Source organism: Anabrus simplex, chromosome 11, assembly GCF_040414725.1.
Source record: "Anabrus simplex isolate iqAnaSimp1 chromosome 11, ASM4041472v1, whole genome shotgun sequence".
Lineage (NCBI taxonomy): Eukaryota > Metazoa > Arthropoda > Insecta > Orthoptera > Tettigoniidae > Anabrus > Anabrus simplex.
Genome location: NC_090275.1, coordinates 82,549,472 through 82,693,650, shown reverse-complemented (window position 1 = coordinate 82,693,650; position 144,179 = coordinate 82,549,472). Strand labels below are relative to the sequence as shown.

General features: G+C 42.1%; 1 protein-coding gene across 1 annotated transcript; it reads left to right on the top strand.

The window, feature by feature from the left end:
- Positions 1-40,326: 40,326 nt before the first annotated feature.
- On the top strand, positions 40,327-138,280 carry LOC136883370 (insulin-like peptide receptor). The gene is made up of 3 exons (XM_067155640.2): positions 40,327-41,671; positions 125,161-125,461; positions 132,586-138,280. Exons 1-3 carry the CDS (start codon positions 40,968-40,970, stop codon positions 135,595-135,597), a joined length of 4,017 nt encoding a protein of 1,338 aa, XP_067011741.2. The 5' UTR covers positions 40,327-40,967; the 3' UTR covers positions 135,598-138,280.
- Positions 138,281-144,179: the final 5,899 nt, after the last annotated feature.

Sequence of the window (144,179 nt, the reverse complement as noted above, 5' to 3'; positions counted from 1 at the left end):
TAGAAAACTACCAATATTAATGTAGAATCCATCGCTTTTGGAGTCGCTGGGATGAATAGTGACACTCAACATGTCGTTTAAATTCGGCCTCATCGGCACGGGGGTGAGAAGGGGTGAACAAGAAAATGTCCAAAATGACCGAGAATACGGACGTGTGTGTGTATGCTCCAGCATAGCTCTCGACCAAACTTGGTAGACATATGACTTACTATCTGGAAAAATATTGTGGGAGTAAGACACCCCCAGCACCCGTAGCGGAGAGGGTGACATGTAAACATAATCGAAAACGACCGATATTAGTGTCGAATCCATAGTTTTCAGGGTCGCTGAGATGAACTGTGACACTCTGGGTGCCGAAAAAGTTCAAGTTCAGCTTCCATCGGCATGTGGTTTCAAAAAGGGGTGCAAAAGAAAATGTCCAAAATGAGAGAAGATTGTTTTCGGGACCCCTAGGCTGATTGGTGACGATCGCAGTGGCATGATATCTATAGTCTTTTTCTTCCTTAATCTGCTTACCCTCCAGGGTTGGGTTTTCCCTCGGACTCAGCGAGGAATCCCGCCTCTACCGCCTCAAGGGTAGTGTCCTGGAGCGTGATATATTGGGTCGGGGATACAACTGGGGAGAATGACCAGTACCTCGCCCAGGCTGCCTCACCTGCTATGCTGAACAGGGGCCTTGGTGGGGGATCGCAAGATTGGAAAGGGTAGGCAAGGAAGAGGGAAGGAAGCGGCCGTGGCCTTAAGTTAGGTACCATCCCGGCATTTGCCTGGAGGAGAAGTGGGAAACCACGGAAAACCACTTCCAGGATGGCTGAGGTGAGAATCGAACCCATCTCTACTCAGTTGACCTCCCGAGGCTGAGTGGACCCCGTTCCAGCCCTCATACAACTTTTCAAATTTCGTGGCAGAGCCGGAATCGAACCCGGGCCTCCGGGGGTGGCAGCTAATCACACTAACCACTACACCACAGAGGCGGACGATATCCATAGCACGACACGTAAATACATACAGTTATGAAAATGAAAACCTACAACCTGTTTTCCAGTCTTTGGCCGGGTCAGGAATGTAATGAATGAACCATATACAGGCTATTAGTACGATGGGGTCGCCACTCCCAAAGTGATTTATGAATGACTGATATATGCTATGTAATGATAATGGAGAGTGTTGCTGGAATGAAAGATGACAGGGAAAACCGGAGTACCCGGAAAAAAACCTGTCCCGCCTCCGCTTTGTCCAGCACAAATCTCACATGGGCTGACCGGGATTTGAACCACGGTACCAAGCGGTGAGAGGTCGACGCGCTACCGTCTGAGCCACGGAGGCTCTACACACAGTTATATCTTACTTTTATTAGTTACTTGAAAGGATCAACTACTTCCCAGACAGTCTGGAAATATTTTAACGCGAAACGACGACCGATAACCATGGTTTAAGCCCCTAAAACCAACCGTTATGGAGATATTGGCACCACACTACCCCCGCTCTAGGAATCGGATGAAGAAACAACTCCCCTGTGGGTAGGGGCGGTAGAATAACACCCACGCTATCCCCTGCCTGGTGGAAGAGGTGACTAAAAGGGGCCCTAGGGGCTCTAATCTTGGGAGCATGGGTTGGTGAGTCCTGGCATTGCTTCCATTTACTTGTGCCAGGCTCCTCATTTTCATCTATCCTGTCCGACCTCCGTTGGTAAACTGTTGTTTTCCAACCTTGACGGTATTAAAGCACTCGAGGCTTAGGAAGTCTTTAATTTTTATGCCTTTCGTTGCCCTTGTCTTTCTTTGGCCGATATCTTCATTTTCGGAGTGTTGGATCCCTTCCATTTTTTTTCTCTGATTAGCGTTATATAGAGGATGGTTGCCTAGTTGCACTTCCTCTTAAAACAATAATCACCACCACCTGAAGAAACGAACAGCCGTAACCATGGCAACATCAGCTCAAGGATTCTACTATACAGTAGCGAGATTATGGATAATGGATGTATGATCTATCATAGCCACACCGAGTGAGTTAGCCGTGCGGTTAGAGGCGTGCAGCTGTGAGCTCGCATTTTCGGGAGATAGTGTGTTCGAACCGGACTGTCGGCCGCTTCCTTCCCACTCCTAGCACTTTCCTATCTCATCGTCGCCATAAGACCTACTGTGTCAGTGGAACGTAAAGCAAGCCGTAAAATAAACAATATCAAATTAAAACTCAAAATTATACATATATTTCCAAATGTATAGAAGAGTTCATAAACTGTCAGTCAGCGTCACAAAAAATAATTCTCAAAAAATCACTTCAAACAGGTGATACAAATTCTAAAAGTAAACATTAAAATTCCGCCTGTGTGGTCTAGTGGTTAGTGTGATTAACTGCCACCCCCGGAGGCCCAGGTTCGATTCCCGGCTCTGCCACGAAATTTGAAAAGTGGTACGAGGGCTGGAACGGGGTCCACTCAGCCTCGGGAGGACAACTGAGTAGAGGTGGGATCGATTCCCACCTCAGCCATCCTGGAAGTGGCTTTCCGTGGTTTCCCACTTCTCCTCCAGGCAAATGCCGGGATGGTACCTAACTTAAGGCCAGGGCCGCTTCCTTCCCTCTTTCTTGTCTATCTCTTCCAATCTTTCCATTCCCCACCAATGCCCCTGTTTAGCATAGCAGGTGAGGCCGCCTAGGCGAGGTGCTGGCCATCCTCCCCAGTTGTATCCCCCGACCCAAAGTCTCCCGCTCCAGGACACTGCCCTTGAGGTGGTAGAGGTGGGATTCCTCGCTGAGTCCGAGAGAAAAACCGACCCTTGAGGGCAAACAGATTAAGAAAAAAGAAGAAGAAAAAAGACTGTATCAAATTACATTTTTTGAAATATCTGTTTTACTCTAAATCGATTAAAATAGTTTAGAAATATAGAAATATTTATGTTTTATTTATACCCTTTAATAAGTTACTACGTATCTAAGTGAAATGCTCAGAAGTACGTCCTCTCACCTTGGCCATTTAACGAGGAGTGCGAACGTTATTGCTCTGCCCTTGGCTTGAGGCCAGCTTAACGGTAAATGTCCGTTACGTATTGCTGCGGTGAATTCAGCGGCTACTTTGAATTGTATTTTAAGCTTTATTATTGATATTAAGGGGCTGCCTGGCCGAGGCGGTAAAGGCGTGCACGGTTCTCCCGGAAGGAGCTGGGTTCGAATCCCCGTCAGGAAGTCGTACAATTTAAGAAACGAGATTTCCACTTCCGGAGGTGCATTTGGCCCTGAGGTTCACTCAGCCTACACCAAAAATGAGTACCAGGTTAATTCCTGGGGGCAAAGGCGGCCGGGCGTAGAGCTAACCACTCTATCCCATCAAGTGCCGAGGTTAACAATGGTGAAAGCCTTTACATTCCACTCCTCCAAGGGCCTTCATGGCATGTACAGAGGTGACTTTGCTATGCTATATATATAAAATAACATGTCCTGAATGACTGGCGGATGCATCATCACCGAGCCAAGGCTAAATGAAACTTTGGCAATATATTTATAATACAGTGTATGTAACCACTACGGAAGGTTTTTCGGATATTCCGTCGCTAAGGGTGTTAAAAGGAGGTGGGGGATTATTAAAATGAGTATATATTCTTCTTCTTTATCTGTTTACCGTCCAGGGTCGGTTTTCCCCTCGGACTCAGCGAGGGATCTCACCTCTACCGCCTCAAGGGCAGTGTCATGGAGCTTCAGACTCTGGGTCGGAGGACGACCAGTACCTCGCCCACCGAGCTCTATAGCTGCAGTCGCTTAAGTGCGGCCAGTATCCAGTATTCGGGAGATAGTAGGTTCGAACCCCACTGGCAGCAGCCCTGGAGATGGTTTTCCGTGGTTTCCCATTTTCACACCAGGCTTCCTTCCCAGTCCTAGCCCTTTCCTGTCCCATCGTCGCCATAAGACATATCTGTGTCGGTGCGACGTAAAGCCAATAGAAAAAAAAGTACCTCGTCCAGGCGGCCTCACCTGCTATACTGAACAGGGGCCTTGTCGGGGGACGGGAAGATGGGAAGGGATACACAAGGAAAAGGGAAGGAAACGGCCGTGGCCTTAAGTTATGTACCACCCCAGCATGTGCCTGAAGAAGAAGTGGGAAACCACGGAAAACCATTCCAGGATGGCTGAGGTGGGAATCAAACCCACCTCTACACAGTTGACTTCCCGAGGCTGAGTGTACCCCGAACCAGCCCTCGTACCACGTTTCAAATTTCGTGGCAGAGCCGGGAATCAAACCCAGGCCTCCGGGGGTGGCAGCTAATTACACTAACCACTACCCCACAGAGGCGGAGAAAATGAGTATATCTACTGTATATCTAAAAAACTTAACAGTTTAATGACGTGGCAATTGGTATTTGGAATCTCCTTTGTAATTAGAGAAACACGGTTTTTTTTTGAAAATCCAACAATGGGGGTCAAAATAACTGAAAAAAGGGGTTGAATCCTTTTTATGACGATAGTTATATCTCAATAATAATGTTATTTGCTTTACGTCCCACTAACTACTTTTACGGCTTTCGGAGACTTCGAGGTGTCGGAAGTTAGTTCCGCAGGAGTTCTTTTATATACCAATAAAACAACCGGCATGTGGCTGACGTATTTGAGCACCTCCAAATATCACCGGAGTGAGCCAGGATCGAACCTGCCAAGTTGGGGTTTGGTCAGCGCCTCAACCGTCTGAGCCACTCAGCCCGGCAGTTAGTTTATATCTCAAAAACTGAAGCTGTTAGAGACGTGAAAATTGGTATTTGGAATCTCCTTTAAAAATAAAGAAAGCCGTACTTTTTTTGTTTTCGAAAAATCCACTTAATGGTGCGGAAAGAATTGAAAAATGGGTTAAATTTTAAAAATGAGTGTATCTACAGTGTCCGACTCGTTGGCTGAATGGTCAGCGTACTGGCCTTCGGTTCAGAGGGTCCCGGGTTCGATTCCCGGCCGGGTCGGGGATTTTAATCGCTTCTGATGAATTCTTCTGGCTCGGGGACTGGGTGTATATGTCCGTCCCAACACTCTCCTCATCATATTCACACAACATACTACACTACCAACCACCACAGAAACACGCAATAGTGCTTACATCCCTCCATGGAGGGTTGGCGTCAGGAAGGGCATCCGGCCGTAAAACAGGGCCAAATCCACATGTGCGACGCAGTTCGCACCCGCGACCCCACAGGTGTGGGAAAAGCGGCAGGAAAAGAAGAAGAAGTGTATCTACAGTATACCTCAAAAACTCAACATGTTATAGACGAGGAAATAGAAATGCAATCTCCTTAAAATATAAATAAACACGTATTTCTTTGTTTTCGACTTGAGGAAGGACTGTTTCTCACACGTACAGTTCCACGTCGCATGTTCCAGAGTTAGCTCTGCCAGTAGCCTGGTCATATTATTCCCAAAAGGCAATACCACAAACGGGGGTTACAAAGAGGTCCTGGAGTAAATGAAACCCAATTTTTCGGTGAGTTTTTATACTTTAGGGATTTTCAGATAATGTATCAGTGCAGTACCGAGGAACGATTACTTTTACAAAATTGCGAAATTCACTCAAGCGAATAACTGCTGGTTATATACCGGATGGTTCACCAGCACCGTATTTTTTCGGAGATAGGCAACCCAAATAACGCTTATAACATAAAGATCCTTATGATTTAGTTTTATGAGCACCAAATAACTTGAAATTTCTCCTTATGGTCGATTTGGATCTCCGCTACATGTGTGTCATCACTGTAAGTTGATCCAAAGACCTAGCAAATGAAATAGGTCTACTGCTATGCACAATTCCGCGCCAAATACAAGGGCCATTCTGCAAACATATGATTTATTGCGCCTTGTAATAAAACAGGTGTCCGCCTCTGTGGTGTAGTGGTTAGTGTGATTAACTGCCACCCCTAGAGGCCCGGGTTCAATTCCCGGCTCTGGCATGAAATTTGAAAAGTGGTACGTGGGCTGGAACGGGATCCACTCATCCTCGGGAGGTCAACTGAGTAGAGGTAGGTTCGATTCCCACCTCAGCAATCCTGGAAGTGTTTCTCCGTGGTTTCCCACTTCTCCTCCAGGCAAATGCCGGAATGGTACCTAACTTAAGGCCACGTCCGCTTCCTTCCTTCCTTCCTTCTTCCTTGTCTATCCTTTCCAATCTTACCCTCCCTCACCAAATCCCCTGTTCAGCATAGCAGGTGAGGCCGTCTGGGCGAGATACTGGTAATTCTTCCCAGTTGTATACCCGACCCAGAGTCTGAAGCTCCAGGACACTGCCGTTGAAGCGGTAGAGGTGGGATCCCTCGCTGAGTCCGAGGGAAAAACCAACCCTGGAGGGTAAGCAAATTAATAATAATAATAAGAAGAAGAAGAAGAAGAAGAAGAAGAAGAAGGAGACAGGTACCTGTAATACGATCGAATTAATAGGTTATGCCACGTATTTTGTAATGTAAAGAAGTTAAACGAACACTGTAAAACATCATTGAAGACTTTGATACGGATATTAAATTTCGAGGTGGAACGGCCATACGTAAGTACAAAACCTCTAGCACCTTCTTACGTATGTTGACTGCGTGGCCGAATCGGTTAAGGGTAGGAGCACAAGGTGTGTGAGGCATTTGCCTGGCGGTGAAAATGGAAAACTGAGGAAAACCATTTTCAGGACGGCCAGCATGGGACTCGAATCCACAACCTCCCGAGTCCAGCGCACACAAATAATAATCCACACAATACAGTAACTTACTGTATATAAAATACGAGTTTTTATGTACATTGCTCAGAATTAAAAAAAATGTATTTCTGTAACGTTCGTGTCAACAGTAACAAAGAAATGCATTTTTTTAATTTTCACTCATCTCTAACTGTCTGTCTGTCTGTTGGTCTGTATGTATTGCACCCACCGGTAAAGAGTGCAGTATGTATGTATGTATGTATGTATATACGCACCTGACGAGAAAATGGCTGTCTGCGCGGGGTGGGGGGGTGGGGGATTTAGGTACTACAAATTAGGCTTTACATAATTTAATTTATTCAGAGTGAAATGGTAGTTTAGGGGAAGGCATAAAATATAATTGCCGGGCTGAGTGGCCCAGACGGTTGAGGCGCTGCCCTTCTGACCCCAACTTGGCAGGTTCAATCTTGGCTCAAAAGGTGCTCAAATACGTCAGCCTCGTGTCGGTAGATTTTCTGGCACGTAAAAGAACTCCTGCGGGACAATATTCGGGCACCTTGGCGTCACTGAAAACCGTATATCAGGTGGTGGGACGTAAGGCTAATATTATTATTATTATTATTATTATTATTATTATTATTATTATTAAGTAGAAGTGATATCTTTCCTTTTTTGGATCGAGTAATACAGAAATAAACATACACGATGCGTGAGAGAAATATTACAACCAACACCTGCTATTTCAGCTGTTGCGTAATTTTCCACGGATGTCTGCAGCTGAACACACAAACGCACACACCCACATGTATGCGGTGAGCCATAAAGTTCTGTGGTACGCACACCTGCTCCATGTAACACTGTTAATGATGTGCTCTGCAATTATTGAGGATAATAGCAAATCTTTGTTTAGATTACAAATGAAATAAAGAGCTACATATTATTTCTCTTACGTGTTTACAAAGCTCACTCGAGTGCACAGAATTAACGGCAATGTGGAGTAATGCCTTTCCACACACATGAGGAGCAACAAAGTGTGCCGACCTAGTGCTGAGCTCAACATGGTGGGTCTGACGGTATATAGCCCTTGATGGGACAATGCTTAACGTACTGTACGGGACGGCAAATTTATAATTTTTTAAGAGACGCCCGATGTCTGTGAATGCGTGATTTGGGCGTTGTGGTGCGTCAGAGTTTGAAAACCTTTTGGATATGATGGTGGGGGGAAAGCAATCCAGAAAGGAGTAAGGCAAGCTGCAGTTTGTCTGTTGTCCCTCCTCCTTTACAAATGTATATAGAACACGTGGTAAAGGAAATCAAAGAGGAATTTGGAAAGGGAATCATAATCCAAGGAGAGGAAATCAAAACCCTGAGACTTCCAGATGATACTGTTATTTTATCTCAGTATGCAGAAGATCTGGAGAAATTGCTGGAATGGTACGGACAGAGTCTTGAGAAAGGAGTACAGGATGAAAATAAATAAGTTCAAAACAACAGTAATGGTGTGCAAGCGAACGAAGTCAGGTGATGGAGGAAATATTAGATTAGGAAATGAAGTCTGGGTAGTAAAATAACTGACTGTGGCAGAAGTAAGGTAAGGTAAGGGTTATTCTGCCCGAAGGCAGGTCCGAACCTCCGCAGAGGTGCTCCTGAGCCGGAGTTTACGTGCGGTAGGGTGGCCAGTTCCTTTCCGCTCCTCCATTCCCTTATTCTCCAGCAAAAGCGCGTGGCAACCCATCCAACTCCTGACCACGCCCAATGTTGCTTAACTTCGGAGATCTCACGGGATCCGGTGTTTCAACACGGCTACGGCCGTTGGCTGGCAGAAGTAAGGAGGACATAAAATGCAGACTAGCACAAGCAAGGAAGACCTCTCTTAGGAAAAGAAATTTGCTCACTTCGAACATTGATATAGGAATTAGAAAAATGTTTTTTGAAGATTTTCGTCTGGAACGTGTCACCTTGTATGTTCAGTCTTCATCCCTAAGGCTGGTTGGATCCTCAACAGCTCTGCCATCAGCTGTCATAGATTGTCTAGGCATCACTGAATAGGCTTACTAGGGAAATGAGGAGTGAGATTAGTTTCCCGTTGCTTTTCTCACCGAGCCAGAAGTTGCTATTACATATCAGTCTGCCAAGCCCACTGAAATGCATGCATCAACCGACCCTATGGTAAGGTAAGGGTTATTCTGCCCGAAGGCAGGGACTGGCTGCACAAGGAATGACATTAGCTAGAGCCCGGATTTTCATCCTTTAATAGGTTAGAATGCAAACTAACTGAAACGAGTAGCAAGTATAGTCTACCTTCACAACGAGTATGCCATGAAGTTTGCATAAATTTTAGGGGTACAGCCCATCAGAACCCCTATAATTTATGTTACTGTTGCTATATTGTGGAAGAGCGGGTGGCCGACACTGCCTCCTAAACAAATTAGTTTGCAATCTAGTCTGTTACTGCATAAAAATCCGGGCTTTAGACATTACTAGCATCACTCATACCTCAGTCACTTTCATACTGTCAAAGCCAAGGATAAGACAGAGACAGATCAATGAAAGTAACAAAATTGCTCTAGCCCATACCAGAAGACATAGTGCACTGTAAACACTAGGTCCTGCCAGCAAAGGCATCGTGACACTGTATGGAAGTGAAACATCTCGCTCAGAAGAAGATTTTGAAATGTGGTGTCACAGAAGAATGCTGAAGTTGAGATGGATAGATCGAATCACGAATGGAGACATACTGAAATGTATTGGTGAGAGGAGATATACGTGGCTAAATTTGACTAGAAGCAGGAATTGAATGATAGGACACATCTACCCAGGACTTGTGCAGTTGGTTTCTGAGGGAAGTATAAGTGGTAAGAACGGTAGGGGTAGATCAAGGTGTAAATATAACAAGCAGATTAGAGCAGATGTAGAATGTAGTAGTTAGCAGAGGATAGGGTGGTATGGAGGAGCGCTGCATCGAGCCAGTCTATGGATTGATGACTCAAACAGCAACAGCAAGGGTGGTCATGCATTCTACATTTTTCAAGTAAACCTGCAATTCTCTGCGACAGGTAGGACGGCCACCAGAATGCATTCGTGTTGTTACCAGGCCTCGTAGGGTATATAAGGGGCGTCACCTATTGAGCGATCATTGTGAAGGACACGTAGATGCCGTGTACTCGTATGAGACTGCGTTATCAGCATCTGCCAGAGTTAATAATAATAATAATAATAATAATAATAATAATAATAATAATAATAATAATAATAATAATAATAATAATAATAATTGTACCGGGCGGTACACCTCCACGCCGCTTATTTAAAATTTGCGCCAGTTGAAACTCCTCTGCTGGAGGAAGTCTGAACTTTATCTACGGTATTAATTTTCTACTTTCTCAGAAGATGTCACCTCCTGGAAATTTTGGAGTTTTTGAACTGTGTCATTTTCGACGTATTTTTGTTTTGCTGGTAGTAAGAAGTGTGAACTTTCTCTTCTAGAGGACACTACTGAAGATCAACAATAGTGCACCCTAGTGCGGAGTGAAAGAACTGTTTTTTTGGAGAAAATTTAATTTCAAAAGTTTGTTCTTTGCTAAATTTCCTTCAGTTATTGTTTAAGTTGGCAATATCAACCCTTTCTTTCCCCTTGTTTGGAATTTAGCCAATCCTGAATTTCTCGAATTAATTTTCCACCAATGATGTGTTTCTTCTTCATCTTGTGTAGGGGTTTTCTTTAACCACCAATAAAAGATTGTGGGCGGGTGTTTTTCTTCCTAAAACGCCTCGAACTTTCCGCGAGAGTATATAAACTGCTGATTTTAGGGTCTCTGCGCCACTTCAGTACCATCTTTCAGTGTGTAAAGTACATAGCAGGGGGCGGGAAGCGCCTCTTTCTTCGGGGAGCAGTTCTACACCAAGGTAATGGCCTTTTAATAACTTCTTTTCTTGCTAGCTCAGCAGTTTAACTCTCGGGGCGGGTCCGAAGCGTTTCTACCATGTAACCTTTTCCTAAATGTAACTACTCTTGGCATCTATTATCTTTTAAATCTACATATTGGGATAGAGAGTGCTTAACCCTCTCGAGCTCCCACTCATTTTGTTTTGAGGTGAACTTATTTCTCACAACCGATTCTTCATTAATGTAAAGTAAATTGTTATTTTCTAAAGTCACCTCTGTAGTATGGGATTAGCCCTTGCATTAGTGGCCTAGAGCCAGATTAGGTTTTAAAACAAACGCATTAGGAGTGCAGATCGCCTCCTCTCAAATTGGTATTTTAGAGGTCATGTAATTAACCTTCTTCTCATTTAATAGACCTCAGTAGGTTGGGTATTTTACCCCTGTGTATATGTCCTCAGAGGACAACTTGAAGGTGGAATTAGGTGTGGCCTTTGACAGACCTGAATTTTGAGAGCAAGTTGCTCTTTCTTGAAAATTTTGTTTTCTGCGCGCCTCAAGGAGGCCTTACTGTGTAATTTGGAGCTAGTTCTCCTAGGCTTGAATGGGGTTTTCTTCCCCTCTGTTGAAACTTGTGTTTGGGGTAAAATTGGGCTAATTGCTCAAGAATTATGAGGTTGGGGCTTGAAGCCCAAATCCTGTAAATATTGTAACTACATTTTGTTGACTTGCTACTCTGTACCTGCCATGCTTGTTATTTCTTTATTTTGAAAAGAAAATATAACCTTGTTAAATTTTAAATTAATTTTACTTTCGTAGGTTGAGACCTGTTCACCACCCCGCACCTTCTTTCACCTCTAACTACCACAAAAATACGGTAACAATTATAATAATAATATTGACTTTACGTCTCATTAAGTACTTTTACGATTTCCAGAGATGCTGGAATTTAGTCCCGCAAGAGTTCTTTTACGTGCCAGTAAGTCTATCGACACGAGGCTGACGTATTTTAGCACCTTCAAATACCACCGGACTGAGTCAGGATCGAACCTGCCAAGTTGGGTTCAGATGAAAAGCGCCTTAACCGTCTGAGCCACTCAGCCCGGTCTTGACAGAGTTTGAAAGGGATCTCATTGTGGGTTTCCATGTGGCCGGCTTGTCGAATAGTGTAGAATCCAGATTTGTGGGGCATTCGGATTTGACAGTGCCCTTATGTTGGACTGCATGGGAATGTGAGGGCAGGCATACTCGTCGTGAAGCTTCCGGTCAATCACGTCTGACCACCACACGGGACGATTGCCGTATTGTGCACCAGGCACATCGTAATTCCTTCACATCTGCGCCTCCCATCCGAGAACCAGTAATGGACTCCCTGCAACGTTCTGTGTCATCCGCACCATTGGTCGGAGTCTAACAGCAGCCGGACTAGGGAAGTACCGTCCCATGCGTACGCTGCCGTTAACACGACAACACAAACAGCTACGTTTGGAGTGGTGCCGTGAGCGGGAAGCTTGGATTGCTGATGAATGGCGTCACATTGTGTTCAGCGATCAATCGCGGTTCTGCACCACCGCGGATAACCAGAGGTCCCATTCTTCCAATGTTTTGGAGAGGCAGAGCGGTGTTATTCCCAGCGTCATGGTGTGGGGAACTGTTGTCGTGTCCTCCGCCTGGGAGCTCCGCTACCCGCCCTCGCATAGAAGCTACTCGACGCTACGAGTGTGTCGAGCAGAGCGCTGACGTATGTGGTGTGACGTCAGCCAACGAGTATATATTGGAGCGACGTTTTCACCGCTCCAGGCAGTCAGTGGGTCCAGCGATCAGGCTACACCGTATGTCAGACACGGAGGCATCCCTCTTGAAAATGTGGACTGAATAGGTGGACTGAATTCTGATCGGGAGGTTTCACCTCAGGACAACTACGCCTCAAGATACCCGCCTCCCTTGTAACTTGCCTTCACCTGCCTAGCATTCTGCTAGCAAGAACTTTGCATCAAGTTCCATTCAAACTTCACAAACTACCGATAGCCCTCTGCTATCATAAACTCTCACTCACTTGTGGCACTCTATCTCGTCAAGATAGATTTCATTGTACATGTAGAATATTGTTGTACATATGTGTATATTTCTTCGACAAACAGTCAACTTACTTATGTTATTATCTAGCGTGTTCATCCTTATAAGAAGCAAGTCTAAATTCTCCTTATTTTGTGTATATTGTATGAAATACTACAATCCAATAAACTTTTTACTTGTGTTTTGTATAGCGTGCTTCTTGTATACAACAGGAACCATCGGATTTCACTTCGGGTCACAGCTGGTAGTGATTGAGGGAGCTCTGACTGCACAACAGTACGTCACGGACATCCTGCGTCATCATGTGTTACCTCTCATGTGACAATATCGCGGTGCCATTTTTCAACAGGACAATGCTCGTCCACACACGGCACGTGTTTCTATGAACTGTCTGTCTGATGCTGAGATACTCCCGTAGTCAGCAAGATGCGCAGATCTGTCCCCGTTAGAACATGTGTAGGACCAGCTCGGACGTCAACGTCGTCCCAGTGTCAGCATCCAGGATATCGAGGACCCGTTTCAACAGTTGTGGGCCAGCTTGCCTCAGGAGAGTATGACACCCTTCCCAACCGAACCAGTGCATGCATCCAGGCCCGTCTCATCTCAGAACTAGCAAAAAATAGATGAATTCGAAGAAGAGGATTAGTAAGAATAGGTTCCTTTATCTGGGCCAGTCTCAAAAATGAGCCTGGCGAGTTCTTCTTTGAATGGATAAATTCCCACCCTTCCCACAGAACGAATTTAAATGTAATCGGAATTTTGAGAAAAGGTCCAGCCGTAACTGCGTGCCCTCTTGTAATTGGCACCTCTCTCATTTAGAGGTGGGCCTACCATGTAGCCTCGCACAGAGTATACGTGACAGAAGGTTCAGAAACCCACAGACATCAGTGCACCCCGGTGAGCTGTTTCACAAACGCTATTCTCACTTGCAATTATAACTTTACTGTTTCACCCGAGTCCGACTCCCTGGCTGAAAGATCAGTGTACTGGCCTTCGGATAAGAGGGTCTCGGGTTCGATTCCCGGCCGGGTCGGGAATTTTAATCTTCTTATTTATCTGTTTACCCTTCAGGGTCGGTTTTTTCCCTCGGACTTAGCGAGGGATCTCACCTCTACCGCCTCAAGGGCAGTGTCCTGGAGCTTCAGACTCTGCGTCGGGGGATACAACTGGGGAGTATGACCAGTACCTCGCCCAGGCTGCCTCACCTTCTATGCTAAACAGGGGCCTTGCTGGGGGGAGGGGAAGATTGGAAGGGATAGACAAGGAAGAGAGAAGGAAACGGCCGTGGCCTTAAGTTAGATACCATCCCGGCATTTGGATGGGGAGAAGTGGGAAACCACGGAAAACCACTTCCAGGATGGCTGAGGTGGGAATCGAACCCACCTCTACTCAGTTCCAGAAGCTGACTGGACCCCATTTCAGCCCTCGTACCACTTTTCAAATTTCGTGGCAGAGCCGGGTATCGAAACCGGGCCTCCGGTGGTGGCAGCTAATCACACCAATATCCCTCCATATAGGGTTGGCGTCAGGAAGGGCATCTGACCGCAAAACAGAGCCAAATCCACATGTGCAACTCAGATCGCCACATGTGTGGGAAAAGCGGCAAAAGAAGAAGATACTGTTACACCCGACTGTTTTTCTCTCAGCTTATAAAATGTGGAACCGTGTACATTACATTTTTTTTGCTAGGGGCTTTACGTCGCACCGACACAGATAGGTTTTATGGCGACGATGGGATAGGAAAGGTCTAAGAGTTGGAAGGAAGCGGCCGTGGCCTTAATTAAGTGAAAATGGAAAACTACGGAAAACCAACTTCAGGGCTACCGATAGTGGATTCAAACCTACTATCTCCCGGATGCAAGCTCACAGCCGCGCGCCTGTACGCGCACTGCCAACTCGCCCGGTACATTACATTTAATTTACCCTTTTGCGAAGTAATGAATTCCAGTTTGTGCACTGTTCGATGACACCAAGCAAAATTACTGAGTAAAGATCAGTGTTATACTAGGGGAATTTGGTCTGTGGTAGGATGATAATTCCTGTTAACAGCACGTCGGATATCCCATTCTAAAAGAGGTGGACAAACATGCATTGAAAGGGCAAAGTGTGTCACCGCGCACTTCATCCCTCCTGAGGTCATTGCACGCACCTGTTGTCCGGACTCGTGAATTCTGATGCTATTTCTTACTAATTTAAGCCCGTGAGTTCTGAGACTCGCGTGAGTTTTGAGAGGCCAGACGGGGTGCAACGTCATAGTGATAAGTGCATTCGTACTGCCAAGTTCTTTGTAAATATGACTCGATTTTTTTTATCAATGAAATAACATCGCACGCCCTCTCAATTCCTCCCCTTCTGGGTGCTTGATGTTTTAATGTCAGGCAGTGTAGAAACCAGTGTTGCCAACTTAGCGGATTTTCCGCTAAATTTGGCGGAATTAGAAGACTGTCGGCGGAGAAATATATCATTTAGCGGGCAGCGGATTTTTTGGCGGAATTCTAGATTTATTATAGCGGAATTTAGCGTTTTATTCATTTTACTTTAAAAAAAATTGTACTCCAGTCTGTCTCTAAGCTATTCCGTATTTCTTGTCAGGAGCTAGCAGTCACATGAGGAAAACACGTTATTTTGATTTGATGTTATGAGATCGTGGCATCATAAATTTGTAATGCGTGGGGAGAGGGTACTTATATCTTAGTTGACGAATGACGACAGATAATGAAACTGTGAGAGAGTAACATTTATATTTATGCTATGAAGGAAGACCGTTTAATGAACTAGCCTGTTCTGTGTGTGGCCCTTGAGGTAGGGGATTCACCTAGTTTGCACCCGGCAGTAAAACGCCTACAAATTTTAGCTCGCCGGCACGCAGGCAGGGGGTTAATAGTAGTGAAACTCACAGATCAGGTGAGTACAGATATTTATTATTATTATTATTATTATTATTATTATTATTATTATTATTATTATTATTATTATTATTATTATTATGTGCGCATGGACCCAAGGGATCACGCAAAGCTGTAACGATTCTGTTTTCTGAGTTGCCAAACAGCTCTCATCCTTTCTCCGTGGATCCTTTTTCGTTCTTCTGTCCACTTCGCTCCAGTCTTCTTTTTCACTTCGTTCTCTGGTTGCACTTTCCATCCATTAATTTTTTTCCTATAGAGGTTTCTGTCCGCGGCGTCATCTGGACTTTTTCCAGATCCTTCTTCACTTCCAGTACCCATGGAATATTTTTTAGATGTTCTATGTAGGTGAGAATCTTGTGTGCCTGTCTACTTGCCGGCACTCTGCGGACGTGCCCATAAATTTTCAAACGTCTTTTGCGGATGTCTGCTGCAATGTTGAAAAGCTCTTCTGTCACTTTGCGTGACCACAGTCTATATCCATCTTCTGTTTTTCGGGGACCGAGAATTTTCCTCAGATTATTATTATTATTATTATTATTATTATTATTATTATTATTATTATTATTATTATTATTATTATTATTATTATTATTATTATTACCAACGGCCGTAGCCGTGTTGAAACACCGGATCCCGTGAGATCTCCGAAGTTAAGCAACATTGGGCGTGGTCAGGAGTTGGATGGGTTGCCACGCGCTGTTGGTGGCGTGGGAATGGTGGAGCGGAAAGGAACTGGCCACCCTACCGCACGTAAACTCCGGCTCAGGAACACCTTTGCGGAGGTTCGGATCTGCCTTCGGGCAGAACAACTCTTACCTACTATTATTATTATTATTATTATTATTATTATTATTATTATTATTATTATTATTATTATTATTATTATTATTTGAGATTGGATTTCTTGGCGGAATTTTAGCGGATTTTAGTAGTATTTAGCGGATCTTGAAAATATAAGTTGGCAACACTGGTAGAAACCATACCGGCCTCAGGATCCTCGCTCCTCGCTTGTGATTTAAGTGCTGCTGAAGAACTGCGCGCATCTCTGATGACATCAAAAGAGTTTCAAAAGACAACGTGGGCTCTCAATGAGACGATGTCCAACGTTTCTTGACAATGTTGACATATTCATTTGCAAAAGAAGACTGCAAAGCACGCTATTCTGAGAACAGCTGTAAATATTAGTCTTGCGGAAAGATAAAGGTTGATGAGATATGGTTCCAGGAAATGTTTAGCGTACGGAGTGCAAGTCAAATATTGTTATCTAACATGCATGACACAGGGATAGGAAGGGGACATTTCTTTTTACACAGAAGGGAGAAATGTTCTTGTGCTTACTGGGAGTGAGAACGATTACACAATCTTAGAGGTAGGTTATTACGAGAATTCCGTAGAAGTCTCGATTAGAACACAAAGAAACCTCGATATCTCGAACCTCCATCACTCGAATTTTCAATATCTCGAAGTAAAAATTTCCCGGCCGTTTGTACTATTCGTCACGTGTATATATTTCTCTATTACTCGAAATTCGGTTACACGAATTTCTCGTTTTTTTTTTTAAAGCAAACATTTCCTCCCTTGAAGCAAAAAATACTCTGTCAAACATTAACTGTGCAATACGGTATTTATAGTTTGTGAGGAACAGTTAACAAGTAAAAAAAAGGTTACAGTGATGCTGGGAGCTAATATGAGGGGAACCGAAAAACTATAACTTCTAGTGATCGGAAAATCGGTGAAGCCTCGCTCTTTCTCGGGTGCGAATTCATTACCGGTCATTAGGAAAGCAATTCCCGAAGTCGCGGATGACAAAGCTTCATTTGCGAATCTCGGCTGCGTGGTATTGACGAGAAGTTTCAAAGTGAAGGAAGGAAAGGTTAACAGTAACAAACAGAAGAAGTTAACGGTTTTTTTTTTTTTTTCAAAAGTGTTAACGGAGGCATGTTTCTTGTTACACCACTGTATGTACTGCATCCTGTCTTCTAAAAAATTCCTATAATGAAAATTAAAACCTACAACCTGTTTTCCGTCCGCCTCTGTGGTGTAGTGGTTAGCGTGATTAGCTGCCACCCTCGGAGGTCCGGGTTCGATTCCCGGCTCTGCCACGAAATTTGAAAAGTGGTAAGAGGGCTGGAACGGGGTCCACTCAGCCTCGGGAGGTCAACTGAGTAGAGGTGGGTTTGATTCCCACCTCAGCCATCCTGGAAGTGGTTTTCCGTGGTTTCCCACTTCACCTCCAGGCGAATGCCGGGCTGGTACCTAACTTAAGGCCACGGCCGCTTCCTTCCCTCTTCCTTGTCTATCCCTTCCAATCTTCCCATCCCCCTACAAGGCCCCTGTTCACCATAGCAGGCGAGGCCGCCTGGGCGAGGTACTGGTCATACTCCCCAGTTGTAACCCCAGACCAAGAGTCTGAAGCTCCAGGACACTGCCCTTGAGGCGGTAGAGGTGGGATCCCTCGCTGAGTCCGAGGGAAAAGCCGAACCTGGAGGGTAAACAGATGATGATGATGAACCTGTTTTCCAGTCATTGATCAGGCCAGGAATAGAATGGATGAAGCCCCTCTCTTGTGGCCAGGATAGGAATTGTGCCGGCTGCCGAAGCCTGTCGCACTCCTCTGCAGCAATAATTAATGACTGACAGATGAAATGAAATGATATTGGAGAGTGTTTCTGGAATGAAAGATGACAGGAAAACCCGGAGTACTCTGAGAAAAACCTGTCCCGCCTCCGTTTTGTCCAGCACAAATCTCACATGGAGTGACCGGGGTTTGAACCTCGGAATCCGGCGGTGAGAGGCCAACGCGCTGCCGCCTGAGCCAATGAGGCTTTTCTAAAAAATTACTATAATAAGGGTTATAATTAAAGTGATGCTGTAAAACTGTTTGTAACCGAGTTCGGTAGCTGCAGTCGCTTAAGTGCGGCCAGTATTCAGTATTCTGGAGATAGTAGGTTCGAACCCCACTGTCGGCAGCCCTGAAAATGGTTTTCCGTGGTTTCCCGTTTTCACACCAGGTAAATGCTGGGGCTGTACCTTAATTAAGGCCAGGGCCGCTTCCTTCCCACTCCTAGCCCTTTCCTGTCCCATCGTCACATTAAGACCTATCTATGTGGGTGCGACGTAAAGCAACTAGCAAAAAAAAAGTTTGTATATTTGTAAATACTGTTAAGAATAATGTAGTATTCAGTATTAACCCGTAGATACATATGATTCGATTATGTGCTATACATGCTCAAAAACGATATCTTTATATCTCGAAATGTCGATACGCCCAACCATCATTTCTTTTATAGTTATTCATTGTAATTCCGTCTCTTTAAAGTGTTTTACTTTACGAAGATGTCTAGCCTCCATAACCTCTGAATGGTGAATGTCTTCTGTGTTTAAAATATCGTGAAGATCATCAACGTTATCGTCCATTCTTTCATTGTGTGTTCAATAATAGATGGATAAGTCGAATATTTCACCACGGTTATATTACTGTAGACAATAAATACCAAGAAAATAAACTGCTCACTCGTTTCTTTTTCCGCTACTCGCTGCTATACAACGCTTATACAAGGGTCCTGGTCTGTATAAGCAGTTCAATGAATAACTATAACAGATGTATACACAGGAGGCTTATACGCGGTTTATTAGTAACGAATTTCACATAAACGGTGTATAAACCTTGTATAAGTGAAATGTTTAGGAAGATTTTTGCGTAACACTATCTCAGGTACATTGTGGAATACAGTCGTACTGCAGGATTATATTATTATTCTCGTGTCAGATGCATCAAAAAAAGAAAACAGTTACAACAGTTTCAAGTAACATTTAAATAATCTTGGACCAATACACCGCTACTTCGAGTGCTCTCTTCGTAGCTCGATGCAGGTCATCTTGCGTGCACGAAGATGGACACAGCGGACACTGAAGCATATGCTGGATGGTTTGATCTTCTCCGCAGTCAAACTTGGTGTTGTCGCCATTGATGAAGCCCCATCTTGCCAAATTAACTTTGGACCTTCCCACTCCTGATCTCAACCTATTGAGAGATTTCCAGATTGTCCAGCTCTCATTGCAACCGGGTGGTAAACGTTCCTCAACCGCCATCTGCTCAGAGCCTTGGGGGATCTTCGTCTTCTGTAGCTGTATCCTTGCCTTCTCAGCTAGAACTATAAGTTCCTGAGATGTTCGTAGGAAGCTCTTTCTAGATTTCAGTCTCTGTACTGGAAGCTCATGTCCATGCAGTAGATGAGTACTTTCGTGTTTAACCTTTGTCCTTTCCTTATTTGCAGCTACTTCTCTTCGCACACCGGGTGGTGCTATCCCTGCAAGACGATAGAGTTTTTCAGTTGGAGTAGACTTTAGACAACCTGTGACAAGTCTACAGGTCTCATGAAGTGATATGTCTACCTGTCTGGCATGAGATGAATTGTACCAAACATGGCTAAATGGCTCCATGGCTAAATGGTTAACGTGCAGGATTATAGCATTAGGGGTAGATTAATTATTAGAGGCAAACAAAATGCATGCATTGGGACCACTGTGAGAACTGATGTGGAATGTGTCCTTGGTTCAAAGTTACATGGGTTAGATAAGGCTGCAACCGTTCCCCTTTGTTATTCGTGGTATACATGAGCTATTTAACGGCAGGGAGGGATCGAGATAGGTGGGAAAAGGGGAACGTGCAAGTTACGAGGATCAGAGCGCTCTGGCGGTCTTCTCTGAGTTACCGTGAAGCCTAGTACTGCGAGTTTCAAAAGTAAATAGTGAGCGTGGAGCGATCATCGTGGAATATTATTATCTATGACAGATTTAATGCCGTGAATTATATACCCAAAAGTGAACTAAATAATACCACAGAAGATGAAATGGCGTATGGCTTTTAGTGCCGAGAGTGTCCGAGGACATGTTCGGCTCGCCAGATCTAGGTCTTTTGATTTGACTCCCGTAGGCGACCTGCGCGTCGTGATGAGGATGAAATGATGATGAAGACGACACATACACCCAGCCCCCGTGTCAGCGAAATTAACCAGTTATGGTTAAAATTCCCGACCCTACCGGGAATCGAACCCGGGACCCCTGTGACCAAAGGCCAGCACGATAACCATTTAGCCATGGGGCCGGACATTTCAAATGATATATTGAAATATTAAATAACAGAAGGAAGGTTTATTTCTCTCTCTTTTTACAGCTTGCTTTACGTTGTGCCGATACAGATAGGTCTTACGGCGACGATGGGATACGGAAGGCCTAGGAGTGGGAACGAAGCAGCCGTGACCTTAATTAAGGTACAACCCCAGCGTTTGAAGGCTGTGAAACCAACCACGGAAATCCATATTCAGGACTGCCGACAGTGGGGTTCGAACCCACTGTCTCCCAAATGATAGCTCACAGCTACGCGCCCCTAACCACATGACCAGCTACGTACGGGGAAAGTGTTATGCCTACTGCTCACGGTAAAATGTTTCGTAAAATTTGTTGTACAATTAATTTAATAAAAATTTGGTGAAAACAAGTTGTGTTGCTCACGGTAAAATTATTTTATAAAATCCGTGGAAACATCGGGATGACCATCTATGAACTCACTTCTGAACTAAGATGTATATGTGCTGCCATCTATCGATAAACTTATAAACCAAGAATCAGCTGTTCAACTTACAGTGTGTTTGAGAGTATGGCTCCAACAAACAAAGCAAAACTTGCTGCTTTAGCTGCAATTATATGTTGTACAGTGGTAAAAAGGAAGAAAAGAAATGCCACGAAATGCTGGACTCGGAATTGGATCAAAAGAAGAAAAGAAGGTAGAGGATTGCTGTTCTTGGTCGAAAATTAGTTGAGGTTAGAAGACCAGCATTCATATAGGAATTCAGCGATTGTGTTTCCTGCCTCTCTTCTTGCATTTCTATTGTGGTAAATTGGCGTTTTAACCTCGTACAAATATGGATATTTCCAGTATTCGTCAGTAAAACACTAACAGCTTCCTTAGTCCACCCGGGTCCTGCCATTTTACAAAGAAGTGTTTGTTTACAATCGAGCTTCACAATCTTCTCACGACGTAGCGCCAGCATCATCGTGATGTCAGCTTCGCTGATTGGTTCGTTTCGTAAAATTAATTTTACGGAATAGAACATGTCCTATTTTATGAAAAGTTTTATCAAAGGTTTTATAAAACTTGAATTTGACCGTGAGCAACAGAAATTTTATAAAATTAAATTATTGTACAATAAATTTGACAGAAATTTTTACCGTGAGCAACAGGCATTACACTGACTCTGCGAGTCCATGAGATGTGTTAGCGCTAGTGTTAGTACTAGAATGTACTAAATAATAAACAACGGGAACTATATGGACCTAGCGGGCAAGTGCAATTTTTGGAGCGAAAGAATTAGTCCTATAGAATTTCGCGAAGTGTTTCCGCGGTCACTGTCTCAGGGTAGGGAGCTGGACAGTGAGTCACGCGCAGGTGTAAACAGTCAGTGGACTGGGAGCGATTGTCACTGGTGGCGAATGATATCTGACCCCGGTGAATAAGCTGATAAGTCATCAAATGATATATTAACTTATCTGGTTAAACACATAATCAGATATACCAAAATATAGATACGTGCGTATACACATTCTCTGTATGCGACAAGGAGAAGGGTCAGTTCTTACCTGTTTATGCACGAATGTGGAAGTAGTATAGGAGAATAAATCGGTGTATATGTCTCATTGTAATGTAGAAAACATTTATTAGCAGATTAAGCAAAATTAAGCGATTTCCTCAGTTGTGCCGAAAATTGGAGGGCTAAAGGGCCCGGAAAGTTTTCAAAATTGTGAGCAGTAGCCGCGGTTATGAATAAGAAGTGGGGGGGGGGGGGGCACAAAAAGGAATCGACAACAAAAAAGTACCCAGGTCTTCTGGATATAGCGAAGGTGGGAGGGAGTGACATCAAAATTGATAAAAACAATCCATAAAATGTTAAGTTTTTGATGCTCTCTGAGGGAATTGCGACAGAGACATAACGGTTGCTTGCCTGGCAAGTTTTCATTCCCCACTCTGAAGGGGTGGGGCGGGCCACATGGAGGGTTACTCCCTCTCTCTGGCCAAGAGATGCGGGCGGGTTCGGGAGATGTGCAGGAAGAGGGAGTTGGGTAAAGGATGTGAAAAATGAAGGAGATGGATGGGGAATTTATGGCCATTGGGCTAAGTTATATTGAATTTCATGATTGATTACAATACGGTTTAGACAAAGATACATAATTAAATATATAGAAGTAGATAAATACACTGACTGACAGAGCAAATGCAACACCAAGGAGGAGTGGTTCGAAAGGGATGAAAGTTGGGGAAAAAACAGAGTCGGCACGGAAGAATAATTGATGTTTATTTCAAACCGATATGCAGGTTACACAATGCGCACGGCATCGACTCAGTAGGATGTAGGACCACCGCGAGCGGCGATGCACGCAGAAACACGTCGAGGTACAGAGTCAATAAGAGTGCGGATGGTGTCCTGAGGGATGGTTCTCCATTCTCTGTCAACCATTTGCCACAGTTGGTCGTCCGTACGAGGCTGGGGCAGAGTTTGCAAACGGCGTCCAATGAGATCCCACACGTGTTCGATTGGTGAGAGATCCGGAGAGTACGCTGGCCACGGAAGCATCTGTACACCTCGTAGAGCCTGTTGGGAGATGCGAGCAGTGTGTGGGCGGGCATTATCCTGCTGAAACAGAGCATTGGGCAGCCCCTGAAGGTACGGGAGTGCCACCGGCCGCAGCACATGCTGCACGTAGCGGTGGGCATTTAACGTGCCTTGAATACGCACTAGAGGTGACGTGGAATCATACGCAATAGCGCCCCAAACCATGATGCCGCGTTGTCTAGCGGTAGGGCGCTCCACAGTTACTGCCGGATTTGACCTTTCTCCACGCCGACGCCACACTCGTCTGCGGTGACTATCACTGACAGAACAGAAGCGTGACTCATCGGAGAACACGACGTTCCGCCATTCCCTCATCCAAGTCGCTCTAGCCCGGCACCATGCCAGGCGTGCACGTCTATGCTGTCTATGCTGTGGAGTCAATGGTAGTCTTCTGAGCGGACGCCGGGAGTGCAGGCCTCCTTCAACCAATCGACGGGAAATTGTTCTGGTCGATATTAGAACAGCCAGGGTGTCTTGCACATGCTGAAGAATGGCGGTTGACGTGGCGTGCGGGGCTGCCACCGCTTGGCGGCGGATGCGCCGATCCTCGCGTGCTGACGTCACTCGGGCTGCGCCTGGACCCCTCGCACGTGCCACATGTCCCTGCGCCAACCATCTTCGCCACAGGCGCTGCACCGTGGACACATCGCTATGGGTATCGGCTGCGATTTGACGAAGTGACCAACCTGCCCTTCTCAGCCCGATCACCATACCCCTCGTAAAGTCGTCTGTCTGCTGGAAATGCCTCCGTTGACGGCGGCCTGGCATTCTTAGCTATACACGTGTCCTGTGGCACACGACAACACGTTCTACAATGACTGTCGGCTGAGAAATCACGGTACGAAGTGGGCCATTCGCCAACGCCGTGTCCCATTTATCGTTCGCTACGTGCGCAGCACAGCGGCGCATTTCACATCATGAGCATACCTCAGTGACGTCAGTCTACCCTGCAATTGGCATAAAGTTCTGACCACTCCTTCTTGGTGTTGCATTTGCTCTGTCAGTCAGTGTATATTCAACATGGGTATATTGTTTCTTTCTTTCTTTCCTTTTTTTTTCAAGTTGCTTTACGTCGCACCGACACAGATAGGTCTTACGGCAACGATGGACAGGAGAGGGCTAGGAGTGAGAAGGAATCGGCCGTGGCCTTAATTAAGGTACAGCCCCAGCATTTGCCTGGTGTGAAAATGGGAAACCACGGAAAACCTTCTTCAGAGCTGCCGACGGTGGGATTCGAACCCACTATCTCCCGAATACTGGATACTGGCCGCAATTAAGCGACTGCAGCTATCGAGCTCGGTGTATATTGTTTCAGACGTAACTTTTTTCCTCTCTTTTTCTACATTTTCCTTATAATCCTACGCCTGATATACATGACACATATTAGGTTATGAATACATATACCGGATAGGTAATTGCGTGGTTCTGATTGCACTTACACCCCTATTTTATTCTTGATTTGGTTGTCCTTAGTGCATGGCAATGTAACATGGAAATATATGATGTTACTAGATACGTGTCCGAGGCTAAAAATGCCATGAAAAGCGTTATACAAGAGTTTCTAAATGTGTATTTAAACCGGAATGTGTTGGGAGGAACTGTCAACTGAGCGTCTGATTTGCTGCAGCCTGGAGATAGTTGAGAACTAGCGATCTATTGTATGGATGGATACTGAGCAATGAAATTGTTACAAATCTAATCAGATCTTCAATTGTAGGATGGGGAAATAGTGAACGAGTTGCTGTGGTTGGTCGGTCGATAGTGTGAACGGGGGCTATGGTTTGGGAGAGGCGCGGGACGACCTCTACATCGGCGAGAATAAACTGCATGGTTGCCACCGCAGGTGTCACACCGCGGGGGTTTGAAGGGTGTTGGTTCACTTGTTGGAGAAGTGATGTTGAGTGCAATGCCCGCGGATGGGATGTTTTGCTTTGCACTGGGCTGTTGTGTATTGATTATAACGGAGACATTTTTCACATTAGAGACTGTGGAAGTGGAGCGCTGGACGGCTCAACTTTGTGATAATGATAGATTGAGACGCCACTGGCAAGTAGTCTGTCCACGTCGGAATGAATGTTAGCCCCACCGCATTCCTGATGCGGAAGGCCCTCTGAGGTGGGCTCGGCGACAATCGTTCTTCTGCGAGTGAAGGATCTATACTAGAGATGGGCACTATCGACTGAAAACCGCTATCGACTAGTCGGGCGATAGTCCCTTCGAACTATCGACTAAATAGTCGAATGTTTTCAGTCGAACAAAAGTATTCATTACTTCCTGTCGAGAAGACTGAACAGTCGAATGAAAGTATTCATATAACGCAACTAGTCAGTCCATGAAAAACATTCGAATGTTTCCAGTCGAAACTCTCCGTATCAAAAGTGGAGAGTCGTACTTTTACGAATTCGGCTCATTTTAACGCAATTTACCAATAATTAGAAATCACTTGTATAGACACGCATTAAAATCCGATTTACCCACTCGTTCGTACACGGGGCTAGTAGATAGAGAGATGCCCTTAATACGAACCGACATCATACGAATGGCCTTTCTTGGTGCTAAATGGACAGTGAAACGTAGAAAGACGACAATGAGGCTCTATTCCCGAACAATGTTAACAATAATAATATGTAAAACGCGTTGCTGTAGTACACAATCAAGATATACTGTAGATGAGAACAGCCAAACACAATACTACCGTATTTTCTAGATTATTATTATGGTTATTCAGATTATTATTATTATTATTATTATTATTATTATTATTATTATTATTATTATTATTATTATACCTATACCTTATATATGAATACGGCTTAACGTAATTAACATAAACAAATATGCAACGAAATAAAGAGCATATAAACGACAAGAGAAAATCGCCATATATCGTAGGTACCGATAGTTCCATTAGCTTCCATGTCGCTGTGACTTGAGTGCGACTGAATTCAGTCGACTTGTTTTGTGCTGACTGGACAGTGAAACGTGGAGAGATGCGTGGCGGGAATGCGACTGAATTCAGTCGACTTGTTTTGTGCTGACTGGACAGTGAAACGTGGAGAGATGCGAAGCGGGAATGCGACTGAATTCAGTCGACTTGTTTTTTAAAGTAGTCGACTGTTACGATAGTTTAAACTATCGACTAGTTCGATAGTTATCAGTCGATAGTGCCCATCTCTAATCCATACCATGGATGACAGCTTAGCTGATTATAACGGCGTGGTGGAGGTGGGAGGGGTTGAAGACAGGCGTTTGATCCGAAGGGGATTTCTCCGATTTGGGTGGCGAGTTGATTAGCTGCAGTGTCTCCGTTGATTTGGATGATTATTCCTTTTGATGCCTTCCGGATATCGGCGACGTCTTCTCGGCGCAGGCTGTAGTGGAGAAGTGTGGTGAAAATGACTGAGGAGACTGACGTTCTGGGGAAGGATTGGAGAGGAGAAATGCATGAGTTCCAGAGGGGGCTGGCTGGAGAGAACGAAGGTGGGTGATGGGTCGTCTAGTGCCGGAAGTGGATGATATTTGAGCCGTGAAAATATATTCTTTATTTATTCCTAAAATTACAATCCTTTTCTTAATCACCGTTATCCGGTCGGTTAGATTAACAGTTTGCCTTTTTCTACCACTACGAGCGTTAATGTGAGTCAATGTAGAGTTTCAGTTAAGCCCGAATTACTACATTCGGTGTGGACATTTTTCAAAAATTAAGAAAAAACCATCTGGTTATTGAACCAAGGAACACAATACAGAAAGAATTATATAAATTTAATTTGGCTAGAATTTTAATGAAAAAGAAAACGAGTAAAGAAAAGCGATTTAGGCTGTTTTTCCGGTACTGCATTTAGGCCGGAAGTGATTTTCGAAATTTGACTCCTCAGTTTGATAGAACTATCCAAAACACAATTTGAAACCTTTGCGGGTCCTTTAGCCCTTCAACTTTCGACTCAATTGAGGAAGTCTCTTAATTTTACGCTTTTCGTAGTATGGGAACACCCAGTGGCGGCTGGTGCAGAAAATCGGTTGTGTGCTGTAACCCATCCCCCCTTCAAAAAATAAAAATATTGAGAAACATGCCGGTATGTGGTTTTCAAGAGGCTCTCCACTGAGTTTTCCACACTGAATAAATACGCAAACAACCCCAACACATACACACATTCCTCATAATAAAACTATGTAATTAAACACACAATAACACCTGCAATGGCAAAATATTCGCGAACTCAAACACTTGGTGCGAGTGCGCAAAAACAGAACTTCCCAATGTTACCTAAATAATTGAAATAAAACCAGCAACGTCGTAATGCAAAATTATATGTTATATTTTTATAGTGTCATTTGTAAAATATACATTTTTATTAAAGAAAATCACGATATCATGTCCTTATTTTGACAACATAAAATGTAATTACAACTTTTATAGTTCATCGATTTACAAAGGTGACTACCGAGCTCGATAGCTGCAGTCGCTTAAGTGCGGCCAGTATCCAGTATTCGGGAGATATTAGGTTCGAACCCCACTGTCGGCAGCCCTGAAAATGGTTTTTCGTGGTTTCCCATTTTCACATCAGGCAAATGCTGGGGCTGTACCTTAATTAAGGCCACGGCCGCTTCCTTCCCACTCCTAGCCCTTCCCTGTCCCATCGTCGCCATAAAACCTATCTGTGTCGGTGCGACGTAAAGCAACTTAAAAAAAAACAAAGATGACTATGGAATAGGCAGGTTGGGAGTATTCTATCCTCTTTGGTATTAAAAGACCTGGCGAGAACAGCTCTACAGTATTTTGTTTCCCCGTTTGCTTTTAGCGATCCCCTCTCAAATACTACCGCTGAGTCAAGAGGGTGCCACCTGTCACGTGGTAATGCAAGTGTGACTAGTGCTGCCTCTCTGTGGTCGAACGAAGAATCGCTGTGAAGTAATGTCTTGCCGGTCTTGGCTGCTGTTTCCACAGCCTATTGTAAAAGCTGGGCACGCATGCCCAAAAGACAGAGTTCCTGCTTTCTGGCAAAAAGCTTAGAAATTCTCCCTGAGCTGTAATCGCACAGCCCAGCATAGCCACCCGGCGTAGAGCACACGACTAGTGACCTGGTTGTGAGACGAGTTGAATAATTTCCTATTTTTTGGCGGACGTCTTTTTCAATACACTGTATTTGATTGCAGATAATATTTTTAAAGTAATTTATTTTTCAAATAGGCAATGTGCTGCAGCAATTCAGCACATAAGGTAGGGCCGCCCCTGGGAACACCTACTTTGTCCGCTAAGGAATGTTTTCAGCATTAAAATAACTTCATTTTAGCCGCCACGTGGTCTGCATATATACCTTGTCTCCTTTTCTGCTTTAATCCACAATTTCCTAGTTGGTTCTTGGCAAGGAATTTCATGAAAACTAGTTCCAGGAACTTTATTTCTAGAGCCTTGTTTGCAAAATGGCACGCAGCAGTACACCATCGAAATACAATTGACTTAACAACATGACTCCAGTCTTAAGTACACAATGTGTAAAAATACCGCCAACTGAGGTGATCATGTGAGGTTGTCGAGCATAGTCTCCGCAACGCGGACAGCTGGGCAGCCAATTGTAAAAATAAAATATACCTACACGAGGCACCTTCAAATACCACCGGACTGAGCCAGGATCCATCCCGCCAAGTTTGGGTCAGAAGGCCAGCGCCTCATCCGTCTGAGACACTCAACCCGGCTCAGAAAGAAAGAACATGTTTTCTTCAAACTCTGTGATATCGGGGCATCCGGTGTATAGGGGCTCCTTTAAAGGCTCCCTCTTTTCTTATTCTTTAAGCATTCAAGATTTTTAATCATTTTGACAGTCACCTTCACAATTTTTCTTGTGCTGATGACCACGTGGTTTTTCACGTGAAGACACCACCACCGCCAATTTACAAGATTGAACAATATGTCCATGTTATTATTATTTTGCTATCTGTTTTACGTCGCACCGACATACAGTAGATAGGTCTTATGGCGACGATGTGACAGGAAAGGTCTATGAGTGGGAAGGAAGCAGCCGTAGCCTTAATTAAGGTACAGCCCCAGCATTTCCCTCGTGTGAAAATAGGAAACCACGGAAAACATCTTCAGGGCTGCCGACAGTGGGGTGCGAACGCACTATCTCCCGGATGTAAGCTCACAGCTGCGCGCCCCTAACCGCACGGCCAACTCGCCCGGCATTTCCATGTTAACGATGCTTGGCGTTCATATGCAGTAAGCAACAAAAATCTAATTTAATTAATACCTATCTCTGTTATCATAACCGGTACGGTGGAACAGTAGAAGACATAAACGACTTTTGTTACGTAGTATTAATTAATAGGAATGCAACAGGCTTCGGCAGCTGGCACAATTCCTATGCTCGCCGCTAGATCGAGGCTTCATTCATTCCATTCCTGACCCGGTCGAATGATTGAAAACAGGCTGTGGATTTTCATTCATTAATAGGAACAGAGAGAAGGACAGGCAAAATTACAGATGTACTGCTAGATTTTCATCTAGTTGCCACAAGACATAGTATACTAAAATCAATCAACATTAACGATCTGTTGTTAACATACTTTCATTTATGTTTGATAAAACATGGTAAATGGTAAATTACTTTCCCTACTTATTTCTTTACATAAATGTGGCGGTGGATGACGATGGTCTCCTGATAATCAACATTAGATCTTGTGAAATACCCAATGTTGCGAGAACTTGGCCCACGATTGATACAGATATATTTGAGAATTAAATTTCAGTTCTTCCCCCAAACTACGATTTTACCCAGCGTGAATGAAATTATTTATAGCCTACACCGCAGTGCCTTATTCTCTGAATTTACTTACTGATTTTCATTAAAATCTCTTTAGCCACATACTCACTTTAATTTTCAAATTAAAATTGCAACATTCCTTTAGAGCATTGCATGTTATTAAATAAGCCCTGCCTGTGTGTTGGTACGATGTAAAATAACTAGAGAAAATACATTCATGTGACCCCTAAAACCATGCCATCACGTTCACAAAAGCTAGAAATGTGTTACGAGACTGAAATTGATGCACTAATTCCAGATCTGTAAGCAGCTGGAATTGATAAGATTTCTGGGGATATACTAAAGACAATGGGTTGGGATATAGACCAATATCTGAAATACTTATTTGATTATTGTTTGGTTGAAGGAGCTATACCAAATGAATGGAGAGTTGCTATAGTAGCCCCTGTGTATAAAGGAAAGGGTGATAGACATAAAGCTGAAAATTACAGGCCAGTCAGTTTGACATGCATTGTATGTAAGCTTTGAGAAAGCATTCTTTCTGATTACATTAGACATGTTTGCGAAATTAATAACTGGTTTGACAGAAGGCAGTTTGGGTTTAGGAAAGGTTATTCGACTGAAGCTTAGCTTGTAGGATTTCAGCAAGATATAGCAGATATCCTGGATTCTGGAGGCAAAATGGACTGTATTGCGATTGACCTATCTAAGGCATTTGATAGGGTAGATCATGGAAGACTACTGGCAAAAATGAGTGCAATTGGACTAGAAAAAATAGTGACTGAATGGATGGCTATATTTCTAGAAAATAGAACTCAGAGAATTAGAGTAGGCGAAGCTTTATCTGACCCTGTAATAATTAAGAGGGGAATTCCTCAAGGCAGTATTATTGGACCTTTATGTTTTCTTATATATATCAATGATATGTGTAAAGAAGTGGAATCAGAGATAAGGCTGTTTGCAGATGATGTTATTCTGTACAGAGTAATAAATAAGTTACAAGATTGTGAGCGGTTGCAGGGTGACCTCGATAGTGTTGTGAGATGGACGGTGGACAATGGTATGATGATAAACGGGGTTAAAAGTCAGGTTGTGAGTTTCAAAAATAGGAAAACCCTCTCAGTTTTAATTACTGCGTTGATGGGGTGAAAGTTCCTTTTGGGGATCAGTGTAAGTACCTAGGTGTTAATATAAGAAAAGACCTTCATTGTAGTAATCATATAAATATGATTGTTAATAAAGGGTACATATCTCTGCACATTGTTATGAGGGTATTTAGAGGTTGTAGTAAGGATGTAAAGGAGAGGGCATATAAGTCTCTGGTATGACCCCAATTAGAGTATGGTTCCAGCGTATGGGACCCTCACCAGGATTACCTGATTCAAGAACTGGCAAAAATCCAAAGAAAAGCAGTTCGATTTGTTCTGGGTGATTTCAGTCAAAAGAGTAGCGTTACAAAACTGTTGCAAAGTTTGGGCTGGGAAGATTTGGGAGAAAGGAGACGAGCTGCTCGATTAAATGGTATGTTCCGAGCTGTCAGAGGAGAGATGGCGTGGGAGGACATCAGTAGACGAATAAGATTGAGTGGTGTCTTTAAAAGTAGGAAAGATCACAATGTGAAGATAAATTTGGTATTCAAGAGGACAAATTGCGGCAAATATTCGTTTATAGGAAGGGGAGTTAGGGATTGGAATAACTCACCAAACGAAATGTTCAATAATTTTCCAATTTCTTTGCGATCATTTAAGAAAAGGCTAGGAAAACAACAGATAGGGAATCTGCCACCTGGGCGACTGCCCTTAATGCAGATCAGTAGTGACTGATTTTGACAAGTCTGTAATCAGATTTATCATAGCTCGTTAGTTTTTTGAGTTATGGGACTGTAGTTTTAATTTCAAATTTTACGTCAAGTCAGAAATATGAATTGAGCGTAATTTATACATTCTTTGCAAATTGACATATTATTTTAAATACATTTATAAGAAGATATACACTTGCAATATCGATGGTCTAGAACCATACTATTCTAAGTACATTTTTATTAAAATGTTACTTATGAATAGGGCCCAAATGTTTTATAAATATGTAAGCATTTATGACCTAAAATGTATTTAAATATGACAACAAATGTGAATTAAAAGTTTTTGGTCACGTTTTCGAAATGTTTAAAATCATGACACTGTTTAAATTAACATTATATTAAAAAATATACTTTTATAATCTAAAACATTCAATAATAATTGTTCCGAGGTATCTATGGAACAGCAGAGATGAAAGAAGGTGCTGGGTGGAATAGGTCTCAACTACGAAATTAAAGTTAATTTAAAATTTGACAAAGGTTATATTTTATTTTCAAGATCAAGAAATATCAAGTATAACAGGTACTCAGTAGCATATCAACAAATTAAGAATGTACAATTGCAATTGTTTAATTGATTTGGGCTTCGAGCCCAGACACGCAATCCTTGAGCAATGAGCCCAACTTTACCTATGTACAAAGTTCAACAAAGGGGCAGAAAACCCCAATCATGCCAAGGAGCACTTGCCCCCAATTACCCATTTAACCCTGCTCGAGGCACACAGAAAATACATTTTTAAGAAAGAGCAACCCGCTCTCAAAGTTCAAGCCTATTCAAAGGCCACACCAAACTCCACCTTCAAGCTGCCCTCCGGGCACACAAGAACAGGGGTAATGATACCCAACCTACTGAGGCCTATTCAGTAAAAAAAAACAAGTTAATTATATGGCCCAAAATTCCAACTTGACTGGAGGCGTAACTTGCACTCCTAATACACTTTTACCTATTTGGCACTAGGCCGTATACACAAGGGCTAATCCCATACTAAAGAGGTGACTTGTATAAGAAGACTTTATTACATTTAAAAAAAGAAGAAGCGGTTGTGAAAACAAAGTCACTCAAAACAATAGGAGTGGGAGCTCGAGAGGGTTAGCACTCTCTATCCCAATTTATCGTTGAATAGCCGAAGTTTTACCAAGTGTCTATTACATTTCAAGGATAGGTTACATGAGAAAAGTTTTCGAACCTGCCCCGAGGGTTAAACTGCTGAGCTAGCGAGAAATGAAGTTATGAAACGGCCATTACCTTGTGGATGAACTGCTGCCCGAAGAAAGAGGCGCTTCCCGCCTCCTGCTACAATATCACACTAGGAGAGATGTTACTGAAGTGGCCAGGAGACCAGAAAATCAGCAGTTTATATACCCTCGTGGAAAATTCGAGACGTTTCATGAATGATTACAACCCGCCCACAAAATTTTATTGGATAATGGCAAAAACTAATACACCAGACGAAGAAGAAACACCTTATTGGTGGAAAATTAATTACAGAAATTCCTTATTGGTCAAATTCAAAACTGGCGGAAAGAGAAGGGTTATACTGCCAACCCAAACAATTACTGAACGAAATTTAACAAAGAACAAACTTATGAATACCGAATTTCTTCAAAAAAGAGTTCCTTCACTTCGCACTAGGGTGCACAATTGTAGTTATTACGTAGTGCCATCTAGAAGAGAATGTTCACACTTCTTACTACAGAGAAAACAGAAACAAATCGAAACCGACATAGTTCAGAACACTTCAAAATTTACAGTAAAGACATCTTCTGAGAAACCTTAGAATTAATGTGGTTGTTAAAGTTCAGGCTTTCTCCAGTAGAGGAGATTCAACTGGCGCAATGTTTGAATTAGCGGCGTGGAGGTGTACCGCCCGGTACAATAATAAATGAGTAATAATATTAATTTTATTATTATATTTTGAATTTATTTAATTACTCATTCCAGAGGTAATTCTCCTCTCTACACAGAAATCCTCTATTTTCACGCAACATTGACGTGTAACGGGAAGAAGACAGCTCAACTCCGCAGGATGGTATTGGGCCATATTTGAAATTCGTCAAATCATTAGAGTTCAGTTGAGGCTCACTATTCTGTCTCTTTCTATACAGCTTATCCTCCTAATTCACATAAATTTATATTTCTAAGAAATATATGTGTAAGAAATTATGGATAACAATTAAGAGATGTGAAAAACCCGTCCTTGAGAAGACTGAGAGTAGGTATGCGAAAATGAAAATTTATTTTGAAAAAACACGAAACTTCACGGGGAAATATGACCATAATATGAAAAATTACCGGAAAATGACAAGAAAACGTTTAAAAGAGCCAAACTATGACTTTAAGTGACCCGTAAAAATTGTATAATTTCAGTCACCGTAGATAAAATCATGCTTAACTTGTGTTTTCCATGGAAGTAATATAAAGAAATAAAATATGACAAGTCACAAACATTCGGACCGTACTTATGAAGCTCAGCGATTATCCCATGTCCAGAGCTATGCTGTGAGAGAGGAGATCCATTTAAAACACCCGATATCAACAGAACCGTTTGTTCTGTTTCTATATTTCCTATTAATTTCTGGACCGTAATGTTCCTTGCCCAAGAATCACAGTAGCAACATAACGTCAGACCAGGGAGTAAAGAATACAGGGAGCTGCCCGCTACACTACTCTCTGTGGCTATCGCTTGAAGCCAACGGCCACGCCCCCCATGGTTACCAAAACATGGCAGTTCTTATGTTGTGGATATATACAAAGTAAGACATTTTCTCGGGAGTAGGGAAACTTCGAATCGCTCAATTAAGTAGAATCGTTTCAAATTAACACGGCGATTAACTGTAACAAAATTTTCTGGCAAACAGACCTATTAACGCTTTTTTTACTAAGCTCTAAGAAAGCGTTTCTTATGACCCGCAGCCTTAAATCTACCCTCTCGCTAGTTGAATATCGGTACTAAAAACCCAGTATATTAAAAACAGTAGATGCAAATCTTCACCACATATCAGTAACGATAAGGAATAGGCTATTAATAATGACATACCGCAATCTGAATGCTTTAGGGGAATGTGCAATAAATCACCAAACTGGGCTTAGCAACATTGCTTACGGTACTACATATTTTGGAGTGGTGGTGGTGGTGATTGTTTTAATAGGAAGTAAAACCATCAAGTAAACCGTCCTCTGACAAAAGTGGAAACAATGCAGGACTCAGCTAAGGGCCCCTTGGACGCCAACCCACACTCCGAAGTTAAGAGACCCTTAGGCCCTTAATCGCCTTTTACGACACGTGATGGTGATTATTGTTTTAAGAGGGAATACAACTAGGCAACCATCCACTATTAACACTAATCAGAGAGAAATGAAGATATCGGCCAAAGAAAGACAAGGGCCATGAAGGCCGAGAAAATGAGACTCCCTAGCCCTCGAATCCTCGTATAGCCTCGGGGTCGAAAAAGAGCAAGAGTTGATCATCGGAGGTTGGATATGATAGAGTAAAATTAGCCTGGCAAAAGTAAGTGGAAGGAATGCCAGGACTCAGCTAACGGCCCCGTGGTTGCAACCATGCTCCTAATCTGAGAGCTCCTGGGGTCCCTTTCAGTCACCTCTTACGAAAAGCAGGGGATATCGTGGGTGTTGTCCTACTAACCCCACCTCCCCAGGGACTTTTACGACAGGCAGGGGATACCGTGGGCCTTATTCTACGGTACAGGATGTGCAACTGGGCAACCATCCTCTATTAGCACTAATTAGGAGGAAAAATAGAAGGGATCCGACACTTCGATAAATGAAGGTATCGGGCAAAGGAAGACAAGGGCCACGAAGGGCGTGAAAATGAAAAACTCCCTAGGCCTCGAGTGTACTAATTCTGTAGGTAAGAAGGGTTCGCTTTAAAAATAGTAGGTACTGCATTCACCTTCAAAACAACTTTCTTTATGCACCGATCAAATAATTCCGGTTTGAAATGTGCTGAATATATCCTGGTGTAAGGGGAAGGTATCTAATTTTCCCTTCTAATGGCTTTAATCCACTCCGCTCTCCTTTCTTCATGAACAGGAAAACTCAAGAAAATTGACGATAAACAACAAGTCTAACCTAAAAATTCTTACAAAAAGTGGGCGGTACTTCTGAGACTCCGAAACACAATGGAGGTAAATGTACTGAACTACATACTGTACTTAGAATATTAACTGTGAAATGTTATTCCAGGAATATCTTTGGATTTCGGATTCTTGCAACCGTATGCACAACGCGACATTGTAAAAGCTACATCAACTAAATATTAGTATCTCTTTTACCTTTTAGCGTGTCGTACAGTGTTAGCATCTGAAAATTCCCGCAATTACAATTAGCGTACACCGTATTCACTTCAATGAGCTGTGATAGATTTGATTATCAAAAAAGAGCATGCGTTCTCGCGCCTATTTACGCCCACGCCCCCTATGTAGACCACTGTCAACGGGCTTCACTCTCAGAGCTCCAAGGCATCTCCCTGTATTCTTTACTCCCTGCGTCAGACACAACATGGCCATTCTCTCATTGTTTTAAATGTCGGTGGTGTCCGAGGAAACTCCCGTAGGCGACCTGCGCGTCGTGATGAGAATGAAACTATGTTGAGGACGACACACACTCCGAGCCCCTGTGCGGACTTAGCCAATGATGGTTAAATTTCCTGACCCTGCCGAGAATCGAATCCGGGACCGCTGTGACCAAAGGCCAGCACGCTAACCACTTAGCCATGGAGCCGGACGTTTTTTTTTTTTGGAAAGCGACAACCATAACATAAACATTACAGAACATAAATACCAAGAACCTGGTCACTGTGCTGTTCAAGAGGTCGATTCAACGCATGCAGTTATAGAACGACATATTTCGAAATATGGAAATCCGTAGTCCATTGGCTGTGTTCAGGGTCATTCTGAACTGTAGCTCAAATAAGACATTCAAAGTTTTCCGAATTGTATTAAATTAGTGACTCTTAAATCTAAACAAAGTGCCGTACTCAAAATTAAAGCATATACAATATGAAAAAGTTAGTAGTTCAGTGCTCATTTTCAGATAGCGATATTAAAGAAGAAGGTAACATATTAATGTACACTAAAACGAGTTCTAATTCTACTACAGCACAACCAAAAGTAACTAGCACTGCACGTATTTCTCATTAGAAGACAAAGAGGTGCGGAACAGTTCCCTGAAGTGAACTTTGTGTCAATGATATCAGATACTTAGAATGATAGTGTATTACAATTATTTGTTTAAATGAATATAGCTAATAGGTATGTTTTATGTCCTTCATCTCTGAAATAAATCTATCTCTGTAAGCCATTTTGTTCTATGCCAATCACCATCACCTCCCGGTGGCCTATTCATTTCCAATGTTTGGGATGGTTTGCTCAAAAATACGTCTCTAATTATATAGCAACCTAATAAAGTCACAACGTCAGTCTATGATAGTAAATAAGGTAGTCTATAAACTGACTGCGCCTCTGTGGTGTAGTGGTGAGCGTGACTTGCTGCCACCCCCAGAGGCCCGGGTTCGATTCCCGGCTCTGGCACGAAATTTGAAAAGTGGTACTAGGGCTGGAACGGGTACACTCAGCCTCGGGAGGTCAACTGAGTAGACGTGGTTTCGATTCTCATCTCAGCCATCCTGGAAGTGGTTTCCCACTTCTCCTTCAAGCAAAAGACGGGATGGTACCTAACTTAAGGCCACGGCCGCTTCCTTCCCTCCTCCTTCTAATCTTCCCATCCCACCATAAGGCCCCTTGTTCAACATAGCAGATGAGGCCGTCTGGGCGAGGTACTGGTCTTCCTCCCTAGTTGTATAACCCGACCTAAAGTCTCCAGCTCCAGGACACTGCTCATGAGGCGGTAGAGGTCTGATCTCTCGCTGAATCCGACGGAAAAACCAACCCTGGAGGGTAAACAGATTAAGAAGAAGAAGAAGAAGATAAATTGACTGCCCTAAAATGAAATCGCTTCTACTATAAATAAATGGCGTATAACTGTTAGTGCCGGGAGTATCCGAGGACAAGCTCGGCTCGCCAGATGCAGGTCTTTTGATTTGACACCCTTAGGCGACCTGTGCGTCGCGATGAGGATGAAATTATGATAAAGACGAAACATACACCCAGCCCCCGTGCCAGTGGAATTAATCATTGATGGTTAAAATTCCCGACCCTGCCGGGAGTCGAACCTGGGACCCCTGTGACCAAAGGCCAGCACGCTAACCATTTAGACATGGAGCCGGACGCTTCTACTGTAAATTGAGATAAATGAAACTTTGAACAACATGGTTTTAGACCATCGATACGTAGTAAGCACTAACAAGTGAGATCTTTGCTTTTCCGCTTACGTCGGTATGTGGTTAATGGCTGTAGGAAAAACCAAAAATCACCCGTCATCCTCTTACCGTATTGATGTGGTGTGTCCTGACTGAACCTCCCGCCATGCTCGTCACTCGGAGCACCGAGATTTGATGGAAAAAAGTCGAGGTGTGAACGAAGAAAGTGCATTTTTAAAGATATGCGACAACCTAGATTCTGAAATGCTCTAAGTATGTTATTAATTTTAAAAAATTGTAAAGTGATAGAAAAAACTTATTTCAGATCTGTAATCAGCACACTCAAATTAGGATTGGTACACTTGTTTTTGCTCAGTAGTAAAACCACAAATTGCTGCCAATCCCGGAGGCCCAGTTCGATTCCCGTATCTGCCACTAAATTTGAAAGGTGGTACGAGGGCTGGAACTGTGTCCACTCAGCCTCGGGAGGTCAAATGAGTAGAGGGGTTTCGATTCTCACTTCAGCCGTCCTCGAAGTGGTTTTGCGTGGTTTCTCACTTTTCCTCCAGGAAAATGCCCGGATGGTACCTAAACAAGGCCACGGCCACTTTCTTCCCCCTTCCTTGTCTATCCCTTCCAATCTTCCCATCCCTCACAAGGCCCCTGTTCAGCATAGCAGGTGAGGCCGCCTGGGCGATGTAGTGGTCCTCCTCTCTAGTTGTATCCCCGACCCAAAGTGTCACGCTCCAGGACACTGCCCCTCTGGCTGAGTCCGAGGGAAAAAGCAACCCTGGACGGGAAACGGAATAAGAAAGAAACCAAAATCACAATAAAATACATAAAATGGATCCAAATGTATTGAAAATGAAAAAAAAAGTGTTATTTTGAAATTGTGACGTGATTAAAAGACGGACTTCGGATGTATAAACAACACGCTCAAATTAGGGTTGGAATACTTGTCTTAAATATTTAGCAGACAAAGTAGAGGTCCCCATACTACGTAAATATTTTCCGCAATTGTGCCGAAAGTTGAAGAGCTAAAGGGTTCCAATTGTGAGTCTTGGATAGCTCTATCAATGCAATTTTTTTTTTCGAAAATCACTTTCGGCCTAAATGCACTTCCGGTAAAACAGCCTAAAATCGCTTGTCTCTTTACTCGTTTCTTTTCTATACAAATCCTAGCCAAGTTAACTTATTTACATAATTATTTCTGTAATTTTTCCCTTGGTTCAATACCCTCAGGCGTTTTAGATTTTTTGAAAAATGTTCACACCGATTGTAGTTATAAGTGCTTAATTGAAAGTCTGCTCGTAGTGGTGCTTAAGTGAAACATTGCATTGACTCACATTAGTGCTCGTAGTGGTGCTTAAGTAAAACATTGCCCTGACTCACATTAGCGCTCGTAGTGGTGCTTAAGTGAAACATTGCATTGACTTATTTTAGCGCTCGTAGTAGTAGAAAAAGGCAAACTGCTAATTTAATCGACCGGATAATGATAATTAAGGAAAGGATTGTAATTTTTAGGAATATATAAAGAATATATTCTGATACTTTATTATATTTTATTTACCTGAAATTCATAGCACTTATTCCTAGGATGTTTTCAACAATGAATTGCTGGCCTGAAGGGCTCGAACTATGAATATTTAAAATGAATAAATAAAAGTGTTATTGTTTTAAAATTGTGACGTGATAAAAAAGACGGACTTCAGGTCTGTAACCAGCACGCTCGAATTAGGGTTGGTATACTTGTTTTAATTCAGTAGCAGAATCATTGTAGACACTGTAGACCAGTGTAATATGACTTGTCATTGAATTCCAAGTCCTAGTAACTACTATACTATTGCTTTACCCTTTGTTTCAGATTTCCGCAGTTAATGGACTCTCTTCCTGGTGAGGTACTGTGTCGGTAATGAACACTCCTGATACAAGCCAGCCAAAACTGGGTTATGGCGAGTTACAATTACTGCATGCCATGGATCTCTTTCGGAACCTGTCATCTATTTATAATCGCGCACATGGGATATCCGCCCACTTGCACGGGCAAGAGAGTTGCACTGGAAAGTGGATCAGTCAGTGGACGGAAGGGGAGCCAAGAGGATCACGGCGAAGGACATTTATCATTGTCATCTCGCTGTTCGTTTGCCTGCCCATTTTGACAGAGCAGCAACTCGTTATAACTCCATGCTAATACGCTGTTAATGTGTGCTTTTCAACAACATGGTAACGAGAGGTGCGGTACATTCTCGTAGTTCTATCTTATCTCTTGTGCAACCTGGATATGGTTACCACGGTCTCCTGTCAATAATGCGACGTCATAGGGGCAATTATCACGTCCCCGTCATCGGAAAGAACAAACAGTAGCTGAAAGATAAAAGGAGACACACGCGCACCATTAATGATAATATCGCTCCAAGCGAAGGTTGTGCTGCAGGAAGATGCTGTTACAAGTGTGAAGATCTTAATGAATGATGGCGAATTGTTTTCAGTGTGTATTTTTGTTTGTTTGAGGTTATGTAATGCTATACGTCTGCGCGTTCAAAGCAAAGAATATCGAGTTCAAAGTTAGCGCGCGCGAGTCGAGTGTTCTCTCACGAATAAATAGGCCAGGTGTTTCATCTCAGATACGCAAGAGTATTGTGTCTGTGACAGGGACAGTAAATGATGCATAATTGGGCTTTTCTTAGTGCTATATTCACAGTTATGTTCTTTACATTTTCAATGGAAGATTCATTATTTTGTGTTTGTCCTCTTTGACTGTTGTGTTGATATGTAGTGTCAGTGTTTATAACAAAAAGATGTTGATAAAGAGTGACGCCAGCTGATCTAATCTCGCAAGCTAACAAACACCTGGATGAAGTCGACATTTGCACAGTAGCGCTGAACAAGATGAGGTGCCTGCAAGGTGTATTCCTCTTTTTGCTCTTAGCCGCAGCAGTGACACTCGTGAATGCCAAAGAGTGCCGTAATATTGACGTACGCAACAATGTTGCTGATCTTTCAAAACTGCGAGGTTGCCATGCTGTGGAAGGTTATGTGCGGATTATCTTAATGGACAGAGCGACTGAATCTAACTATACTGACGTGAGTTTCCCTGAATTGCGTGAAATAACAGGATATTTATTACTATATCGTGTGAAAGGTTTACGAACTATAGGGCAGTTATTTCCTAATTTAGCTGTTATACGCGGTTATAAACTCTTTGATGGTTGCTCTTTAGTGGTGTTTGAAATGTTCCAGCTGCAAGATCTCGGCTTATCGGGTTTAACAAAGATTGTAAGAGGTTCAGTGATGATACAGAGAAATCCTAATTTGTGCTTCTTGGAGACTATAAACTGGGAATCTATCACCACCGGAGCATTGCATTTATCAGAAAATAATAATGGTGACGTATGTCCTTTTAAACCGAAATGTCCTCCTGCTGGTTGTGAACGCTTCATCTGTACCGATAACGAACAGTGTAAGAAAATAGAACAAGACCGTTGCGATGAGATGTGTCTTGGAGGCTGTACTGGACCAGGGCCCAGAAACTGCATAGCCTGCAAATATGTACTGCTAGATGGAGAGTGTGTTCGACGATGTCCGGAAAACAGGTAAGAATTGCTCTTATTTACCTAAAATAAATACTTTCTATTGTTTAAATGTCCCAATAACTACTTTTTGACGGTTTTCGGAGACGTTGAGGTGCTGGAATTTTGTTCCGCATGAGTTTTTTACGTGCCTGTAAATTTACATTTTTTTTTACAATTGGCTTTACGTCCACCGACACAAATAGGTCTTAAGCTGACGATGGGATAGCAAAGGCTAGGAGTGGAAAGGAAGCGGCCGTGACCTTAATGAAGGTACAGCTCGAGCATTTGGCTGGTGTGAAAATGGGAAACCACGGAAAACCATCTTCAGTGCTGCCCATAGTGGGGTTCGTAGCCACTATCTCCCGAATGCAAGCTCATAGCTGCGCACCAATTTGCTCAGTGTGTAAATTTACCGACACACGAGACTGACGTACCGGACTGAGCCAAGATGGAAACTGCCAAGTTGGGGTCAGAAGGCCAGCGCCTCAGCCGTCTGAGCCACTCAGTCCGCCAATAAATAAATAAATAAATAAATAAATAAATAAATAAATAAATAAATAAATAAATAAATAAATAAATGAAAGCGAGAAGGAACAAAATGGAACTAGTTTTCTAGAAAACAAAAAAAAACACACAATAAGAAAGCCCTCTCTTGGAACACCAAAATAAGGCATTACAACACAGTAATAAAGCCGGAAGCACTCTATGCAGCAGTGACACTAGTCATGGGGAGGAAAGGGCAAATGGAGAAATTGGAAATCAAGGAGAGGAAAATATTGAGGAAGATCATGGGTTCCAAATTCCAAAGTAACAAACAAGTTTTTTATAGAAACGAATCCCTCTACCTTAAGTCGGAGAGACTCTCGGATACCTTGAGGAAAAGGAAAATTGATTTCTATGGAATCATATTCCGAATGAATCCTGACAGATTAACTAAACAGATCTTTGACTTCTTTCACAAAAAAAGACTAACCCCAATCGGTTTAAGGAAGTTGAAAAGGATCTTAGAGATCTTAAGATTACCAAACTCATGTTAAAGAATGGTACAGCCAAAACCGTGACCAAAGACAAAACTAAGAGGTTCCAAGTTAAGAACAACACCAGAAAACCGATTCAGATACCAGAGGAGGAAAGGAGGAGGAGATCAGTTAGAATGAAGAACTATTGGGGGAAGAAAAGAGCTCAAGCATGTAAGAAGTGATTGATCTGACGTGCCCCAAAGATGGGTGATTCGAAATAAATAAATAAATTAATTAATCAGAGTAATGGCGGGGGTCTGGGAGTGGAAGTAACTATATTACCTCACCAATTTGATAATAATAATAATAATAATAATAATAATAATAATAATAGTTTTTTTGCTAGCTGCTTTACGTCGCGCCGACACAGATACGTCTTATGGCGACGATGGGACAGGGAAGGGCTGGGAGTGGGAAGGAAGCGGCCGTGGCCTTAATTAAGGTACAGCCCCAGCATTTGCCTGGTGTGAAAATGGGAAACCACGCAAAACCATTTTCAGGGCTGCCGACAGTGGGATTCGAACCTACTATCTCCCGAATACTGGATACTGGCCGCACTTAAGCGACTGCAGCTATCGAGCTCGGTAATATAATAATAATAATAATAATAATAATAATAATAATAATAATAATAATAATAATAATAATAATAATAATAATAACAATAATAACTAGAGAACTCATGCTGCACTACAGCATTTATAAAATTTATAAATAGGTCAGATAATGTATCTTAATATAAAATTGCTCCATCCGCTGCCCGGGTATTTTTTGAAGTAACTTCTAGGATTTGTTAATTATCTGTTAATTACGTGTGGAGTGAATTTACAGAAAATCTTTATTGTGACGTTGATTGATACTTTACGTTTCTTTTCTTTTACAATATTTTTCGTCGCACCGACACAGATGGGTCTTACGGCGACGATGGAATAGGAAAAGGCTAGGAGTAGGAAGGAAGCGACCGTGGCCTTAATTAAGGTAGAGTCATGTGTGAAAAAATAGGAAACCACGGAAAAACGGAAAACCACCTTCAGAGCTGACGAATGGGGTTCGAACCCACTGTCTCCTGAATGCAAGCTAAGAGCTACATGATGCAAACCGCGTAGCCACTCGCTCGATGTATCGGTAGCGTGCCTGCCTCTTACCCGGAGGCCCCGAGTTCCATTCCCTGCCAGGTCAGGGATTTTTACCTGGACCTGAGGGCTGCTTCGAGGTCCACTCAGCCTACGTGATTAAAACTGAGGAGCTATTTGACAGTGAGATAGCGGCCCCTGTCTAGAAAGCCAAGAATAACGCCCGAGAGGATTCGTCGTGCTGACCACACGACACCTCGTAATCTGCAGGCCTTCGGGCTGAGCAGCGGTCACTTGGTAGGCCAAGGCCCTTCAAGGACTGTAGTGCCATGGAGTTTGGTTTGGTTTTTAAAACTGTACGTAGAATCATTGCTGTGTGTTTAGTTTTAAAGTTTTTGTTCCGCGTGGAACTATGCCTTTGTCGCAGCCCAAATTGTCTGGGAAGTAAATGATCTTTCAAATAGGCTAATAATTGTATGTATTTACACGTAGCGCTATAGATATGATGTACTGTCATTGGGACTGTCACCAATCAGTCTAGCGACCCCGAAAACTGTGAATTCAATAGTAATCTCGGTCATTTTGAACATTCCCTTTCTCATCCCTTCCAACCTGCATGCTGAACTTGGATTTAAATGGCATCCAGAGTCTTACAATTCATCTCAGTGACCCCGAACAGTAGGATTCGATAGTAATATTGGCCGTTTTCGATTATTTTTACATGTCACTCCCTCCCATCCGCTAATCGTAGGGGTGCTAGGGCTCTCTTACCCACACAGTATTTGCTCCAGATAGTAAGTCATTATGAGTACCAAGTTTTGTTGAGAGCTACGCTGGAACATATACATATATCATTACGGTTATTTTAAAAATTTCCTCTTTCACCCCCTCTCACCCCTATGCGGATGGTGGCTGGACTTAAAATGCCATCCGGAGTGTCACTACTCATCTCAACGACCCTGAAAACTATGGATTCAATACAAATATAGGTCGTTTTCGATCAGTTTTACATGACACTCACTCCCCACTCCAGGGGTGCTAGGTGTATCCTTTTCTCACGGTATTTTTCTCCAGGTCCGCCTCTGTGGTGTAGTGGTTAGTGTGATTAGCTGCCATCCCCGGAGGCCCGGGGTCGATTCCCGGCTCTGCCACGAAATTTGAAAAGTGGTACGAGGGCTGGAACGGGGTCCACTCAGCCTCGGGTGGTCAACTGAGTAGAGGTGGGTTCGATTCCCACCTCAGCCATCCTGGAGGTGGTTTTCCGTGGTTTCCCACTTCTCCTCCAGGCAAATGCCGAGATGGTACCTAACTTAAGGCCACGGCCACTTCCTTCCTTCTTCCTTGTCTATCCCTTCCAATCTTCCCTTCCCCACGCAAGGTCCCTGTTCAGCATACCAGGTGAGGCCGTCTGGGCGAGGTACTGGTCATACTCCCCAGTTGTATCCCCCGACCCAGAGTCTGAAGCTCCAGGACACTGCCCTTGAGGCGGTAGAGGTGGGATCCCTCGCTGAGTCCGCGGGAAAAGCCATCCCTGGAGGGTAAGCAGATTAAGAAGAAGAAGAAGATTTTTCTCCAGATAGTATTAAGTCATTTGTGTACCAAGTTTGGTTAAAACTACATCATTTTTAATGCTTTAGCTTCGATATCTTTACCTAAAGATATTGCTCCTTAACTGTGTGCAACCCGCTAAGAATAGGATGTATTGCGGGCTAGCGTAAGCCTTCGTCTGCAATTATTATTGGAGTGATCATTTAATGACTTACTTTTATGATTACTCAACGTTGATTCAACGGCCGTAGCCGTGTTGAAACACCGGATCCCGTGAGATCTCAGAAGTTAAGCAACATTGGGCGTGGTCAGGAGTTGGATGGGTTGCCACGCGCTGTTGGTGGGGGGTAAGGGAATGGAGGAGCGGAAAGGAACTGGTCACCCTACCGCACGTAAACTCCGGCTCATGATCGCCTCTGCGGAGGTTCGGACCTGCCTTCGGGCAGAACAACCCTTACCTTACAACGTTGATTGAACTTAAAAGCTATCAATGCTTCTTAGTTCATCGGCAGGTAATTACGGAGAGAAGAAAATCGGTCCAGTAGAACGGTCGGACAAAGCTGTTTGAATATAGAAATAAGTGAAATGCCTTTTTTTTTTATCTGAGTGGAAACATTGAAGTGTCAAATAGAAATAAACATGTTTCCGACCTTTAGGGAACGGTAGATCCAATTATTACTCTGGCTATGTTAGCTTGCGTTGTCTCTTTGGAAGTTTAATGCCTTTTTTGAGTTGTTATGTCCGTTAATTTCTGTATTAAAACCTACAATCTGTTTTCCAGTCATTGGCCGGGTCAGGGATGGAATGAATGAAGCCCCCATCTTGCGGCGAGGATAGGAATTGTGCCGGCTGCCGAGGCCTGTCGCACTCCTCTGGGGCAATGATTAATGAGTGAGAGATTAAATGAAATTATATTGGAGAGTGTTGCTGGAATGAAAGATGACAGGGAAAACCGGAGTACCCCGAGAAAAGCCTGTCCCGCCTCCGCTTTTTCCAGCACAAATCTCACATGGAGTGACCGGGATTTGAACCACGGAACTCAGCGGCGAGAGGCCGACGTGCTACCACCTGAGCCACGGAGGCTTCCCGTTAATTTCTGTTAATGTCCGTTAATTTCACTAATTGAAATTGAATTCACTAATTGAAAGTGGCACGTGGTCCCGGGAAAATAATAATAATAATAATAATAATAATAATAATAATAATAATAATAATAATAATAATAATAATTACGCAGGCTGTTCTGTAGTTGGGAATAGCCTACATGACTTCCTTTGGGAGGCGTGTTTCTGCCATGCGAACGATATGTCCACACCAGCATAGATCTTTGCCTCCACGATTTTAGTGTTAGATTATTCAAGGATACTGACGTTCGTTCGAAGATCTTGCCATTTAATTTTCAATATCCGCCCCAACATCGTTAATGGTATCTCTCCACGTGTCTTCTTCTATAAGTAGTCCAAGTCTCGCAACCGTAGATAAGTGTTGATATTACAACAGCATTGTAGACACGGAGCTTTGTTCTAAAGCTGATATCATGATTATCAAAGACTCCTTTTACGAGACGGCTAAAACCGGCACTAGCGCATCTCAAACGATGTTGAATTTCTGTATCAGTGTTTGCACATGTTGAAAAGTGACTACCAAGGAAAGGAAAATGATATACATATATATTCTCAGAGTCTGGTCATTGATCGTGATATTTGGAATATTCTTATTAGAATGTGAGTCTAGAAATTAATATTGCAAAGATTCACATCCTTTCTGTTATTATTTACATATTAAAATTAATCAGTGGAAATCAAATCAAATATAATTCCAATGTACTGGTTAATAACGAGAATTAATACAGAACTACAATTTCATAGATAAAAAATAAAATTTGCACAAACATGTTTTCGTATTACACAAATCTCACTTCACAAATCAACTGGTCGATAGGGTTGCCGGATCTCGTACCTGCCATGTAATGCCTGTTGCTCACGGTAAAATTTTCTGTCAAATTTATTGTACAATAATTTAATTTTATAAAATTTATGTTTCTCACGGTCAAAATCAAGTTTTATAAAACCTTTGATAAAACTTTTCATAAAATAGGACATGTTCTATTCCGTAAAATTAATTTTACGAAACGAACCAATCAGCGAAGCTGACATCACGATGATGCTGGCGCTACGTCGTGAGAAGATTGTGAAGCTCGATTGTAAACAAACACTTCTTTGTAAAATGGCAGGACCCGGGTGGAAGCTGTTGGCGTTTTACTGGACGAATACCAGAAATATCCATATTTGTACGAGGTTAAAACGCCACTTTACCACAACAGAAATGCAAGAAGAGAGGCAGGAAACACAATTGCCGAATTCCTATATGAATGCTGGTCTTCTAACCTCAACTAATTTTCGACCAAGGACAGCAATCCTCTACCTTCTTCTCTTATTTTGATCCAATACCGAGTCCAGCATTTCCTGGCATTTCTTTTCTTCCTTCTTACCACCGTACAACATATAATTGCAGCGAAAGCAGCAGGTTTTGCTTTGTTTGTTGGAGCCATACTCTCAAACACACTGTAAGTTGAAGAGCTGATTCTTGGTTTATAAGTTTATCGATAGATGGCAGCACATATACATCTTAGTTCAGAAGTGAGTTCATAGATGGTCATCCCGATGTTTCCACGGATTTTATAAAATAATTTTACCGTGAGCAGCACAACTTGTTTTCACCAAATTTTTATAAAATTAATTGTACAACAAATTTTACGAAATATTTTAACGTGAGCAATAGGCATAAGATTAAGTCCTAAAATGTGATGCAGATGTGTATTAACTAGCTTACATTAAACCATTGTGACATAAATATGTCTAATGACTGGCAGTTATCCGAAAAATTGTATAACGTGACGTGAGAAAATGCGTGACGGAAGTGTAACCATAGTAACCGTGCAGGCTGTGTCTTACGGCTGGCTGATGGTTGGCCTTGACTGGGAGACATATTTATGATAATTTGATTTTCGCAAAGGGAAAAGTGGTTTCTTTTTTTGACATATTTTTAAGGATGGATGATAACAGATTAACAAATTTGATTTTCAAATACCATTGGGAAAAAGGTCAACAACAACCTGGATTCAAGAGGTCAAGTAAGATTTGGAGCGGAATCATATAAGAGAAGAGGAAATCAAAGAAAGAGGTATTTTTAGAAATACAGTGTTAAATATGGAAGCATTCCAAGGCAAAACGGTGAAGAAAACTGGTACAAAATGGTATAAGAAAAGAAGAGGAAACATCGAAGGCTGAGGAATTGAAAGTGGCACGTGGTCCCGGGATAATAATAATAATAATAATAATAATAATAATAATAATAATAATAATAATAATAATAATAATAATAATAATAATTCCTCGAGGATAGGCTTATGAGTACCGGTATTTATTCTTTTAATGGCCATTTTTTATATTTTAATGCCTCTTTTCATTACCTGCCTGCCTATTTTAGCCAAAATAAATTCCTAAACTTCCGGGCTGTAATAATAATAATAATAATAATAATAATAATAATAATAATAATAATAATAATAATAATAATAATCCGGATCATTGGCGGACTGGTCAATGTAGTGGCATATGGTTCAGAGGCCCCCGGTTTCGATTCCCGGACAGGTCATGGATTTTGGTTAAGGCCTCTAACTCGGGAGCTGGGTGTTTATTAGTTCATCTTAATACACATGTTCATTCACATACATCATGTGAGAGTACCACAGAAATACGCAATAGTGAATACATCTCTCCACGTAGGGCTGACGTCAGGAAGGGCATCCAGGTGTAAAACTGGGCGAAATTCATTCAACTTTACAATCCACAGGTAATTGGGGAAAGGCCAGGAATAATAATAATAATAATAATAATAATAATAATAATAATAATAATAATAATAATAATAATAATAATAATAATAATAATAATAATAATAATTTATTCTTTAATGCACATTCACTTTCGTCCTCCATTGGCTTTGATATTCTGTCGGCATTCTTTCATTCGGTTCCTCATTTCTTTTCTTAGTTCTTCCAAAAAGACCACCTTTGGAGGTTTCCTACAATGCTTTTTCTTAAGAAGTGTTTCGATCCCGAACAGCTTCCTGTCTGATCCCCATTTTCTCCATACTCTTACGGATTTTGGTAAATCATCTCAACACAACCTTTTTAAAATATTTTTATTCCTCAATGTAGGTCGGGATTTTTCGCGGACGTTTGACAATAAATTATTGCATTATTTCTAGCATTCTCTGCCTTCACTTTCTACCAGTACTGTTCATCCTTTCTTCTACTTCCTTTATATGATCTCTCTTTTTTCACTAGTGTTTCCTCAGTCTTCTGGAAACAGCGGAACTTTTTGACGAGTTGTCTAAATCGATTTCTGTCCATTCTATCATCTTCCCTAACCCCCATCTTAGTCAGGTCCAACCTCACTGCTCGAAACTATTTCAGCTCTGTGCTCTTCCTGCAGAATTCAAAAAAGTCCACCTCTGTGGTGTAGTGGCTATTGTGATTAGCTGCCATCCCCGGAGGCCGGGGTTCGATTCCGGACTCTGCCACGAAATTGAAAAAGTGGTACGAGGACTGGAACGGGATCCACTCAGCCTCTGGAAGTCAACTGAGTAGAGGGGAGTTCGATTCCCACCTCAGTCATCCTGGAAATAGTTTTCCGTGGTTTCCCACTTCTCCTCTAGGCAAATGTCGGGATGGTACCTAACTTAAGGTTGACCGAGCTCGATAGCTGCAGTCGCTTAAGTGCGGCCAGTATCCAGTATTTCGGGAGATAGTAGGTTCGAACCTCACTGTCGGCAGCCCTGAAAATGGTTTTCCGTGGTTTCCCATTTTCACACCAGGCAAATGCTGGGGCTGTACCTTAATTTAGGCCACGGCCGCTTCCTTCCCACTCCTAGCCCTTCCCTGTCCCATCGTCGCCATAAGACCTATTTGTATCGGTGCCACGTAAAGCAACTAGCAAAAAAAAAAAAAAAAAAAAAAAAAAGAAATAAACTTAAGGCTGCGGCCGCTTCCTTCACCTTCCTAGCCCTTTCTTATCCCATCGTCGCCATAAGATCTATCTGTGTCGGTGAGACGTAAGGCAAATTGAAATAAATTAGAATTCAAAGAATTCCTCAGTCTATCATTGTCCATCCTCAACAATCGTCCATAGAACAGTAGTACCCTTGTCTTCCTCATTCATCTTATAATAATAATAATAATAATAATAATAATAATAATAATAATAATAATAATAATAATAATAATATTGGTTTTACGTCCCACTTTCATTCATCTCGAGGGCATGTCCATAAAGCTAGGCTCGTCTCTTTCTCATCGATGTCACAATTCCTTCCGTTTCCTCGTATAACTCATTGTTTAGTTTCAATCTCCGTTTTCTATTCACATGTATAGATCCTAGAATGGGTCTAAGATATTTTTTTAAAGTTTCGTCCCCGACTATTCGTCTCATCATTCATTTCGTCACCGGCTTTTTGGTCATACAGACTACTAATTGTTCGTCACAGTAATGGTTTGCAATACTCTCATTTGAAAAAATCAGATACATTATCAATGTATGACTCAAATGTATACAGATTTAGTGCTGCATTGTACCCACTGGCCTCAACTTAACCAAAATGTAATCGTATTCTTTCTGTGATCTCAATATTATTTTTTCCAAATCACGGTATTTCTAGTTTTTCTTCCGTGAGCAGACCCATCTGCTGTCCTTTCTAGTTCCAAACTTATTTCTTCCATTCTGTTCTGGAGAAGCCTCAGGAGATGGTGTAGAGAGAGACGCACGCGATCTTCCATTGCAAGGCTTGAATATTTCGCCAACCAGGGACATATGAATGTTCAGTAGGTTCTCGAACAAAGGACTTCCTATCGAGAGATACCAGCGTTGATTTGCACTCCTCACGTTGGTTACAATGCCATGACGATATTCTTTCTTTGCGTCCTACGTTTTGTGCATATGAAACACTTACATCAACTTCATTCACCCCCCCCCCCCCCCCCCCATGTTTCGGTAAAGTGAATCTCAAATTATTTTCCATTGCTAAATATTACCAAATACTCTACATTGTATAATAGTGATAGTACTGACATTTAATATATCATATTAAGTTGAAATAAATAACTATGTAACCTAACAAACAACAGAACGCAAAGTCAACTGGTGTAAATTACGAGGGGGTACCCAAAAATAACCGGAATAACATCGCCGTGAGCGAAGCTTGTGTAGTACGCATTTGTGCCGCTAGGCGTGTATAGCGCAACTCATTGCCAGCTCAGTGCCACCTGTATTGTCGACCTGGCTTGTTCTGTTCATCTGTAGTAATTGTTTTTGCTAGCGCTGTTTTGTTCTTGTTTCGTTTTTTATGATGGCAAGTTTAAGTGAACAACATGCAAACCTTTTATTGTGAAGTTTTAAGAAGATTGCGTAACAGTGTTCGTCAAAAAAGACCCGATTTGTGGCAGACAGAAGACTGGTTCGTCCACCACGACAACGCACCTGCACACACGCTGTTGGACAGCCTTTGGCTAAAAATGGCATGATTCCGCTGCCCCACGCCTGGCTCCGTGCGACTTTTTCTTATTTCTACGCATGAAAAGGGGCATGAAAGGGCACCGAAATGAAAACATAGAAGAGGTCAAGAAAAAAACGAGGGAGGAGCTGTCAGCCATTTCTAAAGATGACTACAAAAAATGTTTCGAAGAGTGGAAGCACCGGTGGGACAAATGTCTTAGTTGTTATGGAGAGTATTTTGAAGGGGATAAGGTTGCTGTGTAAAAAAAAAGAAGATATATAGCTTTAAAAAATAATTCCGTGTTTTTTTGTGCCCTATCGTATACATAACGTGTTCTGCCGTTGGGCAGGTCTTGACACAGCCGCTCTCTATGCAGTCCTGTCTGCAGCCATCCTCTTAGTAATTTCCTGCTATTTTGACACTGTCCACCATCTGGTACCTTCTTCGTCCTCTTCTTCTCCTTCCATTTACCGATCCTTCCAGAGCAAACACTCTCTTCGTAGCCAGTTCCTCTTTCTTGTATGGGAGGTTTGTAATAATTTCCTCTTTTCTCCGACTCTCTCTAATAGCCTACCTGGTCGTTTTGTACCCTTTCCATCCTTCTCCATAACTACATCTCAAATGCTTCTAGTTTCTTTTCATCTACCTTCCTTAGCGTGCAGGTCTCTGCTCCACATAGCGCCACACTCCAAACTAAGCATTTCGCCAGCCTCTTCCCTAACTTCAAGTCCAAGCGTCCACATAGGAGCATCTTCTTTCTGTTGAAGGCTTCTTTAGCGATGGCAATGCTAGTTCTTATCTCACTACTAGTAAAACAAGAAAAAGAGTATGCTCGGAGCTTAAACAGTTAACATGTGACAAAAAATTCGGTGACAAAAGTTTATACCAAACGAGTTGTTGGCCGTGGGATTTGGGTCGCATAGCTGTGAACTTGCATTCGGGAGATGTTGGGTTCGAATCCCACCGTCGGCAGCCCTGAAGATGGTTTTCCGTGGGATATACTGCGGGACGTAACTCCAGAACACCTCATCAATCTAGTCAGGGCACTTCACGGTAACAACAGGTCGCATGTTCGCGTGATTCACAGCAATAATGAACACTGAAAATGTAGGTATTTCTCGGGACGGTTATTTCCAGTTATTGTAGCAGCCCTCTGCTGGTTAGGTCCAAAGTTCCAGCAGCGTACAATGCTCCCGGCTTGATCAACATGTTCTAATGTCTGAGCTTTGTTCTCAAACATAGATTTCTTATTGCACACATCTCTTGTTGACTTATTGGCCCTATGGATTTCAGTGTCGAGAGTGTCCGAGGCTCGCCTGGTGCAGGTCTTTCTATTTGGCTCCCATGGGCGACCTGCGCATGCTATATTTTGTGTCTCACAGTTTGAAAGACTTGAAGTTTATGTTAAACACGTCGACACTGAAAAGCATGACTTCCGTACTGATTTTAAGTAACTTTGTCGAAATGATGGCATACCGTATTCACAAACATATTTTGAAATTCTGGAATCTTATTTTTCGAAATATTATTTTTGGATCTGGCAACACTGATCATGCAGGCTTTAAGCTGGTGAAGACTAGTTTGAGATACTGTTATTGCTTAGTGTCAATGTGTTAGAATGTGTTGTTATTGTTGTTATTATTATTATTACTATTGTTGTTATTATATGATACACTTATTCTTGTACTCACTCCATTAGGTGTTATGGGTAATATAGACTACTTTGGTTTAAACACATATTTTCCTTCATAATTTTGGATAATTATCTCGCTCACTTTAAGCAATTTTTGAGAATGTTTAGGTCACTTTATGGATTTTTTTCGGCATTTATTATGTCATCAGTATCCAGGCAATCTGCCACCTGGGCCAAGGGCGCCCATACCCGGGGGCAAGGTGGGGCCGCGGCCCCCGTCTAACTCTCAGGGAAAGGCAAAAATCTAGTGTAGTCACATGTTCTCCTTTCAAGAAAATGATTTAAAAGTCAGTATGACGTAAAAGCGGTAGTACCGCCCACCACCAACAGGTAGCGGATACCGAGGGTTATTCTACTGCAGAATACAAATCGCCATTTATCTTCCAAAATATTAAAATTACTACGTACCCCCAGGTCCGGGCCCCCTCTAGAAACTGCCATATGGGCGCCCATGACCTGGGCGACTGCCTTAAGTGCAGATCAGCGGTGATGCTGACTGATCGTGCGAGTTAAGACATTATCGTTCTTAATTATACAAGGTGCAGTCGATTAAGTGCGGCCAGTATCCAGTAATCGGGAGATCGTGGGTTCGAGCCCCACTGGAGGCAGCCCTGAAGATGGTTTTCCGTGGTTTCCCATTTTCACACCAGGCAAATGCCGGGGCTGTACCTTAATTAAGGCCACGGCCGCTTCCTTCCACTTCCTAGGCCTTTCCTATCCCATCGTCGCCATAAGACATATCTGTGTCGGTGCGACGTAAAGCAAATAGCAATATATATACAAGGACTGTAATTAGCTAGTGGCAATATTGATAGAACGCAATATTGAATGAACTAACATGTACAGTTGTATCACATTCCTTCAATGTAGTCACACGCAAAGTCTAAATGTTGGGAAGCGGTTGGGGACCGTTGGCAAGGTGTTCTCTTTTGATGACGACTGAGTGCCCTACTGCGCGGAGTACACGTGCCACGTCAGGAAATCGGTGGTCTAGGAGCGATGTCTGGTGAGTATGGAAGGTGTTCCAAGACCTCGCAACGTCAATCTGGTTCTGAGAAATGGACGGTGTTGCAAATCCTCAGTCTCGTTACAACCCGCACGAGACGCCTTGAGCCATTGCGCAACCCTACAATACAGTAATGCATTCCCGCCACAGGCTTCACGTAATCCTCGATAACTTCTGATGCATTTTTGGCACGGGCAACCTCGATTTTAATACGCGAACGCTGATCACCTTTTGAAAACATGGTTTAGAGCAGCGAAATCGACACTCTTCACTTCAACGCCACACAGCAAAAACACTCCCAACTGGATGGCCGGAAAATGCACACTACATATTGACAACAGTGCCATCTGACCGCTCCCATATCCTATTTGCGCATGCTCGGTCTCCCGCGAGTGTCTGGACTACATTGTCACTACTTGATTTAGGCCAGCTTCCGACGAAGTGACACATGTTGCGCTACACCCTCATTCAGCAGTCGAAGATAACGACATATACATGGAGTAGTGCTACTCGCCAAGTCGCGCGCTACCGTCGACCATGTGCGATTCATGAGCTTTTCGATGTGTCGCGGTCCAACAGCCAGTCAACAATATCGATACTGTCCTATCCAGTAACAGCGATTGGGATTTAAAAGTTGGGGGGGGGGGGGGGGTATATACATCAAAACTGATATAAAACATCCTACAAAATGAATTTTTTATGCTCTCTGAGCGAATTTCGAGAGAGGTAAATGTTGACAGTTTACCTACTTAAGTGCGGTAATAATAGTTTTTCGAGATTTTGATTCAATATTATGCTATACAAGTTTCACCAGAGGAACAATATTACATATGTATTACAATTAAATAGAAGGACGGTGTGATTATAGAATTAAATTCATTTAGAACTTGACTACACGCTAAGAGTATAACAGACGCTAAAGAGACTGCCAGACTGATGAATTCGCGCGGGCCGAACTTGATAGCTGCAGTCGCTTAAGTGCGGCCAGTATCCAGTATTCGGGAGATGGTGGGTTCGAACCCCACTGTCGGCAGCCCTGAAGATGGTTTTCTGTGGTTTCCCATTCTCACACCAGGCAAATGCTGGCTGGGGCTGTACCTTAATTAAGGCCACGACCGCTTCCTTCCCACTCATAGCCCTTTCCTGTCCCATCATCGCCATAAGGCCTATCTGTGTCGGTCCTACGTAAAACAAAATTGTAAAAAGAAGGAAGTCAAAATATAGAATTCGCGCGGCAAGTGGGTGAATCATACCTCTGTGTCCATGACCTTGGAAAAATAATATAACCCTGCTGCCCTTCCTCACAGTAGGCCCTACATGCAAAGTCTCCACTACTTGCGGTGGCGCTATACAAATCAGTCAGCCGCGACAAACGACAATTTGTGTGTGTTTCCGCTAATAATTAAACAAAATAAAGAAAATAATTAGCTGATAAGACAACAGGGCTTGTACAAATTTCTTCTTTAAAATAATTCCTAGTTTCTGGCGGCTAAAATGGAATAAAAATGTAATGTTTTCTTCTCGAAGTAATCCCAATCACAGCTTCATACACTTTGCCTATTCATAAGAAATTTGGCGTCCTGTTTTGGCTGCTATGTCATGGATTATTGTTATTATTATTCATTGGTTGAAAGCGAAGATGAAATATGAAAAGAACATAGCGGAATTTGACCATTAAATGAAGAATGAACTGAGTGTATATCAATCGTTACATCTACATTGCACTGATGTCACTGCCTATGGAAAAACATTTCCTCCCTATCTCCTTACATAGTCTGTTCGGTGTAACCTGCTGCCTGATTTAAACAAAGCCTGAGTGTCTCTCCGCTGAGAAAACACTCTGATTGGTTAGAAATGTTTCTTCACGTGAAGACGTGTATCAAACCAAACCAAACCAAACCCCATGGCACTACAGCCCCGAAGGGCCTTGAACTACCAAGCAACCGCTGCTCAGCTCGAAGGCCTGCAGATTACAAGGTATCGTGTGGTCAGCACGACGAATCCTCTCGGCCGTTATTCTTGGCTTCCTAGACCGGGGCTGCGATCTCGCCGTCAGATAGTTCCTCAATTGTAATCACGTAGGCTGAGATGACGTTGTACAAGCCTTCAGATCTAGCTAAAAAACTCTGGCCTGGCCCTTCGGGGCTGTTGTACCATGGGATTTTTCATTTTTCTACACCGCGGGGCCGGTGAAGACGTCTACAGTGAGATCAAATTCAAAATAGGCCTCCTAAACCACTAGAAGTTTGCTATCTGAAGTACAGCCTACCGAGAGTGTAAGTAACGATATTCCCTCGACGATAGTATTCGTACTGTTACGTGCCAGCCCCGTGGTAGCTCCTTTCGGTACTTCCAGGAAGCGGCTGGTGACTTACACGACCTGGGATCTCCCAGCCGCCTTGTAGTGTGGGGCGGCCTTCCCGTGTATTGTTCTCGGCGGCCGGCTTACCTGTGAGTTCCTTGGAGATTCAACGAGAATGTTCTGCCTCCAGTGACATCACGACATTTTTCGCTGAAATCACTCGAGCTATAAAAAGGGAGGCTAGCCGCGGACAGTCAGTCAGTGTTGGACTCGGAGTGACAGTTGGGCTTCGAGGTGGAGGCAGTGTGACACTCAGTGAGTTGGGGTTCGGTGGCTGGGCTGTGGGCGACAGAGGTGTTGGCTGTCGCTAGTGTCCCACCGAGGTCTGAACCAGGAGCTGTGGTAGTAGTGTCGGAGAGACCAGTGAGTGCATGAACTGGAGACGACAGAACGGAAGACTGTACCGTGTGTTCGTGTAATTCTGTGGACTGAGGATCGCCGTGAGCTAGCGAGGAAACCCTCGGTTGTGAGTGCGAGGATAAATGTATATGTGTTAATGTTCGCTGTTGTGAGTATCGTCCTACTGTTGAACACTGTTGAGCTGTTTAGTTGTTCGCAGCATGGGACTGTGTGAAGTACAGAACTATCTGTGGAGTCTAACCAACAAACAGTCGTCGTGTGTTGTATAGCCAGTGGTACTGTTTTCAAATCCAGCTTTCTACGCACAGCTGCTGTATGAGGTGACTGGACTTTGGAAAAGTGAAAGAAAGCGTCCCTGGTAAAGAAACGGGCTGGACCCCTGTTGCGCCGTAAGATAGTGGGACTTGTGAATAGACTTGTAATTAGTGTGGCCATTGCTAACTGGTTAGAATTGTGTGTGTGTGCATTTATTAGGTCATACTGAATAAATTAAAGTAATGAAACAGAAGGAGTTTTATTCGTAACAGTACGCTTGCAAAATGAAAACGAACTAACTTTCGTAAAAGGGACAATTACGTCGAAATCGAATGTACATTATTACGTTCCTAGAAATAAACCGCACTGAACCCCCGAGACTGAACTTATATTGCCAGTAAAAATCAGAATAAATAATATAAGAGTAAACGGAAAATCCACAGTTCTATCCCTTGAGGCAAGCAACTGAATGTTGAAAACATCCTAGGGATATGAGCTACGAATTTTAGGCAAATAAAATATTATAAAATATAGTATATTCTTTGTTTATTCCTGAAAAAATACGATCCTTTTCTTAATCATCGTTATGCGGTCGATTATATTAGCAGTTTGCCTTTTTCTACCACAACGAGCGCTAATGTGAATCAATGCATTGTTTCACTTAAGCACCACTACGAGCGCTAATGTGAGTCAAAGCGTTGTTTCACTTAAGCACCACTACGAGCGCTAATGTGAGTCAATGCATTGTTTCACTTAAGCACAACTACGAGCGCTAATGTGAGTCAATGCATTGTTTCACTTAAGCACCACTACGAGCGCTAATGTGAGTCAATGTATTGTTTCACTTAAGCACCACTACGAGCGCTAATGTGAGTCAATGTATTGTTTCACTTAAGCACCACTACGAGCGCTAATGTGAGTCAATGTATTGTTTCACTTAAGCGCCACTACGAGCGCTATTGTGAGTCAATGCATTGTTTCAATTAAGCGCCACTACGAGCGCTAATGTGAGTCAATGCATTGTTTCACTTAAGCGCCACTACGAGCGCTAATGTGAGTCAATGCATTGTTTCACTTAAGCACAGCTACGAGCGCTAAGGTGAGTCAATGCAGAGTTTCACTTAAGCACCACTACGAGCGCTAATGTGAGTCAATGCATTGTTTCACTTAAGCACCACTACGAGCGCTAATGTGAATCAATGCAGAGTTTCACTTAAGTCGTAACTACATTCGGTGTCGACATTTTTCAATAAATCAGAAATCACCTCAGGGTATGGAACCAAGAAATACATTACAGAAAGATTTATGTAAATAAGTTCATTTGGTTAGGATTTGAATAAAGAAAGAAAACGAGTAAGGAAACAAGCGATTTTAGGCGTTTTTCCGGAAATTGCATTTAGGCCGGAAATGATTTTCGAAATGTGTTTTTTTAAATGTTGATAGAGCTATCCAAGACTCACTGTTTGAAAACCTTCCCGGGTCCTTTAGCTTTTCAACTTTTGGCACAATTAACGAAATTGCTTAATTTTACGTTTTTCGTAGTATGGGGACGCCTACTTTGTTTGCTAAGAAATGTTTTCAACATAAATAAACAGTTCGCTCAATGTACGTTGTGCTAAAGTAGCCTCATAAGTCGTCTTCCGGCAGCGGTTCGATTCGCTCTGATATGCGTGTCGGAGTCCTCGCTTACAGTTGAAGCATTTACACTAATTATGGACTGGTCAGCTGCAGAGTCCGTAACTCCCAGAGTTGTTGCCTCTTTACAGTACTTCACGGTATGGTCGACACATTCATGCCCTTTGTCAGCTGCCACATGAACAAGTACTTGGTTACGTGAATGATGTTAATCCACGAAATATCACTGTAATATTTGTCACAAATGGAAGACAGTAATTGCTTTTACTCAAATAAAGTCTCAAACCTCAGGTTGATTAAGAAATAATACGAAATATTTTATTTTAGAGAATACATACTTTACTGTCTTACAACAACTATTTCTGCTACGTCGCAGCGCTTCCGTAAGTGTTTTGTTTGTCCTACACTGTCGTCTGTGATGTCTGTGCTCACTGAAGTTCTTTGGTGTCGTTTTTTGATTTTTCTCATTCGATGTAATTTGATGGGCTGTCACTTCATGTGCATTAACTGATTCATTAAACAATTTATTGGTCCTGGGATCATGCTATTTTCCTTTTAATATATATATATATATATATATATATATATATATTGGTCCAGCGATCATGCTATTTTCCTTTTAAAAATATATATATTGTAACCGTAAAAGCTTAATTTGACGACTAGCTCTACATAAGACTCGGCCCAGGTGGTGACCGGTCACTATCTGAATGGTTACAGGTGAGAGGGAAGCAAATAAGTATAATGGAGCAATAACTATTTTTTTTTTAAAGAAAAGTTTATTCATGAAAGAAAACCAGGTTTCAACATCACCTCAGCTCTTCAGTGTAATGGATACCTCTCCCTGGGGTGGAATTGACTCTGATGCATTGTGGGTCAGAAAGTCTACTTATGGTGCCACCATCTTCCGAGCTGGTCTTGAACCTCTGGAAGGACCTGAGTGTCTCGAAGTCCGGATGGTCGAGGAGCAACTGTAGTTTTAGTTGTAATGTGGCACTGTACAGGAAATAGACCCTAAGTAACTGGCCTGCACAGAGTAGATAATGGTTAGTAGTGGTCTGCACATTTGACTTCACGGTGGGATCCACTAATAAACACAGTTATTGCTGATGAACTGAACTCAAAATTACATCTGTAAGGTCTCAACCACGGAAATAAATAAGTCACTTTATCAAACTTAAAGATGAAAATTTCGGTGGAATCGTGACGTAGGAAATACAAAATTCCACACAGTTCAAGTCCGAATTAGAAACAAATGAAATCAAAGAATTTATTCTGGGAGGAATTTACTCCCGCTCTCGATAAATGAAGAAACACTGTCTTTTCTAGAACCGTCCTGGGTTCGATACGAGAAATATTAACTATATCAGCTTATTTAACCACAGTCTTAAGGCTGGAAATAAATCTTAAGTTCAATGGCATTGTTAATTTCAACTACCTGTGTCAGTAGCTTGTAAAAAAAACGTATAGTATCACTGTCACTAAATTCAATCACCTGTACTGAATTACGTCTTACTATCGGCACAGGTTTATCACTCGTTAGGACCAAAGACAAAATTATGTACAGTCGAAGTTTCTCGAACGACAAGGTTCTCTCACCATTAGCAGTCAATGTGAAGTTTGAATACTGTCATTCAATTTCTATCATCACTGGTAATTTAAACTTTAAATTACATTTAAGTACTTGGTAACGTAGTATCGTACTAATTCAAATTGCACTGTTCCTGTAAAGAGTTATTGTTCGCGTCTTAACTTGTACACAACTCCTATTACCACACGCACTAAAAGCCATACGACATTACATTTCAACGATTACCTTTCGTTTGTGACAAATATTACAGTACAGTGATATTTCGTGGATCAACATTGTTCACGTAGGTAACCCAAGTACTTCATGAACTAAGACATACAAGTTACTTAACCTAAAAGTTCTGTTGTGCTCGTTAACACTACTTGCTGACACTGTGGTAAATTCTGCCGCAACGAAACGATTTCTTTCACCGCTAATGTCGGATACTTTTCACTAAATGTGTGGAACGAGTTTGAAACCACTTGTTTTTCATTACTTTTCACAGGCTTTCCAGGCCGATGTTCCAGAACGTCGTTCATCTTTACACAAAGGCCCTATTCGTAATTAAACACGATTGAACACTCAATTAGCCTGCCTCTTACGTGGAGGCGCCAGGATTGATACCCGGCAGGTCAGGGAATTTTACCTGGTTCTGAGTGCTTATTCGGGGTCCACTCTTATTTTTTATTTATTTATTTATTCATTCTTTTACCGGTGGGTGTATGAATTTAGTTTTGTAATATGATTGTCAACATATCATTACATATAAGCAAAATGTTTATTCATTTCAGTACCTAAAATAATAATAATAATAATAATAATAATAATAATAATAATAATAATAATAATAATAATAATAATAATAATAATAATAATCGTATGGCCTCAGCTACCGTGTGCAGACATTTAAATTTGACGCCATCTGGCTGTCTGCTCGTCAATTTCGACGTTCCGTTTTACTCTAGGCCTCTACTAGATGGCAGACCGAGTAAACTGAAACTCTCTTGGGCGTCTATGGCTGAGATTTAATGCATTTTGTCGGGTAAACAGCAAATGTGTCACCAGAGATCTTTTACATGCCGACATCGTACGACAGGGAGTGTCGAATGGACTTTTCCGCCCTTCAAAAATCCGACTACCTCTGCCGGGTGTGAACCCGCTATCTTGGGATCCGGAGGCCGACACTCTACCGCTGATCCACAGAGGTATTTCAGTATGGATCAGTCATTTAAGAAAAAGCACATGTCCAGAAATGTAACTTTTGAGGAGGAGTAATATACGTATTTGAAAGTCAGTCTTGCTATTTACGTAAAATGTAGTCTGTGTGTTTTTGACTGTTACTGTTGATGATTGTGGCTAGGCACGTTGATAAAATATGGAGAAAAGAATCAGGACTTTATTTAAATAAGCAGATAAATATAATGGACATGTGCCGTTTCCATAATAATGGATCAATTAATAATGTGTAGTATAAGTCAAAACCAGTTTTGCAGCAAATACCACGTCGCTTACCAAGATAAGTTCAACACAGTATGTCATTGTTCTACAATAATGATAATTTGAATGAGGACAGTCAATCAAAATCATCGTCAATCACATGCACAGTAAGTCACACAAGTATTTCGTTGAAAAAGTACTTGGTATTCCCCCAGAATGCACCTACACTTCTAAACGCGTAAGGGTCATTCATCTTATTCCCGTCAATAGGAATTGGTTCTTCGTAGGCTTGTTCGCTAGGAGGCTCTGCATTCCTCTCTAGTTGATAACGGAAGGTGTTGCTCAATAAGGCCATTGATGAAGTGTTTTGTCACACGGCAGAGCAAACTAACCGCATGCATGATGCTTGCTGGTAACGAATTTTTAAGGTTCTAGGTACTCCTCTTCATCGAGATTCATCTGACAGTCCTCCCCTTTTATAAAACTTCGGCCATCATGCAGTGAAGTTCAGAATATCACTAGTCTCTACCAGAATGATGGTGAAACTATCATAACGTTTAGGTGCCCATAAGATGATTTTACAATATTGCTTTACATCCTGTAACCAAAGACGTTATGAGGAAGGGTACTTCTCCAGGGATAAGTGCCCTTTAATGAATGTAGGTTTTCGTGGCTCATTGTATTAAAACAAAGAAACAAATATAACTGGATTAAAGCCACTTATATATATTTATTTACCAAAGCCGAGCTTTCTGCTGAATTGCATTGGCCTTCATCAGGGCATGTGAAAGTTTTCCTCCGACAGTGAGCAAAGAAATTCCTCGAAGGAAGTCACGACCATACTATCCACTACCTCCGCACCAAAGTTTTCCCTGTTGATGTTATTTGGGCGCAGCTCTGTCTCTATGGCTTCTCCTACAAATCGAACATAGAAATCTTTTACACCCAGGGTGAAAGAACACATCAGGTCAGTCAAGAATGTCACTCTTTCATGCTCCACACGGAAAATGCTCTAAGCCAGTCTGCCATAGCACTTGTAGAGTACAAACCATGAAATCCTCTTTAATCAGGAGAAGGTCATCGCGCCTGTAAAAGAATCCTATGCTCGACTTATAAGGGAAGCCATGGAGATAGAGCTGCACTCAAACAACATCAACAGGGAAAACGGCTTCAGAGGACCGTTTTTGCAAAACTTGCTTTCTGCAAAAAATGGGAAATTTACTTTTTTATTGATTCACATTCATATTGAAGTCCTCTATAGGATGGTGAAACCTGTTTTTGTATAACTTGCTTCTTGCTGCAGTAATAGTCGATAAAATTTAGCGAGCTTTTGCAAAACTAGCTTTCTACTACTTAAGAGTTACAGCAAAACTTGCTTTCTACAGGAATGATTTTCATTTTGAAGTCATTGAAACTGTTAATCTTTATAACTGCATGGATTTGGTTTAAAATTAATACGACAATGGTCCTCTTGTTGGTGTTAATAAATATCTGATAAAATTAGAATGATACTATTTTCCTTTCTTTTTGTGGTTTCTTTTATATTCATGAAGCGTATATGCCAAAGACAATGTTTAAATTATTTTGAAGACTATGATGTCGAATAATTTTGAGTGAAAGGTGGATAAAATGTCCATGTAAATAAATTTCATAGAACAAGAATAACATTCCCTTCTGAATTAACTGATGGTGGTGGTGATTATTGTTTTAAGAGGAAGTACAACTAGGCAACCATCCTCTATATAACACTAATCAGAGGGAAAACTGGAAGGGATCCGACACTTTGAAAAATGAAGGTATCGGCCAAAGGAAGACAAAGGCCACGAAGGGCATGAAAATGAGAGACTTCCTAGGCCTCCATACGTAATACCTTCGGGGTCCGAAAAGGACAAGAGTTGACCAAGGGAGGTCGAATAGGATAGATGAAAGTGAGGAGCCTGGAACAATTAAGTGGAAATAATGCCAGGACTCAGCTAAGGGCCCCGTGGTCGCCAACCCACGCTCCAAAGTTCAGAGCCCCTGGGGCCCCTTTTAGTCACCTCTTACGACAGGCAGGGGATACCGATATTCATCAGAGTGTACATATCAGAAATTGCAGGAATGGCGTACTGTAAAACTTACACTGTTATTAAATACATTTAATTGATGGAAAAACCAAGATAACTCAAGTTTTAGTAAAATTACTAACACTTTCTTCACTAATATTTTGTGTAGAATGCAAGTTTTGAAATAACTGTTGACTTTTGAACCCTCATACAGTGTACAATTCTTAAATTAAATAAAACCCAAAGATCACCCTGTAATAAGCACTAATTATAAAGTTGATCAACAAAAAAGAAAGGTTATAACTAAAAAGCCCTTCTTGGAAAACAGTTTTTTGTCTCTCCTGAAAAATTTCACTTTTTCACAAAGCAAGTTTTGCAAAAACGGTCCTCGGAGACCTGTACTCCATAAATACATGCATAACACCGCCATGGCACAGCGCGACGCACTCAAGAAACTGTCGACAGGGGCGGTGAATCACTAACTTCCCTCCCAACCACCATAGCACAGAGCGAAGGATTCCTGAGTCCAGTTAGTGGGGAGCCGTGGATAGTTTGGTCGTGACTGCCACGTTCCTTCGAAGAATTTCTTTGCTCACTGTCGGAAGCAGACCTTCACACGCTCGGCTTTGTTAAATATTATACAAATGGCTTCAATCCAGTCAGCATGTTTATTTAGTGTGTTTTCTTAAATTAGCTCCAAAGCATATCCACTTCAAACTTCAAAACCAGAGTGGTACTGGTTGGATAAGTGCCTTTTCTTCCGTCAATCTGTATACCAGGACGAGTAGAATGTTAATTTGCAATTTTCAACAAATCGACAATTTGTAAATGTGTCCTTTTTTAATGACTGATTCAGTTATGAAAAGTACTTTATCACTGACTTTTTACTTCGAAGTTGAAGTATGGAACTGCATTTCTTGCGAAAGCTGAGAGAAAGATGTTTTTTAATTGGCGAAGCACAAATAAAGTTAGGACTTTACTTGTGCATTGGTCAAACGCGTTCTGTAGTTTGGCTTGATTCAACGAGCTAGAACATCATACACAGAGTGGCTATCACGCTGCCATCTTTCAAGAAAGTTGAACTGGCGGCCGCCATGTCTTAAATGTACCTCAGTAGGCGGAGCGCTGTGTAATTTAGTGCTGAACAGAACGTAAGAAAGAGATTTTCACACAGATCTTATGCATTAGGTACAGCAGTTGAATATAATTTGAGTTGATGACGAAAATATTGGATGGCAAGCGTAACTATTTGATGCGTGTAAGTTTTCGTTAAGCAGAGGTTCCCTACAAAATCTCATTGTACTGTAACAAAATAGAAGAAACATAATACCTAACAGTTTGATTTTTCCTGAAGCGATATATTGTTGAAAATAATTAAATCAATAATTGTTTTATCACAAAGATGGGGAGATATCCGCACATCTTCAATTTGTCAACATGCAGAAGGGTGTAGGCGTACGGTACAAGATTACGGATTAGGATGCGTATCTAAACAACCAAGAAAATTAAACAGAATTTAATGAGTGATCATACGGTATACTAATGGGATATAAGAATAGAGGGACCGTAGTCGACTGCTCAGCCTTTGCGGATGACATTGTGATTCTGTCAGAGTCAATAGAGGAGGCACGGAACCAGATTGCCCAGCTCCAGGAACAAGCAAGTAAGGCAGCCTTCGAGAAGACACAGTACATGACCAACATCGAAACACCCAGAATGACAGTGGAGGGAGGGAGGGAGGGAGAGAGGGAGGGAGGATTCAGAAAGTAGAGGAACATAAATATCTCGGAGAGTGGATAGATAACAACCTGTCAGAGAAAGAGGCACTGATATCGAGAATCAACAAAATGAACTTGGCATACAAGCTAAGTATGAACACCTATAACAAGAAGAAGATCTCAATCAATGCAAAACTCAGGCATTACCAGACAGTGATCCGTCCAGAAGCCTTATATGTAGCTGAATGTTTGAACCTGATAAAGGTAGGATTGGTCAAGAAGTTAGAAATGGTGGAGCGAAAAATTCTAAGAACGATTCTGGGAGCCCAAAGAACAGAGGATGGATCATACAGAAAGAAAGCAAACCAAGAACTGTACCGCAAAACAGAAAAGATCTCAGACACCATCCGGAAGAGGAGAGCCATGTTCTTTGGACACATCTACAGAATGGACCGGGAAGACTGACCAACCAGATAGTAAGGTTTTTGAGACCAGGATAATTGTGGTACGCTGGCATCAGGAAGTGAAGAAGGACCTGACAGAAATGGGAATACAAGGATCGGAAACAAGCAACAGGGAAACTTACAAGTCGAAAATAAAGAACACAGAGAGTTTCCAATTAAAAGTTAGTTTGCGGACCCAAACACCATGGACGGAAGAGAGAAGAAGGTTGCAGAGTGAAAGAATGAAAGATTACTGGGCGCAGATCAAAGCCCAGAAGCAGCTGAAGTCGAATTAACGTGGTCCACAGTTGGCCAAAACGAAAAAAAGAAAGAAAGAAACAAGAATGATCATACATGTAAAAGGCTACCTTTCTACGTAACATTTTATAACATAGACTAGAAATAAAATTTATGATAAACAAATTGAATTTGATATTGATCTATTGATAGTCACATTTATAGATTCAAAACAGCTCCCTGGTTCACACGAACCGATACGTATTTTCTATCCCTGATTTATTGTCCCATGAAAAGTATTAATTTTGTGTACATCTACCATATAGTTACTGCTTTCAGTTCATGCGTAATAGCTCTGTGCCTGTCATGCCGTCTAAAATACTGCTTTAAGAGAAGTTTTGTCATGCTGGTATAATGGGTTTCCTCACTGAACTCGGTATCTGTAAACAAATTATCGTTACTGAAAAACAACTGCCGTGCAAATGGCGAGAGAACTTCAGTCTGTAACTTTAACATAAGGTTTATGTTACATCTTCGCGATGTGACTTTTTCCGAACACTTTTTCAGCCACGTGATATTTCCCAACATCATGAGCTGGATAAAGAGACTATATTTATTATCTTTCTAGGCAATAAATTGTTTCTTCTCTTCGGAATTCTGAGCAGATATAACCTTCAGACAGTCGTGGCATTTAATTTTTTTTTCCCCACATCACGGATGACATTTCCTGCTACATACTCAATAACATTTTCAGAGTACTTGGTGAATGACTCGTAATTTGCAGCACAGTAATCATGATCAGTAGAGGTACTGTTATCAGAAGGAACCGTAGTACGTACTTTCCGTCGATGGGTCATTCTGTCCCAGTAAACGCTTCCTGTATGCTGATCCGAATTGCTCTTTATTGGGATTATATCTGTTTCCTCCTCTATTACGTATGAATGAGGAGAGCAATTCTAAATTGTCGGTAATGCCTTGGGCAGCTAACATCATTAACTAAACACCCGGCCTCGTAGAGAAAGGGGACAATAGTTGGACACACACACGCACTTCAGTGTTCTGAACAGAGAGTAGGCCCACTTTGCTGTTTGGGATACCACTTGTCTCTCTTCATGCTATTCACCCACTGCCTAATAGAGATGGGGAGATTCTGAACCAGTGATTCATAATGAACGAATCATTGCACTGAACGATTGAATCATGATTCAGTGAACGAAATAAATCGACTCGTTTGTGAATCGAAAGCTGAATCGAGAGATGGCAGCCGCAACTCGTTCCTTGGTTCCTCGTTCGATCTGATTCATATCGCCAAATCGAGTATCCACTGTTCTTGAATCAATGACAACTTGTGAAGACCGACTCTGTTATTTTTTATTTAACCTGAACTAAAGGTCCGTTTTATGAGTCAAATACTCCTAACCTAACCTTACCGAAAAAAGAAATTAACCCGTCGTTTCAAGTCAGATACTTCACGGAACTGTGATGTACACTCAACTTCCAGCTCGTTGCGAAATGTTATGTGAAGTTTACTCCAAGGTTCCCGTTTCCGTTCCCGTTCCCGTTCCCGTTCTCGTTCTCGTGAACTACTGTAAACTAACGCTTGGAACATGGCCACAAAAATTGTCTTATCTACTATAAATTTCAAATTCGATTGTCGTATAGTTTCGAATGGTAGCTACTAAAGTTTGGAAAGGATTAGTCAGTTTTGTGGCATTTTTCGATTGTAACCTCTAAAAAAGGATATTGATCTTGTTAAAATGCTAGCAATTACCTTGAACTTTTCATTTCTTGTAACTTGTAAAGCAGTAGCAGTTATAAAGAATATAACGAAATGGATCATCTGAGTCCATGGTTTCGCTTTCGGCTCTCCGTCCCGTGGTAATCAAATGAACGAATCATTTTGGTGAATCGTTTCAAATGAATCGGTTCTTCTAAATGAATCAGATTCCCCATCTCTACTGCCCAATCAGCTACTTATCTTCTAGTGAGAACCTGTGACGAGAATTTGTGCTTTATTAGGCGCGAAGGTGTTCAATATTGCGCATAGCACACTCTGTCAGTCTAGATATGTAATATCGAAGTCTTTGAGTACTATAGCGTGAGGCGGAGTTCTCACCCTGTTTGCCTGTAATGAACCAAAGAAACCCTAAGTGTTAGCATGCTTTTTGGAAACTGTCAGCGTACGTTCGTACGGCATCTCGTAAACCTGCTACCTGTCTGTTTCGGGAAAAGAGAGAAAAATACATCTACTACAGTATTTGGAAATCCTGTGCTTGAAACTCGACGCAGATAACATGTATCTTGTTAAAAGCGACGCCTGAATTTAAGGGACACTGGTACTGAAATATCTAATCCCCGTAAAAATTAAGATACCATCTTAATATTTTGTTGACTCAACGCATGTCGTTGTATGAATATCTGTACCAAATTTAAACAATCTAGTTTTATTAGTTTCATAGATATTAATTATTTTTCCAAATTTATATGCAAATTGTTCAAATATTCTAAATTTCAAGCTTGCCAAACCGATCCATATAGGACAATTTTTCTATTATTAGCTAGTACCTTATTCTTATAGAAATGAAACGGCGCGGTGCATTGCTTTTGAGATTGTATTATTTACTATGAAGATACAACCTTTTCCCCTCATTGAAGGTTTTTTTTTAAATTCTTGAAATTTTAAGGTTTGAAATATTTTTTAGAGGCAAACCAGATCTGCAATCCTAAAAGTAATATATATGTTTATGGATAAAGTACTAAGGAACATGCATGTGAATATAGAAGAGAAAATCATCCGATATGTAGCATGTAGTACATTTTATAGCCTACGTGTGAAAATGTGACACTGAGAAAATGACATTTTTGTAAAATCACGTATGTTTGTTAATATTGCCACTTTCCTTCTTTTCTTTTTGCTTTTGCATTTCGGCTCGTACCGGTGGGAAGAGACTGATTGCGTTTTGTATTCACAAAGTAATACGCTCACAGACAGGAATACAAATTGCAAGAAACTTCCCAATCACAATAAATTACAAAAAGAAAAAGAAAGATACAACTCTCTCTCAAATGCTCCTCTTTTTTTACAATTGGCTTAACGTTGCACCGACACAAATAGGTCTTATGGCGACGAAGATACTTGTTTGTAATCCAGAAGTAACCATGAGGCACGATAATCTGTAGTCATCACAAATATTACAGAAACAGAATTAGTTCATCTACTGGTATTTTATAGGGAACTAGAATGACTCACGAAATAAGAAAATAAAATCTAAGCGCAAAATTTCCTCATGTCTACTATATTTATTTATTTTCAAACATTTGATGTGTTAGCATATTTCACGTAGTAATGTGCATATAGCCAACGCTAGATAGTAGCACAATGCAGGGTCAGTAGTACAAAGTGACCAAAGCAATAAAAATGACCGAAATATGCACTTATATGCAACGTAAAATTGCTTTAAACGGAGCCAGGGACCCGTCGTTCAGTTATTTTTCAGATTTCTAGTAAAATGAGCTCAGGAAAGAAATATAACTTTTCCTTAGCATCCGTACCTTAGTCATTATTGTGTTTGTATGAATATATGGACCAAATTTAAACAATCTAGTTTTATTAGTTTCATAGATATTAATTATTTTCCAAATTTACATGCAAATTGTTCAAATATTCTAAATTTCAAGCTTGCCAAACCGATCCAGATAGGGCAATTTTTCTATAATTATCTAGTACCTTATTCTTATAGAAATGAAACGGTGCGGTGCATTGTTTTTGAGATTGTATTGTTTACTATGAAGATATAACCGTCATGAATACGTTAGAATGCAAACGTATTTGAACAAGGCGCAAGTGTCATATACCCGCAAAACGGTTCTGTAATGAGGTTTGCATAAATATTCACGATCTGTACTATCAGAACGCCTAAAATAAATGCAACTCACTGGCATAACTGTAGAGCGGCTAGATTATACTTGCGCCTTGTTCAAATACGTTTGCATTCTAACGTATTAGTAGCTATGTGTCGTCATTACTCAGCACCACCCATTCCATATTGTCACAGCCATGGATGATACTGCTAGTGATGGGCAACGCTCTCGCTCGAGACTCTCGAGACTGACATCACAGATCTCGAGACTCTCGCGAGAATCTCGAGACCTGATTCTCCAGTGCTGCGAGCTGTGCGACGTCTCCCAGTAACTATGAGTGTAAACTTGATAGTATATCAAAAGTAGCCGTCAATTTCTGTACTTAGCCTACTCATTCGTGTACTTACCGCTGCATACAAAGCCAGAATGCGTATCCTTTATAAATATGTTATACTGCGTCAAAGTAGACCTCGGTAAAAAATGAAAGAAATGAACGCCCTAGTCGCCTGTTGACACGTATTTACGGAACGGAAAAGGCGCGTGGTTTTCTGTTCGCATGCTCGGCACAAATGACATTCAGTTCCGTTTGGCCTACGACACGCTGCTCGTCACACAACGCGGGGTCAACGGTCTCGAGACCTCTCGAAATTTCTCGCGGGAAATAAGCCTGCGCAGGTCTCCTCGTCTCAGACTGCCCATCACTAGATACTGCGACTTCGGTAGAAACTACATTTTTCTCTGGCCTCAGCCAAGGCATATGTGTTAATATAATGAATGATCTTCATTGGGGTAATCATATTAACGAGGTTGTTAAAAAAAATGTCAAATATCGCAATATTTCAGTTACGATGCCTCTAAAGTGGCAGAGATATTGAGGAAGCTCTTCCTTGATTTCAATCTTTTAGAAGGTTATCGAAGTCCAAATAGTGGGTTCTAGGCAAGGTCAGGAATGGGGTAGCTTGCCATTACTTTCCTCATTGGGCTAGTATTAGTGACACACTTCATAACAATCAGAAGCAATGGCCGTGTTCTGAATGTCAATACACAGTACCTTCATACCGCAACCGCTTCCATATTGTCACAGTCATGCATGAGACAGAGACTTAGGTGGAAGCCACATTTTGCTCTGGTCTGTGCTATTCTCTCTCTAAGTTCGGGTGTATAATTTTAGAAGTAAATATCCGATCCAAATGTTGACTGGAAATGCAGGAATCACTGAAAATGTGACGCTCACTAGGCTTCTCTTAAACACGTGACGGGTGGGGCTGATATAAAAAAGTGACAAATTTGGGTTAGATTTAATTTATGGCGGAGAAAATGTAGTAACCAGTCTTGCTTATGCTGATGGCTTGGTCTTAATGGCAGATCATGCCGAAAGCCTGCAGTGTAATGTCTTGGGAAAAATATAGTGGAACCTCGATATCTTGCATCACCTCGGAAGCTAAGTTTTATTTCGAGATATAGAGAATACCGTTTTTGAGCATGTGTGTATGTTGGGTATTCAGCCCGAAGGCTGGTTTGATCCTCTGCAGATCCGCCAACAGCTGTCATAAATAGCCTAGGCGTCACTGAAGAGGCGTACTAGGGAAATGAGGAGTGAGGTAGTTTCCCGTTGCTTTCCTCACCGAGCCAGCCGTTGCTATTACATATCAGTCTGCCAAGCCCACTGAAATGCATGCACTAACCGACCCTATGAGCGATATTTTCATACCATTCATAACAGGGACTGGCTGCATAAGCAATGGTATTACTAGCATCACTCATACCTCAGTCACTTTCATATTGTCAAAGCCAAGGATGAGACTGAGACAGGTCAATGAAAGTAACAAATTTGATATAGCCCATACCTGAAGACATAGTGCACTGTTAACACTACATCTCGACAGCAAAGGCATTTTGAGCATGAATAGCACATAATTGAATCATATGGATCTACGGGCTTATACTGAATACATTATGTTTAACAATATGCAAAAATATACGAACAAACTATTCTACGGCATTACTTTAATTATAACGCTTATTATAGTAACTTTATAGAAGACAGGATGATACAGTGCATTCAGTAGTGAAACAAGAAACAAACCTCCGTTAACACCTTTGTAAAAAAATCCGTTAGTCTCTTCTGTTTGTTACTGTTAACCTTTCCTCCCTTCACGTTGAAACTTCTCGTCAATATTACGCAGGCGAGATTCGTGAATGGAGTTTTTCAACCTAACTTCGGGGGTTGCTTTCGTACGTGACCGGTCATTAATTCGCAGCCGAGAAACAGTGAGGCTTCGTCGATTTTTCGATGATTTAGAAGTTTTAGTTTTTCTGTTCCCGTCATATCAGCTCCCGGCATCACTGTAAACCTTTCTTTGCTTGTTAACTGTTCCTCACAAACCACAAATGCCGTATTGCACAGTTAATGCTGCACAAAATTCGAGTTACAGGGTATTTTTTGCTTCAACGGAGGAAATGTTTGCTTCGGGAAATCGAGAAATTTCATGTAACCGAATTTCGAATAATAGAGAAATATATACACGTGAAAAATAGGACAAACGGACGGGAAATTTCAGTTACTTCGAGATAATGAAAATTCGAGTAATAGAGGTTCGAGATATCGAGATTCGACTGTAGGTGCAATGAGTATAATATGAAAATGAGCCTTTCCAAGACTAAATTTATTTATTTATTTATGTATTTATTTATTTATTTATTTATTTATTTATTTATTTATTTATTTATTTATTTATTTATTTATTTATTTATTTATTTATTTATTTATTTATTTATTTATTTATTTATTTATTTATTTATTTATTTATTTATTTATTTATTTATTTTACATGGTGAGGCTCAGGCTATGACGCCTGCTGTTATGTCAAACCATCGTTTATGTGCTACATTGTACAAACTGTAGAATCTTAAGGTTCCTAATTACATATAATTATTTATGAAATTAAGGTTAAATAATAGTTATAAACGAAAGAATATTTCTGAGAATTACTATAAAGAAACATTACATACTAATTTCTTAAGTCTATGTACCATTTACAACATCTCTTTTTAAATACATTTCTACTATGTATGTGTCTAATTACAGCCGGAAGGGAATTCCAAGAGCGTGTGGTTGCAGGTATGAATGAGTTGCTGTAACCTGTCGTGCGGTAAACTGGGAAACACAGCTGGGAAGAGGTTTCTGACCTTGTAGGTATACTGTTTGTGAATGATAAGTATTTAAGATCCGTTCTCAGACATAAAAAATAATAATAACTTGGTGTGTCTGTACGGAAGACGTTGTGGACAAGCGAAACCGAGTGAAGGATTCATCTCTCTGCCAAATATAACTGCGACAGCTGTTCAAGACAGAGTGATATATGACAATACCTGGGCATATTTAAAACAAAACGGACGCATGTATTATAAGCCAACTGAAGTTTAGCGGTAAGTGTGGTGTTTAGGTTATACACTGACTGAGCAAATGCCATGGGACAGCGGAGCACTGATGCGCAGGTGTGTTGTCTGCGCACCACACGCCCCCTGTGCCAGCGGCAGTTGTATAGGAGACCTTGTGAGCAGTGGCTGTGCATGCGACAGGTGTAACATGGAACGTCGTCGTGAGCTGATACCATTCGAACGGGGTATGGTGGTGGGTGCCCGACGGATGGGAGGTGCGATTTCGGAAGTGGTGCGGGAATTCGGCTTCACACGATCAACCGTGTACAGAGTGTATCGTGAATGATTCAATGCGGGTGTCACCGTCCACAACAGACGAACGACCGGCCGTCCAGCCACCCTCGATGACCGTGACCGGCGACATCTGAGACTGATTGTCAGTAGTGACAGACGGGCAACCGTGCAACAAATCACGACTCAGTTCAACACAGGCCGTGCTAGACACGTCTCCCAGTGGACAATCCGTAGGAACATGGGTTCTATGGGGTATGGGAGCCGGCGCCGCACAGGGTGCCACTGTTAACCCAACGTCATCGGGCACAACGACGCGCATTTGTCGCCAGTCACCAGGGATGGACACTGGAACAATGGCGTAACGTGATATGGTCGGACGAATCACGATTGCAATTGCAATATGCCGATGGGAGCACCGTGTATGCCGCAGACTACATGAAGCGATGGACCCCGCCTGCCTCGAAGGTGTGGTCTAGGGCGCTGGTGTCTCTGTTATGGTCTGGGGTGCATTTTCCTGGTATGGAATGGGCCCCTTAATTGTTCTGGAAGAGACTTTGAGTGGTACGCTGCTCGGAGACCATCTCCACCCATTTTTGGTCTTCCAGCGCCCAGACGGTTCTGCGGTGTTACAAGATGATAACGCGCCGCCACATCGCTCCCACGTCACCCGGGAATGGTTCCAGGAACATGCAGCGGAGGTCCAACGACTGCCATGGCCACCCAGAAGCCCCGACATGAACCCTATCGAGCATATCTGGGATGTCCTGGAACGCAGGCTCCGTGCCATGGATCCTGCACCCACGAACAGACCAGCATTGGCGGCCGCTCTGCAAACGATTTGGTGTCAGCTGCGTCCAGAGGAACTACCAGGGACTTGTCGACTCACTTCCACGGCGTATCACTGCAGTTCGCAGGGCCAGAGGAGGCCCCACACGCTATTAGTTGACTATCCCATGACATTTGCTAAGTCAGTGTATATTACGTATATTACGTCACCATAATCGAAGATGGGTAGAACTAAGCTCTGAATAAGTAACTTCCTCGTATTTAGTGGAAGGAAATCCCATACTTTTAAGGGAGTGCAAAGAAAATAATACACGTTGGCAAATTTTCGTCTGTGCTCCGTAATGTCAATAGGCAAGAAATTCAAGAGAGTTGAATGTAGGATTGGGGTTGGAAAGCTGGAACAGGTATTCAAGTATTCAGAATGTGTGCTCTCCCAGGATGGTAGTATAGTGAATGAGATTGAATCAAGGTGCAGTAAAGCTAATGCAGTGAGCTCGCAGTTGCGATCAACAGTATTCTGTAAGGAGGAAGTCAGCTGCCGGATGAAACTATCTTTACACCGGTCTGTTTTTAGACCAACTTTGCTTTACGGAAGTGAAAGCTGGATGGACTGAGGATATCTTATTCATAAGTTAGAAATGACAGATATGAAAGTAGCGAGAATGATTTCTGGTACAAACAGGGGGGAAACAATGGCAGGAGGGTACTCGGATTTAGGAGATAAAGGATAAGTTTGGAATGAGCTCTATTAATGAAGCTGTACGCATAAACCGGCTTCGGTGGTGGGGTCATGTGAGGCGAATGGAGGAGGATAGGTTACCTAGGAAAATAATGGACTCTGTTATGGAGGGTAAGAGAAGTAGAGGGAGACGAAGACGACGATGGTTAGATTCAGTTTCTAACGATTTAAGGTTATGTAACAACTGTAATGAAGCTGTTAGCATAGACAGTAACTTGGACTTCGACATGCCAGTATCCAAATTCATAGAACGTTTTGCAGCTACACTGCCACAACACTAAAAATTAACACCACACTGAAAGCTGTCAAAAAGTTATTGTAGATACATAATATATATATATATATATGCTAGTGGCTTTACGTCGCACCGATACAGATAGGTTTTATGGCGAATATGGGAGAGGAAAGGCCTAGGAGTTGGAAGGAAGCGGCCGTGGCCTTAATTAAGGTACAGTCCCAGCATTTGCCTGGTGTGAAAATGGGAAACCGCGGAAAACCATCTTCAGGGCTGCCGACAGTGGAATTCGAACCCACTATCTCCCGGATGCAAGGTCACAGCCGCGCGCCCCTAACCGCACGGTCAACTCGCCCGGTACTGAATAATTTAGTTATATAAGAAGTTTATTTTTTGTTATTAGGATCTAAGATAGTGTCAATGCAATTTAATATGTACTTTAATTTTTTTTTAGGCTTACTGTAATTGAGGTTTACTACCCTGTTGTAAAGTGGCAAATGAACCAAATAAATAAATGCATCATTATAGAGCGTTGTGGCTTTCAGCGTTCAGTCTGTAAGCCTCTGTGAATTTACTAAACGTCGCCACAATCCTCTAATTGCAACTAGTGCCGTAGCGTCAGTTCTATACCTCTTGTCTTTAAATCGTTAGAAACTGAGTCTAACCATCGTCGTCTTTGTCTCCCTCTACTTCTCTTACCTTCCATAAGAGAGTCCATTATTCTTCTATGTAACGTATCCTCCTCCATTCGCCTCACGTGATCCTACCACTGAAGCCGGTTTATGCGTACAGCTTCATCCACCGAGTTCATTCCTAACTTAGCCTTTATCTCCTCATTCCGAGTTCCCTCCTGCCGTTGTTCCCACCTGTTTGTACCAGCAATCATCCTCACTACTTTGATGTCTGTTCTTTCTAACTTATGAATAAGATATCCTGAGTCCACACAGCTTTCACTCCCGTACAACAAAGCTGGTCTGAAAACAGACCGATGTAAAGATAGTTTCACCCGGGAGCTGACTTCCTTCTGTTGATCGCAACTGCGAGCTCACTGCATTAGCTTTACTACACCTTGATTCAATCTCACTTACTATATTACCATCCTGGGAGAACACACATCCTGAATACTTGAGGACTGAGTGGCCTAGTAAGTGGTTCTGAGAGTTGGGATACCAGTAGCTACGGAATGGGAGTGGACAACTCGGACATATTCTGAGTCATGGCGTTCCTTATACTCAGGCGGCTATGACTGTACAATCCATTAGTGGTCCCTAACACGTTAGAGCAGAGATCCTCACTTAGGCTATGTGTAAGTAGGGTAGCATCCTGCTCCATGAATTTACCAGGCAATAAAATAAAATAAAATAAAATAAAATAAAATAAAATAAAATAAAATAAATAAATAAATAACGGGTATAGATCTAAACGAGGCCACGGGACTAGTTACAAACAGCCGATTCAGGCGGTGATTAGTAAATTCACAGAGACTTGCAAACTGAATGCAGAAAGCCATAGCAGTCTATAATGAAGATGTATGTATGTATGTATGTATGTATGTATGTATGTATGTATGTATGTATGTATGTATGTATGTATGTATGTATGTATGTATGTATGTATGTATGTATGTATGTATGTATGTATGTATGTATGTATGTATGTATGTATGTATGTATGTATGTATGTATGTATGTATGTATGTATGTATGTATGTATGTATGTATGTATGTATGTATGTATGTATGTATGTATGTATGTATGTATGTATGTATGTATGTATGTATGTATGTATGTATGTATGTATGTATGTATGTATGTATGTATGTATGTATGTATGTATGTATGTATGTATGTATGTATGTATGTATGTATGTATGTATGTATGTATGTATGTATGTATGTATGTATGTATGTATGTATGTATGTATGTATGATTTATTGCGTGCTACAGGATTTCCGTCCGAATTACAACACTATTCTTTGTGACACAAGGTAAAATTACAAACAATTATTGCACTTAATTATGACCTTGCCTAACATAAATCAATAGCACCTCTTGGGAATCACTGTAAATACGTATTAATACAAGGAAGTATCTTACTTGGGATAATCACATAAACGAGGTTGGAACTAAGAGTTACACATCTCTTCATATAGTTATGCTATTTGCTTTACGTCGCGCCGACACAGATAGGTCTTTTGGCGACGATGGGATAGAAAAGGCCTAGGAGTTGGAAGGAAGCGGCCGTGGCCTTAATTAAGGCACAGCCTGGTGTGAAAATGGGAAACCACGGGAAACCATCTTCAGGGCTGCCGACAGTAGGTTTCGAACCCACTATCTCGCGGATGCGAGCTCACAACTGCGCACCCCTAACCGCAGGGCCAACTCGCCCGGCCATATAGTTATGAGGATATTTGTGAACTGTAGTAAGAATGTAAAGGAGAGGACATATAAGTGCCTGGTAAGATCCCAATTAGAGTATGATTCTACTGTGTGGGACTCTCGCCAGGATTACTTGATAAGACGAGGATGCTTGCTAGTGAAGGTACTCGAAGGTTTGGTACCAGGAAAGAGAATCAGAGGAAGAATATACCAGATGTTAGACGATCAAAATCACAGGCCATCATAATCAGCACTTATACTAAATCACACGCTAAAATGCAAAACACATCTATACCCAATGTTGTGCTCAGTGGAATACCCATAATGTATATTTAGTGATCATGTAAAGAACCTTGGAGTAGTATTCGATAAATATTTAAGTTGGTCGGAACATATCACAAAAATTTATCAAAGAGTATTCTATACATTACATTCTGTAAAAAGGATGCGGGACTTCCTTCCAGAAAACACAAGAAAATTATTATTTCAGAGTCTAATACTCCCAATATTTGACTATGGAGATGTTGTTTATAATAGAAGAAACAAAACACTTTCATGTCGAATACAGCGAGCCTACAATGCTTGTACTCGATTCGTATTAAATATCCTAGTCCTAACTCATATTAGCCCTTTCCTCTCTCAGCTGTCATGGCTAAGATTGACCGAACTACGTAAATACCACGCTGTTTCCCTCCTCCACAGTGTTCTGCAAACAAACAAATCAGACTGTCTCAGAATAGACTTTAAATACCTTTCTAGTCAACGATTGAACAGAATCCCCCGCAACGTCCTTGGTTTGCACAATGGAACACTCAACGACGATTCATTTCGACAATCACTGAAATGCGCTTCAGTCACGGAAGTTTTACAAGTCACCTTTATTGCATCAACGTAGTGGACACACCATACTGTTCCTGTGCTGGACAGTCGATTCAGGATCTAAACTATCTCTTTTTTGCATGTGCTCGTTACCACCAACAGCAAAATGTGTGCTTCACGCTAAGCAACAGTTACCAACTTGTGCAAGTACACTACTGACGACCAAAACAAAAACAAAAGAAGTGTATACTATTATTGGGAACTATTTAACAACAACTCGTCTACAAATTTGACAGTTCTTCTATGGAAATGTATGTGATTTTAATGTAATGATGTGCAACATCTATGTCTTATACACTGACTGACAGTGACAATGCAACACCAAGGAGGAGTGGTTCGAAAGGGATGAAAGTTGGGGAAAAAACAGAGACGGCACGGATGAATAATTGATGTTTATTTCAAACCGATATGCAGGTTACACAATGCGCACGGCATCGACTCGGTATGATGTAGGACCACCGCGAGCGGCGATGCACGCAGAAACACGTCGAGGTACAGAGTCAATAAGAGTGCGGATGGTGTCCTGAGGGATGGTTCTCCATTCTCTGTCAACCATTTGCCACAGTTGGTCGTCCGTACGAGGCTGGGGCAGAGTTTGCAAACGGCGTCCAATGAGATCCCACACGTGTTCGATTGGTGAGAGATCCGGAGAGTACGCTGGCCACGGAAGCATCTGTACACCTCGTAGAGCCTGTTGGGAGATGCGAGCAGTGTGTGGGCGGGCATTATCCTGCTGAAACAGAGCATTGGGCAGCCCCTGAAGGTACGGGAGTGCCACCGGCCGCAGCACATGCTGCACGTAGCGGTGGGCATTTAACGTGCCTTGAATACGCACTAGAGGTGACGTGGAATCATACGCAATAGCGCCCCAAACCATGATGGCGCGTTGTCTAGCGGTAGGGCGCTCCACAGTTACTGCCGGATTTGACCTTTCTCCACGCCGACGCCACATTCGTCTGCGGTGACTATCACTGATAGAACAGAAGCGTGACTCATCGGAGAACACGACGTTCCGCCATTCCCTCATCCAAGTCGCTCTAGCCCGGCACCATGCCAGGCGTGCACGTCTATGCTGTGGAGTCAATGGTAGTCTTCTGAGCGGACGCCGGGAGTGCAGGCCTCCTTCAACCAATCGACGGGAAATTGTTCTGGTCGATATTGGAACAGCCAGGGTGTCTTGCACATGCTGAAGAATGGCGGTTGACGTGGCGTGCGACTCTGCCACCGCTTGGCGGCGGATGCGCCGATCCTCGCGTGCTGACGTCACTCGGGCTGCGCCTGGACCCCTCGCACGTGCCACGTGCCACATGTCCCTGCGCCAACCATCTTCGCCACAGGCGCTGCACCGTGGACACATCCCTATGGGTATCGGCTGCGATTTGACGAAGCGACCACCTGCCCTTCTCAGCCCGATCACCATACCCCTCGTAAAGTCGTCTGTCTGCTGGAAATGCCTCCGTTGACGGCGGCCTGGCATTCTTAGCTATACACGTGTCCTGTGGCACACGACAACACGTTCTACAATGACTGTCGGCTGAGAAATCACGGTACGAAGTGGGCCATTCGCCAACGCCGTGTCCCATTTATCGTTCGCTACGTGCGCAGCACAGCGGCGCATTTCACATCATGAGCATACCTCAGTGACGTCAGTCTACCCTGCAATTCGCATAAAGTTCTGACCACTCCTTCTTGGTGTTGCATTTGCTCTGTCAGTCAGTGTATATATATATATATATTTCACACTGTGACAATGACTTGTAATGAATTGTAAAGTTCAAACCAGCGTGCTGTAATATCCAGGTGGCTGTTTGGTCTGTAACTGATCTAAAGCCTAATTATTTTTTTAAAATACCTCTCCCCTTCTGATAGAGCTCCCTCAAAGTCATCCACACGATCCCTCTTGTCCATTCCCATTCATCATAACAACTCGTACAACAACTCACTTATACCTGCTACCATACGTTCCTGGACTTCAATCCCAGCTGAAATTAGAGGCATAGGCAATCCGAGGATTGTTAAAAGGAAATGTTTAATGTGGTGCTCAAATGTGTAGAGAGTAGATCTCACTAACGCAACAAAACTAATATTTAATGCTTGATCTTCAATAAATTATAGAGGTTGAGTGGATTAATTTTAGTGGTATTTAAAAATATGATGTTTAACTAATGATTATATGTATACCATTCACATTAGTCTGTAAGTTGTATTACGGTGTTGTTTGATATGGTTTGGCATAATAGCAGGCTTCATCATAGCCTGAGCCCCGCCCTATAAGAAATGCAATAAACTAAACAGAATAGAAGGGGGCTACGAAAGAATTAAGAGGAAGGGTGTTCCACTGCAATCCTGCCGCCAGGCGACCAGTCAGTTAAGTTAGTTTGCAATAACAACATCAGTAACACAAGAGCTATAAAGATAAGATCAGTTAATCGGTTTTATTGGTAGTACAATTACCCACTGCGATGCTATTCTTCTCTTGCAGTAGTTATAATAGGCTACTTACAAATCAAACTCTACTTAAGTGGCTTTCTCTCTCTTGTCTCTACCCGCACGTTTTAAAAATGTGTTTTAGTGAAAGCAAAATCTATACAGGGTGTATCAGAACTATGTATGTATGTTGGGCTGGTCTGATCCCCTACAACTCCACCAACAGCTGTCATAGATAGCATAGGTGTCACCGAAGAGGCATACTAGGGAAATGAGGAATGAGGTAGTTTCTCGTTGCTTTCCTCACTGAGCCAGAAGTTGCTATTACATATCAGCCCGCCAAGCCCACTCAAATGCAGGCACCAACCGACCCTATGTGCCATATTTTCACACCGTTCATAATAGAGACTGGCTGCATAAGGAACGGTATTGCTAGAATCTTACGTCGCACTGACACAGATAGGTCTTATTGCGACGATGGGACAGGAAAGGGCTAGGAGTGGGACGGAAGCGGCTGTGGCCTTAATTAAGGTAAACCCCAGCATTTGCCTGGTATGAAAATGGGAAACCACGGAAAACCATCTTCAGGGCTGCCGACAGTGGGGTTCGAACCTACTATCTCCCGAATACTGGATACTGGCTTCACTTAAGCGACTGCAGCTATCGAGCTCGGTAAATTTGTATTCTAGCCCGTACCAGAAGATATAGTGCACTGTAAACACTACATCCCGCCAGCAAAGGCATATCAAAACTATAGCGACAAAAAAAAATCAGGGATGCTATTCGTGTTATCTTGTTATTACAATAGAGTTAAACTATTAATTATTAAGGTCCACCGTTTCAATACAAAATATACAGAGTTTAAATTACATAAATGATCACCTTCCTTAAAGTTCCAAAAAACAGAAGAGCCTTTCTAGCATCCATGAGTTTTTACGTCTATGAACATCTTGAAAAACGACGTAAGCTCGTCCCAGTTGTCCTTCGAATGTACAACAGCACATTTAAGGAGGAAGCATATATTGAATTCCTTGACCTACAACTGAAAGATTTCCATCCCTTACAACTTTTTAATGATGTACGGCGCACTGGACTTTAATCGTAAATAAACGACGTGACTTCGGCTCAGTTGTTCTTCAATTGGATAACAGCATCTTAAAAGGAGCCAGCATATACTAATCTCCTTATCCAGCAACTCAAGGATTTCTATCTTTAACATCTTTTTAATGCGCACTGGACTTCGTATGAATCTCTGTCATGGAGTTACTTTTTACACTGAAGAAAATGGAAATTGCAACATCCAGAAGGAGTGGTGCTACTTTGCTGCAATTGAACATGCAGGACGAGTGTTCGATTGTGATTCGATAATTAAACTTTCAGGTCCCTCTGACCGCAAGTTTGGACAACAGTCAATACAGAATGTGCCCACTACGAGCTGCAATACATTGATGAATTCGTCAAGGCATGGAGTCAATAAGGCCCTGTATCGCTTCCTGAGGAATTGTGGCCCATGGTTGCTGCACTGCACGGGTCAGTTGTTCCAGAGTTGTGGGTGGCTGAGGACTGTTGGGCAGTTGTCGACCCATCATATCCCACACATGCTCAATAGGACTGAGGTCGGGGATCTGGCGGGCCATTCTAAGGTTGTGATGTCGTGGAGAGCTTCTCTGGAGATGCGTGCAGTGTGAACCCGGGCATTGTCCTACTGACACATCCCATTGGCAATGTTCGCCATCATAGGGCTAACCACTGGATTGAGTACCCTATCAACGTACTGTTGAGCAGTCATAGTGCCCTCAACAAGCACTAATTGTGATTTCACACTAAAGCCAATAGCTCCCCAGACCATAATGCTTGGTGTTGGCCCTGTGTGCCTCTCGACAATAAGATCTGGGCGGCCCCTCTCCCCGGTACGTCGGCGCACACGATTGCGGCGATCACTGCGGGCAAGACAGAAGCGCGATTCATCACTAAAGACGACCCTATGCCATTCGTCGACCCACGTCGATCTTTCTCGACACCAGGCCAGCCTTACACGTCGCTGTTGTGGGGTCAATGGAACACCTTCTGCAGGGACACGGGTTCGTAAGCCAGCTGCACGCAGGCGATTACCAACTGTTTGTTGTGTAACGTGGGGTGCCACAGCTGCTCGAATTTGCACTGCTGTTGCATGGGGTTCCATCCGGGCCATCCGATGATGCGGCGATCCTCTCTCACAGTTGTCTGTCGCGCTGGGCCTGTGCCAGGTCTACGAGTGTGGGTACCTTCATTTGACCACTGCTGCCATACACGTTGTACCGTAGATGCCTGTCGGCCAACATGTGCAGCGACAGTCCTTAGCGATAATCCAGCCTCGCACAGCCCAATAATCCGAGCCCTCTCAAACGGCGACAGTTGTTGATAGCGTGCTCTTCTCTGTCGTCGAGGCATGTTTGACGGGGAACACTTTCACTGCACAGGCTGCAAGTCAACTACGCTACACCAGAGTCCGTATACTGGAGTTGATTCCTCCGCGACCAATCACATGGGGAGACCAGTAGCAACAATCCAATGGGTCTGAAACTTTGATTGTTTACATACCTACGTGGCATCGTTCCATATCTTGAAAATTAACACAAACGACCAATGCCTTCATGGTGTTGCAATTTCCATTTTCTTAAGTGTAACATAGTGCTGCACGTCTCTATAATTCTTTTCTCAATATCTCACATGGCATGTACATTTACGAGACCTTATGTGTCTTTACATTGTTTGATTTCTTCGGTATTTATGTTTTAATTTTGCTTTAGGCTGATGATGACCTAATATTAGGTCGAAACTAGTCCCTAATCATTTATGTAATTTAAACTCTGTATATTTTGTATTGAAAAGGTGGACCTTAATAATACGTTAGTTTAACTCTATTGGAATCGCAGTTCAGTACGGATCTATCATAATGAAACTTATTTCATTTAATTATCGTGTTATGTTAAGAAGAATGGTACAGAGGGATGTCTTCTTCTCAATTCTCAATCCTAAGATTGGTTGGCAGCAATTTGTCTTCTCCACTCTTCTCTGTAATCCGCTAATCTCTTCATTTTCACATATGAGTCTGTTCCTACGTCATCTCTGATCTGTCTTGCATATTGCAGTCTAGGTCTTCCTCTTCCTCTTTTACCCTGAATCATTCCTTCCATGACATTAAGTATGAAACCATTTTGCCTATAGAGATGGCCAATTAATTGGTCTCTTCTCTTTCTTATTGTTGCTAAAAAGGATCTTTTTTCACCTATTCGTCTAAGAACTTCTTCATTGGCGAGTTTTGCTGTCGATGAGATCTTTTCCATCCTCCTCCAGCACCACATCTCAAATGCTTCCAGACGTTTCTTATCACCTGCACTAATAGTCCACGTTTCTGAATTATACAAGGCCACACTCCAGACAAAGAACTTAATAAATCTCTTCTTGGTCTCGACATTTAAATTCCTTGATGTAAGTAGTATCCTTTTCTTGTAAAAAGCAATCTTTGCTTGGCATGGGCAGGAGAAATTTCTCTTTCCAAGAAAATGAGGTTACTTTGTTACATCTGGGCGCGCGATTCAAATTGACGAACTCACCGTATTGGCTATGCCAGAGCACAAGCGGCTGCCGTGCTACGGGGAAGAGAAGGGGAGGGAGGGGAAGTGGGGTGTATGATGAAGACATAGATAATGTTCTGCGGGTATGCAGGATTGTTCTTGTCTCGTACAGGCAATATCCACAGTTCGTTTATTAAACAGCCGAAACTGCACACACAGTACAAGAACACACTGTAATTAAGACACACTTGTGAGTCAAGGAATGCACCCGACCGTTTCTCCTTTCGTCTATTGGTCGCAGTAACGTTCTTTATTATTTAACACCCTCGAAGATGCAACGCTGCCGCCTCACGATTGTGTATTCCTTCACTCACAACATTGTACATGGAATGAAATACCGAACGAAGGAAACAAGACGCCCAATGATTTGATTACAGTAGATGTTCAATATGCACAGTTCACAACCTTTGGACTCTGTTCAGGATGTGTGGTGTGCCGCGAACAACTTCGGGGTTCGCATAGTAGTCAATTTGTGCAGAACAAACCGTACACTGCCTACTGGAGCTGGGAAGCGACTGTGCGAAACGAACGATAAACTTGTGCATTCACACCGAGCACTACCTCTGGCTCCCACTTCCCACTTCCCACTTCCCCTCCCTTCCCTTCCGCCCCTTCCTCGGACAAACAGCTACAGGCAGCGGCTGGCTCTCTGGCGTAGCAAATGCGGCAAGTTCATCAATTTGAATCGCACGCCCGAAAGTAACAAACTAACCTCTTCTCATCAGAAAACTTTTGTCCGCCCACCCGATTGCACAATAACACGAAGACCATGTTAATGTTCTTTTTTGACGATATAGTTCTGTTACATTCAGTATATATAAAATAAGAATTTTGTCTTTACATTAGTGATGGGATATTCGATTAACTTTACTGAATCGATTATTTGATTCCGTTCCCGGTACTGAATCGATACAGTGATCCGATTCACGGCACTTTCGAATCACCGTTCGTATTACATCTGTAGCCTGATAGACAGCAGCAACAGCATTCAGTGTTCGCTGCTGCCATCTGGTCGTCATTCTGTGAACTGCTTTTCTATACACCATCCAGCTTTCAGATTCATATTTCTCCTGTAGCCACCTCTTCGCTTCAAGTTTTGATGTTACAAAGCCCTTCCTCCTCAGTGACAGTTCAGTGGTTCTTCCCAATATAAAACAGATAATTCTGAGTGGTCATGAGCATGCCTCATAGTCGTAAGGTAAGCTAGGGAGCTGAGTTGAATTAATTGTCGATTGTCAGTTAAGTTATAATACTAAGATTCATTAAACTAATAAATAGACAAACCTGATAGCCTACGTACTTACTACCTACTTTGAAATTACATTTCGACTACCTTTTTAACACTGCAAATAAAACCAGCTATTAAACCTCCCTGTAAGAAGACGACAGTGAATACAAGTGGGTATTATTTTCAAATAGGCTGCGAAGAGAGTCTGTTGTGGCGTACGATTCTTTCAGTGTGCTATGGTTCTGTATGTCTCTCCCGCAACGGAAAGTTCGGCTTCCCGCCAGTGTGCCGATAAAGGACCGTGTGTGTGTGTTGTGTCTCAGTGATCCATGAGTGAGCCACTCAGCACTGTCTGCTGCGAGTCAACTGAATCGTGTACCGTGAGCTCGCCATTGTTCGGATTCGATTCACTCGGACAGTTGAATGAATCGATACACTGCTTCGAATTATACACTCAGTAGCCAGCACTACCGTACATTACTCAGAATTTTTTTAAAAAATGGTATATTTGTATCGGTCTTGTCTGTGATAACAATGAAATGCCTGTCAATTATTGAAGACGACCACAGCCAAAAGCATTAGAAAGCTGAATTTCCTCAAAAACCGTTAGAGTTATGTATTTGACGTTTGTTGAAGAAAATTTCAACACTACACGGTTCAAAGCAATTTTCGATAGGGCCAACCGTTTACTCGTTATTTTAGTTTATGTTGGACAAAAACTGTCGAAAGTTGAGATATACCTCTGTAAAATCCCCCACAAGTTCGTAACGGTAAAATATGTCCAAAAAATGTCAAAATCAAAAGTATCCCTTGCGTGACTCGGGATTTCAAGCTATATCCTTTACCACATTTCAACTCAGTCAGTAGTTTTCGAGCCTATCCGAAACAAACAAACTTACAAGCAAACAGACACCATCTCATTTTTAGTGTATATTGGGTGTTCTGTCGTACAAAAATTGAACAGAAATTTAGCAGAGACGAGTCAGTCACAAATGTGTCCTCGGTCACATCACCTCCTCCAAAAGAATTGTACCGGTATGTCTAATAATACGGCATACAGTAGCAGCGATTGGGACTTAGAAGTGGGTGGGGGGACAAAAATTTATAGACAGCAAGGGCTAGAGAAGAGAAAGGAAGAGGGGTTCTGGCATAAGAAGTGAAAAAACCATAGCCTTTTTAATGCTCTCTGGGCGAATTTCGATAGACGTAAAGGTTGACTCTACCAACTTTAATGCGATGATGATAGGACTATGAGAAAAAACTTGCACCAAAGGGACAATAATTACATATGTATTACAATTATATAAAAGTTCCGCGTGATTATACTCTTAAAATGTCATTTAGTATTTGACTACACACTAACAAAGTTACAGACACTAGATAGAACTACGCGCGCGCGCACACACACACACATTTACTGACGGAGACTGCCAGAATAACGAATGCGAGCGGCAAGAGGGTGAATCATACCTGTGTCCATGATCTTGGCAAAAATCACGGCCGACTGGATACCTCGCTGCGCTCCTTATACCGGCCTTGACAATCGCTTGTGAAGCCCAGCATAAAGCTGTAATTGGAAAGTTTCACCATAATGCCGCTGGAGCGCTGGCCTACTACCCATTGACAGGATGCTGTATACCGCAAATTGCCGCATTCCCAGTTTTATTTTTTGGTTTTGCTGTCGTAAATGTTAGCAATGTGTTCGCAATGAGGTGCTTGTTGGCTTGATAATGAAATCTGATAGTTATGCGCTAGTGAGTTTATTTTTTATTGTGTAGTGTGGTGATAATATTTTTTAAAATTGTGTTTACTAATCTTGGAATTTGAGACATTCTTGTGCACCTTTTCGTACTTCGAGCAGAAATTTTATGGAAACAAGAACAAAGTGATTTCTCGCTGTAACTTCGTCCTGAACAAGGATTTTAATTTATGTGCTAATTCGTTTTTAAATGGTGTGTTGATTTGCTTTTCTTTAACTGTGTTAGGAAATATTCGAATATATATCGCTGTGTGCCTTTTTTGTATTCCGAACAGGAAAAAAAAGCAAGGGGACACTATCATTTTACGAATTCTCTGTAGACCAGGACAAAACTACGTCTTAGTTTTCCGTTTCTATGTCGGGTATTTACCTTCGTTCTTTCTTTCTCTTTTCTTACTCTGTTTACCCCTCCAGCGTTGGCTTTTCTCTCGGACTCAGTGAGGGATCCCACCTCTACCACCTCAAGGGTAGTATCGTGGAGCGTGAGACTGCGGGTCGGGGGATACAACTGGGAAGGATGACCAGTACCTCGCTCAGGCGGCCGCAACTTCTATGCTGAACAGGGGCCTTGTGTCGGGGATGAGAAGATTGGAAGGCATATCCAAGGAAGAGGGAAGGCATCAGCCGTGGCCTTAAGTTAGTTACCATCCCGGCATTTGCTTGGAGGAGAAGTGGGAAACTATGGGAAACCACTTCGAGGATGTCTGAGGTGGGAATCGATACCACCCTCTACACAGTTGACCTCCCAAGGCTGAGTGGACCCCGTTCCAGCCTTCGTACCACTTTTGAAATTTCGTGGCAGGGCCAGGAATCGAACCCGGGCCTCCGTGAGTGGCCGCTAATCATTTTTACCCATGAATTTTCTTTCATAGAATAATCCTTTAGGCGGTGTCGTATTTGCCATATGACAGCAACACAACACATTTTTGTTCAAGATAATCTGAACTTTAACATTTAAACATTGACAAGTAAGAATCACTACTGCTATGACGGTAAGGCCAGCGTATGAAGTGTTGTTACCTGAGCAATGAGGCCGATGACCTAGATGTTAGGCCCCTTTAGACAACAAGCATCATCATCATCATCATCGAGCAGAGAACAGTTTACATTTTATTTACTCAAAATACTTTTCTCTCACTGAATTTTTATTTAAAATTCTTCTTCTTTCGCTATTTGTTTTACGTCGCACCGACACAGATAGGTCTTATGACGCCGGTGGAATAGGAAAGGGCTAGCAGTGGGAAGGAATCGGCCGTGGCCTTAATTGAGGTACAGCCTGATGTGAAAATGGGAAACCACGGAAAACCGTCTCCAGAGCTGCCGACAGTGGGGTTCGAACCCACTATCTCCCGCATGCAAGCTCACAGCTCCACGCCGCGCGGCCAACTTGTTCCACCCTACTGCATTTCAAGTAAAATTTATTTTCTGAATTTAGCATGGCCAGCTTGCCCGGTATTTAATATTCTAGTGAAAGGTATGAATGAAATATAATCTGAAACTATATATATTGAAATTAACATTTAAACATGTTTGAGTCAAAATATTTATGTTCTGCATACAACGAATATGGAAAAAGTAAGACTCTTATGTTTTGTCCAGCCCCCTTCCTGAGAGCAGCGCTTGAAGAACTTTAAAACTCTAATTGAACAATGACTCTTAATCTCGATATTAACATCAGAAGACAAAAGCATTGTGGTAAGTTCTGCTATGTATCTAAATGCCATGATAATAAAAACGATTATTATTATTCCTCACAATTAAGGAACGTCAGTTGGACTACTCCATCCTCCGCAGTTTCATTTCACGACGTTGTTTTGGCACATATCAATGAAAGTAGCCTTTAGGATTAATCATTTTAACAATATTAATCAATGTAACATACTATTTTATTCCCTAAATTAAGATACATCGGCAATCAGAGTCAATATCAGAACGTCAGCTGGACTAAGTCATCTCCCCGCAGTTTCATTTCACGACATCATTTTGGCAAATATCAACGAAAGTAACCTTTAAGATTAATCATTTTAACAGTATTAACCCATGTAATATTCTCCATAGCTCTAAATTACGATAAATCGGCAACCAAAGTCAATATATTTTCCATAAAGAAGTATGCATTTCTACCGCAAATAGGTCGGCCGCCAGCGCCACGTGTCGAGTTGTGTAACTACTCCGATTACAGTACGTGGACCCGATTGTCAAGGCCGGTAAGGAGCTAGCTAGAGCGACGCATCAAGTCGGCCGTGGCAAAAATATACCCCTGCTACCCTTCGTCACATCATGTGCTACACGCCAAAAGAAATAAAACAAAATAAAAAAGATATGAAAAGATTTGAAAGAAATGAATATATTTAATATATTTAAGAGTGGAGGCAGGATGAGAACCTGGGGACCCGACGCGCTAAATCGCCCACCTGGTAATTTTAGTTCACGCCTCCGACGGCCAGATGCGCTAGGGTGCAATTCCCGGCAATCTTTGTGGCAGCTCCGCGGCAGTCTTTGCAGGCTTTGCTGCAGCTCCCGGTCGTCTTTGCGGCAGCCGTTGCGTACAGAAGTGAAAAATAACGTTCAGAGTTGCCTCTTACTCATTCTCTTTGCTACACGCTGCTCCGCTGTGTGAATCGGTTAGCCGCAACGAACGACCTTTTCTATTTCCGCTAAGTTAGACATTAAAGGAAGTAATTAGCGGGAACAACAATAGAAATTATACAAATTGCTTTTTTTATAATAACTCTTAGGTTCTTCAGTCTGTCGAAACTTAAAAAAGAGTCAAGTGGCTAAAATGAAATTTAAAAAAAAATTCTCCACAAATTGGGGGAACTGCCTCCTTCGCCCCCTTTCCCTAATCGCCGTTACTGGCGGCATGTACAAAGAACATCATATACACAGAAGTATTATTACAGAATGAGGCAACCACCTTAGCTGTTTACTGGCGTTATTGAAGAACAAATCTGAATTAATTGGCTCCTCATTCATTGAAATGCTGGGCTGAGTGGCTCAGAGGGTTGAGGCACTGGCCTTCTGACCCCAACTTGGCAGGTTCGATCCTGGCTCAGTCCGATGGTATTTGAAGGTGCTCAAATACGTCAGCCTCGTGTCGGTAGATTTACTGGCACGTAATAGAACTCCTGCCAGACTAAATTCCGGCACCTCGGCGTCTCCGAAAACCGTAAAAGTAGTTAGTGCGACGTAAAGCAAATACTATTATTATTCATTGAAATATGTTTAAATATTAGGAGATTGGGGTTAGCCTTAATAACATTCTACTTAATATGCACTAAAAACGGTAAAAAATGCACAAAAATGCAGCATTATATGCACTCGTATATGCACTATTGCATACTCTGCAAAATACGTGCTTTTCCTGTATGTATAAGGTTGGTTCTCCAAGTATCAACTTTTAGTTGCTTTTTCTTTCGGAACCGAGCGAGTTGGCGTGTGGTAAGAGGCGCGCGGCTGTGGGCTTGCATCCGGGAGATAGTGGGTTCGAACCCCACTGTCGGCAGTCCTGAAGATGGTTTTCAGTGGTTTCCCATTTTCACACCAGGCAAATGCTGGGGCATAATTTGTAGTGGTCACTGACCTTCATACCACGAAGAAATGGAAGTATATATAATAGATCCAACATAGCGGCAGCTCCGACGAGCTCGCAATGCACTAAACAGGCTTCTTGACGTCGACACATTATCGCTAGTGGCTTTACGTCGCACCGACACAGATAGGTCTTACGCCGAGGATGGGAGAGGAAAGGCCTAGGAGTAGGAAGGAAGCGGCTTTGGCCTCAATTAAGGTACAGTCCCCGCATTTGCCTGGTGTGGAAATGGGGAAACCACGGAAAATCATCTTGAGGGCTGCCGACAGTGGAATTCGAACCCACTATCTCCCGGATGCAAGCTCAAAGCCGCGCACCGCTAACCGCACGGCCAACTCGCCCGGTCGGACATTATCCACAGATACCGAATAACATGAAAGATGAAAGGTAAAGATAGGTTAGAGTTAGAAAATATTGGCCTGGACAAGACAACTGGTCTGAGTTTAAGGAGGCTTTCATTTGCCCGCCTTTCACGGCTCATCCCTTATATTTACCGACACCTTCACTTTTTTTGCTAGGGGCTTTACGTCGCACCGACACAGATAGGTCTTATGGCGACGATGGGATAGGAAAGGACTAGGAGTTGGAAGGAAGCGGCCGTGGCCTTAATTAAGGTACAGCCCCAGCATTTGCCGGGTGTGAAAATGGGGAAACCACGGAAAACCATTTTCAGGGCTGCCGATAGTGGGATTCGAACCTACTATCTCCCGGATGCAAGCTCATAGCCGCGCGCCTCTACGCGCACGGCAAACTCGCCCGGTGACACCTTCATTTGTCGGAGATTCTACCCTTCCTTTTTTATCCTACTTCAAGTTATTCAATTTTTCGTCATCTTTATTAATAGGGGATATATTTCACGGCTCATCCCTTATATTTGCTGACACCGTCATTTGTCGAAGGTTCGCACCTTCTTTCTTCAAGCTTCTTATAATGTAACCACATTATTCCTCACTCATAAATCCGTACGAGGAAAGGTACTTTACTTAGTACCTAATAATCTTATTCAAATCGCTTTCAAGTTTTTCAAACACATTTTTTACCACTTTTATCTTCACATCATCAAAATTACTGATTGTGTTTTCAGCAGTTTAACTGTTTTTCGAAGTCTGCATTTTTATTTTGTTTTCACACATTGCAAAATGTGTGCAGTTTTCGTTTGAGACGTCGTTGAAGTGTAAAAGTTTAACGTGAATTCCCATCTCTGTGCTAAAATATCTTACTACAACTGGAACAAGTTTTACTTCCCTGCTGTTTAAACTATCTCTTGATACTGTAACATAATTAATATTCTCTAAACAATGCAACACGAAATTAAAAATATATTGTGAAGTAACATTGACAAAAGTGTCGAAGTTTTGGTTCTAGCGGATGGAATCTTAGGGTAGCTGACCTGAGTTTCCTTCACGGGATCTTAAATGGGCATTACCGCTCGGAACATCTTGTCTCACTCTTCTCTCTCCGTGTTCCTTCCCGCTCCACCAGAACCGAAGACCTTCTCCACATTCCCCACACTCAGCACTCAATACTTCAACGATCTTTCCTAATCCGCCTCCCAACACTCTTTAACAATATTAATAGGAGACAAGAGCTTGATATAGCGTCAAATAAAAGTGTATTCGAGAGGTGTGTAAATAGTAGGTTAAAGATAAGTTGATGTGAAGGGATTATACCGTCATCTTGACCCACGACGACTTAGCTATGAACATGGACATTCTCATGGTTTTCGATTTGGACAGTTGTTATTAGTAGGCTGTGTACCTGATCTTGTTATATTTTGTTATGTTTGTTATATTTTATTATGAAAGTTTACGTTTGTTAAATAGTCTGTTGACAGTGCAAGTGAAATTTCAAATCAAATCAAATCAAAATCTCTTTATTTGCAAATGAGGTGTTTACCTCGGTGGCAAATGGTACACTAAAATACATTATTGTCAAGCACTAAATATTAGATTAACAAGAGAACAAAATTTTCCTATAATACAATATTATATAATTTACGCTAACAATTTTTTCTATTAAACACACAGGTCATCCTTAATAAATTTACATTGTTTACAAAATTCTACTTATAATATCTCCTGTACTACTTACAAATATAGTCATCTGATATACAGTATGTGGAATTACTTCAAATGATACTGTACAACTGGTATAAGATTAAAATTTACATTGCATTTATTTACTTTTTCTTTTCTGTACCCATTCTGGAACCTAAGTAGCATAACGACCTGCTGCGTCTTAACCAGAGCCCCTTTTACCACCACTTTTCAGAGTTCCTGAAGGGCCTTCACAGCTACCATAGCGGTCCCAGGGCCCTCGAAGTCCCCACTGTACTTCACCCCTACAGGCAGTCCCCTACTTTGGCTGTCCAAACTCCTTAGACCAGGGGATGGAATTAATTTATTCACACACATTCTTTATTTACATTAACCTGCACTGGTCGAATGCCCTCTAACATTTCATTTATTTTCTCTGTTGCTGTTTATTCTCTTCTTGAATATCTGTACAGATTTTGGAAAAGGATCAAACACTACCCCTGGTAAACTGTTCTACTCCTTCACACCCTTCCCAATGAAAGAAAATTTACCCCAATCGCTTCTGCTAAAATTCCTTCTAATTTTATATTTGTGGTCAGTCCTGCCGATATAATTATTTTCCAACTGAAGCCTCTCACGGATATCTCCCCATGCTGCTTCTCCTGTATAGGCTCCATATAAACCTATAAGTCTAGTTTTCTCCCTTCTCTTACTTAAAGTTTCCCACCCTAGTTTCTTTAACATTTCTGACACACTACTCTTTCTCCTGAAATCCCCTGTTACAAATCTTTCTGCTTTCCTATGCACACTATCTATTTCTTTTATTAGGTATTCTTGGTGAGGATCCCAAACACTGTTTGCATATTCCAATAATGGACGAACCATACTTAAGTAACTTTTCTCTTTTAATTCTTTGTTGCATCCTTTAAGTAGCCTCATTATGACATGTAACAATCTGTATGCTTTCCCAACAATGTCATCCACATGACCCTTCCAGTGCAAATTACTTTCAAATCTTACACCTAAGTATTTGCACTTGCCATCTTTTGGGATAACTACCCCATCCAAAGTATATTCAAATTCAGTTTTAAAACTCCTGTTTGTAAATGTTGTAACAGTTGATTTGCCTCCATTAACCTTCATATTATTCTCTTCAACCCATTGTTGGATACTCTCAAGGTCCCTTTGTAATTCTGAACAATCCTCAATGGTATTTATTTCCCTATAAACAATTATGACATCTGCATACAATCTTATTTTTGATGCTATATTGTTCCCTAAATCATTTACGTATATTAAGAAAAGTAACGGGCCGATTATACTACCCTGTGCAATTCCTTTCCAAACTTTCTCTTCCTGCGATACGTTAATTCCTACTTTGACTTTCGGAACCCTTGAATTTAGAAATGTTTTTACCCAACGTGTAACCCTTACGTCCAATCCTATTCCCTCCAATTTCTTTAATAATATTCCATGTTCCACTCTATCAAAGGCTTTGGAAAGATCTATGGCTATGCAATCTAACTGGCCTCCTGAATCCAATTGATCTGATATGTCCTGTTGAAATCCCACCAGTTGTGCCTCACAAGAAAATTTCTTTCTAAATCCATACTGGCTCCTCATGAACCAATTTTTATCATCACATATTCCTCTGATGTACTTTGATATTAAACTCTCCAGTATTTTACAAACTATACTGGTCATGCTGATTGGTCTGTAGTTCTCTGGTTTCCTTTTATCACCCTTTCCTTTATAAATTGGTATTATTATAGATTCCTTCCATTCCTTTGGTATTACACTATTATTTATGACATAGTCAAAGAGAAATCTTAAATAAGGCACTATGTACCACCCCATTGTCTTTATCACCTCCCCAGTAATTTGATCACTTCCTGCTGCTTTTCCTTGCTGAAGCAGTTAGATTTCTATGAAAATATCTTTATCTGTGAATGAGAAGCTTCTTGTTTCCCTATGTGTCTCTCCCTCTGTATCTTCTGTTTCGGTTTCCAACTCCTGACAATCATCTACTGAATCTCTAAATTCCCTACTAAAGAGGTTTGCTTTCTCAGTATCTGTTAAATAGTGTTCACCCCCTTCTCCCACCATTGTAGGAATTTGGATTCCTTTTCCTTTTTGATTCCTGATATATGAATACAGCTTTTTCCATTTCCCTTTTTGGTCATTATGCTCTTGAAGAATGCCATTCATATAATTCTCTTTTGCTTCCTTTTTCACTCTATTCAGTTCCCTCATTAGCTGTTTTCTACTTTCTCTACTCTCCCAACCTTCTTTGATTTTCCTGTTTACTATTCTACATTTTCTTTTTAATTTTCTTATTTCCGTTGTATAATAAACAGGGTCTGAGGTCATTTTACCCTTCTTAACAGGTACAAATCTCTTCTCTCCTTCCCAAACGATTCCTTTGAATTTAGCCCAAAGTGTATCCACATTACTCCCTTCACTTATCCAACAACTGAATTGTGATTTAAGGTAAGTCCCAAATTCATCAACTTTAGTTTTTCTGTACAATTTCTTGTCTTGTGTGACCCTCTTGTTAAGCCTTTTTGGTACCAGTCCTACATCCATTATTACAGCCTTATGGTCACCTATTCCTTCAATTACCTCAGTTTTATCAACAATTTCTCATGGTTTAACCAAGAATACATCTAGTAAGTTATTGAGACGAGTCGGTTCTTGTACTACTTGTGTAAATCCTCCCTCCCAAATTAACTTCTTTACCAGTTTCTGTTCATGGGCTTCACTTGCAGCTCCATTCCATTCAACCTCAGGCAAGTTTAGATCTCCCCCAGTTATTACCACATCATTATTATTGTTTTTATGAGTATAATCTATTATTTTCTCAAATATTTCCATGTCTCTTTCCTCTCTTCCAGGCCTGTATGTTCCTATAATTCCCACCTCCTTCATATCACAAATTAATTTTATCCCTAATATTTCATCCCTTTCATCGGTAAACCATTCATGTGAACAATATGTTTCCTTCACCAGAATAAACACCCCCCCACCCTTTTTATCTCCTCGGTCTCTACGATAGACTGTGTACCCTTCTGGAAATACTTCTCTATTACCCACCCCTTCTCTCAACCACGATTCCACTCCTATCACCACATCAGTCTCATAAGATTCCATCAATGTACCGAATTTTAATTGTTTATTTACTACACTCTGACAGTTTACCAAGAGCAATCTCAGACCCCCTTTCTCCCTAAAAATTGACTGTTGCAATTGGGTAACTTGAAATTCCTTAATTTCCTGAGTTTCATTTTCTAGTTGGCTGAGCCAGCTTGAAGTACAGCTGGCTCTTTCTACTAGTTTTCCTGGTTAGTATTATAACTCAAGGGAGTTGCCTTTTTTACAGTACATATCTTATGATTAATAAAATCTAGAACAATATTTTCTATCCTTCGTTTACCTGAATTGTTTAGATGAAGCCCATGCTTTGTGTAACAGTGTCTCTCGAAACTGCTGCTATCAATTACCTGTGTATTACGAAAATGTTTACAAATTTTAACCAAATCTGTATTAACTTTGTCCACTTCAATGTTCACACACGAGTCTCTAATCAAATCATGCCTGTGGGGCACGTTCACTACAAAGATGTTAGTGTGAGTCAGCTTACCTAGTGTACATTTAAGTTCAGAAATAACATTCTTAGCGTCGTTGTGAGCTACGTCTTTCGTCCCGCCGATGATCACTACTGCATCACGACTTCCGAGATTTCTTGCCGCCTGCTCCGTGTTTTCCAATACCTTCTTCATTGCTCAGTGTAGCTGTATTTTGTGCTTCGTAAATAAATAAATAAATAAATAAATAAATAAATAAATAAATAAATAAATAAATAAATAAATAAATAAATAAATAAATATTGATGTGCAAACTGATGTGTTGAAACTGAGTTCGTACCTAGCACCGAGGTATGCAAATAAAGCTTCTTTACCAGTGCACTCCAAATCACTGTTGTTCATATCTGTGACTTGAAAGAAATCTTACGTTCGTTGAAGCAGCAGCATTTTTTGCACTGCTGTGTTTAACTGTTTCCACATTGTCTTCATCATCACCTGTTCTTTTATGTGCAAAGGAAAGCACTCGATTACACACGATCATTGTCGCTTTTGACACATAGTTTTAACATTTTGCTTTCGTACAGCAGATAGAAAAGATGTAGTATATTTAGCTCTAGAAAAGGCATTAGATAATGTTGATTCGTTAAAGCTGTTTGAGATTCTGAAGGTCATCGGTATCGAACGAAGAATTACCTACAAAATATCAGTGTCTAGTAATAAGAATCGAAAACCATCAACAAGGAGCAATCCAGAAAGGACTGAAGCAAAGCTGCATTTTGTCTCCTCTCCTTTTCAGTGTTTACATAGAACATGCGGTAAAGGGAATCGAGGAGGAATTTGGAAAAGGAATCACAATCCAAGGAGAGGAGATAACAACTCTGAGATTTGCCGATGTTATTGCTATTTTATCTGAATCGCAGAAAATCTGAGGAAATTGTTGAATGGTTTGGTCGGAGTCTTGGAGAAGGAGTACGAGGTGACGATAAATAAATCGTAAATGAAACTAATCGAGTGCAGTCGAGTGAAGTCAGGTGAGAAAACATTCGATTAGGAAATTAAAACATGAATAACTAACGATGGCAGAAGTAAGGAGGACATAAAATGCAGACTAGCACAAGCAGGGAAGGCCTTTCTTAAGAAAAGAAATTTTCTCACTTTGAACATCGTTTTTGAAGACTACCGTGTGGAGTGTGACCTGGTATGGAAGTGAAACATGGACGATAACTAGCTCAGAGAGTAGAAGCTTTTGAAATGTGGTGCTGCAGAAGAAAGCTGAAGGTGGGAAAGGTAGATCGAATGACAAATGATGAGTTACTGAATCTAATTGTTGAGAGGAGATCGATTTGGCTAAATTTGACGAGATGAAGGGATAGAATAATAGGACACGTCTTAAGACACCTACGACATGTTCACTTGGTTTATGAGGGATGTGTAGAAGGTAACAACGGTAGGGGAAGACTAAGATATGAATATGACAAGCAGATTAGGGCAGAGGTAGTTGTAGTAGTTAGTTACAAATGAAAAGCATGGAGAGCTGCATCAAACCAGTCTACGGACTGAAGACTCAACCCATCCCCCACGATACTCAACGCTCTTGAAAGGGCCTTGGCCTGCCCAGCGACTCCTGCTCACCCCGGGGGCCTGCAAATTACGAGGGGCCGTGTGGTCAACACGACGCATCCTCTCGGCCGTTATTCTGGGCTTTCGAGACCAAGGCCGCCATCTCATCATCAGATAGCTCCTCAATTCTAATCACGTAGGCTGAGTGGACTTGGAACTTGCCCTCAGGTCGAGAGAAAAATCCCTGACCTGGGCGGGAATCCAAGGCACGCTACCTCTACACCATGGGGCCGGCTTGAAGACTTAAACAATAACAACACAAAATACCACTAGAAGTCATAAAGGGCCTTATGACGAGAAGACGAGTCCATCTCTGCTGTATCCCAACAACAATTAAAATAAATACATTCCTATAAATGTCTTCCTTACATAATTCACTGGCTGACTAGGCTTTGTCCCGAATGCGAAATAAATAAATATTAGGGACATACAATACCATGCGCTCATTCCCTTCTGGAGCGACTATATATTTAAGGGGCTTTATATTTTAATGGGAACCAACCCTCTTCTTCAGCTCCCTTTCTCATTTCACAATATCTTAAGGTCTCTGGGATACGAAACAGTCTTGGCAGTTTGCCTCTAAACTCCTAATTGAGGCGCCTAGTTCCGAAAGTCGACATCTGCATTTTTTTCAAGTTTTTTGGGAAAAACGAAAAAACTGTTAAAGTTCATCGTAACATAAAAATTCAATATATTTTACCTGATGTTTGTTACAAACTGTTATATAAACATAAAAATAGGGCCCGAGATAAATTCAGCTATTTGTTTAAGAGATATTTAGCATTAAAAATTTCAGATGTCGACTTTTGGAAGTACAGCAATGGAAAGTCGTATTTTGGAACGAACTTCTTGCATATGTCGAGTTTTGGAACAAAACACTGGATTTTGCTAAATAAGGATTATTTTAGCCACATAATGTTGTTATGCACTTGTAATTTAATAAACACACGAAATTTACAGTGAACACAATTTCCAGCAAATTACATGAAAAATAGTATGCTGTAACATAATAAAATACAATCAGCAGTCCGCCACATGGATTAGATTCTTAAGTCGTTATCCACTTCCCTGGGTTCAAAAAGCGAGGTCGTCTGTCACGTCACCTTCCACTACGTTTTCTTGATCCATGCACTCCTTGTAATATTGAAGTTCTGCATTGTTTTTACACCCTTCCCCGTAGTGAAGTGTCAGCAATTTGTTCACGTCATTCATCTTTTCTTCTTTGACGGCTACACCAAGAGGCAAATGAATTTTATCTAAAGTTACTCTCTTTCCCTATTTAGTAATCCCTTTGAAGTCAGTTAAGCCACTCCTATAATTTTGCTCTCCTAAATACAAATCTCTTGCAAGACTGAATGTTAAAATGCCATGGCCCTGGTGCTTTAAAGGATGATTACACGCTGCTTTTCCAGTCTCAATACTCAAAATCCGTAAATTTGGGCATAATTGTGGCACCGTAACTGCAAACCACAGGATTATTATTATTATTATTATTATTATTATTATTATTATTATATTCGATTTTGGCCTATTTTGGACTTGCTGGTTAGTTCTTGTTTCTTCTCCCAGAACTTCTTCACCATTTCGCTGTGGTTCCGCTTCCACTTCTCTGACCACATGTTTTTGGACTCTTCATTTTGCTTTTCCTGGAACCCCTTGAATTTATCAATTTTAGCTCGAAACATATCTCTATTAAAGATATTTGGATTGATGCCAACTTCCTCCATGTCTTTTCTTGTTTCTATTATTCTTTTTTTTTCGATGAGGCCTGTTAAGGACCACGTGCCAATTTCAATTCATTTCTTCATACTTTGTTGCTTTCTCTTCCGCTCCTTCCAGTATTCTTTCATCCTTTCACTATGCTGTTTCTTTCTGTCCTCGGACCACTTCGCACCAGGTTTCTTGTTCAATCTTCCTTGGAATCCTTCCATACTTACTACCCTCTAACTAGAAGTCTCTCTGTGGATAGTTCCTTCTTCTCTTATATTATTTATTTCTAAATCTTTCTTTACTTCTTGAATTGTTGCACTTGTCTTTTTGTCCCAAAGGTACTTGAAAATCCTTTTCGTTAATCTGGAATCACCCATTCTGTAAATATGTCCAAAAATTTGCAATCTCCTTTTTCTTATGGTTTCTGTTATGTTTTCTATGTTCCTGTATATTTCATCATTAGATTTTAATTTCCCTATTTCTGTTGTTTTCACAGGGCCTAAGATTTTTCTCATGATTCCCCTCTCTAGTACCTCAAGTTTATCTGATCTATAGTTTAGTACTAAGCATTCACTTGCATATAGGCATTCCATTTTCACCACTGTAGTGTAGTGCCTTATTTTAAAATTCTTCGATAGAAACTTTTAGTTATAAAAATTCTTGGTGATACCATATGCTCTTTCCATCTTCTACTGCAGATTTGTCTAAACCATTTTCTTGAATTATTTCTCCCAGATATTTGAATTTGCCGACCCCGTGGTGTAGGGGTAGCGTGCCTGCCTCTTACCCGGAGGCCCCGGGTTCGATTCCCTGCCAGGTCAGGGAATTTTACCTGGACCTGAGGGCTGGTTCGAGATCCACTCAACCTATGTGATTAGAAATGAGGAGCTATCTGACGGTGAGATAGCGGCCCCGGTCTCGAAAGCCAAAAATAACGGCCGAGAGGATTCGTCGTGCTGACCACACGACACCTCGTAATCGGCAGGCCTTCAGGCTGAGCAGCGGTCGCGTGGTAGGCCAAAACCCTTCAAGGGCTGTAGTGCCATGCGAGGGGGGGGAGGTATTTGTATTTCGTTACTCTTTCCACTGGACCAATATCTGTTGCAAACAGTTTTGGAGCGTTTTTTTTTTCTACGGCGATTCTCAAACCTGTCTTGTTGGCTATTTCTTCCAAGAGATTGATTCGTGTTGTTGCACTTGTTAGATTCCTGACAATACAGCAACGTCGTCTGCAAATGCTAGGCAATTGTAAGTAACACAATGTAGTATATGTATATTTCAGTTCCTGGTTAGATGGAAGAGAAGGCCTGAAGGCCTTAATTTTGCCAGGTAAACTAAACTAAACTAAACTAAACTAAACTAAACTACTAAACTAAACTAAACTAAACTAAACTAAACTAAACTAAACTAAACTAAACTAAACTAAACTAAACTAAACTAAACTAAACTATTTTAATGCCTTTGATTTTCCTCCCCAAAGTTAAAGGCAAAATGTAATGTTCTTTAAGCTTTACATTCCAAATTCGTACAATTTTCTCTAGAACACAGTTGAACAGAAGGGGTGACAAACCGTCACCTTGCCGTACCCTGTATTTATCTTAATAGGTTTCGATATCTCGCCGATAAATATCACCTTTGAAATTGTTTCACTAAGTGTTTCACGTATTAAGTTTGCCAAATTAGTTTTCACTCGAAATTCGCGAATTGTTTTGTCTATCAACCGAGTCAAGGGCCTTTTTAAAATCTACAAAAGTCACAACAATGTCCTTTGAATGCAATATCCCATGGCGAATTATGGATTTTAAGTTAAATATTTGTTATGAACAAGATCTACAGTATCTTTTCGAAATCCAGCTTGATACTCACCCAGTTGCTTGTCAAGTGATGTTTCTACTCTATTCAGCAATATTTTTGAGGTTCATACATTTGTTTCTATTATTATTATTATTATTATTATTATTATTATTATTATACTTGTTTAACGTCGCACTAACACATGGAAGTTTTTCGGTGACGGAGGGAATGGAAAGGTAGCAGCCCTGGCCTTAATTAAGATCTGAACATGGGAAATCTCGTAAATCCATCTCCAGGTCTGCCGTCGGTGAAATTCGAACCCACCATCTCCCGAATGCAAGCTCACGGCCAACTCGCTCGGTACCTCAGGAGTAACAACATACTGAAGCGTGCAGCATATCTTTCAGTGTTTGAGCCATTGCCAAATTTCCCGGTACAACGACCGTAGTATCAACTCAAGTTATGTGAAATGCTCGGGTAAAGTCTGCTTTTGAATATTCCACACGTGTACCGAGCTGTACGTGACCAGAGGCGTAATCGCTCTTGGCTCGCACTTCTTATTCCCACCGCATAATTACGACCAATTATTTTGTTTCCGATATCGTGTGCAATTGTTTGCCTCGAAACGCGCTCGTGTGTTCCCACACGCGATAAAACAACGGGAATGAACTGACATTCCTGAACGTTTGTTGTTCTGTCGGAGTGGTTATGGGACCAAAACTACGAGAATATCAGCCTATCACAGTACGTATCTATGTAGATGTATCCACGTGGAAATCGAAATAATAATAATAATAATAATAATAATAATAATAATAATAATAATAATAAGTGTCCAAAAACTCAGAAGAGCTTATGGGAGAACAAGAGAAATCTACAACAAAAAATGTATGTCTCTCCACGTTAAGATTAAACATTACAATACAGTAATCAAACCGGAGGCTTTATATGCAGGGAAAACTCTAACACTTCATAGAAAGGGCGAACTGGAAAATATCCTAAAAGAAGAGCGAAAAATCATGAGGAAAATTTTAGGACCAAGACACACGGGAGAAGGGTACCGCCTCCAAACCCGGAAATCCACAGAAAAATTATCTAATATTGCGGCAGACCTCAGTAAAAAAAGGCTAAAATTTTATGGACATGTTAAGAGGCTTCCAGAAACTAGACTAACCCACTAAGTTCTTTAAAGAGTTAACAAACTGAAGAATTTTCCTTGGATACAACAAACAAAAGTGGACATGAAGAACGCACAAATCCTCTGTGAAGACATTTTGAATCTAAATATATATAGAAAGAAAATTGACAAGTGGGAAGTTACTCCAGAGAATGAAGTACCAAAAAGAGCAGGTACCAAGTGGACGGAAGAAAGGAAAAGGATCTTTAGTCAACAGATGAAAGCATCCTGGATCCTCCGCAAACGAAATCATAAATAAAGCTTCGTGTGTTCCGAAAGGGACCATTCACGCATAATAATAATAATAATAATAATAATAATAATAATAATAATAATAATAATAATAATAATTGTACCGGGTGGTACACCTCCACGTCGCTAATTCAAACTTTGCGCCAGTTGAAACTCCCCTACTGGAGGAAGTCTGAACTTTATCTAATGTGTTAATTTTCAAGTTTCTCAGGAGATGTCACTACTTGGAAATTTTGAAGTTTCTGAACTGGGTCGTTTTCGATGTATTTTTGTTTTGCCCGTAGTAAGGTGTGTGAACATTCTCTTCTAGAGGACACTACTGAAGAACTACAGTGGTGCACCCTAGTGCGAAGTGAAAGAACTGTTTTTTGGAGAAATTTTTATTTCAAAAGTTGGTTCCTTGTTAAATTTCTTTCTGTTATTGTTTAAGTTGGCTGTATAACACTTTCTTTCCCCTTGTTTTGAATCTAGCCAATCCCGTATTTCTTTAATTAATTTATGACCAATCAGGTGTATCTTCTCCAAAGGGGATATGTTGCTTAACCCTAGCCAATAAAGTTTTTGTGGGAGGGTGTTCTCATTCCTGAAACGCCTCGAACTTTCCGCGAGAGTATATAAACTGCTGATTTTCGAGTCTCCGCGCCACTTCAGTAACATCTTTCAGTGTGTAAAGTACGTTGCAGGGGGCGGGAAGCGCCTCTTTCTTGCTAGCTCAGCAGTTTAACTCTCGGGGCAGGTCCGAAGCCTTTTCCATGTAACTTTCCTTTAAAAATGTAAAGACACTCGGTGTCAATTCTTTCTGTTCTAACTACATATTGGGATAGAGAGTGCTTAACCCTCTCGAGCTCCCACTCATATTGCATTGAGGTGAACTTATTTTCTCAACCGGTTCTTCCTTAACGTAATGTAAATTGTTTCCTTCTAAAAGTCACCTCTTTAGTATGGGATTAGCCCTTGCATAAACGGCCTAGTGCCAAGTAGGTTTTAAACAAATGTATTAGGAGTGCAGATCGCCTCCTCTCAAATTGGTATTTTAGAGGCCATGTAATTAACCTTTTCTCACTTAATAGGCCTCAGTAGGTTGGGTATTTGTATCCTTGTGTCTATGTCCTTGGAGGACAGCTTGAAGGTGGAATTTGGTGTGGCCTTTGATAGGCTAGAACTTTGAGAGCTGGTTGCTCTTTCCAAAATAAAAATTGTGTTTTCTGCGCGCCTCGAGGAGGCTTTACTGTGTAATTGTGAGCAAGTGATCCTGGGCATGATTGGGGTCTTCTGCCACTTTGTTGAATTCTGTGTATCGTAAAGTTGGGCTAATTGCTCAAGAATTGTGTGTCTGGCTCTCGGAGCCCAAATCCTGTAACTCTGTAATTGTACATTCTCGAATAGTGGCTTTGCTACTCTGTACCTGCCATTCTTGTTATTTCTTGATTTTGCAAAGAAAATATAACCTTGTTAAATTTTAAATTAACTTTAATTTCGTAGCCTGAGACCTGTTCACCCCCGCACCTTCTTTCACCTCTGCTGTTCCACAGATACCTCGGAACAATAATAATAATAATAATAATAATAATAATAATAATAATAATAATAATAATAATAATAATAATAATAATAATAATACCATAGAAGAAAGCCATGTGAGTAATGCTGTCAGGAGAACTCAAAGTTGGAAAGCACCAGGTACAGACAAAATACAAAATTTTTGGTATAAACATTTCACTTGCGTCCACAAGAAAATAGCCCAACAATTCACTTATCTCATGCATCATCCTGAAGAGTGTCCTGAATTTCTTACATCAGGAATTACATACCTCCTACCTAAGGAAGGTGGAAATGCTAAAGATCCATCATCTTACAGACCAATAACTTGTCTACAAACGATCTACAAACTTTTTGCATCCATACTCACAGAAGAAATGTATAAACATATCAGCAACCATAACATTCTGACTGAGGAGCAGAAAGGATGCAAAAAGTCATCACTAGGGTGCAAAGAACAGATAATCATAGACTCCGTTGTAACACAACAGGCAATACACTCACAAAGAAACCTGTACACAGCGTATATAGATTATCAGAAAGCATTTGACTCAGTTCCCCACTCATGGTTAAAAGAGGTACTTCATTTGTACAAGATCAGTCCCGCCATAATTCATTTTCTTGAAGTTACTATGAACAATTGGAAGACAATGCTCTGCACTAAGACAGAAAATAAATGTATCATGTCCGACACAATTAAAATTGAACGTGGTATATTTCAAAGAGATTCATTAAGTCCTCTGTGGTTTTGCCTTGCAATGAATACCCTATCCAATCTTCTAAAAGCTACTGGTTTTGGATTTGATATTAAATATAACAATGGGAAACACAGAATATTTCATTTGTTTTATATGGATGATCTGAAAGTGTATGCCCACAACGAAACACAAATGAACGCCCTGCTGAATATAATAGACTCTTACTCATCTGATGTGGGAATGACGTTGGGAGTAAAGAAATGTAAGCTGCTAACAATTGAACGTGGTCGGTATACAAACTCCCAACCATATGAGCTCCATACCGGATCTTTAATTGAGGGAATGACACAAACAGAGACATACAACTACCTTGGATTTGCTCAGAATACAACTCTGGAGCACAAGAAAATCAAACAGGAACTCACTGATAAATACACATCGAGGTTGCATCAGATTTTGCGCAGCTACCTAAATGCCAAGAACAAAATTAAAGCAATAAGCACGTACGCTATTCCAACCCTTGTTTATTCATTCGGAATTCTGAAATGGTCTGCAACAGAAATAAACAGCATACAAAGAAAAAAGAGAACTTTGCTCACCACCTATAGATTACATCATCCCAATTCATGCATGGAAAGGGTCACTCTCCCACGAAAATTGGGAGGCCGAGGAGTACTGGATCTTCAAGTCATGCTCTTGAATCAGATAAAGACCCTACGGAGATACCTCCATAAAAAGCAAGAAAACAGCCTTCTCCATAAAGCTGTAGTACTTGCTGACAAGTACACTGTTCTGTATCCATACAATGCCTCTGACCCACATACAAATCACCAAGTATCCCTGCAGGAGAAAGAAAGGACATGGCGAGAGAAGACCCTCCACGGAAAGTACTACAGCAATCTAAACCAACAGAGCATAGACAAGAATGCGTCGTGTATGTGGTTACAAAGTGGGCGCTTATTTGGGGAGACAGAGGGATTTGCAGCTGCTATACAAGACCAAGTAATAGCTACAAACAATTACAAAAAGTACATAATCAAAGACACCAGCGTACTCTCCGACAAATGCAGACGATGCTCCATTCATCTCGAGACCATCGACCATATCACTGCGGGCTGCCCAGTACTTGCCCCCGTAGAATACACGAGACGACACAATCTTGTCTCGGGAATCATACACCAGGCACTTGCTCAGGAAAACCAATTAATTCAGGAGCGTATCCCTTATTACAAGTACCATCCAACACCATTCCTGGAGAACGAGTCGATTAAGCTTTATTGGGACACTGCTGTAGTGACAGACAAAACAGTCAACCATAACGGGCCAGACATCATACTGGTAAACAAGAAAACTGGGACGATTTTCATTATTGACATCGCTATCCCCAATGACACCAACATTGACAGGAAGTACAGTGAAAAAATCTCCAAGTACAAAGAACTTGCAGAAGAGATAAAGAGGATCTGGAAGATGAAACTGGTACGAATAGTTCCTGTGATTCTGTCAGTCAACGGCCTCATTCCACATACACTTCACAAGAGTCTGCGAGAACTGGGTCTTCCACCGAACATCTACAAAATTATGCAACATTCTGTCGTCCTGTCAACATGCAACATTGTGCGATCGTTCCTCTCGCAAGAATGAAGATCCCGTGATCTAGAGTTTTGCACATACCTGTACATCAATGTTTGTATTATAATGTGTAAATACTTTAATTATGTAAGGCACTTGGTGCATCCCGTGCCCCATTACTACCCATATTTCCTGTGGAGAAGTGTATGAATAATAATAATAATAATAATAATAATAATAATAATAATAATAATAATAATGGCGTATGGCCTCCGGAGAGGCCTGGTGCGGGTCTTTTTCTCGCAGACAACCTATTAGGCGACCTGCATGTCTGTGAAGATGAGTGCCCTACTTAGGATGATTTCTAATCCTGAATGCGTCACACACACACAGCACCCGAGCCATTGGAATTAACCAATTAAGGTTAAAATCACCGACCCGGCCGGTAATCGAACCCGGGACCCTATTGACCAAAGGCCAGCACGCTAACCGTTTAGCCATGGAGCCGGGCATCGAAATACATTGATAAGCAACTGAATTACAGTTAATTTTATTTCGAATATCGAATTTTCGGGAATAGAAAATACCGTTTTCGAGCATATATAGCGCATAATTGAATCATATGAACGAGTATCTACGGGCTTATACTGTATACAGTATTTTTTACAGTGGTATAACTTTACATCCCACAGCCCAACGTTTATAACATAATAAGGAAGTGAAAATAATGCAAATCTTACTTGGAATTTCTTTTAGAGGAGAGATGTGTTCATTGCCATGTCTAGGAACCCACCAGCCCGCACCAAGAAGTATATTTACTTTTATAACCTAATAAAGAGCAGTAGCCGCCATCGTCCATGGCTAAACTAGTTTCTTGCATTCTCATTGGTCATGGTGAACGGAATGTGACGTCATTGCCATCAATGTTGATAAATGCATTGCGTTACCAACCCAGGCTGAATAAAAGCACAAACAAACAAAAAAAAACACCATGTAAAATAACAATGCGGCTTTAACCGTCCGGACCAATGGTCTTGTCCAGATCCTATCCTAACCGTCTGCACGGCAAGAACCAGTCCAGACCAATCGTGTTTGCACATGAAACTAGGGCCGCTTCGCGGCTTGTAACAGTCCAGACCAATGGTCTTGTCCACGGCAAGAATCCTAACCGTCCAGACCAATCGTCTTGTCCACGGCAAGAATCCTAACCGTCCAGACCAATCGTCTTGTCCACGGCAAGAATCCTAACCGTCCAGACCAATCGTCTTGTCCACGGCAAGAATCCTAACCGTCCAGACCAATCGTCTTGTCCACGGCAAGAATCCTAACCGTCCAGACCAATCGTCTTGTCCACGGCAAGAAACCTAACCGTCCAGACCAATCATCTTGTCCACGGCAAGAATCCTAACCGTCCAGACCAATCGTCTTACCACCAGCTATCGAAGCACCTCACTCATTAGTTCCTCCGTACAGAGGTTGGCAGCTCTGAGCATAGCTTCACAACATCCTTCCCGAGAAGGCCGCGAGCGTGTAAACAAACGACAGTCGTTCCGCGCGCAGCTGAATGTAGCGAGTGCTGGGCTGCGAGAAGTAAAGTAATAATGCATCGCTTTAATTATGACCCTTATTGAAGTAATTTTATAGAAGATAGAATACAGCACATTCAGTAGTGAAACAAGAAACATACCTCCGTTAACACCTTTGGAAAAAAATTGTTAGTCTCTTCTGTTTTTTTTGCTGTTAAGCTTCTTTTCTCCCACATGCTTTTCAAAAACATTATTGCCGTGAGAAACATTGCCATTTATATTCGAATGACTCTGTATGTAGGTTCGAAACCACGCAGCCAAGATTCGTAAATGATGCTTGTCATCCACGACTTGCGGGTTTGAATGAATTCACACCCGAAAAACAACGAGGCTTCGCCGATTTTCCGATCATTAGATGATTGTTTTTCCGTTACCGTCATACTAGCTCCCAGCATCACTGTTAACTGTTCCTCACAAACTACAAATGCTGTATTGCACAGTTAATGTTGTAAACAATTCGAGTTACAGAGTATTTCTTGCTTCAAGGGAGGAAACGTTTGCTTCGGGAAATCGAGAAATTCGTGTAACCGAATTTCGAGTAATGGAGAAACAAATACATGTGGAAGAATAGGAGAAACGGCCGGGAAATTGAAGTTACTTCGAGATACTGAAAATCGCGGTTCGACTGTGTTCGATCTGGCAAAATGACGATTTCGTCGGCCCGGCGTATGTAATAGTTCGGACGTGGTACATTACTGTGATGTCGTCAGACTTCGTACTGGCCGTGTGAGTAGCAGGTGAGCACGGGATGAGTAAAGGCCACCTCACACAGAAAGCTACAGTAAGCTAAGCTACGCTATGCTACGCAACCCAACGAAAAAAATCGCTTCGATGAAGTTGCATGGAATGACACACACAGACTGCTATGTTAAGCTATGCTATCCTAAGCGATGCCAGACTAAATTTTTACAGATCGCCAAGGAGACGATTTTCATAGCTGTAGCTGGTTTCGCGCATGCGCACAATTACTTCTATTGCTTAATTGTTTCTGTTCTTGTTAATTATCATGGATGGCAGACGAAAGGGAGAAAGGATGATTGATGAGGTAGAAAAACACACTTGTCTATCAAATGATTAAAGATAACCAGGAGACACAACTGTTGGCAAGAAATAAATAATAATTAATAATTTCGTGTGGCTATTTCTAGCCGAGTGCAGCCCTGTAAGGCAGACCCTCCGATGAGGGTGGGCGGCATCTGCCGTGTGTAGGTAACTGCGTGTTATTGTGGTGGAGGATAGTGTTATGTGTGGTGTGTGAGTTGCAGGGATGTTGGGGACAGCACAAACACCCAGTCCCCGGGCCATTGGAATTAATCAATGTAGGTTAAAATCCCCGACCCGGCCGGGAATCGAACCCGGGACCCTCTGAACCGAAGGCCAGTACGCTGACTATTCAGCCAACGAGTCGGACAAGAAATAAATGAAACTCCGATTTTACATATCATTTATTCTTCTTCTCCTTGTGCCATGCCTCGCAGAACGTTGGCAATCAGTAGCATGATCCGTTGTTTGTTCATAGCTGTTCTGAACAGAGTAAGCTTTGTCACCCCAAACCACTGGTTCAAGTTGCCGAGCCACGATGTCCAACTTCTCCCCCGTTCACGTTTCCATGAATTTTCCCTTGGAGTATTACCTGCAGAAGGTGGTATTTACTGTTCCGCATCATATGACCAAAGTATCCTAGCTTCCTTCTCTTGAGTTAGTGAGAATTTCTGATTCTTTGTACATACGGTGAAAAACGTCTATATTGGTCATTTTAGCTGTCCAAGATGTCTTCAGCATCCACATTTCAAATGCTTGCAACCTCTTGCACATGGCCTCAGTTAGTGCCCATGCCTCAACGCCGTATAACAGAATGCTGAAAACGTAGCACCGGAGTAGTCGTGTCCGTAGTGTAATGGAAAGGTCACAGCTTGTCAAAAAGTTTTCTAAGTCTCTGAAAAGAAGTTCTGGCCTGCTCATTTCTGCATCGGATCTCATGAGCAAGGTCCCAGTCAACACTGATGTAACATCCCAGGTATTTAAATGTTGCCACTCTTGCTATCTGGTCCTTTGCTGCTGTGAGATTACCTCGAATGCCATCTTCTTTCCTACTTATAACCATCCACTTGGTCTTCTTTATATTAAGCCTCAAGCCCATGGTGCTGCTGGCTTCAATGACAGAATTAAATAGTTCCTGTAGATCCTGGAGATTGGTTGCAAGTAGCACAGTCTCATCGGCATACCTGATGTTATTTATGATGAAATCATTAACCACAACTCTTTGAATCTTTCCGTAAAGAGCATCTCGAAAAATCTTTTCTGAATAGATGTTGAAAAGCATGGGTGAAAGAATACAGCCTTGGCGAACTCTTTTCATAATTGAGACTTCTTCCGAGACACGACCGTCAGCTCTTAAGCCAGCACTCGGGTTCCAGTAGAGCAGGGCTGTCCAACGTTCGTTTCTACGCGAGCTCATTCGCGTGATAACTAAGAGTATGCGGGCACCAGGTACGATTCCACTAAGTCGACTACTGTTGTCGGTACTATAACGACTATATAATAATAATAATAATAATAATAATAATAATAATAATAATAATAATAATAATTTGTTCCGAGGTATCTGTGGAACTACGGAGGTGAAAGAAGGTGCGGGCTGGAATGGGTCTAACTACAAGTCCGAAAGATGAATTAAAATTTCAATAAAGGTTATATTTTCAACAGACAACAAAGTTTAGCAATTTTCACAAGGTGAAATAACAAGAATATCAGGTACAATGTAAGTTTACAAATTCTGGGCTACGAGCCCCAAAGTCTGAGCTCTCAGCTCATAACCACAAATTACCAAAGGGCAGAAAACCCTTCATTACATGGAGCATTAGCTCCCAACTTTACATCTCAAGCCTCTCTAAGGCACTTTTACCACAACACCATAAAGAGCTGACCCGCTCTCGATCTTTCAAGCCTATAGAGGCAATAACAGACTTTTACACAAACTGCCATCAAGGCATAATAAAGAAACAGGGGTATCTCGTACCCAGTCTACTGGGCCTTAGTGTGCAAAAACTAGGTTAATTTAAATGGCCCAAAACAAAAAGGATGGAGGCGTGAATTTGCACTCCTAAATTTACATTTTAAAACCTAAGTGGCGCTAGGCCGATACACAGGGACTAATCCCAAGCTAGGGAGGTGACTCGTATGAGAGAACTTTAATACATTAAGGAAGAGAAGAAACGGTTATGAAAACGTAGTCACCTCAATTTCAAATGAAGGGGAGCTCGAGAGGGTAAGGCACTCTCTATCCCCGAATTAAAGTTCAAAAATAAAACTGAAGTTTACCAGGAAAAGGGTTTACATGTTTAATAATTTACATATTAAAGGTTTCGAACCCTCCCCGAGACTTAAACTGCTGAGCTAGCAAGAAATAAAGATGTTAAAAGGCCATTACCTTGATGAAGAGCTGCTGCCTGAAGAACGGGGCGCTTCCCGCCCCCTGCTACATATCCACACACTAAGCTAGATGTTACTGAAGTGGCCCGGAAACAAGAAAATCAGCAGTTTTTATACCCTCGTGGAAAATTCGAGACCTTTCAGGAATGAGTAGACACACCCACTCAATTTTTATTGGTTGACTAAAAGTTACACATGGAAATTCGAAGAAGAAAGAAATGATTGGAGGAAAATTAATTACAGAAATTACTGATTGGCTTAATTCAAAATAGGCGGAAGGAAAGGATTAATATTGCCAACCCACAAACCACAGAACAAAATTTAGTAAAGACAAAACTTATGAACACAAAATTTCTTCAAGAGAGTTCATTCCATTGCACCAGAGTGTATTACCATAGTTTTTGGTAGAGACATCTGTTAGAGAATGTCCACACTTCTTGATCAATGAAAAACAAAAGCAAATCAAAAACACTCAGTGACATCTTCTGATAAACCGTAGAGTTAGATCAGTTGTTAAAGTTCCGGGTTTCTCCAGTAGAGAAGTTTCAATTGGCGCAAGATTTGAACTTGCGTCGCGTAGAGGTGTACCACCCGGTACCATAATAATAATAATAATAATAATAATAATAATAATAATAATAATAATAATAATAATAATAATAACAATAATAATAATAATAAATCTAGAATTAAAAATTATATGAAAATATATTTACTCACATAATTAATGTGAAATCTGGCACTGCATGCTCGCTGCAAGTTGAGAAAAGTCTGGTGTGTAACTGGAACAGGCTGCTCTTTACACGTCATCCAGGTGTGAGTCTGTCAGGCAGGATCGGTATTTGTTTATAATGTTCATAGTCGAAAACGCGACTTCACAAAGATAGGTTGAACCAAAATAAGATTGCATCTTCAGAGCAACACTGCGGGTAATGGGATATTTTTTACCGTCTACCAGAGTCCAGAAATTGCCACATGTTGCGTAGGAGGATTTCAAAGAAAGATCTGACTGAAGGCTTAAAATTTCCATTTCTAATTCTTCAGGATTATAATTTTCGAATATTTCACACACCCTCCCTCCAAGCTCACAAACGTCAACAGAAGCAAAGGGATTATTGACAAACATGATCACTGGTTCAAGCATTGAAAACTGGCTAAATCTGCTACCAACTTCGGGCCCAAGAGTTTCAAGATGTTTTGCAAGAGATGAAAAATTACGCTTGCCGCCATTTACTGTATCTGCCATAGATTTCAAATTTGGAAAATGTGAAAGGGAATTTCTATTTAAATGGACAATCCATACCTTAAGTTCCTTTTCAAATGCATTGACAATACTTATCATTTCAAGTAATGAAAATCATGTTCTCCGTATTGAAAGAATGTTAATATAAGAAATGTATTTTAACTTCAACCTATTCAATACAGTACAAGATGTTAACTTATTAGTTAAACATCGTTAAAGTAGTTGAGTCATGTTTCGCCCCTTCTGTCGGGCATCGTCAGTCATATCAATACCTCAAAATTCTACCAGACGTCTGGTTGGAAATTATTTAAAAAAATGTTGCATGAGTGAATACATTAAAAACATTTACAAGATCTTATCATTAACAAAATATCAAATTGATTTTTAAAATGTTACACTAGTGAACACGTTTAACTAATACGTTAACATCTTGTACTGTATTGAATAGGTTGAAGTTAAAATAAATTTCTTATGTTATATTAATACTTATCATACCTGAAATATTATGATCTTTTCCTTGCAATTCGAGATTTAACTCATTTAATTTTGAGGTGATGTCTGCCAAGAATGCTTATTCGATTAGCCAAGATATATCATCAAGTTCGTGATAATATTTCCCAGGAGATGTTTTCATAAAGTCTCGTATCTCATCCAACAGACAGCAAAGCCGTTCGAGTGTTTTCCCCCTACTAAGCCACCTTACGTCTGCATGAAGGATGACGTCACCATACTCCGGATCTGACATACTTAAAATATTTCTGAACAATCGATGACGAGTAGATGACGATCTTATATAATTCACGACATGAGTTACAATTTTCATAACATGATCGAACTTTAAAAACCTTTGAGCATAAAGCTTCTTGGTGAATAATACAATGATAAGAAAGCAATTTTGGAAATGATTCATCCTTAGCGCAAAAAGAAAGAAATCCATTATTTTTACCAGTCATAGACGGTCCCATCAGCAGGGTAAAGTTCAGGCCAGAATACGGCTCCATGGCTAAATGGTTAGCGTGCCGGCCTTTGGTCTTAGGGGTCCCGTGTTCAATTTCCAGCAGGGTCTGGAATTTTAACCATCATTGGTTAATTTCACTGGCACGGGGGCTGAGTGTATGTGTCGTCTTCATCATTATTTCATCCTCATCACGACGCGCAGTTCGCCTACGCGCGTCAAGTCAAAAGACCTGCACCTGACGAGCTGAACTTGTCCTCGGACACTCCCGGCACGAAAAGCCATATGCCATTTCATTTCAGTTCAGGCCAGAGTTAGTTGTATCATTGTATGGAGAGTGTTCACGTGGGATGAAATGGGATGTCTGGTACATCAGACAACGTCCCTCACCCACGTACTATACATCTCGTTGTCAAATCGTGTTCACCTCCAGTACACTGCAGCGGACTTACTTGTACGTACGGTAAGAGAAAATGCCGCCCAGTGACACGCGAATTGTGGCTGAATGGTTCGATGAACACTCCATGGACATGAGGATACTTGCCTGTTCCCTAAGGTCACCCGACCTCAATCCTATTGAACACATGTAGGACGCGGTCGAGAGAGATGTGCGAGTCGCTGACCCGGCTCCGAACGATCTCTGCCCATTACGAGAGACTGCGCAGTGGTCTTGGAACATTCTATGACTAGGAACTGTCCCAGCATTTTCTCGGAAGTGAAAATCGGAAACCACAGAAAACCATTCTCAGGACAGCTGACGGTGGGGTTCGAACCCACGCGTCTCTCGAATCCAGAGATTGGTTCCATAGCCGCAGCACTTTAACACTCGGGGCCATTCCACTCGGTGAGGACCGAGTAATAATTTCATTCATTCATGTCGTTTCGGCCAACTAAGGACCCGGGCTTTAACACTTGCCCAGTACTCTTGCATCCGTTTCCAGCGTTGTTCCTTTTTTCATTCGGTCCATACCTTCACTCTTGTTTTTAGCTTCGTCTTTTCTTGGAAATTCTTGTGGCCTTGCAGTCTCTTCTTAAGTGGGTTACGCTCCAGGATATTATCACTATTACTACTACTACTACTACTACTGGTTTCCAACTTCTTCTCCAAATACCAGGATGGTACCTAACTTAAGACCAAGGACGCTTCCTTCCCTCTTCCTTGTCTATCCCTTCCGATCTTCTCATCCGCCCTGTTCAGCATAGCAGGTGAGGCCGCCTGGGTAAGCTACTGGTCCTCCTGACCAGTTGTATCCCCGACCTAATGTCTCTCGCTCCAGGACACTGTCCTTTAGGCGGTAGACGTGGGTTCCCTCGCTGAGTCTGAGGGAAACCAACGCTGAACGGTAAACGGATTAAGAAAGAAAGAACGAACGAATGAGGGAAACACATGATCCATAATATGGAAAACTGAAAACTTTACCGCGCTTAAGAGGGGAGACCCAATTTAACAAAGGAAAAAATAGGTTAATATTCATTCGAATGTTCAATATGCTACAATTGTTGTTGACAATTGCTGCACATATCCCAGTATTGGCATGCTTCTTGGCAACCAGAAGCAACTTCAATAATGTCAGAATTTTAATAATTTTAATATTTTAAAATAAAATATTCAAAATTTCCCGCCTTTTTAACATTATATCACTGTTTCCCTTATAAATTCCAAGTTTATAAGAATTTTCGTACTTTTCCTTTTTTAAAGTGTGTATCAAAACTCCAGCTACAAAATGAACATCAATCATTAACATAGACTGTGATTTGGATTTTTTTGTCGCGCTTTTATTCCGAGCACCAGAAAATATTAATAGCTTTTTAAATAAAAATGTTATGAAAAATCGAATTTAAATCCTATTGATCTGAATGAGGTACAGATTGCAGTACAACATTATGGGAGGAAACTCTGAAAAAATCATAAATTATCCGTGAATCAGTAAGAGAGTTATGAAGGAAACCGTGATATATTGTTAAAAAGGCAGGAAATTTTGAACATTTTATTTTAAAATGTTATAATTAGAATTTTGACATTATTGAAGTTGCTTCTGATTGCTCTTAAGCATGCCAATCCTGGGGTATGTGCATCATTTGTCAACAATGTTTGTAGCATATATAACAATCGAATGAATATTGGCCTATTTTTCCCGTGTTGAGCTAGGTTTCCCCCCTTAAAAATAACACAAGTTCAACTCGGCTTCATGAGTAGCCATGAATATTGTTTCCGTTTTCCTCGTTCTTATCTTAGTAATACAGTGTTGTTATCAGTAACCGTTATCATTTCTTGTTGCAAATGACACATAATGTTGGTTGATTTTGCAACATTGTGTACAGCAACATGTAAAGATATTGCTTTACTGATTCTACTATCAGTTAGTAGAAATACGCAGGGGCGTCAGGCAGGGTTCCATACTTCCCTTTACTCCATTCAATACATACTCCGAGGAGATATTCGCAGAAGCTATGGATGGTCTATATGTGGATATCGGAATCAGTTTACGTACCGGCGACTCAAACGCTAAGCAGTACCACCCCTGACAGTAACCAGATTTGTCTGCCTCAGTGACCTATACTGAGGACTATCAAGGCTATTGGTGAAGCCCAAACCTCAAATCAGAATGATGGAAATCTAGAGTACATTATAATGTAAGCAGCTGATCGCCCCACCTAGCGCGGCTTGCTGTTGAATGTCCGGTAGGAGCGTTCCTCATCGTATATACTTCCTCACCTCTTATTTCTGACTCAGTTATATAGTGCTGATGTTACACTCCCGTTTACTTCTACATCCTTGTAGGATGACACTGCAGGGCTGCTGTTATAAGAGTAATACAGTTTTCTTATTATAGGTGACCGAGCTCGATAGCTGCAGTCGCTTAAGTGCGGCCAGTATCCAGTATTCGGGAGATAGTGGGTTCGAACCCCACTGTCGGCAGCCCTGAAGATGGTTTTCCGTGGTTTCCCATTTTCACACCAGGCAAATGTTGGAGCTGTACCTTAATAAGGCCACGGCCGCTTCCTTCCCATTCCTAGCCCTTTCCTGTCCCATCGTCGCCATAAGACCTATCTGTGTCGGTGGAACGTAAAGACAATGGCAAAAAAATATATAGGTGAGTCTGCTAAAATGAAATTAATCTTTCAGGTTTAGTGTTCTTTTACTTTTTTGGTTGGAGTAGGACCCATGATCATGAGTCGGACACCACCACTGATTTCTCGAGGAAGCTAATAAACCAGTGAACGATGGGTACGACCGTCGGTTATGCTGCAAAATTCAAAATTTTAATTTAATAATAATAATAATAATAATAATAATAATAATAATAATAATAATAATAATATTAATAATAATAATAATAATAATAATGGTACATGGCATCTGTATAGGCTTGGTGGTGACCTAATGAGGATGAAATGAATGTCGAAGGCGTCATAAAAACCTAGTCGCCAAGCCAGAGGAATTAAGAGTACGAGGGGTTGATTATGAAAATTGAACCGGGGCCATCGGACCAAAGCATTTTATCCATTTAGCCACAAAGCCGGACTTTAATTTGCTAAAACTTACTGTAGGTTACCATCTTCACTGGTCAGTGCTGATTGTTCACAGTACCGAGCTCGATAGCTGCAGTCGCTTAAGTGCGGCCAGTATCCAGTATTCGAGAGATAGTAGGTTCGAGCCCCACTGTCGGCAGCCCTGAAGATGGTTTTCCGTAGTTTCCCATTTTCACACCAGGAAAATGCTGGGGTTGTACATTAAATAAGGCCACGGCCACTTCTTTCCCACTTCTAGCCCTTCCCTGTCCCATCATCGCCATAAGACCTATCCGTGTCCGTGCGACGTAAACCAGCTTACAAAAAAAAAAAAAAAAAAAAATCTGTTCACAGTACATTAGCAGAGGCCAGGGCAGTAGCTTGTGAAACAATGTTGACAACACAGCAAGCTACTTACCACATTGGCTATTGGCTGCAGCTCAAAACGCTTAACGCTTAACGTTCACTAAACCGAAAAGGGATAATCTAAATCTATTATAGTGGCAGCCCAAGTCTTGATCCCAGCATACGCCATTGGTCTGTCTACAGTCCCCTATGTTGTGACCAATAGCAGATGGCTCTTGCTTGCTTTGTCAGTGACAGTCCACGTGGATTACTTCAAAAGCGTGCCGGTCCTGATGCCGGCTCACCTGCCAGGTCTCCAGTGTTGCACAGTTGTGCACAGTTCTGTCCAGTCTCGCTGCCCTCTCTCGGTAGCTATATAGTTAAAACGGAGAGTTGATGACGCTGTGGGAGAAATCCTGGGACTCCGCGGGCAAGGAATGTAAACACAGCCGGCCAGCTAGGCTTCAAAAGCGTGCTGGTCGTTAACGAGGAATTCGCAAGAACTATACCTGAACAACCTATGGAACGCAGACGACACGGTCCTGCTAGCTTCCAGCCTCAGGCATACACAACTATTGGTAGACCGAGTAAGAGTACAAGCGACCACCTGATTAGAACTAAATACTAAGAAGACCAAGTTCATGGTGATAAGCCGCAGAGAAAGAGCGGGAACGCTGATGGTAGAAATGGAAGAAATTGAGAGAGTTGACAAATTTGTCTACCTAGTATAGGGTGACCAGATTACAAGCATGACAATACGGGACGTTTCGACTGCCGTTCATTATTATGCCCTACTTAAGGTTAGAATTTCTTAACACGAGCCACAGGTCTCACAAATAGTACTATTTATTTATAGAAAACAAGTACGGATTATTATTATTATTATTAGTATTAAAACTGAAACGGCCCAATTGCAAAAAGAAAAAAGAAACTTTTCCCCTTGCGAGAAGCTAATGATCATGTCTTTCAATAAATGAAACTCAAATATTGATAACGAACAATTTATTTGCATCATTTCACAGAGCATCTCTGGCGTCCATGGCCTACGGTAACGTTTGATGATGATGATGATGATGATGCTTGTTGTTTTAAGGGGCCTAACATCGAAGGTCATCGGCCCCTAATGGTACGAAATGAAAGGACAAAAATTCCAAAGGCATCCACTGACCAAAATAAAAATAAAATATGGCATGAAGAATGAATGGATGGACAGGAACTCAACAAAACACAAAACAAACAAACAAAAGCCAGTGGATCGGACTCAATACAGATCGAAAATAACATTACTACCGACCAAGGAACCACTTATAAAGCACAATGATGCTTGGTGTCTAAAGGGGGTGCAAAATCCACGTCTAAGGCCCCACAGAATGGTACATGTCGCGAGTAAAATAGAACCATGGTATGTGTCATGTTGGGGTATTAATCAGAAGTAGCTAAGACTCACGGTGTTCCACAAAAATGGTACTACTCACAAGTATTGCAATACGTACAAGTAACGCAGACCTATGGTGTGTCTCACACAATGGCCCAACTCAGAGTCAACGCAAACCGAGAAGGTTCCCCACCTAGGTGTACTAAACACGGGCGCCGGTATTCCCGTGGTGTTCCTCACATAGTGGGTACTAATCACAGGCAACGCAGACCCACGGTGCTGCTCATATAGTGGTACAACTCACAGGCTACGCCCAGACCCGCGGTGTTGCTCACATGGGTACGACGCACGGGTACTTGAATCCACCAGGCCAGGCTTTAACTGCTACTAATCACAAACCTATTTCGTACCGAATTTAGTGGTACTACTCGCAAGTACAGGCAACCTATGGTGTTCCCCGCGTGATGGTACGATTCAAAATTAGTTTCATGGTTCTAATTCAGTCAGCCCTTGGTCGCCCCTTTTAGTCGCCTCTTACGACAGGCAGGGGATACCGCGGATGTATTCTACATATGCGTCCCCCACCCGCAGGGGGTACGGTAACGTTTAATATGACGTCACTGACGGTACACTTTCTATTTCAACACACTGTATGTATACAAATCCACAGGTGCAGCATCTTTGGCGACCAAGACCTGCGGTGACGACCTAATGTAACGTCACTGACGGTACACTTTCTATTTTAACACACTGTATGTATACAAATCCACAGGTGCAGCATCTTTGGCGACCAAGACCTGCGGTAACGACTAATGTAACGTCACATCCGTCACAAACCTTGTCGTATTACACACATTTTCGGACGACCCCCAGCCAAAAACATATTCATGTCAACATAATGTTCACTATGCAGGATTATAAGTTGTCATGTTTACATTTTATATACGTCTGTCTCGCTGGTTTATTACGTTTAGGGCCAACCAAGCAAACTGTACCTACTTTACACAGTGAGAAATATACATCAGAGCTTTGTGGTAAATAAAGTTTAAAAAATTGTATTTTAAAATATACGGGAGGGTTCTCGAAAAAGGGATTAAATGCGTCCCATATATTTTTTGCTGGGACAACGGGACACTTTAGAGAAATAAGGGAAAATCTTTTAAAATAAAGAACGTTTGGCCACCCTAACCTAGAAGGCAGCCTCAACGCACAGTGGGACCCCGATGGAGGAATCAAAGCCCGAATAGAAATCACCAGATCGACCTTCATTAAACTGATATGCTTGCTGTGCTGGGCCTATCGACCAAACTGCGCGTCATCAAGTGTTACATCTACCCTGCTCTGTTTGAAAGGAGTAGAGGTGTGAGAGGAGAAGGCTGCTCAGAATATCTTGGATGAACCACGTGACTAACATCGTAGTTCTGCAGCGGATCGGCCACGATAAAGACCTGATGAAAATCGTGAAGAAAGGGAAATCAGAATATTTCGAACACATCATACGCAACGAGAAGAAATATCGAATACTCCGCAACTCATCATGCAAGGCAATATGTTCGTGAAAAGGGGACATGAAAGCCGTCTGATCTCTTGCCCAAACAATCTATCTACGTAGTACAGTCATTAAGTTCTAAGACTGACCGCATGATGGCGCTGTGGTGCACTATAGTGCATAAGTGGCGCCGTGGTATGGTACTATGTCAGTTAGTCTCTCATCCCTGCAAGAGACAGTTGAGTGCATGCACTGGTGGCAGACATACGGTCGTTGTTATGACGGTGATTTGAGTGCGCCTTTTGGACCATGATATGCCACAGTTTGAGCAAGGGGCAAACATCAAGTTCTCCCAGAAATTAGGCAAAACCACTGCCGAAACGTTTGAAATAATGCAGCAGGTTTACGGTGAGGACGCATTGAGTCGCAGTGTTGTGTTTAGGTGGCACCGACGTTTTGTGCAAGGACGGGACAGTTTGGAAGATGATGTGCGTATTGATCGGCCGCAAACAGTTCGAACGAAATGCAAGATACAAGAAGTTTTAACGTTGGTGCGTGCTAACCGCTTCCAATCGGTAGACGGTCTCGCAGCAGCAATAGGGGTCAGCCATGGTACTTGCCACAAGACCTCAACATGTCTCGTGTTACCCAGCACAGTGTGCCACGAATCCTGTCGCAAGACCAACGTGATGATCGCATGACGATTTGTGGTGACCTCATCAGTAGTGCTCACGATGATCCGACGTTTCTCAACCGGATTATAACTGGAGACGAAACATGGTGAGTCCTTTACGATCCGCAACTGAAACGACAATCCGCCACCTGGAAAACGCCATCATCGCCACGATAGAGAAAACCACAACAAACCAGGCCAAAAGGCAAGGTGATGCTGGAACTGTTTTTGATTCAAATGGAGACGTTCATATGGAATTTCTCCCAGACGGTGCAAAGGTAAACAAAATCTGCTACAAGGAGATCCTTGGCCGTTTAGGCGATGCAATTCGCCGTAAGCGACCTGGGCTTTGGCGTTCAAGGAATTGCCTGTTGCTACACGACAACGCTCGTTGACATCGATCTGTCCTTGTCCAAGAGGAACTTGCAAGGCAACAGGTGACAGTTTTGTCACACCCTCCGCACTCACCTGATCTCGCACCATGCGAATTTTTTCTCTTTCCTCGCCTGAAAGCACTCCTACGTGGGCGCAGATTGCAGTCGTCCGAAAAGGTCATGGCGGCCACAAGAGAAGCCATACGGGAACTTCCTGCCAACTGCTTTCAGCGGTGCCCCTAGCACCTATGCCAACGTTGGCAAACGTGCATAACGGCCAACGGAGACTATTTTGAGGGTGGATGTGGTTCTGTGTAGGTGTACGCCGTGTAATGCGGCATCGTGTGCAACATACTGAGTCGTGTGGGTACCTAACCTCCAGCCGTCCAATCTCAGAAATTAATGACTGTACTACGTATAACCAAACTCTGCGCATACACCTATTTCAAACACCCACCTAACACCTCCGCGATGCAGTCTACCGTTACGCCCAGAAGACATAGCACGCGGCCATTTTTATTAACTTATTGTATAGGTGCAAGTCCAAATACCCAAAGTAATCCAACTGTTTTGAACAATTCAGTCGACTATAAATGATCCTCTTTACTTCGAGACTTGTAATATTATATTAGTTCTCTATGTCACTGTTAGCATATTGAACACCTCTGGTGTGCACTCCTTGTCGTCGAACGAAAATAACTTCGTCATATAAAACACCCAGGTATTGAACATCTGGATATCGTCGTTGCGCCTACAAAAACAGCATGTGACTTTTATGTATCGGAGAAATACTGACCCGCATTACATATCTCATCATCCTACACTGTATGATTTTTTTATTTTCTCCTAATTCTAAGCATGCATAATCTAATCCAGAGTACGGGAAAATACTTTACTATTGGCTTTACGTCGCTCATAGCTGCGCGCCCCTAACCGCACGGCCAACTCGCCCAGTTAAGGGAAAATTGTTTTTAAAAATATTAAAATGGTTTTAGCAGATTTATAGCGTGACTAATAAGTCCCACCAAGCACTGACGGCAAACACTCAGTAATATATTACATATTTGTTTTGAAAGTTCCATTCGCATTTTCAGTTTGCTCACTTGAGGTGTAAGTCCTTGAAAACAGTTCTTTTTGTTTGTGAAACACATTGCTAAACCACATTTTTCACAAAATATAATGGTTTTTCCCTTGCATGAGGGAAATTTACACTGTTGTCGAGTGTCTCTGTGAATTAGTCGGTGTTCCAAACGCTCTCGACGGACTGGCAGTGGAGGGCAATCTGCTGCCGGGGCCCTCTTTATGTGCTCTCTTTCAACTTCAAAACGTGGCCGTCCTCATTTTGGGGTGACTGGTAGCCCCACTTGATGGATGATAATGCCAGTGTCGTGATATTTTGAATGCCCAGCCGGGCAGTAACTCTTCAGTACAAAATCCAGGCATTCACAATTGCGACATTTAAGAAATGGTAGAAGAGTTTGATGCACCATTTCTCAGTTTTCATAATGATTTTATAACATGTCATGATTGAGTCCACCAGATCAACCCCTCCTTTATCACACCACTCCATGACCAGACTGCATAATGTGACGAATTAGACACATCCTCATGTTAATATATATATATATATATATTCGTACACCCAAATATCAAACAGCACGTTTAGTGTATCTGAACATGAACACAAGACTTACCGGCAACAATACGATTTTTTCTTAGCAACACGAGAATCCAATTTTATGCTGTTATTGCATATGATTTTAGCGCAAATATTGAACTCCCTCCTCCTGTGGAGAACATTCAACTATTTCCTCCCGCTGAAGTGTTGTCAACCTTATAGAAAATAACTCCTACCCGATTACTTCCTTTTAAATGTTCCTTCTTCGTGTTATTATGTACAAAGGTTCATTTTATATTGTGTAATTATAGTTACAGAGAACAATTTATCATGTGTCTGAATTGTCCCGCCATTCAGAGTAGGGTTTAACGAACGAGAACAACATTGAACCTTAGATGACAGTTCTTTACCAGCCAAAGTTCTAAGCAAGAATATTTTCACATGTGTAATAGCAACTTCTGGCTCGGTGAGGAAAGCAACTCCTCATTTCCTTAGTACGCCTCTTCAGTGATGCCTAGGTCATCTATGACAGCTGATGGCGGAGATGTTGAGGATGCAACCAGCCTTAGGGCTGAGGACCAATCATACATACACAGGAGTTTTCGCAGGAGCAACGGCGATGTGGAATATCCCCCCCCCCAACTCTCCAGGGGGCCAAGTTAAAATTGTTTCGGCCCTGCATACGATTATTATCGTTACTTGTGCTATTCTCAAACATTCGCAAGTTGTATCTATCTATGTGTGAAAACGTTTGCAATTACACTTATATGCATGCCTTTTTGATTTGGCAGATTTGAATACCAACAGCGACGCTGCCTGACTGCTGAAGAATGCCGGTCTTTCACAGTGCTGCCTGCAGACGCTATCGGTGATTTAGAGTACTATTATCCGTCGCCGGGAGAACGACTCTGCTCAGCGCGATGTCCTCCAAATTATCGAGAATCTCCCTCTCTTGATGACTGTGTGCCGTGCCAAGGTCGCTGCCGGAAGGAGTGTGGAGATGGAGATGTGGTTGAACTGGACACCATTGAAGATGTGCAGATTCTTCACGGATGTACTCACTTCAATGGCTCACTTGTTATAAGACTGAAGGTATGAGTAACACTACAGTGGCTTACGGTTGTTCTTTATTTCGTTCTTTCCACAAAGGAGTAAGCTATTGAAAACATGTTTTTAGTGGAAGGTAATTAATAATATATTTAATGCAGCCAAACAGCCATAACTGAGAAGAATAATAATTCATGGGTTACATATTTGCATAATCACTTATAGACATTGTTCTTCTTGTATAGAATTCAATGTGGTGCTGTTCACACGTTTTTCCACATAGTGTGCACTCACAGTCTATACTTGGGTCATGGAAGTGTTTTGATTTGCAGAGTAGGTGATGAAAATCGTGAACTGCTAATCTTGTAATGACATGTCGTAATTCAAAATTAGTTTTTGTCCACGAGGGATCTATCATTGCCCCTGTGCCATAGAAGTCTGGTTGGACTTCTTCTCTCTTCTCCGTCAGTTTTGCCAGCAGTTTCTCTGATGCACCGGAGTTCGGTAGGAGCATACTTGTCCTGAGATGATTCCCTTGCCAGTAGATATACAAGTCTAGATCGTGTCGTTTTTGATACACCTATCACCTTCTTTCTATAGTTCGCTTCCACCCTTTCCAAGGTTGATAGGTTCCTCATTGTTAAATGTGACCAGATAATTTCAGTGCCATAAGTCATTATTGGAAGAATTTTTACTCTGAATAGCAACATTGCTGTCTCCAGACTAAGTGATCTAATGTCTTTTGTTTCATGCATTGCCATCATTGCTTGAATTGACTTTCCTGTGACATGTTTTGTGAAACAATATGCACTCGATTGCAGGGTGATAACTAAATATTTGAAGTCTGGTACTATCTTTAATTTTTTATCTCGAATGAAGATCTCTGCTGAGACGGGTACTCTCCCTCCTTTCCTGAAGATCATGCATGGTGTCTGTTTTTGAGATGTTTATATACAGCTTATTTTCGGAAGGTAACTGGAATTGGGTCAGGGCCGCCGACTCCGGGAGTGCTACGGTTCTCGAACGCCCCCCCCCCATTCCCTAAACATTTTGTGGGGGTACTTAATGAACGTAGGTTTTCGTGGCTCATTGTATTAACATAAAGAAATAAATGTGCTAACTGGTTTAAACCCACTATATATTTTTATTTAATAAAGCCGAGCCTTCCGCCGAATTGCATTGGCATTTGTTTATTTTGTAGGGGTGTTCAGCACTCCCACGAACAGGGGAAAAATATAAAGAAAGAAAGAAAGAAGGAAAGAAAGAAAGAAAGAAAGAAAGAAAGAAAGAAAGAAAGAAAGAAAAAATTGGAGGGAAATTTAATTTTACTCTAGCAATATCAAGTTATGTTACGTGATAAAGCTTCAACTACATACATACAAACACTATCTGTATCATACATTCTGACACACACTCATATAACACCCGAGGAGCTAAGAGAGTCCGTACAGAATTTGTAAAAACTATTAAGTATGATTGTAACTCCTTATGGCACTACTCTATGAAGGTGTGCAATGCTCTCCTCAAACATATACAACAAATTCAAAATTTAAACAAAAATAAATAATCAATAAATAGAACAATATAAGAATATACCCCAAGGTTCTTTCTTCTCTCAGTCTGTACCGTTCTTCACTCATCCGGGAAAAACCAGATAAGCCAATTTTTTTTAGATTTTTAAATGTTTGCAGTAACGTATTAAGGTCATTGCCGTCTATTTTTTGACACTAACAACATAAGTCATTTCATCATAATACTGAAGAAATAGCCAAATTTTACTTCCACATTATACAAGAATATAAAACAGTCCCCGATAAGAACCAGATAACTTGAGTTATCTTGTTAATATCCTGAATATTGTTAATAGAAGTAGTTTCAAACAGATAAGTCAGTTTCTTATGCGTAAAAATTTTTCTGTGGTTATGGTGGACGCGGATATTATAATCTTGTAAATGAATTATACACAGCTGCTTCTGTTAAAACCCCCTGTGGGTGGGGGACGCAGATGCAGAATACACCCACGGTATACCCTGCTTGTCGTAAGAGGCGACTAAAAGGGCCCCAGGGGCTCTCGACTTGGAAGCGTGGGTTGGCGACCACGGGGCTCTTAGCTGAGTCCTGGCATTGCTTCCATTTACTTGTGCCAGGCTCCTCACTTTCATCTATCCTGTCCAACCTCCCTTGGTCAACTCTTGTTCCTTTCCGACCCCGACGGTATTAGAGCATTCGACGCCTAGGGAGTCTTTCATTTTTACGCCCTTCTTGGCCCTTGTCTTTCTTCGTCCGTTACTTCATTTTTCGAAGTGAAGGATCCCTACTTCTTTCCTCTTTTATTCTCTTTGTCTACCACCTGTAAGTGGGGGACGCAGGCGAAGAATTCACGCACGGTATCGTCTGCCTGTCGTGAGACGACTAAAAGGGGCGACCAAGGGATGATTGCATCAGAACCATGAAACTACTTGTGATTAGTACCACCACCCGGGGAATACCATGGGTCGCTTTTACTTGCGCGTAGTACCACTATGTTGGGTACTAAATAGGTTTGTGATTAGTAGCAAACGAGGACTCGACATCTTTTATAGTACATGTGATTAGTAGCACTATATGAGTGACACCATAGGATGAAGGAATCCATGGTTCTGGCTTGCCTATGATTAGTACCCAGTATATGTGGAACACCCCTTACCTAAGCTAGCTCGCCAGTCGCCGTAAATTGCTGTCGGGGGAGGGGACACAGCTACGCCTCGAGGAAGCTTCAAGTGCTTGCGTCACCCAAGCGACCTTAAATTTCGCTGGCACAGGGGCTGGGTGTATGTGTCGTCTTCATCATCATTTAATCCTCATCATGACGCGCAGGTCGCCTATGGGTGTCAAATAAAAAGACCTGCATCTGGCGAGCCAAACATATCCCCGGACACTCCCGGCAAACGCCATTTCATTTTTACTGCTTGCCAGCTTGACTAGTTACGTATTAAATAAACTGATATAACCATTACAAACTAACCTCAATGTAAACATCAGTAATGGAGGTTCCCTTACCGTAGTAAATCGTGAAAGTTAAGATAAAATAAATCAAGATATTCATAACGAAGTCTATTTTCAAGCTAAATGGGGAATTACGAAAAGAAACACACCCTCTTACCTTCTTTTTCTTCTTCTTTATCTGTTTACCCTCCAGGGTCGCTTTTTTCCTCGGACTCAGCGAGGGATCCCACCTCTACCGCCTCAAGGGCAGTGTTCTGGAGCTGCAGACTCTGGGTCGGGGGATACAACTGGGGAGGATGACCAATACCTCGCGAAGGCGGCCTCACCTGCTATGCTGAACAGGGGCCTTGTGGGGGGATGGGAAGATCATAAGGGATAGACAAGGAAGAGGGAAGGAAGGGCCGTGGCCTTAAGTTAGGTACCATCCCGGCATTTTCCTGGAGAAGAAGTGGAAACCACAGAAAACCACTTCCAGGATGGCTGAGGTAGGAATCGAACCCACCTCCACTCAGTTACCTCCCGAGGCTGAGTGGATCCCGTTCCACCTCTCGTAGCACTCTTCAAATTTCGTGGCAGGGCCGCGAATCGAACCCGGCCTGCGGGGTGGCAGTTAATCACACTAACCACTACACCACAGCCCTTCTCACCTTCACCCAATTTAATGTTTTACATTTCTGCCTTTATTTTGATATACGCATTACCATAACCATATTCTTGAAAACAGGGACTCGTCTTGAACGATGCTGTTTATTTACTAAATCTTTGTAGTGTGATATTCAGAGGATCAAGAACTTAATGTCTTTCCTTTCTTTTGCGTAAATGTCTTAAATAAGCAGCAAAGGAAGAAATTGGACGAAATAAGGCCACATTTAAAAACACGCTGCGTTCGTAATTTCACACCAAAAACGTTATTAAATGCATTGTTCGAACACACCACAATTCTACTTAACTGGTGTTATCTAAATAGATTTACAATCCTGCAGAGAAAGAAAATATTCTTTACTTATACAGCCGAAACCGTTTATTGCGACATCGCTTTTAACGTCGGTATTGGATATAACGACGAAATGATATATGAATGATAAACAGCGTGAAGCGAAATTTGCGCACTCGGGCGTCGCAGCGCGACTCCTCACATGCCAGCAATAAAAAAAAATGTCTCTCACAAAAGTTCGTCCTGCGAGTATTTCCGCCAGATAAAGAACGTTGAAGAGTGGCAATCTGGCAACACTGTAACCACATGTAGGGTAACTACCTCTGTCAGCACGAATTAGTCGCGCAGTACAGTTGGTGCAGTGGGTAGAGCTTTGGGTTTGCATGCAGGAGGTCTAGGGTTCGATCGTGGGTTGAGGCGCACTTTTTTATTTGCTAATTTCCATCGGACATTACATACCGTAATACAGTAAGACGTTGTTTCTTAGGTCACATGTATCCTACATTTACGTAATTTAGTAACGCTGAACACGTTGTAACGCATCTAGTAGATGAAGTGGTGCGACGTGGAAAGGGCGTCTTTCAAAGCTGACCAATGAAAACGAATGTTCGTGCATATCTAGGATCGTAGTATGTAAGTGCAAATGGTTTCTAGAGGACGCGCTGCAATCGCTGTTGACGATTTTAAGATGCCAGATGCCATACCACGTGGACTACATTTACGAAATTAAAAAAACATACACCTCAAGCCAGAATCGACCCCCTCGACCTCCTGCATGCTAACCCAAAACTCTATCCCCTGCACCTACTGTACAACACGAGTAATACGTGCTGAGCAGAGGTAGTTACCCTACATGTGGTTACAGTGCTGCCAGATTGCCACTCTTCAACGTCCTTTTTCTCTCGGATATACCCGCAGGACGAACTTTTGTGAGAGACATTTTTTTTTATTGCTGGCATGTGAGGAGTCGCGCTGCGACGCCCGAGTGCGCGAACTTCGCTTCAGCCTGTATAGTGATATATAAACACTGTATTTTTAAAAAATAGCTTAGTACGACATCACGTATATACGACATATCGTATGAAACCACGTAGGTATTCTGAACACATTTTCGGAGAAATGTATCGGCTATAACGTCCATTGTTGATATTTATGTCTTACGTATTTGGGGGTTGCTGACAACAATGTAACGCTTATTATTGTAGAATTCAAATCAGTCTGTCTGTTAAGTAGTCAATCAAGCATCCCAGTGAACATGAACAGGAGAGTGTTTAATAATGAAAAAAGTCACACATTACATAGCTACTAGAAAATTCTTTAAGAATCAAGCAGGCCAGATCATCTGAGTACAAATATATTGAAGAATCTTTACTTAGATAGTTTAAGCAGCAAACAACAAATAATGTCCCGACCAATTAAATCTCTCGCAGTTCCACTCTAAATACTTCACTGTCAATGCAGTACTTATTTTCACTTATGTTTTTTTTAAGTTTTAATTTAATTCTGGTAATTAACCATGTATGCCTTTGCTGGCAGGACCTAGTGTTTACAGTGCACTATGTCTTCTGGTATAGGCTAGAGCGATGTTGTTACTTTCATAGATCTGTCTCTGTCTTATCCTTGGCTTTGACAATATGAAAGTGACTGAGGTATGAGCGATGCTAGTAATGCCATTCCTTATGCAGCCAGTCCCTGCTATGAATTGTGTAAAAATGTTACTCATAGGGTCGGTTGGTGTATGCATTTCAGTGGGCTTGGCAGACTGATATGTAATAGCAAAATATGGCTCGGTGAGGAAAGCAACGGGAAACTTCCCTAGTACGCCTCTTCAGTGATGCCTAGGCCATCTATGACAGCTGATGGCAGAGCTGTTGAGGATCCCACCAGCGGAATCGCTGAGGGACTGAACATTCATAATTAACTATGTTCGCGCGCAGCCTAAAACTTACAAAAATGACATTTTTAGCGAGAACAAAAAACTGGTTTGTGCGATTATCGGTTATAACGACCGCTGATTGGCGATCCCTTCGGAGTCGTTATAACCGATAATCTCGCAAGTCACGAAAAAAAAATATGACTACATAGTGCCAGCATACAAGATGAACTGTCGTATTGGCAAATAGGGTGTCTAAACTGTATGGTTGGCGCCACTGAATCGTGCCCAGCAGTCAGGAAATTACTATAAATGTCTATCTTCAATATTAACAGGGGAGAAAGAATTAGATTGTTGTCTTGGTGACTAGGCCGACTGCCGTAGCCGTGTTGAAGCACCGGAACCAGTGAGATCTCCGAAGTTACATCAATCAATACTGATCTGCATTTAGGGCAGTCGCCCAGGTGGCAGATCCCCTATGTGTTGTATTCCTAGCCTTTTCTTAAATGTCTTCAAAGAAATTGGAAATGTATTGAACGTCTCCCTTGGTAAGTTATTCCAATCCCTAACTCCCCTTCCTATAAATGAATATTTGCCCCAATTTGTCCTCTTGAATTCCAACTTCATCTTCATATTGTGATCTTTCCTACTTTTAAAGACGCCACTAAAACTTGTGCGTCTACTAATGTCATTGCACGCCATCTCTCCGCTGACAGCTCGGAACATACCACTTAGTCGAGCGGCTTGTCTTCTTTCTCCCAAGTCTTCCCAGCCCAAACATTGCAACATTTTTGTAACGCTACTCTTTTGTCGGAAATCACCCAGAACAACATTGCAACATTGGGCGTGTTCAAGATTTGGATGGGTTGCCACGCGCTGTCGGTGGGGGGTAAGGGCATGGAGGAGCGGAAAAGAATTGGACACCCTACCGCACGTAAACACCGGCTCAGGCACACCTCTGTGGAGGTTCGGACCTGCCTTCGGGCAGAATACACCCTTCTTCTTAGTGACTACACTTACATGCCGAGCTGTGGGATATTCGTATAACGGGACAACACTTTAATGTTGTCCGGCTTCATGGTTAAATGGTTAGCGTGCTGACCTTTGGCCCACAGGACCCGGGTTCGATTCCCGGCCGGGCCGGAGATTTAAATTTTGGCTCGGGAACTGGGTGTTTATGCTGTCTCCAATATCCCTATAACTCACACACCACACATAACACTATCCTCCACCACAGTAACACGCAGTTACCTACACATGGCAGGTCTGCACCCGGATAGAAATAGCCACACGAAATTATACTGTAATGTTCTTCATTTTGTGATATTTTCTGAGAAGTCTAGTCGAAATCATGATATTGTGTCTTTGGTATTCCAGGAGGACGAGGACGTGACAGCTGAGCTGGAGAAAAGTCTGGGCTCCCTGGAAGAGATCAACGGCAGTCTGAAGGTAATGCGTGCTTCCTCAATAACGTCACTCGATTTCCTGAAATCGCTGACAGTCATCCGGGGCAACGAGAGTGATACCAACAAGTCAGCTCTGGTCGTCCTCAACAACCAGAACCTGCAGCAGCTGTGGAACTTCTCTGGCCGGCCCACGCGTCTCAGGATTCTGAACGGCGGTCTCTTCTTCCATCACAATCCCAGGCTATGCCTATCAGAAATTGAGAAGCTACGGGAGATTTCTGGAGCTCCAAATTACACTAACTTAGAAGTTGCTCGAGAGTCGAACGGCGACAAAGCTTCTTGTGAGGTCAAGAATCTACATACAACCCATGTCGTCATAAATTCAACGTCGGTTCGCTTTGAATGGGATAACAGTATATCCGAAAAAGAGTCTCTTATCGGCTATACGCTGCATTACATTGAGAGCGAAGATCTGAATGTCACTATCCATGATGGTAAGGATGTCTGTGATGTTTGTAACTGGGTAGTTGAATATATCATGTTGACAACAGAACGAGCTAATCTCTCTAAAATACACTTTCAACTCTCACACCTAAAGCCGTACTCTTTATATTCCTATTACGTGAAAAGGTATGGAGTTGCTGCGCACCAGGCAGAAGGGCGTAGTGAAATTCAACATTTTCGAACATTTCCCGACCGACCTTCTATCCCTCGATTTCTGAAAGCAATCAACAATTCAAGTTCGGAAGCTACCTTAGTCTGGGAGCCTCCACTTCACCCCCATGGTCACATAACTCACTACATCATCCTCGGTCGCTGGCAGCCTGACGACCGTGAGTTCCTTAGTCGGAGAGACTTTTGCAGGTATCCCTTGAGTCACGACGATGTGGACGATTATATTGGAACTACATCAACTGCTGCTCCTAATGTCACAACTGATGACGAAGATTGCTGCCCGTGTGTTACTGAAAGACGCTGTGTAAGCACAAGCCAGACTATGAATTATATGTACCAAGCGGAAACGTTTGCGGATGAAAACGAAGTCTGTGCTGACGAAGATCCTTTCTATGCTGTTTTCTATAGTACCAGATTATTCGGCAATGGTGGTGGAATTATTAAGATACAACAGGAATATAATCTCATGACCATAACTGATGACAATTTCACTTCATTTACATTCAACACCTCCTCCTTTGAGCTAGGAGACACTCAGATGTCAGATGGAACTTACAGGCCATTTCTTTTGAAGGTAGATGCTGCTCATAATTCAACTGTTCTAAAAAATCTCAGCCATTTTGCTGAGTACACCATCAAATTAGTGGCTTGCAGAACGCCGTACGGTAACTTATCGGGTGATGAGATGTACGAGAAGTGCTGCAGTCCTGCCAACATGGTAACTTTCCGCACCAGAAAACTTGACTCTGCTGACGTTATTAACTCAGAAAATGTGAAGGTAGAGAATATGAAAAATATAACAGGCAGTGTGAGGATCGTATGGCCTAGTCCGCTAGCTCCCAATGCTATGGTAGTTTCGTATCATATCGAATATCGCCGTACAGACATCGAACACTCCATCCCTAAAACCGTATGTATTAGCAATTTAGTTGATACGGAATCTGATAGATCATATGAGCTTCGAAGTCTTCATCCAGGGAAGTATGCTCTTCGCATTCGTGCGACATCACTAGCAGGGGAGGGAAGATTCACAAACTTTATTAATTTCATTGTGCCAGATGAAGAAACATCATCCATATTCGGTAGTCGTTTAGCTGTACTTCTAAGTATTCTTGTTATAGTTCTCATTGCACTTGTTATATTAGGCGTATTCTTGTGGAGGAGAATCAGTCAGAGTTCACGAAGTGATGTGTTAATTACAACGATTAATCCCGAATACATCAGCTTATCATCGTACGTTCAAGATGAGTGGGAAATAGCGAGGGATAAAGTGGAGTTAGTGAAAGAACTCAGTCATGGTTCATTCGGGACGGTTTACGAAGGAATCCTTCGCCCTGCAAATATCCGATGTGCTCTTAAAACTGTCGCTGAGAAAGCTAACGCCATGGAAAGGATAGAATTTCTCAATGAGGCATCCGTTATGAAATCCTTCTCTGCTGGCCATCACGTTGTACGACTCCTCGGCGTTGTCTCGAAGGGTCAGCCTCCTTTGGTAGTCATGGAATTGATGGCTAGAGGAGACCTGAAGAATTTCCTTCGTTCAATCAGAGAGTTCCCTCAAAATATTTTAGATCTCTCAAGGACCCTCCGCATGGCAGCTGAAATAGCTGATGGCATGGCATATCTGGAGGCTAGTAAATTTGTTCATAGAGATTTGGCTGCCAGAAATTGCATGGTTGCCGAAGATCTTACTGTTAAAATAGGTGACTTTGGTATGACTAGAGATATTTATGAGACAGATTATTATCGCAAGGGAAATAAAGGATTTTTACCTGTTCGCTGGATGGCGCCTGAGTCACTTGAAGATGGTGTGTTCTCCTCGCAATCTGATGTTTGGAGTTATGGTGTAGTACTGTGGGAAATAGCTACTTTGGCAGAGCAACCGTATCAAGGCCTTGCTAATGAACAAGTTCTTCATTTCGTATTGGATGGGGGATTACTAGAAAGGCCAGAGAACTGCCAGGATATTTTATATCAACTTATGTTGGCCTGTTGGCAGATACGCCCAGCAAATAGACCCAACTTCCAGCAGCTGGTCGGTACACTTGAAGCTGTTGCAGATTTGCCCGAAGAATTCAGGAAAAATTCCTTTTATCATAGTATTGTAGGTCAACAACTTCGGGAATCAGAGCATATAGACGAATCAGGACCAGCGACGAGATACAGTTCATCCGATGAAAATCAAGAGCTCCAACCTCTGACTTTACAGGAATTCGTTGATGATCACGTACAATCAAGGTCAAATTCGACCCTTCCCTTCCCACCTATTTTCAAGGAACCGTCATACGTCAATGTTGATAGGAAGTGATTTCTAGAAGTCTCGTAACTGAAAAAATCTGTGATATTAGATTAAGTTATTATCTGTGTACAGTCATTCAAAAATATAATGAGAGCATGGTATGGTAAGTTTGCCCACATTTAATGTTTTATCAGACTAAATTTTAACTTTTATTAAAATACGATTCACTTCCTATGTAGATATCAACACTGTGGGGTTAAAAAATGAGAAGTCATTGGGCTTATGATTGGCGCTAGAGGGGTAATACCTAAGGAGACGCTGACTTCCTAAGAATAAAAATTTAAAAAATTGGCGGCAGGCTGTCGCTATTGTAACAGCCGAAGGGTTTTGAGGGTTGCGTACACTTACTTATTAGAAAGAAAAGACAAATATTAGGTGGATAATAAATGTTATTCAGTAGACCGTGGTGCACTTAGAATGTGGGTAATACAGTAACTCGGTGTCCGACTCGTTTGCTGAATGGTCAGCGTACTGGCCTTCGGTTCAGAGGGTCCCGGGTTAATTCCCGGCCGGGTCGGGGGTTTTAACCTTCATTGGTTAATTCCAATGGCTCGGGGGCTGGGTGTTTGTGCTGTCCCCAACATCCCTGCAACTCACACACCACACATAACACTATCCTCCACCACAATAACACGCAGTTACCTACACATGGCAGATGCCGCCCACCCTCATCGGAGGGTCTGCCTTACAAGGGCTGCCACATGAAATTCTTCTTCTAGTAACTCGGTGTAGTATGATATGAAAAATAAGAGACATAAGTCAAGAGTTCTCTTTTTCTACTACCGCTTTTCCCACATCTGTGCGGTCGCTAGTGCGAACTACGATGCACATGTGGATTTGGCCCTGTTTTACCGCCGGATGCCCTTCCTGACGTCAACCCTGTGGAGGGATGTAATCACTAATGCATGTTTCTGTGGTGGCAGTGTGGTGTGTTGTCTGAATATGAAGAGGGAAGGGTTGGGACATACGCAAACACCCAGTCCGCCGAGCCAGAAGAATTAATTAGAAGTGATTAAAATCGCCGACCCGGCCGGGAATCGAAGCCGGGACCTTCTGAACCGAACAGCAGTTCGCTGACCATTCAGCCAACGAGTCCGACATAAGTTAAGAGTTCGGGAGTAATATTACAAGTAAACTTGTCTTGTAATAAAGTCGTATTTGATGTGGGTGCACCTTCATTTATTTCAGAGTAGTTGTATGTATGTTGGGTATTCAGCCCGAAGGCTGGTTTCATCCTCTGCAGCTCCGCCAACAGCTGTCATAAATAGCCTAGGCGTCACTGAAGAGGCATACTAGGGAAATGAGGAGTGAGGTAGTTTCCCGTTGCTTTCCTCACCGAGCCAGTCGTTGCTATTACATATCAGTCTGCCAAGCCCACTGAAATGCTACTTATTGTAAATTGTTTTCGCTGTTTCAAATTTCTCTCATCATTCACTTTTCTGCTTCAACACGTGTTTGTCCAATCCTAATGATTTTTTTTTTTTACCGGGCGAGTTGGCCGTGCGCGTAGAGGCGCGCGGCTGTGAGCTTGCATCCGGGAGATAGTAGGTTCGAATCCCACTATCGGCAGCCCTGAAAATGGTTTTCCGTGGTTTCCCATTTTCACACCAGGCAAATGCTGGGGCTGTACCTTAATTAAGGCCACGGCCGCTTCATTCCAAATCCTAGGCCTTTCCTATCCCATCGTCGCCATAAGACCTATCTGTGTCGGTGCGACGTAAAGCCCCTAGCAATTAAAAAAAATGATTTTTTTCCTTGATTAAATTTGATATTCCATACAACTGACCACGGTGTATTCACAACGACAGCTAAGCTCCAACAGCGCGCGACTCAACACAGCGCCATTTTATAACAGAGTACGCCATTGACGTCACATATTTAGCACAAATTTCGCCTTACTCTGAAGCGCTATTGCATGTACACTGCGTTTCAGATTTTCTTTGTTTTTTGGAACAGGTAGACTCTTTTTTTTTTTCTGTCAATTGAGACATTAAATTAAACATTATCTCTCCTGGCTCAGTCTGGTGGTATTTGAAGGTGTTCAAATACGACAGCCCCGTGTCGGTAGATTTACTGGCACGTAAAAGAACTCCTGCGGGACTAAATTGCGGCACCTCGGCGTCTCCGAAGACCGTAAAAGTAGTTAGTGGGACGTAAATCAAATAACGTTATTGTTAAACATTATCTCGGCGATATACGCGTTCTTCTCAGACACTAAAAGCGTCTTAAATTTTTCTTTCCATGTACCGGTTGTCGAGGAGCGTAAGTCTACGTTAAAAAACCCCTGATGTCATAATGCTGACCACAGCGGACTCCGTGCGATTATTAGACACGATTTGTACTCCCTGACATGAAATACCGTGTATTGGATTTCCTTTTTCCAATAAAATCAGAAAGAAAATGTCAGCCTGTTGGTTGTCAAGTTCACGTTTAATCATATCTCAAACCTCGCTTAGATCTAAACAACGGTAACGACTCAAAACTCACGACTACAAACTATAGGGACATTCTGTTATCTGTTTACCCTCCAGGTTCGGTTTTTCTCTCGGACTCAGCGAGGGATCCCACCTCTACCGCCTCAAGGGCAGTGTCCTTGAGCGTCAGACTATGGATCGGGGGATAAAACTGAGGAGGATGACCAGTACCTCGCCCAGGCGGCCTCACCTGCTATGCTGAACAGGGGCCTTGCGGGGGGGGGGATGGGAAAATTGGAACGGATAGACAAGGAATAGGGAAGGAAGCGGTCGTGTCCTTAAGTTAGGTACCATCCCGGCATTTGCCTGGAGGAGAAGTGGGAACCACGGAAAACCACTTCCAGGATGGCTGAGGTGGGAATCGAACCCACCTCCACTCAGTTGACCACTCCCGAGGCTGAGTGGACCCCGTTCCAGCCCTCGTACCACTTTTCAAATTTCGTGGCAGAGCCGGGAATCCAACCCGGGCCTCAGGGGGTGACAGCTAATCACACTAACCACTACACCACAGAGGCGGACATTCTTTTATCTATGTAAGGGATTGTCACTCGCCCAAGCGCTGCGAGCTAGCCTCCCGCCAGGCACTGCCAAGTTGGTGTCAGAGGGCCAGTGCCTTAACCGTCTGAGCCACTGTGCCCAGCGAAAGTAAAGTAACCAGGGGCGGTGCGTGCTATTGTCGCAGTGTTGCACAACTCCCGATAATTTTAGACTTCATTTGTCGTTTTATCTTCTTTTTTTCTTTTTGTTTAAATAACCTAACATATATCCTAAACTATGTTAGAATCAACCATCTTTGGTCGTTCGCTGTACTAATGCTTCTTAACGGACCAATAAATGCTGGTGGCTTCGAATCGAAGTCAGGGGGTTTGCCTTCCTACGGCAACTCCCAAACAGACTGCGCGGGGTATTGTACCTCAGCAGGGACGAGCCTAAGCCTGCAGGTAGCACGCCCGCCAGTATAGGTCTCAGGGAGTTGCACGAGACTAGCAAGTCCCCTATCGAGAAACAATTCCAAAATTCCTCGTTAGATTGCGCCATTCTGTGGAGATGACTTCATGCCAGCTTTCTCTCCTCTCGCAAAAGTATTTTATTTTCCATTTTCTTTATTTACAATTTTTACTTGACGTCGCACGACGCAGATAGGTCTTACGGCGACGATGGGATACGAAAGGGTTAGGAGTGGGAAGGAAGTGACCGTGGCCTTAATTAAGGTACTCAGGGCTGCCGACAGTTGGGTTCAAACCCAGTACCTCCCGAATGCAAGCTCAGAGCAACGCAACTCTACGCACGGCCAGTTCTCTCGGTAATTATTTTTTCCACGCCATACCAGACCACCCACAATTTTACCAACATTTCGCTTCAATGAAAAACAGGAGAGCAAATGTTCATTTCAAGTGAGGCAATAACTGTACTGTAGTTATATTGTATAATTAGCCTCTTATTTCCTGTGTTTAAATTGCCGGGTATATTTCAGTTTTAGTAGGAATGTATTTCATTACTAATCGATAATAGAGTATCTTGTTCTTTCTGTAAGCTCCTCATATAAAAATTTGATATTGAATTTTTTTGGTGCAACACCCAGCGCCAGATACCACCAGCTGTCACTGAAAGTAACCCAGGATACACTGTTTGTATGAAAGTTTCACAACACGCTAATTTTAGCCTCAATATCAAATTAAAAATCAGGATGAAAATTTTGCTTTCTTAATTCTGGAATTCATACATCGCGAACCATCAAACTTTCAATGGAATAGGTGTGCCTGCATGGCCTGACACAGTTTTCTGGTGTGTTGTTATCCACGAGAAACTTTCAAGCGAAGCGTGGCTCCATATATACGTATTTAACTTTCTTCTTATTTATTTCGGTATTTCAATTGTTCATCATTTTCTTTTCCCTGAAGGCTGCTCGCGTACCCCACTAAAAGTCTCAGGCGTAATCCAGGGGTATGCGTACAGCAGTTTGAAAACCACTGAGCTAGGCTTCAAAAGTGTGCCGGTCGTTAACGAGGAAATTGCAAGAACTATAAGGGCCTTAATACTCTTCTTGGAATGTGTGAATTTGTGAGTTCTGAGACGACATGTAAACAACAGATAGAATAAATAGTGTTCACATGAACTGATTAGGATGTCGATCATTTCGGTTCCGTAATAGGACGACTTTCAGGTCGATTATCTCTGTTCAGTTGTGTACATGCCAGGAACTTCTACATTACCATCCACTCATTAATTTTTTTTGAGCGACTGTACACTGTATTGTACATACAGTATAAAATAAATGTATTTAATAGTTCCTTTGAACAAACATGACTGTATATACCAGAGAGAATAACTTTCTGGTTAGTTTATCTGTGATTAAACAAAAATTATATATTTCGCACAATGTTTGCTCTGTAACTATGTTTGTTATTTTTTTTTTTGCATACATCTTACCAACCCCTCTTAACAGGTTGCTGGTTAACCACTTGCGCCACCGGTAAATGTTCATAAGGTAATAGCCTAACATAAGTGATCTCAATTATCTGCTTCCTAGTCTAATAACGCTCTCAGGTAAGAATATGTACAACTTTTGTTTTTTGAAAATCGCACTTCATGACCACTTGAATCGTTATCCTTCCGAACGTGATATACCATATTGTTACGAATAAAACAGCGCCTGCTTATTAGTCTAATTTGTTTCAGGATGACCCAATAAACGTACACACACACACACACACATTTCTATTCAGTTATAGCACGACAAGTTGAAATAAGAGCCTGTAATCCAAGCGATATGAGCGCTAGTTCCTTCAACTAGTGTGACAGAGAGAGCAGGGCGAGTATGACAGAGTACACAAGAATGCGCTGTTTTTACCTCTTCCCCTTTGTTGTGAACAACTTTGAAGTTAGCATTTATCACCACGTAACACACGGATATAATATACACTGACTGACAGAGCAAATGCAACACCAAGAAGGAGTGGTCAGAACTTTATGCCAATTGCAGGGTAGACTGACGTCACTGATGCTCATGATGTGAAATGCGCCGCTGTGCTGCGCACGCAGCGAACGATAAATGGGACACGGCGTTGGCGAATGGCCCACTTCGTACCGTGATTCCTCAGCCGACAGTCATTGTAGAACGTGTTGTCGTGTGCCACAGGACACGTGTATAGCTAAGAATGCCAGGCCGCCGTCAACCGAGGCATTTCCAGCAGACAGACGACTTTACGAGGGGTATGGTGATCGGGCTGAGAAGGGCAGGTTGGTCGCTTCGTCAAATCGCAGCCGATACCCATAGGGATGTGTCCACGGTGCAGCGCCTGTGGCGAAGATGGTTGGCGCAGGGACATGTGGCACGTGCGAGGGGTCCAGGCGCAGCCCGAGTGACGTCAGCACGCGAGGATCGGCGCATCCGCCGCCAAGCGGTGGCAGCCCCGCACGCCACGTCAACCGCCCTTCTTCAGCATGTGCAAGACACCCTGGCTGTTCCAATATCGACCAGAACAATTTGCCGTCGATTGGTTGAAGGAGGCCTGCACTCCCGGCGTCCGCTCAGAAGACTACCATTGACGCCACAGCATAGACGTGCACGCCTGGCGTGGTGCCGGACTAGAGCGACTAGTGCGTATTCAAGGCACGTTAAATGCCCACCGCTACGTGCAGCATGTGCTGCGGCCGGTGGCACTCCCGTACCTTCAGGGGCTGCCCAATGCTCTGTTTCAGCAGGATAATGCCCGCCCACACACTGCTCGCATCTCCCAACAGGCTCTACGAGGTGTACAGATGCTTCCGTGGCCAGCGTACTCTCCGGATCTCTCACCAATCGAACACGTGTGGGATCTCATTGGACGCCGTTTGCAAACTCTGCCCCAGCCTCGTAGGGACGACCAACTGTGGCAAATGGTTGACAGAGAATGGAGAACCATCCCTCAGGACACCATCCGCACTCTTATTGACTCTGTACCTCGACGTGTTTCTGCGTGCATCGCCGCTCGCGGTGGTCCTACATCCTACTGAGTCGATGCCGTGCGCATTGTGTAACCTCCATATCGGTTTGAAATAAACATCAATTATTCGTCCGTGCCGCCTTTGTTTTTTCCCCAACTTTCATCCCTTTCGAACCACTCCTTCTTGGTGTTGCATTTGCTCTGTCAGTCAGTGTACTTCTGGTAGGATAGAATATCATATTCCAACAAAGTCATCAGCGAAAATCTCACACTCAACAACAGCCGGCAGCGTTGGCTATTCAGGCCTCGGTGTTGCCGAGCCGTGTGCAGTGACAGACAAAGCACGGAGCTAGAGCACTTCAGTGCTGGCTTAGGGAAAACGTATCCCGTGAAGGCTAGGTGATCACTGACCTGCGGTCACTATTCGGCAACATTGGGCTATCTTCACTTCGATTGGATCGTGACGTGACGCTTCCCTGAACAGATTAGAAAGCTATTGGTCTTGCATAACTCAGGACAAAAGGGCAGGAGGGAGTTGTTCGAAGTTCGCATTTCTTACGGGGTTTCACTTCGAGTTGCCGAGCTGTATGAATGACCACACTCACTAATTGTTGTCCATTGACAAGTCTCTCTTCTTTTTTTTTACAAAGTAGGCGGTCCGGCCCGTTGGTATTACCTGGGGACGGCTGTAATCCTTACTTTCGCTTCTCCAACTCCAGTCATCCCACACATCAAAGCTAGATTTGAACACAGTGCTACTGGTTGCACAACACACGATGACTGTTCCTTGGTTCGACTCAAGAGACAGTCCAGTCATTCACACAGTCACATACAATGAACAATTAAACAGCAACAGCTCAACAGTATTCAACATCAGGACGATACTCACAACAGCGAACATGAACACAGGTCCAATTACAATCAGTATAGCTGTTTCCCTTGCTGACGCACGGCGGCTCCCAATCCACAGAAGTACATACACACACACACAGTACTTTAAAGCAGTCCGCCTACTCGCTGGGCACTCCGACACAACAACAGACACAGCGCCTCGTTCAGACCTCGGTGGGACACTAGCGACAGCCAACACCTCTCAGCGCACCCAGCAAACCTCAACAGACTGAGCCTCACAATGACTCCACCACGGAGTCCAACACTGACCGACTGTGCGCGCCTAGCCTCCCTTTTTATAGCTCGGGCGATATGCACCAGAATATTTGCGATGTGGCCAGAGACGGAACATTTTCGTTGCATCTCCAAGAAACTCAAATGTAAACCAGCCGACGAGAACAATACACGGAAATGCCAGCCATGCCCTCCGCGGTCGGCTCACTCACTAGTCCGAAAGGGGCTACCACAGGGCTGGCATGTAACAATATGTTTACCAAAGAGTGCCACTACACACTGTGGAAAGTTATAAGATGAGCAAAGTGATGAATATATTTACCAGTGCACACTCCGGGTGAAAAACACAAAATAAAATAAATGCTCTGTGGTAAAAACACTTACCATTTCATATCTCACAAACAAACACTGCATTTACTCAGATTTTTGTGAAAACCAAACCAATAGCTTCCAATGAGATGATATTTAACCAAGTCTATCTACATATATAAAAATGAATATTTGTATGTATGTACGTCTCGAATGGGCACAAAAACTACTGGAGCGATCTGGCTAAAAATGTCACAGTTTGTTCCTATTACTCCTGGGAGGGTTTAGGAAGTGGTTTGAGCAAAATCTGATGGGTAGTTCGGCATAGGGGGTGAGAAGGGTGAAAAGAAAAAAAAAAAACAGGTGAAGGTAAGTAAACTGCATGACAAGTCTGATCAGTGGGTTGCCTAACCAACAGTATGTGAAGACCATGATGCGTTTCTTAAAAATATTCTTCTTCTATAAACGGTCTATGAAAAGTCCAAGTTCAGTCCCCATGGCATATGGGGCGAGAAGAAGTGAAGAAAGAAAATGTCGAAAATGACAGAGAGTACGGGTGATGTGTGCATATGTTTCAGCATAGCTCTCAGCCAACCATGATACACATATAAGTTACTATCTGGAAAAATTACTGCAGGGGAAAGAAACACCCAGCACCCCTAAAGAACGGGGTGAAATGTAAAACTCCGAAAAATGACCGATATTAGTGGCGAGTTCATAGTTTTTGGGGTAGCTGAGATGGACTGACACTTTCGAT

Excerpts from the sequence above, each read along its gene's own strand:
- LOC136883370 (XM_067155640.2), top strand. The coding sequence starts at position 40,968 with ATGAGGTGCCTGCAAGGTGTATTCCTCTTTTTGCTCTTAGCCGCAGCA. Across the intron at positions 41,672-125,160 it reads CGACGATGTCCGGAAAACAG|ATTTGAATACCAACAGCGAC; the intron begins GTAAGAATTGCT and ends TTGATTTGGCAG. Across the intron at positions 125,462-132,585 it reads CACTTGTTATAAGACTGAAG|GAGGACGAGGACGTGACAGC; the intron begins GTATGAGTAACA and ends TTGGTATTCCAG.